General features: G+C 40.4%; 1 protein-coding gene across 3 annotated transcripts; it reads right to left on the reverse strand.

The window, feature by feature from the left end:
• Positions 1-6,166: 6,166 nt before the first annotated feature.
• Positions 6,167-96,894, reverse strand: Ptpn20 (protein tyrosine phosphatase non-receptor type 20). Of its 3 annotated transcripts, XM_037208715.1 has the most exons (10): positions 96,737-96,894; positions 69,015-69,112; positions 61,493-61,590; positions 52,110-52,207; positions 28,337-28,485; positions 25,505-25,595; positions 16,466-16,800; positions 14,554-14,769; positions 8,296-8,358; positions 6,167-7,084 (listed from the first exon to the last, which is right to left on the reverse strand). In XM_037208715.1, exons 1-10 carry the CDS (start codon positions 96,828-96,830, stop codon positions 7,019-7,021), a joined length of 1,308 nt encoding a protein of 435 aa, XP_037064610.1. In that variant the 5' UTR covers positions 96,831-96,894; the 3' UTR covers positions 6,167-7,018. The 3 variants fall into 3 exon arrangements, with proteins under 3 accessions (XP_037064610.1, XP_028734187.1, XP_028734189.1); XM_028878354.2 differs by lacking the exons at positions 52,110-52,207; positions 61,493-61,590; positions 69,015-69,112; positions 96,737-96,894 and adding an exon at positions 31,783-32,134; XM_028878356.2 differs by lacking the exons at positions 16,466-16,800; positions 52,110-52,207; positions 61,493-61,590; positions 69,015-69,112; positions 96,737-96,894 and having other exon boundaries at positions 28,337-28,424.
• Between the last annotated feature and the right edge of the window lie 22,125 nt (positions 96,895-119,019).

Raw genomic sequence — 119,019 nt, forward strand, 5'->3', positions numbered from 1 at the left:
TACCAAAGGATGAGCTCCAATCAACCAAGTCACGCACCATGCCGACCTCAGTAACAAAATCAAATATGTTGAGTTCTTCAGCTGTTTAACCTGCTCATTCCTATTCCTACAGTCATATTTCCACGCCACCAGCCAAGAGCCCTGACACTTATCACTTTGTAAGCCCTGCTCTTCCAGGTGTGAAGATACTAACACTCAGCAACACCAAGAAAAGTGATGAAGTATTCCCCAAACCCTTGCCATCATGGGGCCATTCTCTTTTGGACTGTCCTGTAGGACTGGGTCTGTACAATACACCTGGGCGCTGGCATATGAAGGTCATACCCTCATGTCAGAAACAAATATAAACTAGACATAAGACTCTAGGATCACAAACTTGTATGTAAGTAGTTACTAGTTCTCCCTTGATTCACCTAACACTTCCTGAAGACCCTCTATGGACTCATCATGCTGGGCAAGTGATTCAAAGTCAAGCCAAGTTTGGGTGAGTCTTTGAAAAGATCATGGAAAAGGCATAAATGAATAGCTAGGTATGTGCTTACTGTAGCAGGGGCACAAACCAACCAGTCACAAGACTCTAAGGGAAAGTGACACAATGCACGATGCCTCACACATTTGCCATCTTTCCCAAATTCCCTCACCTTTGACAGGACAGGAATGGTGGCCATAGTACTGCTTACCCTGTGTGGAAGGCAGGTGTAGGGTACAGTGCATGAAACGTGGCCAGAAGATCCACACCTGCACAAAGGCCTGCGCGCGCGAAGGTGTCTGGGGCTAAAAGGTACCACCCACATGATCCTCAGTGCAGAATGGAGTCACAACCTGGTAAACCCATCACAGGTGGAAAATGCATTGAATCAACCTAACTTACTGAGTGCCAGAGCTTAGTGCCAGAGCACTGAAGCGTATAAGGCGTTTCTCCCTAGTGATCACAGGGCTGGCCAGGGGTGCCGGCTGCTGCTGCTGCTGCTGCCCAACATCTTGAGTGAATATTACACAGTGCATCCCACCTAAACTCTAAGTACAGAGTGATGATGATGATGATGGTGATGACGAGGCTAAACAGTATTGTTGGGTGAAGGACTGTCACCAGTTTGAGGACATCTACCCAGCCAGGGTAGAACAAAACCACAAGCTTCTCATCCATACACAAGCCTTTCCTCACTTACTGGTACTCCCAGGTTACAGCCATTCTGAATTTACCCGTTCCCTCCCACAGCAGCTTCTCTCTTGGCCAGTGGGCCTTGATCCTGAGTGCCTCTTGGGACACCTTCAGGTCACAGTGCCAATCTGGCTTCTAGTCAGTAAGCAACAATCACCTGTGTTCTCATCCTCAGTGATGAGGCACGCCCTCTTCTCTCTCACTGAAACCCAGGAGGAGCCAGGCAGTTGGGATCCCCAGGCATTCATGTAGCTGCCTTCCTTTGCTTTTACATTTATCCCTGCCCTTCCCCAACTTGACATTGTTAGCAGGACCACTGTAAAGCTGCCCGGTTTGGGGTCAACCATGACAATTCTTGAAAATTAAGTAATTTGGTCTCTAAACTCCTGCCCTCCTGGCCCTATTGACCCAATAACAACTGGCCAGGAGACATGCTTATCCAGCCCCTCACATTAACTTCCCACATTCAGGCTACCTCTCATAACAGCCAACTTCTAGCCAAAACAAAGCTTCAAAGCTTCAGTTCCTTCCCACTCCTATCCTCTGAAACCTACAAGGGGCCCCCTGAACTCTATGCTGTGCACCCGAACTTTCCTCAGAGTCCTGCCATGATGATATCTGCTTGTCTCTGCCATGGATACCTCTTCTAATGCATCTCCTAGCTCAAAGAACAATCTGCTTCCATGTTCCCCTTGAACCCCACATTTGAAACCTTTCAGTCTAGTTTTGGATAAACAGGAACAACCCTGCTCCAGGGTGGACCTTCCTTTAAAAAGCCCTTATGCAGAGACCTTGGCTCTGCCAGGAGCCTTGGCGGTCTCTACCTTCTGAACAAATCTCTCCCATAGAACTTGACTGTGAGGTTAGGGTTGGCCATTGTGCTCAAGTATTACAGTAAGTCGGTTTCTGCATAGCTCTGAGAGCAGCTATCAGTGCCAAGGGGCCCAGGTATTGTTTTCCAGAGGCATTGGAAGTCTCATGTTAACAGGTATGGCAGCCCAGCATCCCTGGTAGGCCCCAGCATACCCATCCTTGGTGGAAGTCTGCTATAGCAGTCACTGAAGGGTGCATACGCTACTTTGTTGTGTGAGGCCAGCACTGCTTAGCCTCTCTCATTTGGCTGTGGGGACCTGCCCCACTGGGAACTTAGAGGTGGCCCGGAACCGGAAAGGCAAGTGCAAGTTCCCCAGCCTCCCTCTTACCCAGAGACAATCAGAGGCAGCGGGGAGTCAAGTCAAGACTCATTTATTGATGGGCAGTAAGCCTTTTATACCAGAAAACCTCAGAACCCTGGGGGTGGGCTGGGGGTGGTGGTGAAGTAACCAACCAATCATTTTAAAGATCACCCTATTTACAAGTTGTTTATGCCCTGACATCATCTCTTGTTTTTAGCATAAATAACTTGAGCTAACTTCCTTTCTCACTATTTGTCTTTAATCTCCATACAAACAATCCAAGCTAACTTCCTCTTAGCTATCCTTTGTATCTATTCTCTGTACAAACAGCTTAAACTAACTTCCTCTGGTACCATTTGTATCCACTCTCTGCACAAACAGCTTAAAGCTTAAGCTCTATTTATCTAAATTTCTTTCGGCACCCTCTTTGCAGCCCATGTATGCCCCACATTTGGCCTTGACAATTATTTTAATGTTCTGCCTTATTTTCTGCTTCATACAGGCAGAATCCTGGGAAATAAGCATTTTGCCCCAGGAAGAGCATGTTATTTACTAAAGATGGATATTCTGCAGAATGAACCACTGCCACAATACACATTTGTGTTTGGCCTCTGAAGAGCTTTTTATACAGTGAGTTGATAAAAGGAAAGATTGATTGCCAACATCTCAATAGTAAGCCCTAGCAGAAAGATACCGCTAAGAGTGCCATGGGTTCTCTAAGGGGTCTGTTAATCAAATCCACTCCTTTATCTACAAAAGAATCTCAGGCTCATCGCCAGCCTGGTGGTACAGTTTCCCCACCCTCGCTCCATCCATTCTTTAAAAGACATGTGGGAGACAGTACTTGAGTTGTAGGAGTCAAGCCTGCAAACACAGCTCCTCCCCCAGAGGACAACTCCCACAGGGGATATATAAGCGGCATCCCCCAAAACAGACTCATGGTTCTTCCAGTCTTGTCCCCTTCTCCTCTCTGCAGGGCCAGGGAATAGCCCGGAGTGCTTTACCCATTTGGTTTTTTACCTGGGTTTTCCAATTTGGTCTGATTCGGTTTGTTGCAATGGCAGAGAGGCCTTCAGGAGGCCTAAAACTTAACATTAACTTTATAACAATTTAAAAAAAAATACAAATGATTGTGGGTTGGTGAGGCAGCTCAGAGGTTACAGGCACACTGGCTGCCAAGGCTGATGACCTAAGCTCAAGGCCTGGGCCCCACATAGTGGAAGGAGAAAACTGACTCCTCCCAGCTCTCCTCCGACCTCCACGTGCACTGTGGCATTACATCCCCCAAGCAAATGCACACACACTGATCCACACAAACAGCTTAAAGATTTTAATGTTTGACTCTACAATTGACAACTCTATTGTGTTCCACTGATCCATATCTCTGCACCCTAATTGCTTGCTTACATTCTATCTTTTTTTTTCTAGTGCTATGGATCAAACTCAGAGCCTCACATGTGCTAGGCAAATGCTCTACCACTGAGTACAGTCCTGCCCAGAGTCACAGTGTTTAAATCACTTTGGCTTTTCCACCACAACTTGATTACTCTTCTTTTCAAAAATTTTCAAAAAATATCTTGGCTCTTTAATGAACGCATTGTCATCTAGAACATAATCATTAACTGCTCAATTCTTATTAAGTTTAATCTTAAATGGTTTTGGTTTTTGAAAGAGGGTCTCACTGTATAGCCCTGGCTAGCCTGGAACTCACTATGCGTACCAGGACTCACAGACATCTGCCTGCCTCCACCTCCTGAGTGCTGAGGTGAAAGCATGTGCCACCATGCCTACATCTGACAGAAGTATTTTATACAACTTTTTTGTTCAATGTTTCTATCTCTCTTTGGTGATATAGAAGGGGCAAAACCCCTCTTTAAATGGGTCAGGCAGTAAATGCTGTAGAACCACACAATCCCTGATAATTTGAATAATCCAGCCATTTCTATTGCATCACAAAAGCATCTGCAGATGATACTATAAGTGAATGAGCCTGCAAAATTACAAATACAAGCCAGCTAGGGTGTGCTATCAAAAGATAGTTGAATAGCTGTAGAGAAAGATCACATTTTACAAAGGCACCTTGGATTCTGACTTTGTAACATTTTCTAATATTATTTTCAGTAAACTTATTTTTATGAAGGCAAACAAGTAATGTTAGCTGTCCAATATTAATAGTCATGACTGTACTTTGTACCCTTACACTATCCACAGCTCACTCCCTAGTGATAACGCTGATGGCTTTGTTAATGGAATCTACTTTTCCACCCTCAAATACAATGTGATTTTTAAAAAATTGTTCTTTATCATGGTCAAGCCTCAGCGATGATAGCTGTATTGGATAGCTTTTACAATACCTTCAGTTTCAGGCTGTTTCATAATGAAGTCATTACTCCTACTTTTGGATCATAGTTATAGACTAACTGAGTGCTCTAAGCCGTCCATCCTCCCTCCCAAGTCCGCTAACCGTTTTTTTTTGCCGAGTGAACACATTCCAACTCTTCTCTTTCAGTTTTTCAAATCTCAAGACGACACAGAAGAAAATTCTTTCTAGGACTTAGAAAAAACTAAGTAGGAAATGGAAATTTCATTTTAAGTTTTTCAAGGTGTTTTCCTTTGAGATTTTTCAATAAAATAAATCATTGAAATGGCTTTTGAGTCATAAATGTAAGCTTCATTGGAAGTTAGATGTTATAGAGAGACTGAGAGTGAAAAAATCAAAAGAAAAATAAATTAGTAAAAGTAGTGTGAGGATAAAATATGTAGTACTTATTTCTGAAAAGCCTTGATCTAACACTTAAACATCACTAAAATATGTATTTGAAGTTAAAAGTTAATAATTATCTATGTTTACTTATAAATATTTTAAAACTTTCTTTAAATCAGCTTCACAAAGGTACCAATGAGAGATGCAGACTCCCATTCAGATGGAAAGTGATTTACTACTGGTACAGAAGTTAGGATTTCAATTCATCCCAACTTTTTACCTTGAAGTTCACCTTCAAGAACAAAATGAAAACAAATGCAATTAGTATTTCCATGTTTACTTACTTAAATTCCCAGGAAAACTCAAAATAGTCCAGCTGTAAAAATATAACACACATTTAAAAAGGGGCATACTCATCATGACATGGGGAATGTTTCTGCACAAGAAATCACAAGATCCTGATAAATAAAAATACTTCAGGCAATACATAGTAAATATTTTCATTTAATAACATACAAAATGATATTATTGTTCAGCATAGACTTTTGTATATAAACAGTATAAATAGCTATAATCATCAACTTGAGTTAATGTCAAATATATGGCATATAATTATTTTTAAAGTGAGACTTATCGATTCTAATTCAACCAATTCAAGTATTCATTTAACCAAAGCAATAACCTCTTGAAAGTTTAGTATTTATAATTTTAGGAATTTTCAATATGATTCACAGCTCTGATCACTACTGAATTCACTGTACAAATACACTTATCAATTGCTTTGTGGCTTATAATTAAGAATGACTGATCACCAAAACCCCTTAACCAAAGAATCACTATAACTGTCTGAGGCAGAATCTCGGTAAGATGAATATAATAATGGCCAGGAGTTTTTAACAAGAATATAGAAGTTTTCACTTTCACAACTATGAATTTGGTTTTCCAAAATCTAGTTCCAATGTCCTGCATGTAATTTTTTCTGCAGAGAAAGAAACAACTTAATGGGCCTCTAGAGGAAAAAAAAAGAGAGAAAGACAAACAAACAAACAAAAACTTCTTTTTAGAGCTTAGTTAAAAAAAAAAAAAAAACCACTTGATATAACAGGTACCAAAAATGACTCAAACTTACATAGCAATATCCTTATATTAAAGTTTATTGGTTAGCTCAAGATTAAGAGGCAAGTACCTCATAATACTTGCTTCTGATAAAGCAGACAGAATGGCATGTTAACTGCTAGGGCAGGATAGGAAAGAAGCTGGGCCTGGCAAACATTTCCACTGAATCTACAGATGGATGAGTATTTTCGTTTGGGGCTGATAAGCAGTGTGTTCATGGGAGGGAGAGGAGGGACTATTCACCCACAAGGGGTTTCCCAGGGCAGCAGGACAAGGGCCTGAGTGCTCCAGGAAGGTAGCTCTTCCTTGGAAATCCCTAGGGCACTCTGGGGCCATGGAAATATAGGACACAAAAAACAATGTATATCAAAAGCCAATCCATCCTAGAGTCCTTTTGAGTTATTCAATTACCAGATGGGAGTATGGACTCTAGCTTCTTTAAAGAACACAAAATGTTCTTTAAATATGCAAAATGCTCATGAGAGGTCAAGACATGAACCTCAAGTTCATTGGCTCCATGTTCTCCCAGAATAAGGCTGTACCGTGTTAGAAATCTTTTGAGGCTTTTGGCCACTTTCCAAATAAAATCTTAATGAATACACTGAAGTCTTTTCTTGAACTCTCTAATCCCTTGCACCAAACAGCTAAACTGAGGTTGTTTCACGGAACTTTTGTTCCACTGGAAAACATGGGAGGGTATTTGCTATTGTCCAGAAAGATCAAGTGAAAACAGCTCACTCCGTGCCAATGATGCTGCCTTCAGGGAGACTTCAGAGAGAAAATCAGAAGCAAACGGCATGGCCGGCAGACCCTTCAGCACAGGCTTCTTGGTAATCTCAAGTGAGAGGCGCAGACTCTTTCTTAACTCAAAGTCAGAAGATTCTGAAGAACTTCAACCACAACTTCATAACAAAAGTGATACTGCTCCTGTACACACACAAACGACAGTGGTGAGTAAGCAGACACCAGTGTCTCATTTGGGAGAACACATCTGGAATCTTTTCCAGTCACGTACGAAAATTCCTCTCAAAGAATAAATGTTTATCTACAAATACTTGAGAACTTCTTTAAGCAAGTATATATTTAAATATGAAGAACATCAATAATCCAAAGAAATGTGTTGGTCTAGAACTCTTTAACAGGCAGTGTCTAAACAGAAGGGAAATGTCAACATCCATTTCCTTGTGTCTTCTCTAGCTAATCTAATTCTTTAATCCCTCATGTAATTATAACATTTCAAATGTATACAACTGCTATATAAATATATAACCAAATATATCCCTAATTAGATATACACATTATAGATAGTATACGTATCAGTTCAGAGGCAACCGTTTTTATTATAAATATTCCCTTTATTTTTCCCTGGTGATTACAAACTAATCTGTGAAATAATAAATATCTTTTTATAACATACCAATAATCAATCGACAGACAGACATATGCTGTGGGACGGTCTGTATGTCAAATTGCTCTGATTGGTCAATAAATAAAACACTGGTTGGCCAGTGGCCAGGCAGGAAGTAGGTGGGACAAGGAGAGAGGAGAATTCTGGGAAGCAGAAGGCGGAGGCAGAGAGAGACACTGCAGCCGCCACCATGACCAGCAGCATGTGAAGACGCCAGCAAGCCACCAGCCACGTGGCAAGGTATAGATTTATGGAAATGGATTAATTTAAGCTATAAGAACAGTTAGCAAGAAGCCTGCCACGGCCATACAGTTTGTATGCAATATAAGTCTCTGTGTTTACTTGGTTGGGTCTGAGCGGCTGTGGGACTGGCGGGTGACAAAGATTTGTCCTGACTGTGGGCAAGGCAGAAAAACTCAAGCTACAGACATAGAAGCAAGTACACATTTCAAATTATTGTCTAGAAACTCAGTAATAAAATTAGATACACTGCTTACGCAGCATGGCCTCTCCCTTGCCCTCTGAGTAACCCCATGAAACAGAGTCCCTTGCTGGGAACCTAATGCACTTTATCAAGATTATCAGAACAAAACAACTCCCCCAGTGTCCACCTGGAACAGTAAGAATGAATGCAATCCCAAAGGTAAAAAGAACATTATGAACTGCAAGTGCTACAGTGTGCTATCTTTACCTTGCCTGCTCTTATTAGAGGTATGAGAGGAGCGCCTACCTTTGTTTGGATCATGCCTTGACGCTGTTTTCTCATCTGGGTCACTATGTTCAGAATGTTGAACTGAAATAAGATGGCAGTAACTGAATTATCCAGACAGTGGAGAAACACAGACTCACAGACTGCCAAATGAGTACTCTATACCTCTTTCTAGTGAAGAGAGATGTTGAGATGTAACCAGAAAGATCTCTTTTCCAGTCACAATATACATTTTTTTTTATTTTTTAGCTTTTTATTTATTTTAAATTTAAAGAAAAATCCAGTTTGAAACACAATTAGAAATACAACATTTTCAGTATATTTCTAAGTAATAAAACAGCACAGCACAAAAATTTTCATTCCAGTGGTTTATGTATCTTGAATTAACTGTTTATTAATACTTAATATACTAAAAAATTGCTTGATGAATTTTATTGTTATGACGATGTTTGAAAACACAGCACTGTAGTTTTCTGGGTAAGTAGCATGCTGCCTCCATTTCTGAGCCTGAGTTTATCTGTAACTAAGACAGGTAAGTTCGGTTTCTTTCTTGTTTGTTTGGGACAGAAGCCATTTATAACAATATACAGTTTAAAGTCCAGCCTAATGGAGGAGGACTTGTTTTAGCAGACAAGGGCAGGGAGGAAACTGTCACGTATGAGATGTGCTCCCAACGGAACTGCCCCTTTGTGGAAGCAGCAGTGGGATTCTGGTCGAGCACAGCAGACCCTTCTGGGTCACACGAACATGCTGTCTCCTATATAAAGAGACCTTTGGCAACAGTCACTATACACAGCAGTGTGCACCTGCACAGCTAGAGGTGGCAGTGACCGCAAGTCACAGGGGTCTGCTGTTAGTCCACAACGACATGAGTCCAAATGCCTGAAGAATTTAGGAACTCTTACAGCCACCGGACTCTGGTGGTGGATCACTGCGGAGAGTGACCAGCTGAATAGCCTATGGACCAGCTCAGGCACAGACAACTCATCGGGAAAGTTGGTGTGGTGCAAGAACAGTACAGACACACTAACATGGCCATGCTAACATAATATCTTAAGATTTTCAACCATAACCCTGCATATTTTTATTTTAGTGTGTGTGTGTGTGTGTGTGTGTGTGTGTGTGTGTGTGTGTGTGTGTGTTCATGTATGTGCCGGTACATGTACATTTAGATTCCAGAAATCAACTTTAGGTCTCATCCCTTGGGAATTGTCCACCTTATTTTTCCAGGCAGTTTCCTTCTGGGACCTGGGCTCATCAATTAGGCTAGGTTGGTTCATCAATGACCTTCAGGGATCCACCTGTCTCTGCCTCCTAAATGCTAGGATCACAGTGAGTGACATCTTGTGGGTTCTGGAGATTGACCTCAGGTCCTCAAGACTACATGACAAGCACTTTAGTGACCACAGCTATTGTTTCTCAGGGTGCTTTATGCATTCAAGATGCATGGCATTTCTTGGATACATAGTTTCCAAATATTTTCTCCCAATCTGTAGCCTGCCTCTCATCTCCTCCCTAAGGTCTTTTGTAGAACAAATTATAGAGGAATTAATCTGGAAAATAAAAAGGAATGCATATTGAAAAGAAAGCAATAAATCTATTTGCAGATGCCACAAATCATCTTTGTAAAAAATGATAACTAACCATAACTAAGTAAGACTCCAGAATAAATGAGCTTGACAAGGTCATAGGATATAAAATCAACATAAAAGTCACTTGCATTTCTACATTTCATTTTTATTGCAATAAATATGTGAAAACTGAAAGTTAAAATAGTAAATTTACAACTTCCTCAAAGAAAATGAAATAGGATAAATTTAACAAAATACATAATCTATATTCAGAAAATTGTGGAATACTTACAAAAGAATGCAAAAAAGACCTAATAAATGAAGAACTATATAGTATGTTCATTGACTTGCTGATTAAATTCAGGGAATTCAATACAGTCATATATAAACTTCAAGTAATTTTTACCACAGTCCCATCAGGCAAGCTGTGCTGACTAGTTTTATGTCAGCTTGACAGAGGTTAGAGACATATCTGGGAAGAAGTCTTAACTGAGCAAATGCCTCCACAAGACTGGCCTGTGGGCAAGTCCGTGGTGTCCTTTCTTTGTTGGCGATGGACATAGAGGGCCTAGGCTGCTGTCAGTGTACCATCGCTGGGCAGGCAGTCATGGGAAGCAAGCCAGTAAGTTGCACTCCTCCTGCCTCTGGCTTCAGCCTTGAGTTCCTGCCCCGATTTCCACCATGACGCACCATGTGTGACGTGGAGCTGTGAGCTCAAACAAACCCTTTCTCCTCCAGCTTCTTTTCATCACAGCAATAGAAATCCTAACCAAGACACAAACTAATCATAACATTTCTACTGGGAAATAAGACTCTGAACTGGCTAAGACACTTTCGAAATGTAAGAATAAAAGTGTAAGGAATGAGTCTATCTAGTATTAAATATTTTGCGTAGTTACAGAGATCCAAAGATTGATACTGGCAGCAAAATAAGACACACAGATCAATGAAAGAGGCTCCAGAGCTAGAACAGCCCTATGGGAATATACTAAATGATTTTAAATAAAGGTATATCAGCAACTCTAAATAGGAAGAATAATCTTCTGAACAATGGTCTTGGAACAACTGGTTATCAATATCCAATAAATAAATAAGTTAAATAAATCTTAACCAAAACTTTATACTTTACATGCTCAACATGGAGTATGGACTTAGGTATAAAATATAAAACCTGAATTCTTGGAAAACAGTAGAAAGTTTCCTTAGGATCTAGGTTCCTAGAGTTGATATTTGAAACATGATGCACAAAAAGAAAAACTAAGGCTAAGTAATTAAAATTAAAACATTTATCTATTTAGAAGCTCTTAAATTATAACTTAGTGTTAGGTAAATTATGGTAATTAATCCACAGTCCTCAACCTTAATTTATTGATGGCAAAAGAAGCTTTGCTGAATTATCTTGTCAAGAAAGGATACAGTCTTCCTAGTAGGGCTGTACTGGTCAACAAAAGATGGAAGTGACTGAGAGGAAATGAAAACTAAACGATTTCACACAAATTCTATAGGAATTGAGGTTCCTCATGTAACTGAGTTTTATAATAATTATCGTTTGTATGTGTTAAAACCACACATGTATTATTTACAAAGATGTGCTGGCTAACAAAGCAAAGGGACCATTAACTTAATGCCATTCATAATAAGAAACATTTATACAAAAACAAAAGAATTATTTTATAGACATTAAATTAGAAAGCCAGCAAAAGCAGATATTCAGCATTTCCCACTTTAATGCTGGGCAGGCTTCTACAAAATAGTGTTTGAATTGCTAACAGTAAAAACCATATATAGTCCTCAAAAAAAAAAAAAACGGTTAAAACTTCTCTAATGATTTCTTTCTTTCTTTGAAATTTTAGTAAACAGATGGCAAAAGACAGTTATTTCTAATGATGCTCTAGGCTGATAAATTTGGGAACTAGCTAATGACAGAGAGTGACACCAGCGCCGCTGAACACGACTGTAAACACCAACAGGGATTCAGTCGGTGCATGGTGGATAAGAGAGAGGTTCACTCTTGTCAAGCTGCGCTTGCATTGATGACAAATGCACCTAGTTCTAAACTATAAACTCAAAGCACTGCAGCACAAATGTGACTTGCAGCTCATATTCTGCAGGATGAAATTCAGGCATTTAAACCGTAATGACAAAAAAAGATTCAAGGCTTTAAATCAGAGGGTAAGTCAACACACTGCTTCATCAACAGTCCTACTCTACTAACAAAGCAAAAAGTAAGAGCCAATACATTCCAGATGAGACTGTGGTTAATACTGTTGTGCTGTGGATATCATTCTATATAAATAAAACACTGATAGCCAGTGACCAGACAGGAAGTATAGGCAGGACAAGGAGAGAGGAGAATTGGGGAAACAGGAAGAAGGGGGAGAGACACTGCAGCCACCGCCAGGATAAGCAGCATGTAAAGACGCCGGTAAGCCACCAGCCACGTGGCAAGGTATAGATTTATAAAAATGGGTTAATTTAAGATATAAGAACAGTTAGCAAGAAGCCTGCCACAGCCATACAGTTTATAAGCAATATAAGTCTCTGTGTTTACTTGGTTGGGTCTGAGCGGCTGTGGGACTGGCGGGTGACAAAGATTTGTCCTGACTGTGGGCAAGGCAGGAAAACTCTAGCTACACTGTTGCATATAAGTTAAATGATAAGAAGGAAAATGTGTTTCATTTTGGCTTATTCTCCCCATTGCATCACAGTTCTCTTCATTACATTCGCTGGTGGTTAACAATTACTATATGCTCACATGGAAAAAAAGAAAAAAAAAGTTTTGCTGAGAATATTTGACAAACTCTTGATGTTTCTTCCAGACAAGAACTAGTTTGTTCTCGATGTTTTAAGGGGTTTTAACCTAGTTCGATTAAGTGGTTGTAAATAACAATAAAAAGACAATAAAAATACCCTCTTATTTTTATATCTGTAGGGAGCAGAGGAAGAAGCCCTGTGTGAGTGGAGTCTAGAGGAAATGTGTGCTGTTGACACAGGCATGGACATGCCAAGGACCCTGAGTCCTTCCACAGACTTAACTCTCTGGTGACAACAAACAAGGTCTAGTGAACATAATTTCTCAGGCGAGTAGACCATGGCATCAATAAGAACGTGAGTTACTGATAGTATGGAGTCCTACACTTCTTATTTTCAGCCACAGTATTTCATCAATTAGAAGCATCATTTTTTCAGTGTTGGACATCACACCTTGAACATGGCAGGCAAGCATCCACTACTGATCTACAACCTCAACTCAGACAAAGCACCACTAAGGAAAAAAAACTACCAAATAAACCATAGAAGATCAGTGATAACAGGTATTTTAAGTGAAAAGAAGCTATTATGTGGGGGAAACAGAGCTGCTTTTGGATTGGACAAAAGATACATAGCTTTTACAGCTTTTACAGCTGCTACAGGAATGTGAAACCAGGATAAATGTGCGTAAATCACTTCAGAACTTGTGATAGATAATACATGAGCTAACAACATTATACCAGCGTATTCACTGCTAAAGGATAAAACATTAGTTCCTAGTTAAGCTTTCAGCATTTTAGGACATTGTTATTTTTTTTTTTGACTAGCCAATTTATATTCATCATTCATAATGATGCTGTGAGTTTGTTTCGGACAGCGCTGCCAATTCTCGTTCTCACTTGCACAACCTGCTGGAGTTGTGCCTGCTCTAAGCAGGCCAGGTCCATCCTTCAGTGTTCAGACACTAACACAATCACAAGAGTGAAATGCTAGCAGATAGGAGAAGACCCATCTTTCCCTAAGGACTGTTTGCCTGGCTCCTCCTTGATCTTCCACCTCAGGGAGGCCTGCCTCTCTTGGAGTACGACTGTGCAAAGTCTGGAACTCCAGTAATTTACCCTGTCTCACAGGAAGATAACTGCAGGATACATCTGCCAGGGCAAACGGCTCCCAGCCTGTCAACTGGTGACTGAGGTTAAGGACTGTCACATTCCATACGGGTAGTGTAAGAGCTGCCTTCCATGGTACCTTCACACTAGGCAGGTAGGTTCCCCTCCTCGGTGCTGTGGCACAGAACAGTTCAGGAGGTAAGCCATTGTGCCACACATCTAAAATCACATTCTCATTCCGCTTAGTAACAGTAAAGGAGAGTATAACCATCATATATCAAACTCTGTCTCTCACACCTCCGTTTAGGAGAAAAGTAAGGAATTGCTAATGTTTGGCTCATATCCATGCATATTTCTCTCCTCATTTTATGTTAAGAAAACTGATTTTGAGGGCTGAAGTTGAGGATGAGCAAATTATATAAAGTCACCCAAATCTAAAGCATACAGTAAAATTGGCAGTTAAGCCTAGAGACCTCTCATTAACTCTGAGCTCAACATTTTTTCAACATACATGCATGTCAGATTTGTTCACTAAAAGCAAGCAGACTTCACTGAGCTTACCTAGGAAAATACTAAAGCCATAAGTGGTGCACAAAGGAAGGAAATGAATGCGTACTTATGGAGGGTCCTTTCCTTTCTATACTATCCTCGCCAATTATTTATATAATGCACTTTAATCCTCACTACCATTCCCAGGAGCCTGCAGCAAGCTGAGTGAGAATGAGGTCTCCCAAGCTACTGAGCCGCTGATGAGCTACGCTGGTCCAGGTCAGTCTTCCACTAATACCAGGCTGTTAAAAACCATGCTTAAAGACAGTATCAGTTCATCGGCTTCATCACACACTTACCGAGTAGTTCTTCTCGATGGCACAGAACACGACATCCACACATATTAACACCCCCGTCCGGCCTACACCAGCACTGCAGTGAACAATCAGGGGTCCTGTAATGTGGCTCTTCCTCACATAACGGACATATTTTATGAAAAAGTCTGCTGAGACAGGAGTGCCATGGTCTGGCCATTTGGTGAACTGCAAGTGTTTTACGCAGTGACTCATTCCTGTCTGTTGGAGAGACACAGAGAAGTTTATTGATTTCATATATTAGAGAGCTCATTTCAATTTCTAATATACTACCACCACCAATGATGATGGTGGCAGAGGTAGTGGATACTGGTATATAGAGCATTCAGAGTGTGGTGACCTAATTTTGATGTTTACAGAAACTGAAAGTTGCCAGACTTAGCTTTCTCCATTTAAAAAAGAACACAATAATGAAAACAATAAAAATAAGAATGCTCCCCAGGAGGCAGGAGTCCAACATTTGCTCCCCACCAGGTAATGTGGCAGGAGCTTCACATAGGTTATCTAATTAAATCTTTATATCAGCCTAAGATAAAAGCACTATTTTGTCTCCATTTTTAGAGACCAGGATTGGGAGGTAAATGCTAGGTCACAAGACTTCCACATTTAGAGCTTGGATTTGAATGTATGTATGCCTTCTAAATCCAGAGCTACCACCTTTCTTCTATATCATGAGGCTGCAGAAAAACCAAGATTTCAAAGTACTTAAAAGTAAAAAATGGGCTGACACATTCAGAAGGGTCTGCACATTCTGGTACAGTAGCCAAACTTTCATGGTCAGCATGGTTTCAAAACCCTCTTTGTATCATGAGTTATACGTCCTAAGCACCTGGTAAGTCTGGCAATTTTATTAAAAAACAAAAACAACCTGTGAGTGTTTAATCCCAGTTACCACTTATAAAATTTTGTTCTTTTGCAGAAATAAGGTATCTCATGTTCTAGCTGGTTCCTTCTTTCTGTCTACAGCCACACTTTATCCTTCATTGTTCTTTGATAATGAACAAATTTATGTTCCAGAGCATTTCACACACACACACACACAGAGACAGACATATGGCCAAGGCAATTTCTTTTTCAATTGCTTGCTTCCTTTCTTTCTCAGCTAGGTCCTTCACAACCCAGTTGTGATGTTACCTTCAGTAACCCTTTTCTCAAACTCCAGAGAACACTAAGTATTTCCCATCTCTGCTCCAAAGCACCCCATGTGAATCTTGGCATTAGCACTGAGCACAACAGCTCAAAGATGGGAGAATACAGATATTTCCGTGTTCGCTGTGTAGCAGTGGAATGCAGCAGTGGTATGCACTCTTGACAAACTCAGTGCATGGCTGCCACACTTGACAGAAGCCACCAAAGCATGTCCCAGGACCAGAAACATCTAGGACCACTCCCCCACCCTGCTTTCCCCTTTCCGTTTTCTTCTCTTTCCAAAGTTTGGCAAAGCAGAAGTGAAAATTTATAGCTTCATTCTTGGACAAAAAGAGGTTAAAAATTACTTTTATTTTTCTTTTAGAGACAGAGTCTCTCTCTATAGTGCTACCTGCCCTGGAACTCTCTCTGTAGACCAGGCTAACATCAAAGTCACAGAGAGCTTCCTACTTCTGTGCCTGAAGTTCTGGGATTGAAGGCATGTGCTACTACCACTGGCAAAGGTTACTTTTTTTTCTTTTTCTTTATTCTTCATCCTGCCCACAGCCTCCTCTCCCTCCATTCCTCCCAACACCATTCTTCCCCTCTCCCTCAGATTCATGGCTCCTCCATTTCCCTTCAGAAAAGAGCAGGCCTCCCAGTGATATCAACTGAACACAGCATACTCTTAGTATGTATTCCACTCGAGTGGAATACATCAAACTTATATTGTAAAACATGCATCTACTAGCGACATTTTAAGACTTACGGACTTCTTCACAATTTGAAATATTCGAATGATGAAATACTGAGTTATCTGAAAGTTCTCTAGAAGGATGCGAAACTGTTTCAATTCCAATGGCTCCTTCAGAGTAATGGGCCAGTAACTGTGACACTTGATAACTCCACCTTCTATCTCTCTGGTTATCATAGCAATAACATTACAGTTATTTTCCATAACCATTTGCCAAAAGTCTTCTATAGTTTCTGGCAGTGGTCCTTGAGTAGCAATATAAAAATACTCTTCGTCATGATTTACTATTCTAATATAACTAGCATTGATGTAGTCCTTGTGTTTTCCAAGAGGAACACGTGTTGAATCATCTATTATAGAAACAGAAACGTAGTGAAAATAATGGAAGAATGGGGTATACAATATATCCAGACTTCATAAAAGCATCTCACATAGGTAAATCCATGTATTTCTTTACCCTCCCCCTCAAAAAATGGCATAGGAAATTCTTTTCAAGAGTCAAGTTTAAATTATTTCCTCCATAAAACCTATTTGTAAGACTTGAGAAATAAACAATTAGGAGGATTTTAAGAGCAAGTGCCATCACCACCATGCAGCACCTGTGAGATCCAGTAGTGTTAGACCAAAGGGGTATCTGCTGTTCACTACTATGCAACTGAATACAGCAAAGAAGCAGCTTTCAAGGGCAAGAGCGTATAGCATTCTCCTGAAAGTCAGGGAAATCTGTAAGTACAGGGCAGTGGAGACCAGAGTTTTTACAAAATAAACCTGATAATGATTTAGAGATAAATTCCAGTATTAATGGGATTCCACCAATGTCTTTATTGCAGCCAGGCAGCCATCTTTTCCAATTCTTCCTCAGCTTCCACTACGTGTAGCAATGTGCCAATCAAAACAGATGTGTAGTTTGAATGTAATTATGGGGATAAGCTCACAGGGAGTGGCACTACTAGGAGGTGTGGCTTTGTTGGAGCAGGTATGGCCTTGTTGGAGGAAGTATGTCACTGTGAGGGTGGGCTTTGAGTTCTCATATATGCTCAAGCCATGCCTAGTGTCTCAGATCACTTGCTGCCTGTGGGTCAAGATGTAGGACTCTCAGCTTCTTCTCCAGCACCATGTCTGCCTGCAAGGCATCTTTGTCACACCACAATAATGATAATGGACTAAACCTCTGAAAATACAAGCCACCCCAATGAAATATTTTTCCTTCATAAGAGTTGTTGTGGTCATGGTGTCTTTCCACAGCAATAAAAAACCCTAACTGAGACACAGGTATGTGGCAAAAAGATGGCACTGAAAGTCCTGGCTCAAAGAGCATGTGACTTGTCTAATATTGCCAGCAGTGTGAGGAAAACTGGCATTTGACCCACGATAAACTCCACCATTCAGGAGCTCTTGTTTTACTGCACACAGACATCTGGAGCTCTATTCTACCACTGCTCCCATGTAGAAGCAGAAGTGAACTCAGCACATGGCCTTCCCTGCCACACAGTGTTCTCACCAACTGCCTCTCCCTAGTTCTCAGGGAGACATTAGTAGTCATTTAGCAACTATGCTAGGCTTAATGGTCACCAAACAAAGTCTGTGGCTTCTGACAGAGTCCATCTTGAATTCCAACGTAGTATACAGAATTCTCTTATAAAGATGAACAGGAATATCTATTTGCTAAATATAGAAAAACACCAAATATTTCCAAATAGGAGCGAGTACATGCTGTTAACTGACATCCATCTCTCCATCTCAAATAGTACTTTATATGAACGTTTTCAGTTTTGAAAAGGGAGATTAGAAGTGTTAAATAATTTAACAAAATCCAACTTAGAGATATAAACCAGAATTACTCAATTCAAATTCCTGTCCTACATGTCCCTACTTGTGAAGTCTTCTAGGCTTCACAAATCCCCCCAAATAATTACATACTTTATTGACTCTCAAGAGAGACTCAAGTTTGCAGAAAGACATCACTTGAGTTGGGATAAGATTAAAGAAGAGAGTTATTAAGACCTTAAGGCCAACATCATGGAAGTAAACAATTACTTTCTGATTGGATTAAAGGTACACTCCACAAGATGAAACCTATCCTCGACACCATTATCAGGCCAAGAACCAATGGCTAGACAGTTAAGAACCTAGGAGAAAACCTACTACTATCATGCTGCTAAAAGGCCACAGTATTAAATCAAATGACCTATCATTATACCCATATATTAAAGTATCTCTCAATCCTCAACAGAGGAGCTTACATTTTATAGTAGATAATGATCAATGCAGAGACCCACAATTGGGCAAATGCCCAAATGAGAATAACAGACTGTAGGATGTTCAGCCCTAAATGAAACCTATACACCACACTCCTCCCTCCAAAGGCTCGGGCACCATTGCAGAGGAGGGTGTATAAGAATGTAAGCAAAGGTAGACGACAATAGGAATGTGCTTTCTGGACACAGCAGGCAGTTGCATTTATGAACTCACAAAGGTTGTGACAGCATATACAAGACCTGCAAAAGCTCAAGCCTGGCCAAATGCCAGCACGGAGAGGAAAGTTGGGTACAATGTTCCCCCTCTAGCTGTGTGCTACTGGCAACTGACAGCTGCTGGGAGAAGTTTCCTCTAAGAGTGTAGTGCCTGAGAAGTAGACCATGCTCCCATAAAAGGCTCACACATTCAAGAATGTTTGGACAGACCAGACTGGTCTTCATGGGGAAGGGGAGGACACAAAGGTGGATGGGAAGGGAAGGGGAAGGATCTGGGAAGATTTAGGGGGAGAGTAAATATGACCAAAAAATGTACAAAATCCTCAAAGAACTAATGAACATATTTTTTTAATAACATAACAACAAAAAAGGCAAAAGTCACACATACAGGAAGCAAACATTGTGTTGATGGGTTATTGAGGTGATGTTGCTCCTGTGTACCCCTTACCCCCTGAATCCTGGTTACAGCAGGTACTGTGCGTACGTACAGTCCACTAGAGAACACTGTCCCAGGAAGATAATGTCATCCATTTAGCACTAAAATTGTCTTCAAGAGGATATTCAACCACTCTATCAAGTAAGTCTCCTCAGAATGGTGGAGTCTATGACAAAAACCTCATAGGAAAAAGCCACTGCTAAGAGCCATTTGCCACAAAGAATTTCTTTGTGTTGTGGCACACCATGATGGTATGTAAGGCATTCTGTAGGTCTACAGGTGGTAAAGTTGTGAAAAGCACTGTGTCTAGCAAAGGCAACTCCATATTCAGAGTAAATTTGTCTTTTTACTCTGAAAAAACCTCACTAGATTTCTTCTATGATAGAAGTGGCTCAACATAACCTGCCACCTCAGGGAACGGTTTCATGTCAGGGACTCAGTGCCACTCCATGCCCACATTCTGGAAGCCCAGATACTCAGCAATGGTAGCTCTTGGTGAGTGGTAAGAAGTCTCTGAAGCTAAATCCATATATACCCTCCAACAGTGCCAAATAGGCTGTTTTTTCATGATCTACTGAAAAACATCAAGGTAATTAGAGGAAATTATCCTGTCCACAGAACAATCCATCTACAAGGTCTCTGCCCTTTGCTGAAGTCACTCTTCATGAGCACTCCCATGGAACATCAGGATCTGTGTGGGCTTTGCTCATTTAGAAAGTTCTAGCTACATACCTTTTCCCTAGACCTCCTTTATTACTAACTTTTCAATTATATTCTTCCAAGGTCTTGATCATCCATCTAGTGAAGGCACTGGCTATCACCTCAGCTGACCCTCCAACCATTTCTCCAAGGAAATGAACAACCAAGTACACCAAGCCAATTCCCAGGAGGTATATACCCTTCACCATTACACTTCAGAAATGTCTCTCAAAAAAGAGCAACTGTCACAACAACACAGACCATGTAGAACCCTCTGCTTCCCTGTCAACTGACCACAGGGAACTCCTCATAAGAACATGGGTACACGCTAGGGAGAGAAAGGAGTGTACCGGCAATAAGGATCTTGGACATTTGGACAATTTTTTTCATGGAACTTATTTGTGCCTTCAGAGTTATGGTGGTTTGAATGAGAATGGCTCCCATAGACTCAAATAGTTGAATGTTTGTTCTCCAGTTGGTGGGACTGTTTGCAAAGGATTAAGAGGTCTGGCCTTATTGGAGAAGGTGCGTCACCAGGGAGGCTTTGAGATTTCAAAAACCCATGCCACTTCCCAATTCACTCTTTGCCTTGTGCTCATGGATCAGATGTGAACTCTCAGCTACTGTTCAAATGCCATGCTGGTCTGCCTGTTGCCATGTCCATGGACTCTAACCCTCTGGAATCATGAGCTCCCAAATTAAACGCTCTCCTTTATAAACTGTCTTGGTCATGGTGCTTTGTCACAGCAATAGACAAGTAACTAAGACAAGGGTCTACTCAAGAAGAAACTCACATCTACCATTCTTTCTGATAATCAAGTGATATGTATACCCAGCTTAATGGCTTGGTTATTCACAGAGAAGCAATCTCTATTTAGTTCTCTACTATTCAGTCTCTGCTAAGGTGTACGAGTAGGCTAAAAGCCTGCTTCTCCAAAGGAAAGTTGTTCACAGAGGGATTGCGGGGCATTGCTTCAAAATCCTAAGAATCTTCAGAGTACTGCAGCGGGTTCTAAACAGCAGGACTGCCACTGACCATTACATCTGCTGAATCCAAGTAGCAGAGCCTTGCACAGTGGTCTACATTTATGGCAGAGCCTTATACAGTGGTCTACATTTGTGGCAGAGCCTTACACAGTGGTCTACATTTGTGGCAGAGCCTTACACAGTGGTCTACATTTGTGGCAGAGCCTTACACAGTGGTCTACATTTGTGGCAGAGCCTTACACAGTGGTCTACATTTGTGGCAGAGCTTTACACAGTGATCTACATTTGTGGCAGAGCATTACACAGTGATCTACGTTTGTGGCAGAGCCTTGCACAGTAGTTTACATTTGTGGCAGAATCTTTTCTTTATAATTCCCATCTAAAAGAAGAATATGTTGCCACCCAGGGGCTAGAGAGGCTCGCAAGACATGTCTCCCCTTTGGCTGGAGAAGCCTGATGCAGTAATTTATTTTTCTTCCAAGATGGGAGTATTTTAAAATGTCCTACAAACTTGAACCCCTAGAAATTTCAACCACAAAAGTTCCTTTTAGTTGTATTTTCCATTTTCTGATATGAAAATGTGTTGTGAACAAGTCTAGAGTACTTGTTACTGTTTCCACCACAGTGGCTTGTGTGATACCTTACAGAAGGAAAAGATGGTTGAAAGCCCTTTGAACTCAACTATGACAGAACTGAAAAGCTGATCTATCTCTGAGTTCAGACAGTGAAGTGAATTCCTAGCTTGACCAACTGAAAGAAAACTACTTCTAGTGATGTCCATATACCTCCTCAACGTGTCTTCTCAAATTGTTTGCTTATTTATTCTAGGAATATTGTTCTTTGAGTTATAGAAATTCTTACTGTATTATAAATGCATATCCTTTGTTAAGTAGATGTTTTATACTTAATTTTCTTCTAGCCTGCCTCTTGCAATTTTTTTTTAAGCTTCATGAAGTCTAATTTTTCCTTTGGTAGTTTTAGAGTTTTGTGTCCTGCTGAGAAAATTCTCACTAAATCTAATGACGCTAAATTTTTCTTTGTTTTTTTCCAAAAAATTGTATGTTTTTAATTTAAAATATTGTTTATATGTATTTATACGTCTCTGTGTGTTTATGCCACATGTGGCATGTGTGTGCACATACATGTGTATGTGTACACATGTGCAGAGGACAAAAGAAGATGTCAGACTCCTGAAACTGGAGTTACAGGCAGCTATAAGCCATCTGACATGGGTGCTGGGACCTGAACTTGGGTCCTCTGGAAGAACAGCAAGAATTCTTAACTACTGAGCCATCTCTCCAGTCAAATATGGTTTTTATTATATTTAGTTTTGTCACCTATTTGAATTCATTTTTATATAAAGTATGAAGTAAAGATTAGAGGGACTTTTTATTATATAAATATGAAGTTGACCAGACTGTTGAAAGAATATCTTTCCTCATTGTTCGGTATCTTTAAATTTACATATTATCATCTCCCCTGCCCTCATCACATTGTTATAAAGAATATGCAGAAATTTAAGACGCTATCATTATTAGTCTTGGTTACATCTTGACTCAGAGACAAGTAACAGAAAAAGTATTCAGCCTGGAGTTGAAGACTTTGTGTACAATGTGTTCTCACTTCCCTTATCAGCCAATAAAATGTTTTGCAAGTTGTAAAGTGTTAAATAAATGCAATATATTGTGTTTCCACCAGGAAAGCCTTGCTTGCTTTGCATAATGGTACAAGACCATAAATATGACTATGTAAAATGAAACTGCAAAATATCTTAATAATCAATAGGAAAATATGATTGTTTTATGGCCCTTAACAGTTTTGTTAAAGTTTTAAAAACTTTCCTGTTGCTTATAAATATATAGAAAAAAAATTGAAGCAAGACTCCTATTTACACTGAGAATTAAAGCACTTGTAGTTTGGACAGGGTTTGCGTCTTCCTTTCATTGTGTAACTGAGGGTGAGGTTCTTGTTGTGTCCTGGTTGTCATATTCCCTCCTGTACTTGGATTTGTTCCTCTCATTGACCCTCTCTATTTCCACTGTTGTGAAACCATCTTAAAGTTCCTGTGATGTCAAGCTTCTAGTCAGCACACTTGTAGGTGCTCTTCATCCTGGCCATCCCAACCACTTCCTGCTTTTTGGTAAGTCACCCTTCAGCAAGTCCTTCTGGGTGCAGAAGTAGAGGCTCTTGCTTGGGGACAAGATCACATGCTCCAATCAGCTATTTACTCTACGGGGTTATTTGTGTTCGGTTCTAATTGTAGCCCCAGAATTATAACTTTTCTCTCCTCTGCTGTCAATGACAACTGTCTTTGCTGGTCAACTCTCTCTTGATGATCCTGTTTGTAGAGTGCCATGTGAGTTTCTCACAGGGGGAAAAAGGGGCAACACAACCGCATGCTTTGCTGTTTGTTCACACAACACAAACAGATTTTGAAAGAAGTCAGGTTAGTCCTGGTATGCTGCCCATCTTTTCCTGACACAGTAATCTGCACACTGAGGAGTTAATTGTCATACTTGCTACGTGTACAACTATTCATGGTTAACACACAGTGACAACGGACCTCTGTGTGATTCCTGTTTCAGTATTCCTAACAGTATGTTGTGTTGGTAGCGATATGTGCACACATCAGGCTCTGCAAGGTGAAGGCTAACTGAAGAGAGGGCAAATAAATGACTCGTGCCTTTCCTGGTTTGTCATCTGAAACTCCTCTGTACGTGTGATGGAGAAACCAGAGAAGCTTCATGAAGCTTCACAAAGGCTGACACTTCATGGTTCTCACCCACATAGGCTGACATGTAGATTAGACTAGACTGTGTTATGAAGTGAGCAAATCTTAAAATAGCACTTAGTTGAATTACAGTTTAAGTAAAGCAAAAACTTTAGGATGATTTCCCTTATTTTTAATCATTCAAGTGAACTTTTTTGTGTCTACATAGCTCCTTGTCAACCTTTGTGCCCAGGACAGAACTCAAGCAGAATCAAGTACATGTACACTTTACTCCTAAAATGCACTTCTTATTTCTTATAATCCTGAGAAAGTCATTTTTAAAAACTTTACTTTCAGTCTCCATGAAGAGTAATTGCACATGTAGAAATAAAAGTCAACATATGAGACCTTTGACCTTTCAGAGTAGCACCAAACTGCACCACTAAAATTTTGCATAGCGGGTAACTGACCTGATTTTCAGAAATACTCACTAGTGAATTTCATATTGTCTCACAGAAGATAACAGAACACATCATTTTAACCATAACAGTTATTTTAGCCTGGATGAGCTAACTATACATAGAGGTGTCTATTTTATCTTGGCAAACACTGTCCCACTTTGACTTGAGCTACCTCAAATCTGACTAGAGAAACAACAGAATCATGAAAGCAGAGTACTCACTAACAAGATACTAGGACACCTGGGAAATCACCCAATCGTTTGAGGAAACAAGAAAAGCTAAACTGACAGAGGTGACCACAGCAGGGAAAGAAGGCAGTTCTTGTGTGGATTGAAGTATTAATCATATGGAGAGAAGAAAAAGAATGCCTTCCAGAAACCCACAGAAGCTACAGACAGACAGACAAACACCGAGGAGAACTCCAGCAGGACAGCAGCACAGGGTCATAAGAGAGGAAAGCAGGTGCTCTGACTGTGTGGTAAGGGAATCTCTTCGGCAGCTCTTGCCAATGGGCGGGGACAGAAGGAAGACAGAAACCAGCCGGTGAAAGGCACTCAGTCTGGGCTGGCAGCAATGTCACCAGAGAAGTGGGAAGAGGTTCTGGAGTCATTAGAGAGGGAGAAGAAGTAATTGGCAAGCACATTTTGCATATAACAAGTGACTCCGTTTTCTGGATTGAACAGTGGATATTAAGAAAGCAGTTAATAATGGAAGATGGTCAAGTTAGTAGAAAAATGGTAAATTTGACTTAGAAAATTTTGATTTTGAAAAAATGATCATAGGATAAAATTTCCATTAAGACTGCATTGTCATATTTTTGTTTCTGTTCTTTGGATGGTTGAGATTGACAAATGCTGTGAGGAAATAAGAGAGGAACAGGAAATAGTTCTCCCCTCCCCCCAATGCATGAAGCAACAGGTAGAGTCCTGGATATAATAAAGAAGCTGATGGGCAGCAGACTGATGAGTTCGCATTAATATGTAGGGCAGAGGACACAAAGAGCCCCGCTGTATTTTAATGTTTAGACAAACTGCCAGGGAAGGTAGCCATGCTTCAGCTACCAGGTGACAGACGGCAGCCTAAATGGTAAGCAGGCTACAGGGCTGTGTAACTAACTCAACAGCAGTACTCAGAAGAGATGCCTCAGATCCCAGCATGTGCCCAGATGATCCAGTGCTAGCTACTAGAGTTCATCAGGAGAAAGTTCAAAGTCTGTCATGCAGAAAGTCAGTTTTTACCTTTTCCCAACTGTTACCAGGGAAATAAGTTAAAAAGCTCTCAGCTTACATGGAAGAATATCTCGGTATCTGTTTTTGTCTCTGTTGAGCAGTTCGTTCCCAGACTTGAAGTCATCAGGCACAGCCATTTGTTCTAACTCCTTCAAAGATTAAAAAAAAAAGCCACATATTTACTATTTAAAAAGAAGGGAAATCTCCGTTTGTTTAGCATTTATTATCCTTAAACTCTATATGGGATGGCCTGCTACTCGATGTTATATAACAAACCAGAGAAACTAGAATCTCATCCCGGAAGGACTGCATAGAATATCCTAAGTTAAGACAATGAATCAATGAGTTGGTTGATAAAAAATGTAAAATACTCAAGATACTTTTCTCCCTGAACACTCTTGTTTCATAAAAAATGAAATAGAGTATTTAGTTATTAGGATCTAACCATAACACTATCATTTCCTAAACAAAATAACCGTAACAGAAATATTTTAGAAAGCTGTAAGAATCCTTAAAATTTATTCCTTAAAGAAATTATGCTGGGCCAGGTGGTAGTGGCAGACACCTTTAATCCCAGCACTCAGGAGGCAAAGCCAGGTGGATCTCTGTGAGTTCAAGGCCAGCCTGGTCTACAGAGTGAGTTCCAGGACAGGCACCAAAACTACACAGATTAACTCTGTATAAAACAAACAAACAAACAAACAAACAAAGAAATTATGCTGGGATACTGACTAAAGAATTCTCTTCCTCTCAAAAGAAACTCTTAAACAAGTATGAATTCACCAAAATTTATCAAGCATTTGGTTCTAGATATTGGAATACAAAGACAAACTAGAAATTTTTCCAATCTGTAAGCAGTGAATAAAAAAATATTTAATCAAATATGTGATTTACAGAAACAATAATATTAATGAGAGTATTTAATTGTGCCTGAAGATACATAAGAAAACACCCAGGAAGGAAGCAGCATTTAACCTGGGTCCTCAGAAGCCACCAGAAGTGCCTATATGAAATGTACTGTGTGTGGAAGGGCTCAGGAAGGATGGATAAGCAAGGTAGCAAGAGCACAGAGCATATGCTCTAGCTCAGAGGTAGAACAAAGCTAGGAAAGAGCCTGTTTCATCATCCCAGGACCCCACAGAAAGAGAACTCTATGGATGTTAGAGTCTTGCACATTGAATGAGAGACAGTGTTTTCATGTGAACAGTGCAATTCTTTCAGACTTAAATGACCTTCAGAACACTTCCACTCAAACAATGTAAATGCTACATACACAGTTGTTACACTACCTTGCTTAAGGTATAAAGACAGGATAGGCATCTGTACAGTTCAACACAGATGCAATATGTTGCCAAATATTTTTGATCTACAGTCCTTTGAGGTCAGTAATGTGGAGTCCACAGACACAGAGGGCCAATGGTACAAAAGAAACTGGAAAGTATCAGGTCCTTTTTATTCTAATATATATGGATAAAGCCTGAGACTATGTATTTTAAATTTTCTTTGCTAATTTTTGTGTATCCACCAGTGCTTAAATAATTGCCAATAACTGTTGCCATCATAAGAAGGGGCTTACCTAGGTGTCAAGCCCTATAGTACTATGGCCAGACTGACAGTTTTCACTCCTTCTGAAAGCCAATTCTAAAACTAACCCAGAAAGAAATCTTTAAGAAGAACCAGAAAAAAAAAATCACACAACAGTAATTAAGGTTAGTCTTAATATATGGTAAAAGCCTGGAACCAGTACATGAATAATAAAGTCAATTTTAAAGAATCTAAGATAAGATGGCATAATTTATTACCAATAATAATAATAATAATAAAGATCTTTCAGCAGCGTCTTAAGACAAATGGACAGATATAAAATAGTGGCCCCTTCTAAACACTTAAGTTGAGTTAAATTCTAACCGGACACTGGATGAAAGATTCAAAAGATACTAAAAACCATTTTAATAGTACCAAGAAAATATAAAATAATTATTATGTTCTTACACTGAAATGGATATTACTAAAAAAATGTAAAAACCCAGAAGTCCTTTGGTCACCAAATTTCACAAGTAAAAATTAGTTATTCCTTCATGGTAAACAGATACATACACATGTGTTCATATCTATGTGTATAAATACACTATGTGTATACATACACATGTGTTCATATCTATGTGTTTAAATATATTATATGTAAAACACACCAAAGGAATAATTTATTCATATTAAGAGTGATTAATATGAAAATAATAAGCAAAAAAATTGGGTAAAGAACTGCATATAAATATGCAATGCTTAAAAACATGGAAAGATATTTCTGTATCTTATAATAAAGAAATGACAGATCATCAACTAAAAGTCATGATGGATAAATTTGAAAATTTGACAGCCCAAAATACTGTTTTCTAGAAATTTGTTCTTTAAAAGGACACGTGTATAATACACATATGAAGGATGATTGATGTTTAAAAGACAGGCAGTAGAACAAGCTAAATGTCCTGGACCTATTAAAGAAATGAAGATACTTGCCATGTAATTAACTCAAAGGTTCAGCTGCACAGACTGGTAATATGAATGAAAATCTATGTAATAGAAAAGCTTCTTTAACGAGGTAGACTGGTGAATAAAGACCATCCCAACACTTCAAGTTTACAATGGCAAGCCTAACAGTTAAGGGGGCCCTGGAGGGAAATGGGGGAGGAGAAAAGGCGCATTTCTATCTATTTTATAGCTTTTTGTGCAAGTTGATTATTTTTACCATGTACATCTATTATTTTAAAAATATGGTATCTAAAATACAAGCAAAGTACTCAGTATAATAAGGAAGAAAAAAGCAAAGAAAACTTTTGATTGTGGTATAGAAAAGAAAATTATAAACTTTTCTTTAGAACAACATATTTACCAAAAACTCACGGATGATATCATATTCTTCTTTTTTCTGGAGCATTTTTAAAAAACCCTTCATGACAGTTTGTGTAGAATAATTGAATACTAATGGTCGAATGTGAGCCAGCTGATCCAGTTCCTTCTCAGAGACAGTGGAGGCAATGTCTGAGAAACAGAAACAAACACACTTGAAAATTCCATGAATTACTTAAGGGATAGTTTGTATTTCTTAAGATTTTTTTTCCCTCTTTAAATACAAAGCTTTAGACTTCAACAGAATTTGACTTTTCCAGAAGAGTCTGTCACTTTTGAATAGACTACCATTGTTTTAGGGAAACGTGTGTTATGTACCTTGAAGTTATAGAAAATCCATTCAGTGCCATGACAGACATAGTAGACTGATGCATATTCTGCCATGTAATATGAATGTGGTATGTAGATTGTCAACTACACCAAGGCAAGAATGCTAAGACCAGACTAAGACAAAGACAAAGCTTTTTGCCCTCCATGGATTTAGTATTTAGAGTATTTAGAAGTCCCTAGAGTCTAAACGAGAGGATGCAGAGAGTCCAACACATATCTCACTTTACTAACACAAAACACATCAAAAGACAAAGAAGGTCTAAGTATTATAACTCACAAGACTTAGCAGAGATAAGCACATATAACAACAACAGAAAAGTGTGTTCTTTATCACATAGCACATATGGAATCCATCATTTTAGAATGACCTTTAGGTCACACTGCCAGTATAAATTCCAAGTATCTGAAATTTTACAAATATTTGTGGGTCAAAAATGCAGTAAGTCTAGAAGTTTATAGTAAAATATACTTATTAAGTTTCACAATTTTAAGGTAAAATATTGTTCTCAAAATCTCTTTCCAATGAAATAGTGTTGATAGACCCCAAAATTTAGGGTCTCAAGTGGGCACCCCAAGAACTCAGACTCTGGTCCAGTTGATGCAACAGCACCAGGTTTATTGAAGAAGCAGCTGTACAGTCGGGCTAACTCAGCTCCAGAGAGCAAGAGTCACATCTTACTGCAGCCACATGGGTGCTTTTAAAGGGAAAACCACAAGATTACAATTCCCATACAATTTTGTTTCGATTGATTTATGTCTAGAGGCTAATTTCATAAGATCATGGTCTGATCACAGAGTGATCACAGAGTGGGTACAGTCACGTCCACATGCACATTCTTCCTGAAACCTCAAGGGGGGTATCAGGGTGGGAGTGAGAGTTACACAAAGGTCACAGTGGTCTTTCCTGAAACATTTACAATTATCCCAGTCACAGTTGAGCACATCTCTTAATAGAAATCTCTTTACATTGTTACATTGTGGCAGGGGTGATTGAGAAACAATTGAGTCAGCTTGCCCTTGGAACTAAATTTTTAGTTTCTCATTTCCTGGGGCTGTAAGCCTGAAGGGTTAGGGTCTTTCAGTGTGAAGAAAAAAGTAAGTTACTATAATACATAAAAATCAGTTAAATAGAAGGAGATGACCATTCCCAAGAACCTCAACAGCCTTGGGCAGGTCATCATTTCTTGGAACCACAGTATCTCCAGAAGCCCTTTAGAGGGGCAGGAGGAAGAAATTATCAGTTGGATGGACAGTCAGAGAAATCCTACAATTCTTTATAAATGTCTGTAAAAACAGTGTGAGAGGCAGTATAAGCAATCCATGAGAAGAGATGTAATTCTCACAACAGCAGAGGCTATTTTATTCACCTCTAAACCACAACAAAAATTAACAAATAAAAATATTAAAGCCTTAGAGATTCCAATTGTGTGACATATCATATCAAATCCAAAAGCCTTATGATTATCTTGACAGTTGAAGAAAAGCATTTAGTAAACTCAACATCCTTTCATGGTAAAAATTAAACAAACACCAATTAATTAAATATTTAAGAAATGTACCTTAACACAATAAAAGTTATACACTATAACCCTCAGCAAACATCTTGAATGAAGAAAAGCTAAAAGAGTTTACTGAGGCCATGAATGAGATAATGTCTATTTTCATACTACTATTCAACACAGGATTGGAAATCTTATCCAGTGAAAAGACTAAAAGGCTTTGTAAAACAAGTAAGGAGGAAGCCAGAGGTTATTCATTAGATGGCATGTTTTTACATGTAGAAAACCATGAATTTTTCTCCTAAAACAAAATTTGTTAGAACTGATACATTTACAAAATTTACAGGATGCAAAATCAACAGACAAAAATAATATAATTTTATACAATAACAGACCTGTTGATCAAGAAATTAATCAACAAGCCTATTCATGGCTGCCAGAGTAAAATATCTAGTGATATATACAACCAAGGAAGCTGAATGATCTCCACAATAAAAACTACAAAATGTTGATGAAGAAAATGAGCAAGACATTGAAAATTGAAAAGACCTCCTATACCCTTAGACTGGACAAACCAATATTGCTAAAATGTCCATACCAAACAAAGAAATTTACAGACAAACAGATGTAACATAATTCCTAGCAAAATGCCAATGGCATTCTTCATATAGAAATAGAAAAAAAAATCTAAAATTCACATGGAAGCAATAAAGATGCCTACTGGCTAATCAATCTTGAATAAAACAAAGCTGTAAAAAATTTGAATAGCTGACCTTAAGATATTACAAGGCTATATAGTAAACAAAGCATGATACTGCCACAAAAATGGACAGATGGTATGGGAGGCCAGCTCCCCTCTTTTCAAGGGTTCTTATGAAGAGGAGAGAGGGATAAGAAAATATTAGATAGAAATATAGTGAAGAAGAGAAAGACAGAAACACAGAATATTTTACAAATATCTGTAAAATATCTGAAATTTTACAAATATCTGTGGGTCAAAAATGCAGTAAGTCTAGAAGTTTATAGTAAAATATACTTATTAAGTTTCACAATTTTAAGGTAAAATATTGTTCTCAAAATCTCTTTCCAATGAAATAGTGTTGATAGACCCCAAAATTTAGGGAGGACCTGGGTCAATACTCAACAGCCTTTTCCATTTATTCAAAAGAGCTTTTTATAATACCAAAGCGGGAAGCAAAAGATCCCCCCCCTTGGTAGATCAAAGCACACCACACAGCCAAGTGTAGACCCTTCCAAACACCTGGTAACCATGCTGTGGTCAAATCATCCCCTTATGCAGCCCAGCTGGGTTAAGCAAGCTCAGATTCCTGAGTAAGTTCTCAATAGGAAACCTATGTGGGTCTCCACAACACAGCAATGAAACAGATCACAGAAATTAATCAGTAATATCTAAGGACAAATCATTCTCAACAAAGGTGCCAAAGTACACACTGGAAAATAATTTCTCTAATGCATAATGTTGGGAAAACTAAATCCATATACAGAAGAATGAAGCTAGACCCATCTTCCACTGTCTGCAAAAATCAACTCCAAATGGACCAATGCTTGAAACTATGACTGTAAATTAGAAACTACTTACTGCAAGAAAAGCATAGGAGAACTGTTTCAAGAAATTCACATAGACAACAACTTTTTGGATAAGATTCCAAAAAGATGATATGCAGAACTGCTAAATTAGGTCTGTTATCTCTCATCCTGCACAAAAGAAAGATGAAAGCAGATTAAAAACCTTAATTTAAAACCTGAAAAGTTGAAGCCACTAGAAGAAACACGGGATATAGATACAGTTAAGAACTTTGAGAACAGAACCCCAATAGTACAGAAAACAAACTCAGGAATTCACAAACGGGTTTGAATAAAATTAAATGGCTTATTCATATAAACAAAAGGGGGGGCCCAGAGTAAAGAGACAACCTACAGTACGGGAGAAAAATATTTGCCAGCTACACTTCAGACAAGGTATTAATATCTAAAATATGTAAAAAAAAAAAAAAACTGCAAAAATGAACTCCCTAAAACAAAACTGCCCGGTCAGTGAACTGACCAGATACTTTTGAAAAGAAGACAGAAATGTCCTAAGTATTTTTAAAATGTTCAGCATCCTTAGCCATCAAGGAAACACAAATCCACTTTGAGAATCCATCTTTCCCCAGTAGGAATGGCTATTATAAAAAAAAAAAAATGAAAGAGGAGCCCTTATTCATTGATGGGAGTGTAAACTGGTGCAGCTACTCAGCAATCTGCAGTTTCTCAAAAACTAAAAATATTACTAACATATGACCTAGCTAGACCACTTCTAGGTGTATATCCAAAGGACTCTACACAAGAGATATTTATCCATGTTTATGGATGTTCTCTTCTCAATATTAAGGAAGCAGAATCAGCAGAGATGTTCATCAATAGATAAACATATAATGCAAATGTGATACAAATACACAATGGAAAATTGTTCAGGTATAAATTAAACTATTCAATTTATAGGAAAAAATGTATGGAACTGGAAAACGTTATATTACACAAGGTAACCCAGGCTTAGAAAGACAAATACCACATCCTCTCATTTATGGATCTCAACTTAATTTCCTTTTCTGAGGGTCTTGCTATGTAGCCCTGGCTGGCCTGGAACTTTCTATGTAGACCAGAGGCTGGCCTCATACTCACAGAAATATGAGCCTGCCTGCCTCTGTCTCTCAAGTGCCAGGATTAAAGGTGTGCACCACCACACCCAGCTTTAACATATATAGTGCATGTGAGTGAGCGAGCATACATGCTAAGGACCAAAACAGGGACCAGAACTGGAAAAAGGAGTTAAGAAGGAGCAATAGGGAAAGTAATTGGACACATGTGATATGATACTAAAAGAAGGGCTACTTAGGGTGAAAAGGTGTGTTTAGATGTGGAAAGAGTGAGGAGATGCTGAAGAGGGTAGGGGGAAGATGACCAAAAACTAGTAGGCATAAAAATGCCATAAGGAAACCTGCTACTTTATATGTAAAGATAGATAACAGATAGATAGACAGATAGATAGAAGATAGATAGATGACATATAGATGATAGATTAGATAGAGATAGATGATTGATGATAGGTAGGTGGGTAGGTAGATAAAGATCGATGAGACAGATAGATAAAGATGGATGATAGATGATAGATAGACAGATGATAGACAGACAGACAGACAGAGCAATTGAAGAAAATAAGAGCAAAGGGATGAGGAACAAACAAAAAGCCTTGTGCCAGGATTGGGTTACCTCTTTTGGACTTGCTGGCCAGTGAGGTTACACAGATCCTCAAACATGACCTTCTATTACAGTCTATTGCCAATGTTCTTGGTTACCTTTCAGAACATGACAGTTAAGACCCTATTGCTGAAGATGCCACATAGTTTGGACATAGGACATGGAGAAATCAATCTGGTCCTCACCTGGAAGCTTCATCCATACTGACTAGCATTCATAGTGTTGAAAGGTGTTGTGTGGGCTACCAGAAGAGAAAAGAGACTTTGGAATACTCAGCTCCAACAGGACAGATACATTGCATTCCCTCTTCCCAGGGCTTGTGGAAGAGGGGACAGAAAGACCGTAAGAGCAAGAAGTGGTGGAGGACTCCAAGGAAACTGTGTTTTCCAGATACAGAGGGCAACTGCACATATGAGCCCATAGCGGTGTGACAGCACACACGGATCTGTGCAAGCTCACACCAGATAAAGTCCCGTCATGGAGCAGGGCGGGTATGCACGAAGTCCCACCCCTAGCTGAGTATCTATTTGCAACTGTAGCTTCTGGGAGAGGGAGTCAGTTTTCTCTAATAGTGTGGCCCCTTGTAGATCTAAAACAACACATCTAAGAATATATGGATAGCACTGGGTGGTGGTAGTGCACACCTTTAATCCCAGCACTCGGGAGGCAGAGGCAGGTGGATCTCTGGTGAGTTTGAGGCCAGCCTGGGCTACAGAGTGAGTTCCAGGATAGACTCCAAAGCTATACAGAGAAACCCTGTCTCGAAAAACCAAAAACAACAACAACAACAAAAAGAGTATATGGATAGCATAAATTGGACTTAGTTTTTTAAAAAAAAATGCAGAGGACACAATGTTAAGTGTGTAAGGAAGAAAAGTAGATCTCAGAGGAGCTGCCAGAGGGAGGTGAATATGATCAGAATACATCATATGAAATTCTCAAAGAAAATTTTCAAGAATTTGACAAAAGGTGTCTCATTTAAAAATGGAGAAATAGGAGCATAGCAAGGAAAAACTGGGCCAAGGCAAAACTCAAGCCTGGCAGGCAAACATCAAATCCATGTCCAGAAATGGGGCTCCTGGTGGTACTGTCAGCTGCAATAACCTTGGGTAGCCTTGCCCTTCCAGTGCTGGTTCCCCCTCCTGTCTCTGCCCCTCTGTCTCTCTCTGCTTACCCCCCACTGCATGCCTCAAGCTTTGCTTTAGTGGATGTCCTGACATCTTCAAACACCTGAGGACTCTAGTACAGCTTGGCTCCACCTTCACAGCTTCTTCGGGCAATAGCTTGTCAGAGCCTCTGACAGAGAACTCAACTCTTAAACACATTGCTTGGGCTACCAGGCTTTTCTCTTGGGCCACCAACCAACTCCCAAATCCTGACATGGAGACTTATTACTAGTTATGTATACTTGGCCTAGTTTAGACTCGTTTCTGGCTAGCTTTTTTAACTTAAATTAACCTGTTTCTCTTTATCTACCATTTGCTCCACGGCTTTTTACCTTTCTTTCTGTGTCTGCTGGCTGGCAGCCATCTGGCTGGCCCCAGGCATCTCCCTTTCTTTCTCCCTCATTCTCTCCTCTCTTCTTATTCTACTCAAGCCTAGATTTCTCCTATTTATTCACTCTGTCTAACAGCCCTGCCTATCCCTGTCCTGCCTAGCTACTGGACACTCAACTTTTTATTAGACCAATCAGGTGTCTTAGGCAGGCAAGGTGAAACAGGAACACATCTTTACATAATTAAACAAATGCAGCATTAAACACATGTAACACATCTTTACATCATTAACAAAGGCAGCAGAAACAAATGTAACACACTTTCACATAGTTAAAGTAATATTCCTCAGCATAAACAAGTATAACACATTTGCCCAGTTAGTAATATCCCATAAGAACTTGACCTCTTCAGCTTTCTGTTACGTTGATGCAAACATTCATAGCTCTGTAAATCTTGCATTTTGCAACCTTGTAAAGGTGGCACCATGTGATGACACTGCCAAGTTCTGCTGCCAGCTCAAGATGTAGTCTGTCCCCTTCATATCACAGTCGTATGGCTTCTGTTCACCTTGGTGGTTGAACCTGGGAAAACACTTTCCTAGGTAGTTGTTTTTATCCAAGGACACTTTCAGCCTTTCAATCAGTCTTATTTCTTTCAAATTAATTTTCATTTTCACGATTATGAGCCCTTAATGGGTGGAGTCATATCCTCAGGGCATGCATTTTTTCCCCCATGGATGATTATGAGGTTTCTTTTTATGACAGCAATCTGTTTTTTCTTTAAGACTGTAATTACTTATTATGTATACAATGTTCTGCCTGCATGCCAGTAGAGGACACCACATCTCATCATAAATGTTTGTGAGCCACCATGTGGTGGCTGGTAGTTGAACTCAGGACCTCTGGAAGAGCAGCCACTGCTCTTAACCTCTGAGCCATCTCTCCAGCCACCAACAGCAATCTTTTTAAAAAGACTATAGCTGCTCTTTCTATAACCCCTTATCTGAAACTTTAAACTCATTCACAGTCCTTTTCTTTACCAAATTGCACATTTTTCATATCTTTCCACTCTCTATCTCAATGGAGAACTGCCTAAAAGCAGTGAGTAGTAACCACATCATAGCTGAATGCAATGCAGTCTTCAAATTCCCTCAGCCAAATGACTTGGTCCACTACTTTCAAATTTATTCTCACTCCAATTTTTAGGACATGGGCACAATTTGCAGATTAAATTCTGTTAGAATGTAATAATAGCTTCTAGGTAAGTCCCCAAACAGTCCTTGTTCTTCTCCACAGCCTCATATACCAGACTTCACTGTCTAAATTCTGTCCACATTTTGGTCTTCTAAGCTCCCATCAGAAAGGCCTGTTAAACTCTGCTTACAGCAGTACAGTTTCTCTAAGTCTATAGCTTCACTCCACACGAGTTCAATAACGAATAAATAGAACAACCATGCAAAAGACAAGGAAGAAAACAGAGGACATAAATTAAGATAGCTTAACATACATAGAATGCTTTAAGTAATAACAAAATACATAATCTTCAAGTAAACATGGAATGTTTTCCAGAAAAGACCATAAACTAAGCCACAAATTAAATATCAAGAGATCTTAAATGATTTAGATAACGAAGACTATTTTCTTTAAGCAAAAGAAAATGAAATTAGAACTCAATACCAAGGAAAACTAGAAAACTAAAAAATTAGTGGAGTAAAGAACAAACCACTGGGTAAATTAGAAACACCTAGAGATGAAAGTAAATAACATATCACAACTTACCACACAGTAAAGTAAATTCTAAGGAGGAAGTTCATAGCTACAAATACATATTAACAAATCAGAAAGATTTCAGAACAACTATCTAGCTTTATAACTTAATAAACCCATAAAAAAGCAAGAACTAAATAAAAAGGCAGATATAACAGGGATTTGAGCAGAAACATTTGAAATATAAAGTATCAGAGATAAAATCAATAAAACCAAACTATGCTTGTTAAAATACAACACCAAGATTAGGTAACTGTTATTTAGATGGTGTTATAACATGGCTCTTATGTGTAGCCCAAGAGCTATGTAGTAGAAAGTCTGGTCTCCCAGCGTTGTTCTACTGTGAAGTGAGGAAACATCCATAGGTGGGGTCTAATAGCATACCTTCAGATCACTGGGGAAACATTCTCTTTCCCTTGTCTCTCATGTCCACTGAGTACCAACTTTGCTCTACCATATACACACAAATTCCACAATGTGCTGCCTAAACTAATAGTGAACCAGTCATGGACAAGAACCTCAAAGCTGTGAGTTGATATAAATCTTTTCTTTTTTATGAACAAATTACCTTTTGTTAAAGTAATGGAAATCTGACTGACACAGATGGACACAGAAACATATTCAAGTGACTGACAAAGAGTAAAGGTAAGAATATTAATACCAATTACTAGGAAATAATTAAAAGTATTATGTTCAAACATACACACAAAGAAGATAGGTAACCTAAAGGAAATGGATAAATGGAGTGCAGCTCCCTGTTCTTGTGGGGAGGAGAAAGGAATGAGGAAGTATTAGATAGAAATATAGACTAAGACAGGGGGAAAAGACAGAGACACAAAGGATAGCTTCGGGAGGGCCCAGGGTCAATACAATGCCCAGTCGCCTAAGACTTATTCTAATAAGCGTTTTATACACTGCAAAGGGAGAGGCAAAAGACCTCCCTCTTTCAAGATTAAAGAACAACAGACAGCCAAGTGCAGACCCTTCCAAACACCTGGTACCCACGCCAGTGGCCAAATCATCCCATTATGCAGCCCTGCTGGGCAAAGCAAGCTCAGACTCTCCGACCTTGAGTAAGGGAGCCTCTGCGGGCCGCCACAGATAAATGCCTAAGAAATACAATGCCCACCAAGGAAAAAAAATCACAAAGATGAAGACTATCTGAAAAGACTCATCGCTAATAATAGGACTGAATTAGTATTCAAACTTTTCAAAGTAAAGCTCTAGACATGGTGACTTCGCAAATAAATTTTAACATACAGTTAAATGCTGTGGGCCTCAGGAATATATCATAAGAACTCAGCTGGTTATGGCAAAGTCACTACCTGGAGGGATCAGGGAATTCCTCCAGAATAAGCCAAATTCCAAAGAGTTTTTGGTGTTATTTGGCTTGTTATATATCAGCCCCCCCTTCTGTTATGAAAATCATGTGTGCCTTCCCAGTTGACTTTTTCCTAAGAAGGGCTAACAGTGTGGACTTATCACTCTCTGGACATACACATTCTAGGTATTTGGAGAACAGCCTCAGGAAAGGCTTTCTCTGGAATCAGATATCTCCTGTGGCCACTTTCAAGGACTAGCAGTAATAACAGTCCACATGCAAGTCTCCTAATTTAAGGTAGATTCCACAAGGAGACACTGCCTAGGTCAGGTGGACGTTAAGTAATAGCTTTACACAATTTAGCTCGGACCCTCCTTTCTTACAGCCTTACTAACTTTATAGACTTCTAACTCCTTACCTAACCACTTCTAGGAATATTTAGATAACCTTCTGCGCTGACAGCTTTGCTCAGCCAGAACCCCAGTTCAAGCCTCCCTGTAATTATCATCATCCGGCCAGGTCCATCCCCAGACAGAGGAAAGTACCTTATCAGAGATACCTCTGTACTCTCTAAGAACAGACTTAAACATCCAGGCTACCTGTTTGAGAAGGCCTGGTGGATGTGCCAATTAAGCTTAACTTCCTCCTTTCCCAAACCTTACCTCTAGTTCCAGCTCTCCCTTTAACTATGACCAGAGGCATCTAGCTGTACACAGGTTGCCTAGTGACTGAGCACACATTCCCCCACCCTGCAGAAAAATGGCAGATAGCTTGGACAGATATGAGCCACAGGAAAAAAGACAGTTTTATTTTCTCCCTTTGACCTAGCAACTTATAGATTCTTAACATTTTCTACTAATCACGTTTAAGACTATAGTTAAGCACATAAGAGTCCTCTTCTTAGATGTTACCTGAATTTAGCCTTTAGTTAATTCATTTCCCCATTGGTCACTTCTCTTTGGGGTTGCAAATGATAATTAATGGTTATTGCCTCTCTATGTGATTCTTATCACCCCTCCATTTGACCCTGGAAGCCTGGTTTTGCACTGCCAAGTGATTACTCCTTGTAAGTGTATATATACCAGGACTCCTGTAGGGAGACGGAGAAGAGGAAAGAGAGTGGATGAACTAGATGGGTAAGAACTTGAGAGAAACAAACTGAGACGGGAGAGGAGATGATATGGGAAAGAACAAGATGGATGAGAACCTAGAAGGGGCAGAACTAAGATGAAGGAGTTAAGATAGAACCTGGAGGGGACCGCAGATAAGTGTAGAGAGAAATTAGGCAAGAAAGGAGCTAAATATGAGAGCAGAATATAAGCTTGTAACTGACACAGAATAATAAAGTATATGGACTAAGGAGTTTCGTGTACATAGATTCATTTCTTTATATCAAAGATTAATTATCAGCTGGTTGTAGATTCTTCCTGGACCCTGGGAGGGGACTATCGAGGGGCTGGACCCACATAGTCCCTAACAGTTAAAGAAGAAATAACACATATCCTCAAAATATTCCAAAACTTCAAGCAGGGTAGAATACCCTGATGATCCAAAGCCAGATAAAGACACCATAAGAAAAACACTGACAAATATCACTATGAACATTTATGTGAAGATCCTCAACAAAATGTAGCCAATTAGTTACTCAACAGCACATTAAAAAGATGATAATTAAGTTGGATTTATTACTAGAATTTAAGTATCGTTTGCCATTAGAAATGCTTCAAATAATACAACACATTAACAGGATGAAGAAAAGAAAATGCATGATCACTGAAAGTTATACAGAACAAACATTTAACAAAATGAAATACCTTTCAACATCAAATAATTCAATAATCTAGGAGTATCTTTAAAATATAATTATATTAAAGTCATATATGAAACACCCACAGAAAAACCACAAGAAATAGTGAAAAACTACAAGCTTTTCCTCTGAAATTATAAATTTAGCAAAGGTAATATCTTTGCCACTTTTGTTCACCATAATACTTGATACCCTGTCAAAAATAATACAAATTAGGAAGAAAAATAGAAATAACTAAACTGGAAAACAAAAAGTGAAATTATCATTGTTAATAAACAATATGACCATGTATCAAAAATTTCAAAGACTACACAAACACACATGCACACTCCCCAAAACGTGTTAGAACTAATAAATACAGTGAAGTAGCAACATAGAAATTAGACATATAAAATCAGTTGCAGTTCTATACATTAATAACAATCTAGGAAGAAAATTCTATTAAGATATGTGATATGATAGAAAAACTCAACTTTGTAAGGATACTGAGTGATTTACAGATTTGATGTAATTTTTTTACTTGCTTATTTGTTTTGAGGTAGTTTCACCTAGCTCAGGCTGGCCCTTAACTCAATATGTAACTAAAGATGACCTTGAACTACTGATCCTCCTGTCTTTACTTCCTCTGGATTGGAATTACAGATGTATACCATCTTGGCATAATGGAACATAAGAAAGAAATTCTCATTCTTTACAAATGTCATACTTCTTTCACAGAAGTAGAAAAACCTACCTAAAAATTACATGTTAATGCCTTAACTTTCAGAACTTCAGAATGTTACTATATTTGGAAACAAAGATCTCTAAATAGGCCAATAAATTAAAATAAGAATATCAGGGTGCTCCACAATCCAACATGACTAGTACCCTTGTAAGAAGAGATGAGGATGCAGACACTAAAGAGAAGGCATTTGAAGACAGTCCTCTACAAGCAACAGAGAAGCCTTGAGATAAAGAGGTCATGCTGACACCTTGATTGTAAGACTTTAGTTCCCTGACCTGTAAAGACATAAATGTCTATTGACCAAGCCAGCTACTATAGGATTTTTTGTCACTGAAACTATAGAAAAATAATAACACCCATATGTATTTTAAACCTCGCAAGAACTCTAGGCCCGAATGACTTCACTGGCAAATTCTACCAAGCCTTTAAGGAAGCAATTGATGGCAATTTTATATAGACTCCTCAAGAAAACAGAAGTGAAAAGAAAGCTTCTCATCTCATCGAGGATAGCAGTACCCTAATTAAATCCAGACAAAGACATCATCAAACTTGAAGAGATAAATATTTGTTCTGTAAAGTTCAGAGAATATCAAAGACATCCATACTTTTGGTTTTGAATGGATTTATTCCGTATACAACTAGCTAAAGTAGAAGAGTAAATAGTGCACATGTGTGTGCATGAGAAAGACAGAGATAGAGAAACATAATCAAGTCAGGTACATCCCACAGAAATTGACTGGGAAAGCCCAATATACAGACAGCTGTAGTTCCCCATTAGGAATGCTGGGCAACTCGGTCCAATGTAACCTAGTCACTCTGCAAGTCTATAACAGGGCAATCTATTAAATTACTGGACTATCTACCCACACATATCCAATAGGAGTTAACAGGATGTATGTCACAATGATAAAACCCCAATACAAGACGCCATCTCGCTCCAACTGATGCTCATGGCATCTGCCTTTGTTGAAACCTGGGGAAGAACTGTATAATACATGCTATTTCTTTCTCTTGGGGAAATCTATCATCTATTTCTGAACTGGAAAAGAAGGGAGGAAATAGAAACTACTATATTTTAAAAAAAGGAATGCTGGGCAAAGCAGTGTCCCCTTGTAAAAGAATAAATAACAAGAGGTAGAGAAACCATCAAACCAGGGCTCATAATCAACAGAAACTATAGAAGGTGAGATAGCTCAAGTCCCCAATTGAGCTCTCTCCACGGCTGATCTTCCCATTGCTGAATTTCTCCTGGTTTCTCTTCCCTACTGCAGTCACTTTCACATCATGCGATAAAACATCTGTAGGAAATGGCTCATATTCTAGCTGCTCTCAAGGTGACATTGTTTTTGCTTGGGCTGTTTTGCTGTTCTCCTCCCCACTGTCATGGGGGTGGGGTGCAGCTCATCCAGACAAGAGTTCTCAGGGGACACTATAAGACAAGCTTCTCGTCAGCTCAAATGGCACAGGACAGTTCATCAGCACAATATCCACCACACTGTCTAGCATGATAGTTAAGGGTAGAGCCTCACAAAAATGCTGCCAAATCACAGAGAGTAACAATAATAGAGCATGACCAAGCTGGTCTCATCTTAGGAATGCAATCAAGTTAAGCATTTTAAAAATCACCCTAAGTGGCCAACCTTGCTAACAGACAAAAGAAAAATATTACAGAAAGTATTTTAAAACTTCCAGCCATCCCCAATGGCTGGTTTTTTAGACTAACTTACAAATAGGTTTCCTTTGGGGGTTTCAAATCGGTTTTCGTTTGTTCTCCCAACTCTCCCTTCACCCCCCTGTTCTCTCTTCCAGGCTTCACCCTTTCACTACCATCCCCTTAAAACTTCATTTTCCCCTGACACACAGGTCTCTCTCTAGTTTCCTGGCCTTCACTCATATTTATTCCTACCTGGATATGCATTATTTTATAGCTTGAGGTTACAAACAAGAAAAACGGTGTTTGTCTTTCTAAACCTAGACTGCCTCACCTAAAAACAAATTCCACTCATTTTCTTGAAAATTTTGTAATTTTCTTTCTATATACCACATTTTCATGATCCATCTGTTGATGACCATCTAGGCAGATTCCATTTTCTTACTATTGTGAAAAGAGAAAAAGTGAACAGGATGTATAAGCACCTTTGTAGTGGAATGTAGAGTCTTTTGGGTATATGAACCAGAGGGGGAAATGGATCATATGATAGTGCTTTTTTAAAAAGCCTCCACACTAATTTCTATAGTGGCTGCTCTACCTTAAACTCCCTCTAATAGTGTATAAGGGTTCTCTATCCTCAATTCGCTAGCATTCGTTATCATTTGTTTACTTGATAGTGGCTATTCTCCCAGGGATGAGATAGAAATGCAAAGTTGCTTTACTTTGCATTTCTCTAACTGTTACAGATATTTAATAGTTTTAAACAGTTTTTAAGAACTTGAGACATAAGTTTTGGGTCTATATTACCACGACTTCCTCCCCTCCAGCTCCTCCCATGCCCTGCTTCTTTCCCAAATTCATGACCTCTTCTTTATTATTTTTACACATACATATATAATCCATTGAGTCCACTCCATGTTGCTGTTATGTACATGTGTCTAGGACTGACCACTTGTGATTGATCAACCTGCATGGAAGCTTGTCTCTGGAGGAAATTTGGTCTCTGTTTCTCTGCAGCCACTGACCACCTGAGCCTTTCATCTAGAAACGGGACCTTGTGGAATTCCCTCATCTATGATGGTCTATCACCTGGTGGTGTCAATATGTCTCGTTCAAGCAACCGCATTGCTGAGAGCTCATGGTGATTTCCCTGCCGTGTCCAGAGAGCTATCTAGCAGCAGGCATCCCGGTCCTCTGCTCTCACACACTCTCTGCCTCCACTTCTGTGATGCTCCCTGAGCCTTCAGGGCAGAGGTGCACTGCAGATATACCAGCTGGGGCTGGACAGTTTTTAAAATATATGTAGATCATTTGCCCATTTATGAACTGGCAGCTTTGTTTCTCTGGCATTTAATATTTTGCAGTGTTTTATATACTTCAGATATTAACACCTTGTCTGAAGTACAGCTGGCAAAGATTTTCTACCATTCCATAGGCTGTGTATTCTGTTATCAGAAGCTTTTTAAACTTCATGTAATCTTATTTGTCAGCTTTGGGGGAATGTTCTTGTGATGTTAGGATTCTATTCAGAAATTTGTTGCATATATCTATGTTCTGAAGTATTTTCCCTTTGTTTTATTCAATGAAAGAGGACCTAGGCCATTGTAAGCAGTATCACCCCGGGGCAATGGCCCTGGGTTATTTATCTAAGGGAGGGAGCTGAGGAAGCAGCATTCTTCCATGGTTTCAGCTTCAGTTCTTGCCTCAGAGTTCCTTCCTTGGGCTCCTTCCCAGCTTCCCTCAGTGATGGACTATGGCCTAAACCCTTTCCTCCTGTATTGCTTTTGGTTGTGATGTTTATCATAACAACGATAAAGCAAACTAGGAAATCCACTGAACCATCTCTAGAACTCTAGTGTGTGTGTGTGTGTGTGTGTGTGTGTGTGTGTGTGTGTGTACTTACAGATATAAACTTTCTTCTTAAGAATGCCTTGGGGCTGGAGAGATGGCTCAAGATGGTTAAAAGCACTGGCTGCTCTTCCAGAGGTCCTGAGTTTAATTCCTAGCAACCACATGGTGGCTCAAAACTATCTATAGTGGGATCTGATGCTCTTGTGGTATAAAGTTGTATATGCACATAGAGCACTCATACATAAAATAAATAAATCTTTTTTAAAAAGCCTTAGCTAGCCTTAAGCTCTCCCAATAACCCCAGGCTGTACCCCCTCTCCAGGCTCTATATTCCAGCCCACAACTTTGGCAGACTTTTGCTTTACCAGAGGCTAGGCCAATTCTAAGTTCCCAAGGTAAGAAACTGCCCACAGCCAGCTAACACTCCCTCAAGATCTCAAGGCCCAGCTATGCCACTCCTGGTCACATACATACCCATAAGGGATGCTCTACCATACCACAAGGACACTTGCTCAACTATGTTCACAGCAGCATTATTTGTAATAACCAGAAACTGAAAACAACTTAGATGCTCATCAACCAAAGAATGGATAAAGAAAGTGTGGTATAGTTACACAATGGAGTATTACTCAGCTGTTAAAAACAATGGAATCATAAAATTTCCTAGCAAATGGATGGAATTAGAAAAGATCATCCTAAGCGAGGTAATTCAGACCCAGAAAGACAAACATGGTATATACCCACTTATAGGTGCATATTAGCCATAAAGTAAAGGATAACCATGCTATAATTCACAGATCCAAAGAAGCTAGGTAACAAGGAGTGCTCAAGGGGGGGGGGACACATGAATCTCACTGTGAAAGGGAAATAGAATAGACAACACAGGCTGATGGTAGGAGGGGTCTGGATGGGGGGCAGGATAGGAATAGTAGGGATCAGGTGGAGGGGTGGGAGTAGTGGGAAAGACAACTGGAATCTAGCTCTGGGGTGAGCTAGAAACATAGTGCAATGGAAACTCCCAGGAATCTATGAGGGAGATTGATGCTAAAATTCCTAGCAATGGGAGATAGAGAGAGTGAACTGGACATGTCGCATAATTCAGGCAAGACATCCAGTGGAGGGATTGGGACCTCAACCCAGCCACTTAACCTTTGGCCTACAATTTGTCCTGCCTACAAGATATGCTGGGGTAAAGGTGGCTTAGAAATTATGGCAATGGCCAATCAATGACTGGTCCAGTTTGAGACTCATACCATGAGAGGGAGCACACCCCTGAAACTCCTGAGATGCCAGGACCCAGAGCAGGACAGACCAGAGACCTGGGATAGAACCAAACGTGACTGGCAATTTAAAAAAAGTCAATGAAATGATTCCTAATGATATTCTGCTGTACTCATAGACCATTGCTTAGCCCAACTGTCATTCATCAGAGAGGCTTCACCCAGCAACGGGTGGAAACAGATGCAGAAATCCACAGCCAAACATTAGGTGGACCTCAGGGAATCCCAAGGAAGACAAGGAGAAAGGATTATAGGAGCCCAAGGAGCCAAAAATATAACAAGAAAACCCACAGAATCAACTAACTTGGGCTTATAGACTGAACTGCCAACAAGAGAGCTTGCATGGGACTGACCTAGGCCCTCTGTACACAGTTGTGTAGCTTGGTCTTCTTGTGGGACTTCTAACAGTGGGAGCAGGGGCTGTCCCTGACTCTGTTAACCTACTTTTGGGACCCTTTCAGCCTACTGGGTCACCTCGTCCAGCCTTAATAGGAGAGGAGGTGTCTAGTCTTACTGCAACCTGATATGCCATGGTTGGAAGTTGTCTGAAACACTGGTGTGGCTTGAGCATATAAGAGACCTTAAAGCCTGCCTCCACGGTAATACACTTCTGTAACACGAATCTTAAAAGGTCTATAAATAAAAGACACCTGGAACCAGATATTAGGGTGAAAGCTGAAAGATCAAAGAAGCAGAACAAGCCACAGTCAACCTCACCTCAACAACTCCTCAGCTGATCCTGTTTCCACAAATCCTCAGACTGAAAGACCACTTCCTGTTGTCTACAAGTCAAGATATAGAACATTTGACTCCCTCTCCAGCACCATGTCTGCCTGCACACCACCATGTCACACCATGATGATAATGGACTAAACCTCTGAAAATGTAAGCACCACAATTAAATGTTTTCCTTTATAAGAGTTGCCGTGGCCATGATGTCTCTTTACAGCAATAGAAACACTAAGACATACACATATATACATATATGTACATTCATATATGCTTTGAGGCTTTTTTTGAGACAGGGTTTCACTATGTTGTACTAGCTAGCTTGAACTCAGAGATCTACCTGACTCTGCCTCCTGAGTGCTGAGATTAAAGATAAGCATTCCTGTGCCTGGCCGCATATATTTTTTTAAAGATTTTAACTTAAAGACTCTCACAACTGAGAGTCTCAGTTGAAGTGCTTAAAAGCCTCTAGTTCCTGGTCCTCAAGCCTTATATACCTTTCTGCTTCCTGCCATCACTTCCTGGGATTAAAGGCACATGTCCTTCCCAAGCAAAGACATGATATCTCAAGTCCTGGGATTAAAGGTGTGTGCCACCATGCCTGGCCCTGTTTCCAGTGTGGCCTTGAACTCACAGAGATCCAGACAGATCTCTGACTCCTGAGTAATAGGATTAAGGGTATGTGCCACCACATCTGGCCTCTATGTCTAATCTAGTGGCTGGCTCTGTCCTCTGATCCCCAGATAAGTTTTATTTGGTAGAACACAAATAAAATATCACCATATACTTCATCCAACAAGGTCATACCTACTCCAACAAAGCCACACCTCCTAATAGTGCCATTCCCTTTGGGGGCCATTTTCTTTCAAACCACCACAGTGTAACTAAAAGTTTTCCTGTGTCCCACAGACCCAAGTAAACACACAGAGGCTTATATTAATTATAACTGCTCGGCCATTAGCTCAGGCTTCCTACTGACTAGCTCTTACACTTAAACTAACCCATTTCTGTTAATCTGTATGTCATCACATGTTCCATGGCTTTACCTGTGTGTCATTCCATGCTGCTCCCTGGATGGCAGACAGGTATCTCCTGACTCAGCCTTCTTCTTCCCAGAATTCCCCTTGTCTGTTTATCCTGCCTATACTTCCTACCTGGCTACTGGTCAATCATAGTTTTACTTATCAACCAAGCAGAGCAACATATTCACAGCATACAGAGCGATGTCCACTGCACATCCCCTTTTCTTTTTTTTCAAAAAAGGAAGGTTTCAAATCCAACATAGCAAAATTATATATAACAAAACAGTTATCAAGCAAGAATTACAGTTATAATATCCAGTCTATTTATATTTGGCAAATTCAAAGAAAATATTCTATTTATCTTATATTTGTGAGTCTAAAGTCTCATATTCAATTTATCTTTCATAATAACCAAGGAAAATTATAACTATCTAGTCTTCAACTACATCAAAGACCCCAGAAGGATACAATATTACCTAAGTAAACAGGAAGAGCATTGTAAGCAACTTCCAAAAATTCAGAATGACAGAGACAGCTGCCTGCTTGGACGGTTATCCAGAGTTCTTCTATAACATTAGGGCATCCATTCTTCAGCCAACAGTCCTAGAGTCTCTCAGTTGCTCCCCTCTGTGTCCTGTAGAATATATGGCAGTTTCTTCTCCAAAGCAGGAACCTGAAGGACATCTCATTTTGCAAAGTTCAGTGGTCTTCTTTCTATGGGTCCTGCATGTCCAGTTGATGCAACATTTTGTCAAGCAGTCCAGGCAAGAACAGTTTCTTGCCCAAGTGGCTATTTTTGCCAAGAAGAAGATAAACTCCATATGGAATGTCTTCAATGCCCATCTTTCTCTTTGAAGTAAATCGGTGCTGCCAGGAGCAAATATGTCTCATTGTCTAGAAAGTCTAAGTTTTTAAAACATTTTAACTGCCATATTCTGCAAGTCTTTGAAGTGTTTGAAGACTACCTACCTAATTGAATTAGTGCTGTGAATATTGCTCTGTATGCTATGAATGTGTTGCTCCGATTGGTTGATAAATAAAATGTTGATTGGCCAGTAGCCAGGCAGGAAGTGTAGGTGGGATAAACAGACTAGGAGAACTCTGGGAAGAGGAAGGCTGAGTCAGGAGATGCCAGTCCACCATCCAGAGAATAGCATGTAATGGCACGAAGGTAAAGCCAGGGAACACATGGCAATATACAGATTAACAGAAATGGGTATACAGATGAACAGAAATGGGTTAGTTTAAGAGCTAGTCAGTAAGAAGCCTAAGCTAATGGCTAAGCAGTTTTAATTAATATAAGCCTCTGTGTGTTTACTTGGATCTGTGGGACACAGGAAAACTTTCAGCTACACCACAGTATATATACACATACATATCCCAGAGTTAATGAGTTCAAGAAAGTCATTAAAAACTACAAGGGCAATTTACAAGTAAGTCATATTTTTACATACTAGCACTGAATGGTCTATGAAGTTGGGAGGCCGAGGCAGGTGGATCTCAGTGAGCTTGAGGCCAGCCTGGTCTACAAAGCAAGTACCAGAATAGCCAGGATTGTTACACAGAGAAACGTTGTCTCAAAAAACCAAAAAAAAAAAAAAAAAAAAAAAAAAAAAAAATCACACAAGTCTCATTTATAATAGCACCAAAACATGAAATATTTAAGATACAGACCTAAAAAGAATGTATATAATCTGTATGATAAAATTTCAGAACAACTAAAACTTGATGAAAGAAATCAATGCAGATCTAAGAAGACTGAGAAATGAGTCTGTTGTGGGAAATAATGATTATTGAACTGGAAGCTGACAATGCCGCCAGGCCCTCTGTGCTCCTTGTATACCACTAACAAGTAAAAGAAGATTATTAAATTGCCTGATGTGATAGATTGTAATTATCAAGGGAAAATGGGGATACCCCTATCCAATGGGAATAAGCAGCATGGTCAATGACCCTATAGGGTATGCTTAAGACAACTGACGGCAATAGAAAACCACAGCCATGTGGATGGAGAGATGACTCCGGGGTTAAGAGTACTGCCTGCTCTTCCAGAGGTCCTGAGTTCAGTTCCCAACAACCACATGATGGCTCACAACTACCTAGAATGAGATCTGGTGCCCTCTTCTAGCATGCAGGCAAAACACTATACATAAAAAAATAAACAAATCTTAAAAATAAAGAAAACCACAGCCATCCAATTTAAGCAGAACTGCCATTGCTCAGATATTGAGGAATGAATGCTGTGATCATTTTATCAGACCAAAAAAAAAAACCCAAAAAACAAAAAAAACAAAAAACCCACAATCAAATGAGGTGCTCACATAAGTGAAAAGCTTTGTTTGAAAGAAAAAAGAGTCATTATTGAGAGCAGATACAGCCACAAATAAATATAACAGCTATGAGATTTTTTTCCCTCTTCAATATGAATGTAAGATAAAATAAATCGCCTTTCTCTTTTATAAGATAATAAAGGAATAGTAAGTTAGAGAAGACCAAGGAGGTAGAATCATTTTCTGGGCAAAGAATATAAATGCCCTGTGTACAATTGAAAATTATTTCCATCATGAGACATGTTTATCATGTTTATACATTTTACATTTTAAAACAACCAATCAGCTTATACTGTTCATACAGTTCACACAATTATTTCATTGTTATTTAATTTTTTATTTTCCTGATTTACAGTTAGATTGAAACACGTTTTCATTATTCTCTTCTGTGATGTGCCTATCAATGTCTTAGCCCATTTTTCTATTGGTGGTCCTTTACTTGTTAATATAGAGTTCTCCATATCTTAAGAGCATTAACCTTTTGTCATGATGGCTCTGCTAGTCAACTCTTGGAGGATTCTAATCTCATCTACACTGAAATTGAGGAGAGCACCTAGAAATGACTCACTTCTCTGGAAGATCTCTTGCTATATTGAGAATTTTTTTTATTTATTTATTTATTTTTTTTACCAATTTCAAAAGCAGCCTCTTTATTCTGAATAGGAAGAATATTTTCTTTTTTTTCTTTTATTTTACAATATTATTCAGTTCTACATAACAGCCACAGATTCCCTTGTTCTCCCACTTCCTGCCACCCTCCCCTTCCCCCCAGCCCACCCCCATTCCCACCACCTCCAGATCAAGGCCACCCCCGAGGACTGAGATCGACCTTGGCTATATTGAGAATTTACCTTGCTATAACAGTTAGGTCACAACAGTCCTTGGTGGAAATAAATAAATTTCATGCCACACAAACATGAGTTGTTACTCCGAGTTCACAATAAAACAAAACAAGTCATGTCTGAGTGCTGGCAGAGCTAAAAACATCAGCTCTAGATACAGAGGAGGTAAGCGTGGCATTTTTCTATGGCTCACAACTCCTTCCCCTTCTTTTAAAACCTCTGAACCGAGCTTGTGGACATGTGCGGTTGTTAGAGTAGTGCAGATCTAAGGGTATTTGTTTACTTTAAAATTCAACCTAAGAGTATTACTAAAGACTCAGCCCCAAGGATATTTACCATAACATCTACATATCCAGCAAGAAATCAATAATATAGATTATGGTACAGTCATACAACGGACTATCATTAATTATCCTGAAAAGAAACTGTGATGTACATAGCTATTTGTTTTGAAAAAGATAGGTTTACAAAGGAATTTACTCATATCTTATAGACATACTTATATTACAAATTCTATTTTTGCCTAATATATAGAAAGCTATGATGAGCATCATTCATGTCCTAATAATATATACAATTTGCTAAGCACCCTAAATTATCCTTTTGTTGAACTTATCAGATGGCTGAGGCCAGGACAACTGAAGAATCAGAAGACTAAGGTAAGACTGAGTCCTCTACAGAATGACAGGATTTGGAACACTACTTCACTTGGAGTGGCTAGTGGGAAGGAGAGAAACGGAGAACTGCATGTCTGGGAAACAAGCACTCGGACACAAGCAGTGTACTGCCAAACATGGGAGGGGCAGTGTGACAATACAAAATCCCAAGAAGTCAAGGGCACAAAGAGTCTGCACACACTCACGGACTCAACTCCACAGAGTTCCAGCAAGTACTCATCAGAAGGCCTGGAGCACTGCGGGGATTAGAAAGGGTCATTTCCCAAGTAGTCCAGGCCTGGGAGAGGGAGATACTACCACTGCGGAAAATACATATGCCTGAGGAGGATCTAGCTCCCCAGAACAAAGGTTTTAACTATGGACAGAATTGCAGCCAATCTTATTGTAGCAAAGTGAAGACCTACTGCAGGTAGGAGAAGAGAACCCAACCAAGGCTGTACTCCAAGCAGATAGAAACGAAGCAGTGCTGGGCCCACTGTTAAACAGGCCAGTATTGCTACAAATCTCCTTACTGAGTGGGGACAGGAAACCTTCTCCCACAGAACTGCCAAAGACACTAGGCAGAGAGGGATACTATGAGAAGGTGCAGTATCTCACACACACACACACACACACACACACACACACACACACGGAAATACAAATGGATTGAAGAGTAGAAAATGTTCTCATAAATATGAGGTGTTAGTGTTTATATTTTTAAAGTATGTATGTATGGGTCATGAAGCTGGAAAGGGGAAGAAGAGATCGAGAGGGGCAGATGAGGTAGCAGGACAGATACGGCATGAGAACCCAAGCAGGACTCCTGGTGAAGGAGGAAGGGACCAGCAAGATGGGGTCAAGGGAAGTAAAAAGGTAACAGGGAGGGTGATATAAAAACATTATGAGAATACCTTAGTTAAACCCATTTTTGAATCCAAACTTTAAAAACTTAATTGAAAATAGAAACAGTTTATATAAGAAAACAAAAACTAAAATCTTTAAAAAATTATTTTCACATTAAAAATCTACCGCAGCTCTTCCTTCCTTCCTTCCTTTCTTCCTCCCTCCCTCCCTTCCCTCCCTCCTTCCCTCCCTCCCTCCCTCCCTCCCTTCCTTCCTTCCTTTCTTGTTAAAAACATCTTTGTGCATACCCTTTGAGAACTTACTACCACCAATGGTGCAATACCGTACCAGGACGCCTTGGGGAGACAGTCTTTGACGGCCCTGCAGGCTCTGTGTCCACACTGTCCCACCTGTCTCTGTGTGAGAAGTCACTGGCATCACTCTCACTAGAAAAGAAACACACACGAGATTTAGAAAAGCATATAACATGTACGTTTAGAAAAGAAGCTATACTAACCTCATTGCTCAATAGACAGCCACCTTCATTTCATTTCAGCCTACAGTATTCCTACTCTCGTCACCTCTGACTGACTCCCTTCTAAGGTAATTCTAAACTTCCAAATCTTAACACAAACTTCATCTCCCCTCACACTGGGCTTGCAAACCCTTTGGCCAACCCACCAATCATCCTCTCTTCTCTCTTAGCTAGGCAGAAGTATAAGAACAACTGGGATTCTGAACACCAATTGAGAAGCCATTACTATGTTCTTGGACAATTTCTACCATCCATTCACTAGAGCTCACCGCAACCATTCCCCTCGTGTAGTCCTTAGCTAATCCTCTTCCTTCCTGAAAAGCAATAACCACTCCTAGAAAATATAAACCAGAACTTAACTCTCTGAAAACAAGTACTTAGATTATCAACCTTCCTCATCACTCTTACTTGTCCCCTGTTCAGAATTAATCAACTATGACTTGTCTGTTTTTTAACAACTCATTATCTATATATTCTTCCATATCCGGAAATATTCAATTTTCCCTCATCTGTCTAACTAATAATTCCTCTAGGTTTTTATAACTTACTGTACTGACTTCTTGTTCCCTTTCTGACTTCTTACTACTCAGTTTACTTAGTCTATGTACCTGGCTCTTGCCCTTTCATTTGCGGCCTCACTTAGAAAGCTCTCCGCAATGTCTAGAAAATATTCTCCCTAAAATTATGATTACAAGACCACTTCAATATAAAGACTCTTTGTTGCACACATAAACTCTTGCAGCTGCTTATTTTTCACCATGATTTCCACTGTTTTTCACATGTACTTTATGCTTGAACCATGTCTTTTTCTTTGGTTCTGTGGAAACATTTGATGTTTTTACTATTTTTCCTCATTTGTTGGAACCCTTGTAAACATGTTATTAATGTTCATTCCCTAGCACTCTAAGCTATCCTCACCTTTCCTTTCAAGGCTGGGGGAGGAGTAGAAAATACAGATGGATGGATGGGCAGACAGTCAGAGGAATGAAACTAGAAATCTAACTAACTGTGCTTCATTTTAATTTTAATAGGCCAAATAAAATGTATGCTTAGCTTCATACACACTGAGTTCCCTAACTCCAGCCAGAACTATATTTTTAGTTTTAATTCTCCTCTCTCCAGCTTGCTGTCATCCCAACCCACATACATCATCTCATCTTGACACATCCTCCTCACCATTAGTAAGATATTTTCGTAAGCCCTTACTTTTCTCAAACGTCTCTCATCTTGAAATCCCCCTTTCGCCTGCTAGCTTTTCTATTTACTTGAATCCTAAATCCAATAATAGTTATATATTTTTCAAAATGCTTGTGAGGAGCTGGAGAGATGGCTCAGCTGTTAAAAATGTACACTGCTTTTGTAGGGTACTTATTTCTTAGTACCCACAACCACCTCTACCTTCACCTCCAAAGGACCTGACACCTATGGTCTCCATGGGCACCTGTACACACATACACAGATGCACACACACATACATAATTAAAAGTTAAATATATCCTATTTGTAAAGTTTGTGAAAACTCCTCCCTATAAATATCTGTAAGCCTTCTGCAGCACAGTCTTTGGATTTTGACTATGTAATACTCACTATGCAACCACTTGCATTTCTACATCTATTTGCCTACTTAAGCTATGATCTGAGTGGCAAAGGTAGTATTTCATATTGGAGTATAGAACTCACCAGACAATGGGGTCTCAAAATAGTTATAATTAACTTTATTTTTTTGTTCCTTTAATGAACTTCTGAATATTATACACATTTTACACAGATACACACATATAAAAATATTTACACTATTATACAATACTATTCTGGTGAGTACAGCTAATGTTATTGGTAAATTTTTCTGGAAACATAGTTTAATCAAACAGATTTTGATTTAATATTTAGTACCTAAAATTGGACATTTATAAACATAAGAACTCACATTCTTATGGCCAGGTGTGGTGACATACACCTTTAATCCCAGTACTAGGGAGGCAGAGGAAGGCAGATCTCTGTGAGTTTAAGACCAGCCTGGTCTACAAAGCAAATTCCAAGACAACCAGAGATAGTACACAGGTGAAAGTCTGCATTGAAAAACAAACTAACAAACAACAACAACAACAACAACTCCCATGTCTTTATTTAGTTTTGTTTTTGAAATAGAAATTTACTTCTTTCTGATTCTTCAAATTTTTTCAGACATAGTACTAAAAATTCACCATTCTAGTTGTACCATTGATTAAAAAATATAATTTTCTTTCTGAAAACAGATCAACTATTTAACAAATCTGAATATGCCCTGAGTTTTATGCTACTTCAAGGACACTCTCCCCTCTGGGAGCACTATACACATTTTCAAACACTTTGTATGCTATGGGATGGTCTTTCTGTATGCTGTGAATATGTGTTGCTACCATTGGTTAATAAAGAAGCTGCTTTGGCCTATAGCAAGACAGGTTATAGCCTGGCAGGAAAACCAAGCAAAGATACTGGAAGAAGAAAGGCGGAGTCGAGGGAGCCACTGAGAGCCACTAGGGGAGCAAGATATAAGAGAATACAGGTAATGCCACCAGATACATGGCGATACATAGATTAATAGAAATGGGTTAATGTGATTCACCCACCCTACACTGTTTGGGAACAGGTAGAGCTCCTATCTCTGGACTGGTCAGCCCAGTTCTATAGCCCCTAGGCCCTGGGAGCACATTCTGTGCCCCTCCCCCACAACCAGTGCAGCCCCAGAGACTAGGCAGTGGCCTCCTCCCAACCCCATCCCCTTGCCAACCATCCCCTGCTGCACCAGCGACCACCAAAGCCATACCCACTCCTGGACTGATGGAGAATAAGAGCAACAGTAGGAGCAAGAGGCCCCACCTGCACCAATTGGAAGAAGAGCAACCTGGAGCTCTACCTGTTGGGATTAAAGGAAGAAATGGGTAGATGACAGTGTAAAAACACATTAAACAACATAATGAGATACAGCACCACCAGAACCTAGTGATACAACAGGAAGTCCTGAACATCCCAAAGCAGATGATCCAGAAGAAAACAACATTAAAAACAACTATGTGAAGATGATAGAGGCCCTAAAAAAGGAAATGAAAAATTCCCTTAAAGAAATGGAAGAAAAGACAAACAAAAAAAAATGGAGGAAATCAAGAAATCTCTTAAAGACAGTCAAGAAACCCAAGAGAAACAATCAAACAGGTGAAGGAAACAGTTCAAGACTTGAAATTTTGAAATAGAAGCAATAAAGAAAATACAAACAGAGAATTCAGGAAAAGGAAAATCTGAGTAAATGAACAGAAACTACAGAGACAAGAATAACCAACAAAATACAAGAAATAGAAGACAGAATCTCAGGCATTGAGGATACAATAGAGGAAATAGATTCATTGGTCAAAGAAAATGTTAAATCCAGCAAAGTTTTAACACAAAATATCCAGGAAATCTGGAACACCATGGAAAGACCAAACCTAAGAATAAAAGGGATAGAAGAAGGAAAAGAATTATAGCTCAAAGGCACAGAAAATATATTCAACAAAATTATAGAAGAAAACTTTCCCAAGCTAAAGAAAGACATGCCTATGAAAGGACAAAAAGCTTACAGAACATCAAATAGACTGGACCACAAAAAAAAGTCCCCTCACCACATAAGAGTCAAAACACCAAACATATAGAATAAAAAAGAATATTAAGAGCAGCAAAGGAAAAAGTCAAGTAACAAATAAAGGCAGACCTATCAGAATTATACCTGACTTCTCAATGGAAACTCTGAATGCCAGAAGGTCCTGGACAGATGTTCCTCAGATACTAAAAGACCATGGATGCCAGCCCAGACTACTATACCCAGCAAAGTTTTCAATCACCATAGATGGAGAAAACAAGATATTCCATGATAAAACCAGATTTAAACATTACATATCCACAAATTCAGCCCTACAGAAAGTACTAGAAAGAAAACTCCAACCCAAAGGTTAGCTGCAACCACCAAAACATAGGCAATAGATAACCTCACACCAGCAAATCCCAAAGAAGGAAAACACACACACACACACACACACACACACACACACACACACACACACACACCAAAAAAAATGACAGGAATTAACAATCACTGGTCATTAATATCCCTTAACATCAATGGACTCAATTCACCTATAAAAAGACACAGGTGAACAGAATGGGTACAAAAACAGGATCCATCCTTCTGCTACATACAAGAAACACACCTCAACCTAGAAGACAGACATTACCTCAGAGGAAAGAACTGGGAAAAAACTTTCCAATCAAATGGACCTAAGAAACAAGCTGGTGTAGCTATCCTAATATCTAAGAAAATATACTTCAAACTAAAATCAATCAAAAGAGATAAAGAAGGACATTTCATATTCATCAAAGGAAAAATCCATCAAGATAAAAATCTAAATTCTGAACATTTATACCCCAAATACAAGGACACTTACATTTGTAAAAGAAATTACTAAAGCTCAAATCACACATCAAACCCCACACACAAATAGTGGGAGACTTCAACACCCCTTTCTCACCACTGGACAGGTCTGCCAGACAGAAACTTAACAGAGAAATAAGGGAACTTACATGTTATGACTCAAATGGACCTAACAGACATCTATAGAACATTTCACTCAAACACAAAAGAATATACCTTCTTCTCAGCACCACATGGAACCTTCTCTAAAATTGACCACATACTCGGTAACAAAACAAATCTGAACAGGTACAAAAAAATTGGAAACACCCCTGTATCTTATCGGATCACCATGGCTTAAAGATAGAATTCAACAACACAAAATGCAGAAAGCCTACAAACTCATGGAAACTGAACAATGCTCAATGGAATCACCACTGGGTCAAGGAGGAAAAAAAAAGAAAGAAATTAAATACTTTCTAGAATTCAGTGAAAATGAATACACAATATACCAAAACTTATGGGACACTATGAAAGCAGTGCTAAGAGGAAAGTTCATAGCACTAAATGCCCACATAAGGAATTTGGAGAAATCTCACACTAGTGACTTAACAGCACACCTAAAAGCCCTAGAACAGGAAGAATCAAACTCACTCAGGAGGAGTAGATGGTAGGAAATAATCGAACTGAGGGCTAAAATCAATAAAATAAAAACAAAGAGAACAGTACAAAGAATCAATGAAACAAAGGGTTGGTTCTTTGAGAAAATCAACAAGATAGACAAACCCTTATCCAAACTAACCAAAAAGCAGAGAGAAAATATCCAAATTAATAAAATCAGAAATGAAAAGGGAGACATAATAACAGACACTGAGGAAATCCAGAGAATCATTCGAAAACCTGTACTCCACAAAATTGGAAAATGTGAAAGAAATGGACAATTTTTTGGATAGGTACCACATACCAAAATTAAATCAAGATCATATAAACAATTTGAATAGAACTATAATCCCTAAGGAAATAGAAGCAGTCATCAAAAGTCTCCCAATCAAAAAAAAAGCCCAGGGCCAGATGGTTTCAGTGCAGAATTCTATCAGAATTTCAAAGAAGAGTAATGCCAATACTCCTGAAATTGTTCCACACAATAGAAACAGAAGGAAAATTGCCAAACTCCTTTTACAAGGCTACAGTTACCCTGATACCCAAATGACATAAAGATGCAACAAAGAAAGAGAATTACAGACCAGTCAACTCATGAACATTGATGCAAAAATTCTCAATAAAATACTAGCAAACAGAATCCAAGAATGCATAAAAAATATCATTCACCATGATCAATTAGGCTTCATTCCAGAGATGCAGGGATGGCTCAACATACAAAAATCTGTCAATGTAATCTACCATATAAACAAACATTAAAGAAAAAAAACACATGGTCATCTCATTAGATGCTAAGAAAGCCTTTGACAAAATCCAATACCCCTTCATGATAAAGGTCTTGGAGAGATCAGGGATACAAGGAACATACCTAAGCATAATAAAGGCAATATACAGCAAGCCAACAGCCAACATCAAACTAAATGGCAAGAAACTCAAAGTGATCCCACTAAAATCTGGAACAAGACAAGGTTGTCCAGTCTCTGAATACCTATTTAATACAGTACTTGAAGTCCTAAATAGAGTAATAAGACAACAAACGGAGATCAAGGGAATACAAATTGGAAAGGAAGAAGTCAAACTTTTACTATTTGCAGATGATATGATAGTATGCATAAGTAGCCCCCAAAATTCTACCAGGAACTCCTACAGCTGATAAACACCTTCAGTAGTGTGGTATGATACAAGATTAACTCAAAAAACTCAGTAGCCCTCCTATATACAAATGATAAATGGGATGAGAGAGAAATTTGAGAAATATCAACTTTTACAATAGCCACAAATAACATAAAATACCTTGGGGTAACTCTAACCAAAAAAAGTGAAAGACCTATTTGACAAGAACTTTAAGTCTTTGAAGAAAGAAACTGAAGAAGATATCAGGAAATGGAAAGATCTCCCATGCTCATGGATAGGTAGGACCAACATAGTAAAAATGGCAATCTTATCAAAAGCAATCTACAGATTCAATACAATCCCCATCAAAATCCCAATGCAATTCTTCACAGACCTTGAAGGAACAATATTCAACTCCATATGGAAAAACAAAAAAAACCAGGATAGCCAAAACAATCCTATACAATAAAGGAACTTCCAGAGTCATCATCATCCCTGAATTGAAGCTCTACTACAGAGCTATAATAATAAAAACAGCTTGGTACTGGCACAAAAACTGATACATGGATCAATGGAATCGAATCAAAGACCCTGACATTAATCCACACACCTACAAACACCTGATTTTTGACAAAAAAGAAAAAAATTATACAATGGAAAAAAGACAACATTTTCAACAAATGGTGCTGGTATAACTGAATAACTACATTGTAGAAGAATGAAAATAGACACTTATCTATTGCCATGTACAAAACTCAAGTCCAAATGGATCAAAGACCTCTCACATAAATCCAGTTACATTGAACTTCATAGAAGAGAAAGTGGGAAGTAACCTTGAACACACTGGCACAGGAGGCCACTCCCAAAATATAACACCAGTAGCACAGACACTGAGAGCAACAATTAATAAATGGGACTTCCTAAAACTGAGATGTTTCTGTAAGGTGAAGGACACTGTCAATAAGACAAAAAGGCAGCCTACAGAATGGGAAAAGATCTTTACCAACTCCACATCTGATAGAGAGCTGATCTCCAAAAATATATAAAGAACTCAAGAAACTAGACAGCAAAGTATCAATAATCCAATTAAAAAATGGGCTACAAAGCTAAACAGAGAATTCTCAACACAAGAATCTCAAATGGCCGAAAGACATGTAAGGAAATGTTCAACATCCTTAGCCATCAGGGAAATGCAAATCAAAATGACTCTAAGATACCATCTTACACCTGTCAGAATGGTTAAGATCAAAAACACAGATAAAAGCTTATGTTGAAGAGCATGTGGAGAAAGGAAAACACTCCTCCACTGCTGGTGGGAATGCAATCTTGTACAGCCACTCTGGAAATCAGTATGGCAGTATCTCAGAAAATTGGGAATCAACCTACCTCAAGATCCACTTCTCCTGGGCATATACCCAAAAGATGCTCAACCATACCACAAGGACATCTGCTCAACTATGTTCATCGCAGCATTACTTGTAATAACCAGAACCTGGAAACAACCTAGGTGCCCCTCAACCGAAGAATGAATAAAGAAAATGTGGTACATTTACACAAGGGAGTATTACACTCCCAATAAATGTCATCATGAAATTTGCAGGCAAATGGATAGAACTAGAAAAAAATCATCCTGAGTGAAGTAACCCAGACCTAGAAAGACAAACATGGTATATACTCGCAAAACAAAGGGATAACCAGGCTACAATCCACAACACCAGAAAAGCTAGGTAAAGAGGAAGACACTAAGAGGAACACACATGGATCACTCTAGGAAGGGAAAGGTTAAGATCTCCTGGGTAAACTGGGAGAGGGTAATAGAGGGGAGGGGATAGGAGGTGGGAACATGAGGTCTAGAGATGGCCAAGTTTGGAGGGAGATGGAGGTGGGGGAGAGCACTGAAACAGATGTCTTGACAGTGTACCATTAAGGGGATGAGGTCAAATCTGCAGCTAGGGAAAACCCTAGGAACTCACAAGATTGTCCCCAGTTAAGTCTCAGAAATGCTTGAACTAGCCTTCCCCTGCTAATTTGGTGATTGGTGTCTACCCTAAATGTCATCATAGAACCTACATTCAGTGACTGTGTGTGCAGAGACCCACAGCCAAGCACTTGGCCAAGATCCTGGAGTTCAGTTGAAGAGAGGGAGGAAGGATTATAAGAGCAAGGGGGTCAGGATCATGATGGGGAAACCACAGAGACAGCTGACCTAAGCTAGTAGGACTCTGGAATGACAGCTGGGGAGCCAGCATGGGACCGAACTAGGCCCTCTGAATGTGGGTGGAAGTTGCGTGTTGTGTTTTTGGGTCCCCCGGCAATGGGACCAGTACTTATCCCGGGTCCACGCACTGGCTTTTTAGAGCCCATTCCCTATGGTGCAATGTCTTACTCAGCCTCGATGCAGTGGGGAGGGGCTAGGTCCAGCCCCAACTTGTTATGCCAGCCTGTGTTGACTACCCAAGGGAGGCCAGTCTTTATGAGGAGGGAATAGGGGTGGGATGGGAGTAAGTTTGTGGGGGTGGGAGCAGGAGAAGGGAAGGGAATGGGAACTGGGGTGGTATGTAAAAGGAAAGAAAAATATTTTTAAATAAAAAAGTATTAAAAAAAAGTAACTGGTTAATGTAAGATGTAATAGCTAGTTAGCAATAAACCTGAGATGTAGGCCAAACAGTCTGTAATTAATATTAAGCCTCTGAATGATTATTTTATAAAAATGGCTGCCACCCAGGTGGGACCAGGTAGGACTGAGAAACTTCAGTCTACACTTTGTACCTACTGAGATAATACAGATACTAAATCTTTTGAGAACTTCTTTTTATTGTTAATACTACATTTATGATGTGATAAAAAAAACTTATTTCTAAGAAAGATAAATTGGGTTTTAAAAGAACTGCATTGTGAAAAATGATCAGATGTTAAGGGTTCTTGATCACCACTTCCATTTAGAGGGCCAGGATAAATATGAAGAGAATAAATAGAAAACTCAAAAAATATTTTTTTTTTTACCTTTCTGAAGGCTCTTGAAAAAGATACTCATAATTCTTACTTGAGAATGTCAGAGGAGAGGATTTCACCTTCTCTGATTTAACTTTATCCTCAAAACCCTAAAGGCATAAGGAAGGAAACAAATTAAGACACAATTTTAGGAAAATATAGTTAAAAGAAGTATTGTTGCTATAGTCTTAAAAATAGTAAGATCTCTAATGATGTAATTAAAATAGTAACCACACAGTGTTATTTAACTCTCTGAAAAACCACTTCAAATGTACACTAACTTAGTAAATAGTCTCCAATTTTCCAAAATAGAGTGCAGATTATAAATATCATTATATAATTAATACTTATTCATTATATATAATATATTTTCTTTATATTTGAATATTTTGATTTTAAATAATTAATTATAATTAATATTTATTACATTAAATACAAATAATATTCATTGGATACTCAACTGTCTAAAGCTAATAAAAATTAGCTTTATTTGAAAAAATTGGTTATTACTACAGGCTACAAGAAATTTATGTAAGTACTTTTGACATTCTATTTACTGTGAATATAAAATTCTTAACACTGTATTTATCTTTACTTTAGTACTTTCACAATTTAAATTCAACAACTCTACATGTGTCTTCACCATGAAGTCTTTCACTGCCTAAGAGAAAATTGTTATTCTTCTTTCATATACTTGTAACATTCTGTATTGTATATGGCTCATTGGTTGCAAACACTGAATTTAAGTAGAAGGATAAAAATCATATAAAGATGCTTTTCAAATCATATCTTAAAATCAATACAATAACATTTTTAAAGAAGTAAACTATTCTAGGGGCTGGTGAGATGGCTCAGGGTTAAGAACACCTGTTGTTCTTTCAAAGAACCCAGGTTCAGTTCCCAGTACCCATGTGGGAGCTCACAACCTCTGCAACTCCAGTTCCATTCTACATGATTCAATACCTCTTCTAACATCCATGGATACAATCATGAATATGGATCACATACATACATGCAGGCAAAACACTCTTATGCATAAAACAAAATAAATAAATCTTTTAAAACTATTTTAAAGCAAACTATTCTAGATGGCTGAAATTCAAGCTGAAGCCTCTATCATGTCTCTGGTTGAACAAAATGAGATTAGCTAACAATACCAACACAAGAAGAAACACACTACATTATTAAGATGCCAGGTCTTTGGGCAATTGCTCAGTGAATAAAATTAATAGCAAATTAAAGAAAGGGTTGGGTAATTTTTTCTGAAGGACCTAAGTTTTTCTATACTGTATACAACAAGGATATCCTTGCTGGACAAAATATAGTGAAAGTAGTAATATTAGGAGGCAGGGTCTTTTCTCTGTTCCTGAAGAGCCATATAGTCACTACCCAATTACTTCATCTTGTAAGTGTCGATTTCTTCGTAACTAAAATGAGTACACACAAATATTTAACCATCTTTTAGTATTAAATTTGTAAATCTATAAACAACAAAATCTCTAAGAGACATCATACTAAAAAAGAAAGCAAGTAATTACAGTATCAAATTGTCTTATGAAATATAAGTTAAGTAAATTCTGTTAAAATTAGTTAATCTCCCATTACATATTCCAAAAGCCATCCAGGAATGTTATGAGATATTACTTAGAAGTATGAAACATATCAAAACTCTTCTTAGGTAAACAATGCCATAAAATTTGACAAGATAAACAAAAACTGAGTCACAAAATTCATTCCATTCTAGAAGGAACCAAGTTTGACATGGTGGTACATGCTTATAATTCTAGTATATAGGAGATGGGAAGCAAGGAGAATCATGAGTTCAAAGCCAGCCTATGCTACATAGGGAGACCCTGTTTCAAAACAAAAATGTACACAGATATCAAAGTTATATAAAGCTAATTTTTAAAATAAAATTTAAAAAAACAACAGCAGAAGTTTGAACAGAAGTATCCTGTATGGATGGCTAAAATTGATCCCAGAAACCACAGTTATTGAATGATGCCAGTGCCAGGGCTGGGCTACTTCCCTACAAGCTGTTGTTCAGGGACATTCCTGAGACCCTAAAACAATACAGGCAATCGCCACTGTGGCTGGTTGCTCACTACAACTAGACAGTAGAAGACACTAGTGTCTCTTGCTAAGAAAGTAAATGCTCTGGTTTTAAAACAGACAGAAATCAAGCTGAGATGGAAGCTACCTGCTGGTTAGCCCTCACAATGCTAGAAAACTATAATGAGCATGCTGGGGAGGGATGCCATCAATAATCTTGCTGAGCCACAGACACCACATGCTATTCTTCGGACCGGTCAATCAAGATGTGTCCACTGGTACAGCAGTGGCAAGTCTGTTCTGGGGCAGCTAACCATTTACAAATTAGGACTAAGACCTACTCCATAGGAACAATTCTATTTTCATAAACCTGGTCAAAAGCCTGTGGCTGAGGAAGTCATAGACCCTAGTAAGGAAGCTACAGCTATTGTTTTGATAAGTGTCTACAATGTGTTCATCAAATTATCTTCTCAATAATTATGTTTCTTCCCATATATTAGTGTTGCTGTTGTGTTTTGTCAGAGAAGCTTCATTTTTTGCAATGAGCAGTAAAAACAGCAGAGACTCATAATTGGCCAAAGTGCTAAGAGTAAGTGATTGTTGAATGTTTAACCATAAATGGGACTTTTATATCACAATGTTCTCTAAGACTTGGGGAGTGGAACACTGTAGTAGATAGGACAGAAAGAACCAGAAGATAAAAGTAATCCATGTAGACCACTGTCTCTTGGGCATGACACAGACATGGCACTCTTGAACTCACAACAACTATAATAGCCTGCACAAGACTGGACACTCAGCATCCTGTCATGGGAGAGGAAATTATAACAAGGTTCACCTTCCCTGAGGATTTTAAGGGGGGTTGATTTTTTAATTTACTTATTTTTATTTTATGTGCATTAGTGTTTTGCCATGGGTGTCGGGTACCCTGGAACTGGAGTTACAGGCAGCTGTGAGTTGCCATGTGGGTACTGGGAATTGAACCCAGGTCCTCTGGAAAAGCAATCAGGACTCTTAACCTCTGAGCTATCTCTCTAGTCCCTCCCTGGGGATTTTAGGCAGTTAACTTTAACTAGGGGCATGAGCTTCACAAGGTCCCACCCCTCCATGAGGATCTATAGGTAGTTCAATGGTTGTTGGTATGGTGGCTTGAAAGAGAAATGTCTTCACAGGCTCATGTATCTGAACACTTGGTCCCCAGTTGGTGGTGCTGATTGGGAAAGTTATGGAACAATTAGGACATGGAGGCTTGCTAGAGGAAATATGTCACTGATGGCAGACTTTGAGAGTGTATGGCTTCACCCTACTTCCGGTTTGCTCTTGGTTTCTTGTGTATGCAGTTGATAGTGATCTCTTGGCTTCATGCTCCTGCTGCCTTTACCACCATTAAGGTCTTGTATCCCCCTGGAACTCTATGCCCAAAATAAACTCCTTAAGTTGCCTTTAGTCATGATAGTTTATCACAGCAACAAAAAGGTTACTTATACAGAAGTTGTTACCAGAGTAGGATGTTTCTGTGAAGAACCTGACCATGGTCACTTTGAAAGAATGTGGAGGGCTATGAAACTTTGGACTAGAATTAATAGGCTGTTCTCATAGGATCCTGAAAGACAGAAGCACTGAGAGTAATGCATTGGGTTAGGCCCAGGTGAGGAAGTTTCTGAGAGGAACAAACACTGTATTTGGACCTGGGATAGAGGGCATTCCTATAATATTTATGTGGGAGCCTACTCCCACCTTTTGAAGGGTTCATAGATGGAGGAGAGAGGATTTAGGAAATGATAGACAGAAAGAGAGACCTACCAATGATAAGAAAGACAGAAACACAGGATAGCTTTGGGAGGGCCTGGGTCAATACCCAACAGCCTCAAGGCTTTATTCAAAAGGGCTTTTTATAACAATGCCAAGGGGTGGGGCAAAAGACTTTACTCTTGCTAGGTCAAAGCACACTGTACAGCCAAGTGTAGACCCTTCCAAACACCTGGTAAACAGGTCCATGATCAAATCATCCCATTATGCAGCACTGCTGGGTAAAACAAGCCCAGATTCTCTGACCCTGAATAAGTTCTCACTAGGAAACTTCTGTGGGTCTCCACAAATTTGGGCAAAAACCTAGTCTTCTAGAGAACTTACCTAAGACTAAATTTTAAAGTAAAAGTCTGATCTATTTGGCCAGAGAAATTTCAAGTCTGTATAACACTGAGTCTATGGAATGGTGATTACTAGTGATTACTCTTAATAGGTCTATAATGAAAAAAGAGCAAGTAAGACAGAGAAAAATACAAAATGTACAGTATGGAAAGAGAAAAGAAGTACCAGTAGGCTTAATGTTGCCCCTGAGGCTTACTATAGAAAAGAGGATGTAGTTGCTAAGGAGATTAGTGTCATCAAGGAGAAACCTAATCTGCACTGAAACAACAAAAAGAGTGCTTCGGAAAGATCCACCTGGCTAAGCTTCCAACTTGTGAAAAAAAAAATCACAGAGATAGAACATAATCAAAATACATTATATACATGCATAAAAATATCATAATGAAACCGTTACTCTGTATAATTAATATATGCTAATAATAGGAAGCTCCTTGGGACATTCTGTGAAGTTGATTACTTTCAAATCATCTTTACTAGAGAAAAATATCATTCATTCTGTGGACTAACAAACACTACACTAAGCTAGAGATTCCAAGCCAGATATGATGATGACCTTGATGTATCTACCTCACATATAATGGAAGGGTAGACAACACTATAGACTGCAACCAAGCTGCATTACTCTTTAAAGCAGAACTCTTGTCAGCCTGAGGTAGAAGCAGAAGCGTGAAGGAAATGGAAGGGAAGTGTGAAGAGCAGTACTTGCTCATGGTACAGATCTTTCTATTTCTGTTGGAACTTCTAGGAGATGAAGGAGGGGGTGGCACCATCATCAAAGTCCCCAAGCTCCAGTTGATTGGATAAGAGAAAAAGAAAATGCAGCTAGCACAGTGAGGGAGGAGGATACATAGACACAAGCCTTAATTCTCTAGCAAGACTCTATAAGCTTAAAATATACCTCCCTCTTTGTGCTAAGCCTGGCAGCAGCTCCCCAAGGAAGGCAGTATGCTGAGAATACTGATCTTGCTAGATTCTTTGTAACATTGTCTTTCTATAATTTGAAGATAATATATCACATTGTTCCTATTAATAAAAATTTAACATCAATGTATCTAAGTGTGCTTCATACTTCATGAGATTTTTATTTTGTACCTGGTAGTAACACAAAATGGCATGAATGTCAAAACAAGTAAAATTTCCAGGGCAACAATGAAAGCAGTTTCCTTTAGATTGGCAAAAACAAAACCCTCCCACTAGGCATGTCTTTCTGTATGCTGTGAATGTGTTGCTCTGATTGACTGATAAATAAAATGCTGATTGGCCAGTAGCCAGGCAGGAAGTACAGGCAAGATAAGGAGAAAAGATAATGCTGGGAAGTGAAAGGCTGAGTCAGGAGATGCCACCAGCCACATGGCAAGGTATAGATTTATAGAAATGGGTTAATTTAAGATATAAGATCTAGCTAGCAAGAAGCCTGAGCCATTAGGCCATACAGTTTATAAGTAATATAAGTCTCTGTATGTTTAATTGGGTCTGAGCAGCTGCAGGAGCCGGGTGGACACAGGAAACTCCAGCTGCAAATGGCACGAATTTCCACCTAAAAACTGAGAAAGAAGATTCTAAAAGGAGCTAAAAACAGCTTCCTAGTTGTCGCTCTCAAGTTAGCAGCAGCCTACAGGCTTGAGCTACTCTATGGCGGGTTCATGGAGTATGGGCTTGACCTACAGCATGGCAGGAATGAGGTGTCTGCAAGCCGCACATTATACTTCGTGGTAGATTTAGCTAGTATAGGAAAAAAGGGGTTTCTGGGCTATGATAGGATAAAAGGGTAGATTATTGAACCTACTTTTAAAGAGCAACTTGTTTAAAATATTTTACATTGGTATAGATTTTAGTTTATTGATACAAGTTTAAACGTAATTTTGTTATACTGTATGTATATTTCTACTCTTGTTTAAGGTATTATGTTTGTACAGCTCATTTGAAATTGTAATGGATAATTAAGAAATATAGATTAATAATTAGTCTTCTATGATAGTCAAACTTATAGTCATGTTAAGTTTTATAGGTATACATAGATATAATTCAATTAGATAGGTAATCTTCAAACACTTCAAAGACCTACAGAATATGGCATTTAAAATGTTTTAAAAATTTAGACTTTCTGGACAATGAGACATGTCTGCTCCTGGCTGCACTGATTTATTTCAGAGAGGAGGATAGAAATCAAAGACACTCTATGTGGAGTTTATCTTCTTCTTGGCAAAAATAGCCATTTGGGCAAGAAACTGTTCTTGCCTAGACTGCTTGATCGACTGGACATGCAGGACCCATAGGAAGGTGACCACTGAACTTTGCTTGGCAAAATGGTCCTTCAGGTTCCTGCTTCACAGAGGAAACTGCCAGACATTCTACAGGACACAGAGAGGACTGAGAGACTCTAGGCCTGTGGGCTGAAGACAGATGCCCCAACTTTACAGAGGAACTTCAGATGACTGTCCAGGCTGCCAGCTGTCTCTGTCTACTCTTGCAAGCCTCCCAAAAGTTGCTTGCATCCTTCTCCTGTTTCTCAGGTAATATTATATCCTTCTGAGGCCTTTGATGTAGTTGAAGACTAGATTGTTATAATTATGGTTTTTTTCTTGGTTATGATAAGGGATAAGGTAGATAAAAAACTTTAGACTCACAAATATAGGATAGATAGGATATCTTCTTTAACTTTGCCAAATACAAATAGACTAGATATTATAAACAGATAGATATTGTAACTGTAATTGTTTTGTTATATGTAATTTTACTATGTTAAAGTTAAAACCTTCCTTTTTGAAAAAAAGAAAAGGGGAAGTGCTAGGGATGTTTTTCTGTATGCTGGGAATGTGTTGCTCTGATTGGTTGATAAATAAAATGCTGATTGGACATAGCCAGGCAGAAAGTATAGTATTGGTGGGATAAGGAGAGAGAAGAATGCTGGGAACAGGAAGGCTGAGTCAGAAGATGCTGCCAGCCGCCGCTGCCATGAGAAGTAAGAGGTAAGCTACCAGCCACATGGCAAGGTATAGATTTATAGAAATGGGTTAATTTAAGATATAAGATCTAGCTATCAAAAAGCCTGAGCCATTAGGCCATACAGTTTATAAGTAATATAAGTCTCTGTGTGTTTGATTGGGTCTGAGTGGCTTCAGGAGCCTGTTGGACACAGGAAACTCTGGCTACACTCTCCAGTCTTCTCAGTCCCTATTTTGGTCACTTTTAGCATCAGAAGTATTCTTTTTAAATAGGACATAAGTGTGGTGAGAAAAACTAAATAAACACCTATTCCTACAAGAGTGAAGCCAATGATCTAAGTACCACCACCATCAGTTAGCAGAGAACGTTCCCCTTGTAGTTATACCTTTTTTGGAGGTGTCTCTTTCTGACTTGATGAAGGCAAAGTCTTCTGGAAATTCAGGTCATCTGAATCAGATTCATCATCATCATGATTATCTCTTCCTGAACAAAGAGAAGCAAAGACTTGATCATATGCGAAGCACTAAGAGAAGTTGAAATTTTACTGAGAGAAGTCAAGCTATATGAGAGAAAAGGAACTACCTTTCAAATCATCTTATCTTTATCTTTCATCATTTCTTCCCCTTGCTTTGAAAAACCAACGTCAAAAAACATTTTGCTTCTTAATATTATATTTAAGAAGCTTATTTCTAGGTAATTCCTTTTTCTTAATTGCCATATTAGTCAAGAAAATATTCTTCAAGTAAAATTTAAGTATATATAACCTATAGTACCTATGCATTGAGAACTATAAAATAAAATTATTCTGTATTTCAGAGCCCATGGAGCAGGAGGATATCTGTGAGTTACAGCCAGCCTGGTCTACACAGAGAGTTCTACACAAGACAATCAGGGCTACATGATAGAGAAACCATGTCTCAAAAAGTTGAGCTAAAACAACTGAAAAAAAATTATCATAGGCGTTTGAGAAATGAAAGCCAAAAGTAACACAAGGTGGTGATTTTACAACAAATTAGTAACATTTATTTTTGCCATGATTCCACAAATGATGGTGGGTTTCACAGTGTTAGGTGGCACAATGCTGGTAAATTGCTTATAGCCTGTTCTGGAAAACAATATGGCAGGTGAAAACAACAGCACTGTGTCTAGTTTTCAAATCCTGCATATTCTAAAACAGTAATTCAATCAAAAATAAAAGTTATAATTATTAATATGTGGGTCATATCATATCTATATTAAAAGCTGAGAATAATATATGTGCTAAGCATGCCTATAGTAAAAGAGAAAAGCTAAGAATAATACATGTGCCAAGAGGGTGAAAGAGGCTTCCTGGACTGTCCAAGTATAGGGGACCAGAAGGACTTCTAGAGTTGGAGCTGCAAAGTCAGGAAATGACTACCCTACACAAAACCTAGCTTATACCACTAAGGTAGTAATTACAAAAGATCCTGAAAAGTCCAAGCAACCTCAGCAAGAAGAAAAAAGCTAAAGCCATTACACTTCCTCATTTCAAATGATTTTCCAGAGCTATAGCTGTGATAATCAAAATAGTATGGTACCAGCATAAAAACATACACATGGACTAATGAAACGTAATATTCAATATGGATATAAATCCTCATTTTTACTGTCAACTGATCTTTGTCTAGGAGGCCAAGAATACACAATAAAGAAAAAGGTAGTCTCTCATGCCGGGTACTGTACACCTAGTCAACCACCCATGACTAGAGAGGCCAAAGACTCTAGAAGAGAAGCTGCTACTGCTATTTTCATAAATAATAAATATCTAACTTAATATCTGAATACTTAACTTAAACCCACAGAGGAGGGAGCTCTCACCTCTCACCAAAGAAGCTTCTTTTTGCAGCAGATAGAAGCTACTAAAGAAATCAACAACTGGTCATATTGCAGAGAATAAGTGAATAAGCTAGGCATGAAGCTAGAGTACCCAAAAAGCAAAAAACAGAGTGAAAAGGAAACCTAGAGAATGAGGAGCTATTGGAAGTCATCTCTGATAAAGAGCTAATATCCAAAGTATATAAGGAATTAAGAACTCAAAAAGAAAGAAGACAAATAACCTGATTCTAAAATGGGTAGAAGGCTAAATTTAGACATTTAGACACTTTGACAAAAGAAGAAATAAATCTGATGACCAGATGTATGAAAAGGTGCTCAAATCAGTGATACGTAAGAAAATGAAAGTCAAAAGCACCATGAGTGTGACCACACACCTGTTAAGAGTATTACCACTAAAAGGCAGAAGATAACAAGCGTTGAGAGGATGCTGAGAAAGCTCTAGTTAAATGCTGTTATCTGTTAGCAAGGATACATACTGGAAAGCACCTGTTATAGAAAACAGTATGGCGTCTCCATATAAAACTTAGAACTATCATAAAGCCCAGAAATCCCAACTGCTAGGTCTATTGCACTCAAAGTTAATGAAATAAATATCTAAAAAGAACATATGCATTCCATGATCATGGATAGGTTTATCTATGTTATAAATGGCAGAATTTCCTTCTTATTATGGTGACTACTGCATTATATTTATGTTAACAATATTTTATTTATCCATTTCTTCTTTGACAGGCATGTAGGTTGGTTCCATATCTTGTCTGTTGAGAACCATGCAGCAGTGAAGTAAGCCAGACACAGAAAGACAAAACTGTATTTATCTCAAATACAAATGAAATCCAAAATCACATGCATTGAAATAGACAAGAGAATGGTGGTTACCAAAGGCAAGTAGGGTGTTGTTGGTAAAAGGATATAAAGTATTACTTACATAAAATGAATAAATCCTGAAGGTACAGCACCATTCCTACATTTAATGATACTGACATCATAACTTGAAATATGCTACAAGTGTAGACTTTCAGTGTACTTACTACACACCAAAAAATAAAAATGCACTAGCTGGTTTTGTGTGTCAACTTGACACAAGCTGGAGTCACCAGAGAGAAAGGAGCCTCAGTTGAGGAAATGTTTCCATGAGAGCCAGATGTAAGGCATTTTCTCAACTAGTGATCAATGAAGGAGGGCCCAGCCGATGGTGGGTGATGTCATCTCTTGGCTGGTGGTCCTGAGTTCTATAAAAAAGCAAGCTGAGCAAGCCAGGGGAAGAAAGCCGGTAAGCAGCACTCCTCATTGGCTTCCACATTAGATCCTGTCTCCAGATTCCAGCCTTGCTTGAGTTCCTGTCCTGACTTCCTTTGATGATCAACAGCAATATGGAAGTGTAAGCCAAATAAACCACTCAAAGGACACTCAATTCTTTAAATGCATATCAGTGCTAAATTAGGCACTGGGAATTCAACATGGAATAAAAAGAATCAGATGCAAAGCCTGCCATCGAGGTGTTCAAGTTCATTCAATCTATAAAAGTCCTCACATGAGTATTTTTTAATCTTCTAATCTTTGCCATAAGATTGCCCCATAATATCATTTTTCATTGTTTATATCCGCTAAAACGTGCGTGTTTCATGGTTTTGAGCTAGAGTCTCATTCTATAACTAAGGCTTCCATGAAACTCAGTATGTAACCCAGGCTGGTCTTGAACCTAAAGTAAAACTGCTGCCTCAGCCTCTCAAATTCTGGAATTTTAAGCATTGAGATACTTTTTCATTAGCTACCTGAAAATAAATTAATCTGAATTTAAAGTGAATGTCTTGATAAAGAAATATTTTTAAATGGAGAGATAATATATTAAGCAAAATTACTTAAAATTTGAGATAAGGCAAGAAGACAGGTGGAATGTTCTTCCAATGTTTTGTGATAACAAAATACTCCAATGATTATTTATACAAGAAAATTATAATCTGTTCAGTTGTTTACTACTAAGTTTTCTAGACTTGTTGAACTTCTATAGTAACCTGTGCACTTTTGTTTTGTTGTGATACAAATACTGTCTTTCTAATAGAAAAGATAACACCCAAGACAGAATTTACTGTTGTGTTAATCCTTAACCAGTGGGGGGTTTTTTGGTTTTGTTTGTTTGTTTGTTTGTTTTATTAAGAAATGTTTTATTCATTCCACATATTAACCACAGATCCCTCCTTCACCCCTCTTTCCGCCCCCTCCCCAGCCTTCCGCCACAGCCCACTCCCCATCCCTTCCTCTGAAAAGGTATGGCCTCCCATGTGGAGAAAGCAAAGCCCAGCACATTCAGATGAGGCAGGTCCAAGGCCCTCCCTCTGCATCAAGGTTGTGAAACCAGTGTTTTAAATGCAACTAGTACTGACTATAACCTTAGTTCAAACTCCAGTGAGAATCTAGATATTCCAGCTGTCTCAGAACAACCTTTGTTACCTTCCTGCTTCCTTCAGTAATTAACAAGTTTAAGATCCTAGGTGCGATTTCTACTTTACATGAGTTGCATTTTTAATTCTTGGAAATTCTACTTTAATATAGAAAAAAAGAAAGTATCTTTTATATGGAAGGAAGCTGATAGAAGCCTTGCAGCTGGTAGTGAGGCAAAGGACGAACCTGAGGAGCACTCGCACAGGAGTGCACAGGCACTATGACTGTGTGCTAAGAACCTCTCGGAATGACATCAGTCTTTCATCCTTCCAACTATGTACTTGAAAATATGTTCAAAAGCTTGTTTTTAATTAAATCCAGAGCTAATTTCCCTTGGAATTTTGTCAGTTAAGTTCTAACTATTCCTTGGTAAGCAGAGACATAATTTCTTATTTACGTATCAGAGTTTAAATACACCACACCTGACAACTAAATGTGTGAAAAACTCAAATGCAATGACTTGTTCTTTTTATATAAATACACATAAAGTGGATCTCTCTAGAACACAAATAAGTAGAATGAAATCTTTACTAATCTATATCCAATAATCACTAGTTCCAAATCTATAAAAGTCAACATGCATCCAGACAATGTTTTACGCCTTTTAAAAATTATTTCTACAGATGCAGAGACCCACAGGCAAACATTAGACCGAGCTCAGGGAATCCGGCTGAAGAGAGGGAGAAAGATTGTAGGAGCAGTGGGGTCAAGAACATCACAAGAAAACCCACAGAATCAACTAGCCTGGGCTCACAGGGGCTCACAGAGACTGAGCCACCAACCAGGGAGCCTGCATGGGACTGATCTAAGCCCTCTGCATATATGTGACAGCTGTGTAGCTTAGTCTTCTTGTGGAACTCCTAACAGTGGGACAGGGGCTGTCTTTGATTCTTGCTGGCTTTTGGGACCCTATTCTTCATACTGGGTTGCCTTGCTCAGCCTTAATACAAGGTGAGAGACTTAGTTTTAATGCAACTTGATATGCTGTGTTTTGTTGATATCCATGGGAGGTCTGACGTTTTCTGAATAGAAATGGAGGAGGAGAGGATTGGAAGGGTCCAGGGGTGGTGTGAGGGAGGGATTGGGAGGAGAGGAGGGAGGGGAAACTGTGGTTGGAACATAAAATAAATAATTAAAAATTTAAAAATTGTTTCTAAAATAGCTGGGAGGTTTTTTTAAAAAAATAAATTTTGTTTTTCTTTTTCTTTTTACTGGATTGTCAAATTTATTACATACTATGCCCCAATTTGGGAGGGGTGTCTTTTTTATTTTATAAATTGATTTAATTTTACATATCAGCCACAGATTCCCTTGTCCTCCTTCCTCCCTCCCCCTTCCCCCAGCCCACCCCCCATTCTCATCTCCCCCAGGGCAAGGACTCCCCTGGGGATTCAGCTCAACATTGTAGATTCAGTACAGGCAGGTCCAGTCCCCTCCTTCCAGGCTGAGCAAAGTGTCCCTGCATAGGCCCCAGGTTCCAAACAGCCAGCTCATGCACTAAGGACAGGTCCAGGTCCCCCTGCCTAGGTGCCTCCCAAACAGTTCAAGCTAATCAACTGTCTTACTTATCCAGAGGGCCTGATCCAGTTGGAGACTCCTCAGCTATTGGTTCATAGTTCATGTGTTTCCATTCGTTTGGCTGTTTGTCCCTGTGCTTTTTCCAATCTTGGTTCAACAATTCTTGCTCATACAATCCCTCCTCTTTCTCGTGAATTGGACTCCTGGAGCTCCACCTGGTGCCTTGCCATGGATCTCTGCATCTGCTTCCATCAGTCATTGGATGAGATTTCTAGCACGACACTTAGGGTGTTTGGCCACCCTATCACCAGAGTAGGTCAGTTTGGGCTGTCTCTCGGCCATTGCCAGTAGTCTATTGTGGAGGTATCTTTGTGGATTTCTGGGGACCTCTCTAGCACTTTGCTTCTTCCTATTCCCATAGGGTCTTCATTTATCATGGTCTCTTTTTCCGTGTTTTCCCTCTCTGTTCTTGATCGAGCTGGGATCTCCCGCTCCCGTAAGAAAGGCTAGGCTCACAACCAAAAATATAAGAAATTTTGTTTTTCTAATTATTAAGATAACCAATATTCATACTGAAAATAAAGTTACTGCTGGTACATTCCATTTTTAAAAAGCACACATATTTCTAATATTTTCCCAAACTCCAGTGCCTTGAGTCAGAGATAATCCTATAGAAACAAGAATCAAACTGGGTGAAAAACAAAAAATTAATATAAAGCTGATGACCATTTAATTCGGTTTTCAAGCGGCAGCTTTGGTAATGAACAGGAGGACTGAAAGGACGTATAACTCCCCACTGCTGAGATCAAGCTATGCGCTGCTCTTACATTACTACGTGTTGTGTACAACAATGCTTCTTCACACCGTGAAGTCCCTGAAGAGGTTTCCTTTTACAAGCAGCTTTGGACTTCATGCAGCTCAGTGCACTGACAGTATTGTGCCCTTGAGAAGAATGGGAAGGCAAGCTGTTTGCAACAGAGGTCACTGCTGTTTCCTCTATGGTACAGGATGCCTTCAGGGGGACAGAAGCCAGTTCATCCATGGAGATGCTCTGGCCACAAAGATCCTGAGCTGAGGTGCTGTCCTCACCCCAGCTCACTCTTTCAATGGAAAGACCAACTCTGCATCATGGATTTTAGTCTGGGTCAAAGATGCCAACTACTACTTAAAATGACCTACTCAGCAAATTGCCAGTTACTTCTGGGGCTGATGTTGCTTGGAACACGACTACTAAAATGCCCTATTCTCAGAAACCTATACTCGCCAGGAAAGAAGAGGATGAAAGGAACCCCAAGAACTCAAAACTGATGGACTCTGGATGTTCTACAGTTACCTGAAGATATGTTCTTTCTTAAAAAACAAAAAACAAAACAAAAAAAAAACCCACAACTTTATTTCCTGTAAAGAAATTCCCAATACAAGTTTCTTAAGCTGTATTACTTGATATGAATTATATCTTAAGAGTTGTTTTTATTTTAGTTGGAGTTCTTTTAAAAGTAAATGATATTGCCTTATCTAGTTACAAAAATAACCAGGGCTAGGATGTAGCTTAGGTGTCAGGGTGTCTGCCAAGTCTGCACAAAGCCCCGAGTTCAGTCCCTAGCACCACATAAGACAGGTGTGATGGTACACACTCACACCCGCAGTACTCAGGAAGTTAGAGACAGCGGGAGGAGAACTTCAAGGTCATCCTAGGGCTGCATAGTGAGTTCAAGGCCCATCTGAGCTACATTAGACCCTGCCTCAAAAAAAAAAAAAAAGATAACCAATATTCACAGTGAAAGTAAGTGTCCCATGGGTATACTGCATTTTGCAGGCTATTAATTACTCTGTAGTACAAGTGTGTGAGTGTTGAGGGTTACCAGGGAAGCACAGGGACAGTAGAGGGGAGGCACTGCCTTCTAAGCGTCAACACTCTGTCTTATACTATCAGGGAAAAATTATCAGAAGGAGAAAGGAAACAATTCAAATTAGAAAGAAAGTAAGAATATCACATTTATTTACAGGACTAAGATTTTTGTGTGTGATTATACTGTAAAAAAGGTTATTTTAATGCAATAATAATATATTTCAATAAAATTGAGGTCAAATAAATAGAAACAAGTGCATAAAAACAATTGTCAAGTTACTGATGAAAAGCATTTTTAAAGAGTTATGACCCAATTACAGATATGAAAGCAAATTGCTATCCCTATGTCAATAGTAAGTTTATTGAGAAGTACTGTGACCATCCTTTTGAACAGTGAACAATTTAAGATTCCTAAAGCATTAGAATCCTATGTCAACAATGCTGAGTTGAATTATAATCAGAGGACTAATAGTTATGAGCCAGACTCTGAACTTTCCTAGTTGATTAGGATAGCATAACTAAAAATGGTCACTTAAAACATCTTTTTGTTTTTCTCTTGTTTTGTTTTTGAGAAAGGGATTCATTATGTAGCCCTAACCAAGATGGTCTCAAACTCATAGAGATCTGCATGCCTCTGCCTCTCGAGTGCTGGAATTAAAAGTGTGAGCCACCACACCCAGCCTTTTTTGAAATTTATTATTGCTGATGTTCTCATATAAATGTTTTAGGAATTAATGAGCTACTATTTCTTTAGTATAAAAATATATCAATCTGACAAATTTCAACTTACTCTACTATGAAGAGATAGACTCCAGAAAAATGCCTCATAATGTGTGGCCTATGAGTACATATGATTAATTTCTAAAATATGAAACTCAACAAAAGATTAAACGAGGACAGATCCTATATAGATTGTAAAACAGTACTGTCTCTCCCAGCTGATACTCAGATTCTTCTACTGTCTCTCCCAGCTGATACTCAGACTCTTCCTGTACTGTGTCTGTCCTGCCTATTCTCCAAGACTCTGACTCTTTTTTAAAATATAAGCCTTCTCACTACAGTCTCCTAAAAATAAATAAACATGAGCAAGTCACCTCAAGTACAAGCATATGCATGAGTAAGACTTGCTGGCCATAGTCACTATGTCCACACATCCCTAAAGGCTAGCAACATTATTAATCTTTAGCTTCCTAAGCTGGATTGTTACCCAATATGGGGCTGCCTAAGTGCATAGGTGAGCTATGAAAAACTGGTAACACCAAAAAGTTTCTGAGCAAGCAATGACTAAAAAGTAATTCAAAATCAAATCATAATGAATCAGAGGCCACCTGAGCTGGAGGAATTCACTGCATCCTTGGTTCTGAATATGTAACATGTGCCCTTCGTACTGCACATGCTTTCAGACTGTGTGATGCCAATGAACACTGCCTGAAGCACTTCGTCTCAGACTGGAAGCGCTGTATGTTACAACCTGCAGTACTCATGTTCTGCTCTTATAGACAGACGATGGCTTAACTACAGGACAAAGACTTCCAATAGTTTCCATCATCCCTCGGCACCTAAGTATTAAAGTATTAATATGTTTTTGCATTGTATAGTGTTAGGATGCTTGATTTTTAAAACTGCTTTGTTTAGTTGCTAACTTCATTTTCATAAATATTAATTAATGAAGTTTGGCTTGGGATTAGGCCAGAATTTCCAACTATTTCTATAAAGGCCTAACTATACTTCTGCCATTTTGTGTTACATATTTATGTGTAGTGGTATTCTCAGCATTAACAATAATAAAATCACAGTATCAACCAACTGTGAAAAATGCTAAAGATTCTCTGCACTCTGCAATACTGAATATCAGAAAGGTTTACCTCTTTACACAAAAATGCACAAGCACAGATATTTTAGTTGTATGCAAGTTTGATCTCATCTCAAATGGTCAAATTTTATGTATACCAAACAACTGTATACATTGCTTTTCATGATTATCAGTAAGTAATTTATTTATCTGCCTATTTTGTATATACTTATACCTAAGATCACATAAAAAATCCTCAGATAAAGAGGGGCCACAAGAGCAAAAGGCTTAAGAAGCCCCAATCTAATATATCACACAAATGATTCAGACAGGCAATCAGTAATGAGGGCCTTTTCCATATGCAATTTTAAGGTTCATAAAGTCTGGCCTTAAAATACTGAAAATCTTTCTTATGCCCACAATATTCTTCTCTGACTGACACACTCTGACACAGAAAAATAAAGCAAAGGCAAGCTGTGCACCTCAGTCCTCATTAGACATCCTCTCTGTGAGAAATTAATAGGGAGAAGAGAAAAGCCAACATCTGCCTAAGCTGTCAGTTAAAGGTGTAGGCCCAACACTTCCATGAACTGGTTTAAGGCTAAAAAAGGCAAGTTCTCTCTTTCCCACTCCCCAGGGAACCTTTCTTCCTTCTCTACAGTCTCTTAACAGGTATGGGGTGGAAATGTAAAGCCATTACTGAGAGGAGGGAGTGACGGAGGGACAACCCATTTCTGGAAACAAACCTGCTCATAAAAAATATCCTAGCAGAGGCTAGAGCTCTATGAGTTTGAGGGCAGCCTGGTCTACATAGTATGTTCAAATGGACTCGGGCTTTGAAGGGTTTTGAATATTAGGAAGTAACTAAAGTTGCCCCTGAATTACTTCAGGAACAAAGAAAATGGGAGATGAAGAGCAGAAAACAAGTCCTTAGCCTCAGTTGATCCATTTTATTCAGAGAAAAGTCAGTCAGGAAAGTGCTTGCTACACAAGCATTAGGACCTGCACTCAGGTCTCTAGGACCCACATAAAACCCAGGCATGGCTACATATACTGCAAGTTGTGCATACTTCGATAGGGAGACCCTCAGGTTTGCTGCCAGTCAGTCTAGCTGAAACCGTAAACTCCAGTTCAGTGAGAGCCCCTGTGTCAAAAAATAGAGTGCAGAGCATGAGAAGAAGATACCTGACATTGACCTCTGGCCTACACACATGTGCCCATATACACATACAACCCCACCACACACACACACACACACACACACACACACACACATTCCCCCTCCCTCTTTTTCTCTCTCCCTCCCTACCTCCCGCCCCCCCCCTCCATCTCTCAGGAGGTCTCACAAAGCTCCACATCTCAATTTTATTATTTTATCTAGCCACCAGCAAACACAAGCTGACCATGGGTGCTAGAAGGCCAATTTTCACTTATTAATTTCTTACAGAGAGGATGTCCAGTGCCTAAGAGCAAAGTAACTCACTGATTCTTGACAACTCATATGATATCAACAGATTCAGGAAAAGGCACTTGACAAAATCAAAATTCACTCTTGATAATGATCAGAAAACTAAGACCAGAGGAAAACTTCTCTTAAATGGTTAAAGAATATTTACAAAAGTATACAAGGACTTTGTGAGGTTAAATTCCTGTGTGTGTGTGTGTGTGTGTGTGTAATAATTAAAGAAAAGAGGTTATAAATTTAAGAGGGAGTTGGAAAGCCCAAAGAGGAGTTGGAGAGAGGGGAAAAATAATATAAATACAGTACACATACATGAAATTTTTAAGTTTTTTAATTATATACAAATATATGTAACCTAATGATGAAAAATCCTAGATACTATAAAACAACAAGACAAGAAAAAATACAGAGATAAATAGCTGTGGAAAAGAGAAACTCTGGCTTCTTAGATGGCAGATTACCTATATAAAATACATCAAAGAATAAACAAGAGTAAAAATCCTTCTTACAGAAGTCCCCTAAAAAATCAGTATCACCAACAGACAAGAGAGCATGTGCATTAGGACACTAGAAGAAAGATAAATTCATATTAGAACAGAACATAGCATTCTGGATTCAAGCCTCAGCACCATAAAGGTAACAAAACTCTTTAACATCTAAAGAATACTAAGCTAATGTATAAAACCCAACTCCTTTGCAACACAGCAGTAGTAACTCTTCAAAACTTTGGTAAAAAACAAAGATCTAGGTGGAGACCCAGAGAGACTTTCTAGTGAGAACTTAGGGTAAGAGAATCTGAGCTGGCTTTACCCAGCAGGGCTGTGTAAGGAGATGATTCGGCCATGGATGTGTTTACCAGGTATTTAGAAGGGTCTACACTTGGCTGTATGGTATGCTTTGATCTTGCAAAGGTGAGGTCTTTTGCCTCTCCCCTTGGCATATTATAAAAAGCTCTTTTGAATAAATAAAGCGGCTGTTGGGTATTGACCCAGGCCCTCCCAAAGCTGTCCCATATCTCTGTCTTTCTTCTCGTTGTCTAGGTCTCTCTTTCTACCTGATATTTTCTTATCCCTCTCTCCTCTACCTAAGAACCCTTCAAAAGGTGAGAGCTGGACTCCCACAGACCTAAATAACTGAAGAGATGTTTTGATGTTCATGCACAGACTCACTATTGTTAAGATTTCAATTCTTCCCAGTTTTATTTACAGGACCTGTAATCCCAATGAGAATCCTAGCAAGTTGTTTTGTGAATAACAATGCACCCCTTCTAAGGCTATGGAGAAAACAGCCAGAATTGCCAAAAATCCTAAAGAACAAAGTTAGAAGACTGATATGGGATTTCAAGACTTACCATAAGGTTTGAATAATCAAGATTACATAGGACTACTGAAAGCATAGACAAACAGATCGATGGGATAGAGATGCCAATAAATCAACCCACACAAATGGAGTCAAGTAATCACTGATAAAGCAGCAAAGCAATTCAGTGGAAGAAATATTATTTTTCAAAAAATGGTGCTAGACTAATTGGACATTCACATGCAGGAAATCTAGACATAAGCATTGTATCTCTCACAATTCAAAATGGATCACAGTCCTAAATGTAAAGCACAAAGCTATAACTCCTAGGAGATACTCACAGGCTCCCACTGTGCTTAAATTGTACCATAAAAGAACTGTGTTCTCTCACTGTTCTGAACACCAGGCATCAGCAGGGCATGCTCTCTATTAAGCTCAACACAAAGATTCTTCCCTGTTTCTTCTTACTCTTTGCTGGATCCCAGAAATCCTTAGAAGCATGCTTCAACTTGGTGGCACAATTAAAACCACAAAAGCTTGCTTCCCAACTTCCCAAAGTCACAAATACTTACCTTGGGCTTTTAAAACACATACACCATGTCATCATTTCCAGGAGTCATGACCCATCCTACCATCCAACCTGTTTCCAACTTGCAGAATATCGAAGTCTTACAACCTTCATTCTTCTCTCCAGAATAAACTGCCTAAAAAGGTTGTTGGGGTGTTAACAGTCAAGCTTAAGAAGTGGTGGGACTAAAGAGCAGCCAGTACCTTCAACAAAGCAACAGAAGGGCTATGGATCCTACCTAATCTCTTCAGTAACAGTCAGGTGGCTGGAGTAGTTTTCCTCTACCTAGACAGAAATCGCAGGCAGGAAAAGTAAAGCTAGTGCTTCTCGTGCTCCTCATGGGAAGCTTCTGAACTCCTTGGCATTAGATGGCTGTAAGCATCAACAGCAGATAGCCTGAGGCAGCAGCAGGTAGTGCCTTCTAATGTCACAGCTCTGATGAGAGCCTCGGGCAGGTGCTGGGATGCTTAGCCTTATGGTGACAAGTGTTACAGCTTTTGTGTGGGCCTAGGAAGTTGGGATTCTCCAGTTCTTGATACTGGCTAGTGTTATAGTGCTAAGGCCTAGAATGTCTTAATACCCTTGGTCCATGTATTAGTCAGGGTTCTCTAAAGGAACAGAACTGATTTTTTAAAAAAAAGTGTGAGCATGTATTTATTAGGGTGGCTTACAAGCTATGGTTCAAGCAGTCCAAAAATAGATGTCTTCCAACAGAAAGGCCAAGGATCCAGCAGTCATTCATTCCATGAAACTGGATGTCTCAGGAGTCCCAGTCTGGTGCTGGAGTCCTAGAAAGCTGCTGGGCTTCAGTCTATGTTAGAATCCTGATTAGTGGGTTCTAATACCAGTGAAGGAAAGTCTCAGCAACAGGACAGATTAACTTGCCAGCACAAGTGAAGGCAAGTCAGTAAAATGCAAAGCTTCCTTCTTCCATGTCCTTTTGACAGGCTGCCATCAGAAGGTATGGCCCAGATTTTGGGTGGATCTTCCCACCGCAAAGGATCCAATCAAGAAAAATCACAGGTATGCCCAGCTGGATGCGCTTCAGTTGATTGCAGATGTACTTGGCAATCAAGATTAGCCATCATCACCCATAAGGCCATGCCTACCACTGTAACCGCTGATGTCATAGCCATTTCTGCTACAGCTCTACTGTTGGCTCCTGTCACTGCCACGGCTTTGCTACTTCCGGTTTTGGTCACTCTTGCAACTCCATTGCTGCTGCTGCCAAGGCCTCCCCTGCCGCCGTTAGAGCCTCGGCCACTCACCGCGTCACTTCTGTGGCTCAGTCTGTCTGTCACTCTCCATAGGTCAGCTGCGTCTTCAGCTGTAAGCCACTGTCCACTCTTTGATTGCACCACTTTGACGTTTGCCAACTGCTCGCTGTGCTCACACTGAAGCCACACTGCTGTTGTCTCCACCTTTTCTGTGTTTCTTTGTTGTCGTTGCTATGCGTTGCTCTAAGATTTATTTTTGTGTTATGTGTATGAGTGTTTCTCTTGAATGTATGTATGTGTACTGTGTGTGTGGTTAGTGCTGCAGAGGCCAGAAAAGGGTGCTGGATCCCCTGGAAGTGGAAATACAGGTGGTTGTAAACTGAACCTGAAGTCCATTGCAAAAGCAAGAAGTGCTCTGAACTGCTGAGCCATCTCTTCAACCCCCTAATGTTTGTTCTTGACCATGTTGCTCAGGCTAACCCCAAACTATGTAACCCAGGTTGTCCTTGAATTCCTGAAGCACCTGCCAACTGCTAGGATTATAGGTAGACAGAGCTGTATTTGGCTACCTTTTCTTTAACAGCACAGTATGCTCTACTAATGGATTTCAAACATAGGCAAGAAAGGTTCACTTGAGAAAAGCCTCTTACTGGGCCTATGCTGCCAACATCAAGCAAAGTAGCACAGAAGGCATCTCCAAGTCACAGCACAAAATTGACCTACTTGGTTACACAGTTTGCATAAAACGGCTGTTTGCATCAGTCACAGCAAACACCCATGCAGTCATAACTGTAGATGCTATTGGGGGAGTGTTTGGTTTTTGTTCCCGTCACAGCAGACCCTCTGTGTGCCAACAGAAGTGCCCCCTCTGGCCTACACAGGAAGGGTTACAGGGAAGCCCAGTGAAAGCTGTTTGAAACAACTGTGGCTGTGACTTCTTCACCGTTGGGACTTGGAGCAAGCAGCTGTGATCATTATGTGACCTCCTTAAGATGGTGCTGGCATGGGGTCATCCACCTAGCTTCTGCATATAGTCACTGCACAAGTCACCAGGACACCAGGAAAGAGTCTGGCAGCTCTCCACTAAGCAGCAGACTGTCCCATCCCCCACAGATTTATTTATAGGATAATAAACATCAGATGGGGTGCCATTCTTGAGCAGTAAGACAGCTCAGTGGACAAAGGCAGATGCCACGCAAGCCCCGCTACCTGAGTTCAATCCCAGAACCCATGTAAAAGTTGAAGGAGAAAACCAACTCCACAAGTCATCTACCAAGTGCCATGCATGCATTCATGCTCATACACACAGGAATATAAAGCTTAAAAATGCATTAACATCAACCAATACTGACTTTTTTTGTTTTTGTTTTTTTTTTTTTTTTTTGAGACAGGGTTTCTCTATGTGCCTATGTGTGGTTTCTCTATGTGGTGCCTGTCCTGGATCTCACTCTGTAGACCAGGATGGCTTCGAACTCACGGAGATCCACCTGCCTCTGCCTCCTGAGTGCTGGAATTAAAGGTGTGTGCTACCACTGCCCGGCCCAATACTGACTTTTAGCAGTACATTAACAATGCTCAACATCTACTCTGTGTCATAACAAGGTGGGTCTGCCTAATCAATCTCAAAGCCACACTTTGGTCCTGTTTCCACAGCAGATTTCCTGGATAGGTTGAAATTTTTTCTAGCCATATTAATTTTTGCTTAATAAGTCTCTCCTTAACTTAGTTCCTCCCCCTTTACATTTTAATTATGAGCAGTAAAGATAAATTATGGCCCCACAATAATTGCTTTAAAATGCCCTCAGGCAAACGTGCAAACTCATTTTTGTAAGTTCTCCTCTCACCCAGCTGTTGAGCACAATCCAGGCAAGTTGTTGCTGGCACTCTTGACGAGGATAACCTTTCCTCAGTGCCAGGGATTGGAGCCGCCACTCCTTGAAGATCACACAAGAAGCTCCTTGGAAGTCCACGTTTCAAATACACTTCTGTTCATGATGATACATGTGTTCTCTAAAACAAACATGTTCTGCACAATTCCCTTCTCTTGTGAGCCTTTTCCAGAATAACATCCATATTACTACCCAAGTCTTGTCAAACTTGACTAGAGCTTTTATGTCATGTGCCTCAAGACTCTTTCTGTGTCTACCCACCTGATACTCAATTCCAAAAACTATGCCAGGATATGGTTAGTTTCCGAGGGCTTCCAAAACAAAGTGCTATACCACAAGCTGGATGGCATTTTAAAAAATGGAAAATGTATCATTTCACAGTTCTAGAAACAGAAGAACGAAATTCAAGTGTCAGCAGAGCCACCCCCCACTCAGAGACCTAGAAGGAAGGAGTCTTGCTTTGTTCTAGCACATGCTGTCCACTAGTAGTCTCTGGTGTCCTTGGTGTGGAGGCACAGCACTTCAATCTCGGCCTCTACTGTGATACTATAGTCTCCCTGTGTGCCTACAGTCAAATTTCTCTTGTTCCACAAGAACACGAATTATTGGTTGGGGTCTTAATTTCATTTATTCACTTCTGCAAAGGCCTAAATAAGAACAGAGCATCAATGGCAGGGTTAGAACTTTATCTTTTGGGAAGTCAAAACTTCAAAACAAGACAATTACAAGGATAAAATATAGTTAACCTAAGTTTTGGCAAATTTTGTTTTGTTTTGTTTTCTATTATTTTTATATTTGCTTGCTTGGCTGGTTTTAGACAAAGTCTCACTACATGCACTTTGATGCCCTGGGAGGCCATATGCAGATCAGACTGGCCTTAAGCTGCGGTGCCCTCCTTCAGCACTCTCCCAAAGGGCTAAGATTATAGACATTGCCACCACACTCAGCTGGCAATAAGTTTTTCTATTTTATTAAAATTTTAAAAAACCTTCTGTTGTGCAAAAGATATTGTTGAGAATAAGGAGATAAAAAAGACCTGAAGAAAATATTTACAAATCAGATATCTGATCATTTGTAACCCCAAATATAAAGAACTCTGAACATTCAGCAAGAAAACCAATTTAAAATAAATAAATAAATGAACTGAACCAAAGAAATAAACAGATAAGTAATCATGTAAAAATGTTTCACATTCTACATTATTAGAAAATTACTAATCAAAACCAGATACTGCTTTTATTTGTTATAGTGGCTAATTAACAATACCAAACACTAGTGAGAATGCAGAACATCAGGAATAAGTCATTCCTGGTGGGAAGGGATTATGGTATAGCCGCTGCGGTAGGCAGTTGTAGCAGATCCTTACAGAGCTAAACACAGTATTATCTACCATGAGATTCAGCAATCATTCACTGCAGCTCTCAATATTTGTAGCTATCTTATTCACAATCATCAACATCTAGAAGCAACTAAGATATGTTTCAGTATTTGAATGGATACACTGTGATATTCCCATCAACGGAATATTACTGAATAACAAACAAATGAGCTATCAAGCCATATAAGCTATGGAGCAATCTTAATGAATGCTACTAAGAGAAAGAAACAAATGTGATGATTTGATGAACACTGTAAAAACAGTGAAGCTATGAAAAGGAGGACCAGTGGTTGGCAGGGGTTTTGAAGAGTAAATACAAGAATGTATCAATAGAGCAGCAGGGATTTTTAAAGAAATAATACTGTAATTATAGAAAGATGATATATTTTTCAAATTCTAGAGAAATGTGCTATGCAAAGAGTAAACCCTAGTGCTAAGTAGAGAGCCTTTTGCTGGTAATAATGCACAGTGATTCTCTAAGTAACAATGTACCAAAGTAGTAAAAGATAATAGGAGAGCATGTGGAATGAAGAAATATATGAGCACTCTGTACTGTTGTTCAGTTTTTCTATACATTTAAAATTCTTTTTTAAAAGCCTTGTTTAAACAAGAGACTAGGAATTTTATGATAACTAAAGCAATAATAATAATTACACTGTCGAATTTATAACATCTATTCAATAAAATGTATAAGAAGCATACCTCAAAGTATGTGTGAGATGCGATGGTAGCACACTGATATAAACTCATTACATTCTATGTGAAATGAGACATTATTAAAAGTAGACTGTGATACAGTGGAAGTCTATAATAACTGTTGACAAAAAGAACCAAGAAGAGAAGAAAGAGGCAGAAAGGAGGAAATGCAGCAGCGAATGTCAAGGAGAGATTAAAGGGATTCATTAAATGTCCCTATTTCAATAAAAAGAAGATGAGAAAGAAAACAGTAGGGTTAAAGACTAAATCAGACAAACAAAACTGGCAAGACTGCAGAAAAGCATCCAGCCATGCCAACCATTACATTAAATGTTCATGATCATATCATACAAATCAAGAAGAAAAAATGGTTAAGATTAAAAAAGTAAAATCTAATTATATACAGTCTGCAAGAAGCCCACTTTAAATATAAAGGTACTGGAAAAAGATAACCCATGCAAATGCTGATAAAAAGAAAGGTAAATGTAAGCATCAGACTGCACAAATTCCAATTTTTTAATGTTCCATAAAGACATGTATTACCTAATAAAAACATACAGCCACTTCAAAGTATATTTATCAAAGGAACATTGCTTCAAAAAGTCATAAATGGGGGGCTGAAGAGATGGCTCAATGGTTAAGAGCACTTTTGGCTCCAGCAGAGGACCTGGGTTCTGTTCCCAGCCCACACATGGTGGCTTACAACTTTCTATAATTCCAGTTCTAGGGGATCCAATGCCCTCTTCTGGCCTCCATCAGTACCAGGCACATGTGTGATACACATACATTACATACATTCATTCAGGCAATACTCATACATATACAATTTTTTAAAAAATAAATCTTTTTTAAAACATAAAACAAGGAAAAGGAAAATGCAGAGAATAGGTGGAGACAAGCAAAGAGAAAACCAATGAGGATGCAGAAAACATGAATAATACCGTGAATTAATTTGTCCTAAGTTTCAAGGACACTTCAATCAAAAGAAATAAACATTATCTTTAAGTGGATAAAGGGCTTCCACAAAGTTAAGTCATTGTTCTGATCCCCATCCCACTCCCACAAAAAATTAAAAATCTTATGCTGAGGTGCTAGAAAAAATGGCTTAGTGGTTAAGAACACTGGCTACTCTTGCAGAGGACCAAGGTTCAGTTCCTAGCACCTACATGGTGGCACACAGCCATTTGTAATTCCAGTTCCAAGGGATCCAACATCCTCTTCTTACCTCCATGGGTACCAGGCATGCATGCGATGGACATACATATATGGATCATACACATAAAATAAATAAATAAATCCAATTTTAAAAATCTTATGCTGGAATATAAGATTGAAGTTAAAAAAGAAATCAAAACTAAAGTCCTCAAATTGGGGGTAGTTTTAAAAAAAAACTCATTTCTAAATAACTGTCATCTCAAATCAGTGACAAAGGAAATAATGAATTATTTTAATTGAATATAAATAAAGATGGAACATCAAAAAACTTTAGGCACACAATTGAAATCATGCTTCTAAATGTACAGTACTGGATATTTACACTGGGAAATAACAATCCCAAGTTGATGATTGTGTTGTGGCCTAAGAAATGAAGCTCAAAGCAAGCAAAAGAATGAAATAAAGCACAGAAAATGAAAACAAAGCTGACAAATAAAAGAAATACCAATAATTTCAGAAATATATCCAAAAAAAATCAAGAAAACTCTTATCTTCTAGACCAGCACTGCCCAGCAGAGACTTGTATGGTGGTAAAAGCATCCTGTAACTGCACAGTCCAAAACAGTTAACTACTTTTGACTACTAATCACTTAAAACGGGATCAGTGTGACTGAGAAATTTCATTTTTATTTAATTCAATGTGAATTAACTTACACCTAAATAGCTGTGTGGCTGGTGGCAATCTTTGGATAAAAGATTGTACTTACATACTGAAAGTAAAAATGGGTGGGGAGGGAGTGATAGAAGGGAGAAGGGGAAGGAGAACATGAGGAGGATGAGGGAAAGAGTGAGGAAACAAATAAACAAGAAAGGAAATGACCGTCTCAGTGTAACCTAGACGATTGCATATATTAAGACAGCTGTGTCCCAGATCTATAACACAGATAGCAAGGACTCTTTCCAGGGAGACAGAGTCTTGATGCTCTCTCACGAGAATGGACACACAGACCCTGCACAGGCTCTGTGAAGGGGAATGAACCACAGCACACAATCCACAAGGAAAACAGCGAAACACTATCAAACCTTGAGAAGGGTAACAATTTATACCAAATGGCCCACAAAGTAAAAGAGGAAACAATAACAATTTTATGAGACCACCATCAACCTTGATATCAAAATCAATGACATATCTTGACAAGCCAGTGTCTATCAAGAATTAGATGTAAAGAGTATTCAACAAAATAACACCAAATATATTGCTCTATTCATTTTGGTTTTTTTTAATTTCCTTCATAAGTATTTCATAGTTTCAAACATTCAAATATTGCAGAACTGCATTAAACCTATCTGTAATTCTTCATGCCACTGTAAATGATAACTGTTTTAATTTTTAGTCATCCACTGCCACATTAAAAAATACCACTGATTTCTGCATACAGACCTCATGTCTTATGTCTTTGCTACAGTCACTATTTCTAACAGCTTTTTATAGATTCCTTGGAATTTCCTATATAATAATGTCCACAAATACATTTTCATGTCTTTTTAAAAATCTGCATACTTTTATATCTGTTTCACCTTTTTACTTTACCAAAAGCTTATATAGCATTAGGTCCTTCATAATTTTCCATTCTTCCTCCCTCCTTAAGCCAGTACAAGTCTGTATTGTATAAAAGCAGTTTCATCATCCCATTTCCAAAGGACAACATTTCACTCTGAGTTCTAATAAGAGTATCTGCAATATGTATTACCTACTGCATCTACTTTTAACATACTTTGTGCATTTCTAAACATCTAGATGTTTCATATGGAAACTTATATTTGTCCGCTGTAAGGACCTCTTTACAATGACTAGAAATGGTGAAACATCCAGACCCCATGACATTGGTGTAAGAACAGAAATACAACACCTAAGCAGGAAAGAACAAAAAGGTAGAAGTCATTGGCATGGATCATTTGATTTGTGGGAAAGGTATCAAGACAGTGGAGACAGGACATTATTTTCAACAAATAATGTTGGTTACAAGTTGTTGTCAAGGGTTAGGAAAAAGGCTAAGCAAAGGAGATTAGACTTAAGGTTCTTATTTAAAAAAAGAAAGGAAGAAAGAAAGAAAAGAAAAAGACAATTACTAGTTTTAAATACTTTACATTGGATTGCATTGTTTTATATTGTATACAAATTTGAAACTGATATTGTTAGAAAATGCTATATGTATATTTCTAATTGTATTTATACCATTCATTTAACAATGTAATGCAATTTTCTGATCTTTGAATGTTATTATTACCAACTATTAGGATATAAAGAAATGAAAGTTAGTAGTTAGACATTATAATAGAACTTGTAGTCATATTAGATATGTTTTAAAAATTGAGCAGAGATGTTTTAGACAGGTCATCTTCAAATCCTTCAGAGATCTACAGAATATGGCATTTAAAATGTTTTAATAACTTAGAAAATTTTTCTTTCTTGAGACATGTCAGCTCCTGGCAGTACCAATCTACTTCAGAGAAAATATGGGCATTGAAGAAACCGCATATGGAGTCAACTTTCATTGTGGCATAAGTTAGCCACTGGACAACAAAGTATCCTCGAATCAACAGGACAAAATGGACAGACAGAACACAAAACAAAGGACTACTGATTCTTGCCAAAACAAGTGTGGTTATGGCTTTATCAAAAGGCATCTTCTGAGGCCAGGACAATATGGCCCCATCCCTGAAGTGGCCTTCGCAATCCGGAAAAGGTACAGTGCCCTTTTCTTCAAAGGCAGCTTAACAGGCAGAGGGCTGATGGCTTCTGTTGTGCAATGGAACAGCAGCTGAAAGCTCATGCCTCTCGATAGTAGACTGGCATTTAATAGAGGGATGTGGAGAAGAAGGGGATGCTGAGATGAAGCCATATATACACAGCCAAGAAGAATGGACAGCTGAATTCAAAAACTGTCAACAATTTCCAGAATCTAAAATCCTGAATCATGACAGGACACTAGTAAAATTCAGGTGTTTCTGGTACATGGACTGCTCTCACCCAATGTGAGGTTGAACTGTTGACCTTGTGTACATCCTACTTCACAAATGAGTCTGTCAGATACGCTAAGCCTATAGGCTGAAGATGATGCCCCAACACTGCGGAAACCACAGGTGACTGTCCAGGCAGCTGGCAGTTTCTGTCAACTCACAAATTTTTTGGAAGTTGCTTGCATGCACTTCCTGTTTTTATTTTTGTTAGCTAATATTATTTCCTTCTTGGGTCTCTGAGGGAGTTGAAGATTAGTTAGTTATGCTTGAAGATTAGTTAGTTATAGTTGAAGATTAATTAGTACAGAAAGTGAATTAGATACATTTTGGACTTACCAAAATAGGATAGATAAGGGAATTATTTTCTCTGATTTGTCAAATACAAATGGACTAGACATCGTTTAGGTATTTGTTACTTGTATATATTGTATATAGTTATTGTACTTTTGTATATAGTTTTTCTTATGTTAGTTATAACCTTTTGCTTTTTTTTTTCTTTTTATTAAAATAGAAAAGGGGAAATGTGGTGGTATTCTAATTGTACTGAAATGTGATTTTGATTGTATGTTAATAAATAAAGTTGCCCAGGGGTCAGAGCTATTAGAGCCATAGACAGAGTGTGGCGGTGGTGGCGCACGCCTTTAACCCCATAGATCTCTATGTGTTCAGGGATACAGCCAGCATTGGAGACATATGCCTTTAAGACCTGGGGGGCTGTACCTATAGACAGTGACGAGGCAGTCACGTGTTTGGGTTTACAACCAATGAGAAGGCAGAATGACTATGAAACGACTTACACACAGGGAAATAGCTCTTTCAGGAAGCTGGAACCACGGCAGGAGAAAGGGTGAGATTTTTAGCTCTAAGCTCTGATCTCTTGGCTTTCTCTTTTACATTGGCTCTGTGTTTCTTATTTAATAAGACGGTTGGTTACATCTACACTAAGTCCTAGAGAAAAGATGCTTAAAAAATGTTTACTGGAAGAAGACCTGTACCCTACATATGTAGACTCTTATGACTCAGAAAATATTTGAGCAAGCACATGACCAAAGAGATACAGATGGCAAATACAAACATAGAAATATGCTTGTCACAGTTGGTCAACAGAAAGATGAAGAAAAAATTCATGAGATCCCACTGCACGTCACTGAATAGCCACATTCACACACAACAACATAAAGTAGTTCTAGAGAGGATGGGAAGCAAGTGCAACTCTTGATGCACTGCTGCTGGGATCACTAATCATTGCCCTTCTCTCCCTCTCCTCTCCTCTCCTCTCCCCTCCTCTCCTCTCCCCTCCCCTCTCCTCCCCTCCCCTACCCTCCCCTCCCCCCTCTCTCTCTCTCTCTCTCTCTCTCTCTCTCTCTCTCTCTCTGTGTAGGCCAAAGGTCAGCACTGCGTGTCTTCCTCGATCGCTTCCACCTTAGTCCGACTCAGCTAGACTGACTAGCCAGAGAGCCTCAGGATCTGTCTCTCTCCACCTCCCCAGCCCTGGGGTTCCAGATACCACATGCAGCTTGTGATTTGGGTGCTGGGGCTCAAACTCGGGTCCTCCTGCTTGCACAGCAAGCTCTTTGCTGACTGAGCCATCTCTCCATCTCCACTGCTTTGTTTTTCCTCATATATGAAAATCCTTCTATCTACTGTCTATGTCCCTCAATGTGAATTTATAACGCGGGTGACTTGGTCCTTCTTGTCACCATTGTGTCACCCAGTACAGAGTGTCTGGTACAAAGTGGACACTTAATACATATTTACTAAAAGGCAAGAAGGTGGGGAAAATGAACACTGAGAAAACTGAGTGACTGCATGGAGGCAGGGAACCTGGCAGGACAATAAGCCAGTATAAATAGAATTAAGCCATTACAGAAGTGCACAGTAGACTGGTGGACGGCGCAGTGGATGAAGATGCACGTCCATCAAATCTGGCGACCTAAGTTCAATTCTCAGCATGGGTAAAGGTGGAAGGAGACAACTGGTCCCACAAAATTGTCCTCTGGCATCCACACATGTGCCATGGCATGTGCACATATAACTCCCCACAATAATAATAAATAAAAGCTTTCATGCACATCCTGACTGCCAGTCTCATGTGCATACTAGAACTGGCTGAAGAGTTTTGCAAAATGCCAATGCCTGGCCACCCCAGAATAACAAAATCAGTATCTATGAGAATGAGATCCCAACACTTGGGTTGTTTTTTAAGTTCTCTCTGGTTACCCCAGAGTGAGCTCCAATTTGAGAAGCACTGAAGAAATCAATCTAGACTTGTAACCATCTATACCTAGACATAAAAATATATACAAGTTAACTTAACCCTCCCTCAGCCTCAGAATGGTCATCTAAATTATGGAAGGAATATACAATCTCCCAGAGTTGCTGTAAGACTGAGATTATACATAAAATTCCTGATAAATGTCAATTCTCTTTTCCAGAGTGAGCCTGATAAATTTCCATTAGTAAGTGTGAGAAATGCCAATTCAATCATCAATTCCCATTTTCAGTCATTTGATTATTAGATTGAATATTTGTGTTGAGGAGTTCAGAAATGCTATTTTTTCACTTTCCTGATAATATGCCACCTGAAGCTATGCCTCTTTTTAAATTCTTTCTATGGAAGGAAATCTGGCTGACTATGGCAGTGATCTTCAAACCCAGCAGCACAGGAGAATCACCAGAGGACATGTTTAAAGTACCAATGTCTAGACCCTACCCGAGCCAATTAAATCTGAATTCCTGGGGGTGGCACCAAACCACTGATAGTTTTTAAAAAGCCGATTAAAAGGTGGTTATGAAACAGAATGAGAGCTGAAAAGTACTGGTTTGTGCACTAATGAGATCCCAAACGAATTGTACATCTAAGTCATTCATGGAATTCTTTAAAAATTGATGAATTCCAGAACCTTACTATGACTTACTGATTCTAAATTTGTGAAAATGGAGCACATCACTCTGCAAATTTTCATATAGCTCTCACTACAGACTTACTAGGTCACAACTTTACAGCATACATTACTCTCCCTGTCACTTTGTATCAGCAAAGGTCATTTGGAATTTCCACTGGTCTCAAATGCTAAGCCTGGTCATTTGCTTCCAATCAGTAACAAATGCATCCAATCATAGTAACCCTCTCACCTTATAGATTTTTTTTTCTAGTCTCTTATGTGGCACCAAATAGCCTACATCATTTACCATGCACTGTACCCAGCACTGGCCATGTAGATCACTGATCTTTCTAACCAAGTATCTTCAGTGGTCTGCCAGTTTGGAACCAAAAAACTGGACTCACTTCCCAAGCCCTTGTGGAAGGCAATGCCAGCACTAAAAATATATATATATATACCCTATTGATGACCTGCATAAATCCAGATGAAGTAAGTTATTTTTTAAGCAAACTCATATCTATTTAGTTTCCCCATGCAGACAATACAGCCATAAAAAAGTAAGCAAGCCCCAAGGCAGAAGAAATAATACAGTGCCTAGACTCTAACTAAACACAAGGCTAGATAATTCTAATGGAACTAATCAACCAGTAAAACTACTTCTCTGGTGTCAGCACATTAACTCCTTTGATCCTTACAATAACCTCAGTAAGCAACTATTATTAGTATTCCCACATCATGAATAAGAAAAAAGAAAGAAACACAGTAGTTAAATGATTTGCCCAAAGTCACACAATTAGGCAGTATAGGATACAGCTGATCTGGCTTGGGAGTCAAATATTTTTATATATTCCACTGAAGTATAGAGAGTTATGGCCAAGCAGCTGAAAAAGGATATAGCTAAAGTCTAAACAAAGCCAGGAACTGGAGCTCACTCAATATCAGCCTTTATTACATTTGTATTTAATACAGCCCAAGTAGCCAGGGAGGGATAATAGCCTATTAAACTGAATTTTCCCCTTGGTCATATTAGAGCTGTACATTTTGTAACTATGGGTAAATTAGATCCAGTAGGAAATATAGTAATAAAAACATATTTTCACGTGCCAGGCGGTGGTGGTGCACTCCTTTAATCCCAGCACTCGGGAGGCAGAGGCAGGCGGATCTCTGTGAGTTCGACGCCAGCCTGGTCTACAGAGTGAGTTCCAGGAAAGGCACAAAAGCTACACAGAGAAACCCTGTCTCAAAAAATCAAAAAAAAAAATTTTTTTCACAAAACCTTAATAATTGTCACTGTGACAAACTTCCAACCCATCCAGGGTAACAGTTCCAAAACACAAGCAGCCGAGTCACCAAGCCAGATGACCATAACCACATCAAGGCTGGATGTCTAAGGCAGCTGCAAATGTCAGCTGAATCGGGTCTCACTGAAGAATGAATGCACCAAAGGAGAAGATCCTATTCAGTGCTAAATGTCACCCTCTTATGCACATTTGTAAAAACAGAAAAAGAAAACAAAACAAGAACTCAAACAGAGGTTATATTATAATGTGCCTGGCAATGAATTAGATGCTTTTCATGAATCTAATTAATTTAATCTTTGTAAAACCTTCCCAGTGTTGAATACACCTACAGAAAAATCGTAAGACCATACTGGCTGACCTTACAAACTCATGACTGCAAACAGGCCTTAACACAGCGGCAATTCAGTTCCCCCACCCCAGCCTCCTCTCCCACTCTTCAGGACTATGTCACAGGGGTCCTCCAGCAACACCTTATCTATCCCACACTGCCCTGACTGCCCACAGACACGGCCTTCCTCGGTCACCAACACCATCTGCACCTGTTGCCTCCGTTCCCCTTCCAGCTGGTAGCTGGTTTAAAATGTAGAACAGTCTGTTGTAACTCTCCTCTCAGATTTTCAAGGACTCCCTCAGGCAAAGCTCTCCTCCTTTATCTGTATCATTTCTCTCTTCCTATGATCTCAACTACATTAGCATATGGACAAATTCTAGTTTCTCTTATTAAAAAAAAAAATGACCAACAGGTCCCTCTTTCTTATACGCTAAAGCTGTGTTTATTAAAATCTTCATAGTTGTCAAAAACATTTGGGGGTGAATTTTGTTTCCATTTGGCCTTGGTTTTTAGTTTGGGGTTGTTTTAAGGCAGGCTAGCCTGAGACAATCTTGTCTCAGCCTCCCTCACAAACATCTTACAGAGTAGCATCCAACACGGTGGCCACCAGTTTTCCCCTCGTTTATTTGATGCCCCCCTCTTCTTTATGGAACTCTCAGTTTCACTCAGTTCCTTAAATACAACGTAATGGCTACAAAGGGTAGGTAACTCTAGCCCTAACACCCTCCAGGGCTTTAGAACCAAATTCACACTGGCCCATTTGACTTCGAGTTAAATCTGATGTCAATTTAAAAAATCCACTAGGTGATTTATACTGTGTTTTGTCACAACAAAAATCTACTTGGTGGCTGATAGATGGTTTGGAACAAATGACTATAATATGAAAAAACAACATGGTGGGTGCGGAGTTCACTGTAGAGCTCTTCCCAAGTACATTATTGGTGTGCTGTACACAAAAGTAGCTAAACCCAACGTCAAAAACAACTTCCAAACAGAAAACCTCCTCCTCTCCCCCAGCTTTCCCGGACTCAGAGCCAACCTTGACTGGGGACCTCCCACCTGGAACATGAGGCAGGAGACCTCGCATACTGCTTTCCTCTGCGCCTAGCTTCTAGAACAGTGCCGGGCACACAGGAGACTTTCCCCCAGCAGTGGCTGGTTCATCGGTGTTCTCTCTAGACACCCCAACCTTCCCTGGTTCTTGAGTGCCCATGGCACCCCAGGTCTCCAAACCTCCCTGGTCAGCAAAGCCAGGTCTCAGAGGCCCAGGGCGGCGTGTCACCAAACCCATCAACAGAAGCATGCTCCTCCACCGCACCCCCAAACCTTCCCCCACCACACAGCCAGGGCTGGCAGGCCCAGCCTGTCACCCCGTCACCTGTCGCCCTAAGGTTAGCCCGAGGCCTGTCCCGCCCCCCGCCCCCATGGTCAGGCTCCCTCCACAGACCAGGGGGCCCTCGGGGTCCAGCCTGCGCTCCGGGCCTCTGCGCATCCACAGCTCCTTCTCTTCCCTGTGAGGCAGGAGAAGGATGCCCCTTCATGCCTGAGCGCCACCTGACCTGGCCGACCTCTCCTCACCTGGGCCCGCGGCCCCAACCGCCTACCAGGAGGTTCGCGCCAGAGCCTCGACGCCTCCAATCCCGGAGACTCTCCACGAGCCTGCGCACTGCAGTCTTAGGCTGGGCCAGTGTGAGCCTGGTCAGAGCGGGCAGTGTGTTCCCCCCTGCTGGTCGTTCTAGGTACTGCAGCGCCCACCGGAGCACCCGCAGTAGTTCCCCTGGTGTTGCCTGTAGCCTGTGTTGTGTGTTTTATTTCCCTCAGGCCAGGCTCATGAAGCCAACTGTTGTGTGAAGCATCCCCACCTTCCGTGGGAGGAGTCTCTAAGCCGCCTACTGAGTCCCAGGGGGGTGAGACGAGGAGTCCCTTTATATTTAAGATCAGAGCAAGGCAGACAGATTCGTGCAAACGAAGTTCCTAGTCTTTGCCAGAATAGGGAGTTAACTGACTGCATTGGTTGAGACAGTTTCAGCTAGAGTGGTCATATCAGAGGAACTCAAGGAGTGAACATTGCCTGAAAATGTGAAGCCAGAATCCTTCTGTCTTGACGAGTATGTCTGTCCATTTGGTCCAGTTCCCTTGAAAATATGACAAATATGTGTGTTGCACTTAGCCCCAGCTTTTCATGCTTGTCCCAGAAGAAAGCCACATGTCTGGGCTGCTATGTAGCTCAGTAGCAAGAGTTACCCTTTATCCTGGTACAGAGCAGTGAGTTTCCTGTTCCGGGCTCCAGGGCTGGGAGATATCCTCTCTTCACTGACCATTCTAAACCTGTGTTTCACCAGTAATGAGAAGCATCCTCACGGGTGACGACTTGTGACGACTTTGCTTCCAGAGAACAGGTTCCCTCTAGAAACTTTCCAACTTTTGTTTCAATTTTTAAAAACAAGACAGAATGTTATGGGTGTTTGTTGAGACGTCAGACAGAAGCATTCAGCCCCAGTGCCTGGCCAGAGTTCTGTGCTCACATCCCTAGTTTCCCTTTCTGTTTCTAACAACAACCACTGCTATCTCCCCTTGGTCCTTCTGAAAGTAGGGCTGGATCCCCTGGAGAACCAGACAGTGATCCCAAAACAGAGGCCAAAAACCTAGTTACTAAGGTCCCCCTTTTCATTGACAGAACTTAACCTCAGGGCTTCCCACCGCATTTCCACACCCTTGCTCCCCACTGCAGATGTGGTTCTAGTCTGCCAGCCCAGGTCTCGGCATAGCCTGTGTGGGTCCGTTCTTCCACATCCCCCTTCGACCTGACAGGCGAATGTCTCTGCTGATCTTTGGCCTGCTATTCCTTGGATACATACCCTATTATTTTTGGTGCTATAAGAAAATACCCAAGGCTGAGTACAGTAGACTCCGTTCATGGGAATACTTAACAAGAACTACCATAGATGCCTGAAATCATAGAAGGTACCAGACCCATATATACTCTTCTTTCTACATACACATAAATATTACAAAGCTTAATTTATAAATGAAACACAGTAAGACATAGTTGACAATATTCATAGTAAAGTAGGAAAATTGTAAAATTTTATTGTAAGACTATCACCATCACTACTCTTACACTCTGTGGCCATTATTAAATAAGAGTTATTAGAACAAAGTACTGAGATATCATGGCAGTCAATCTGAAAACCAAGAAGGCTATTATTTGGCCAATGGGTGGGCAGCATATACTACATGGATATGCTAGACAAAGGAATGATTCATGGCTCAGGTACATGAAGTAGGAGAGGTTGGGCTTCTACCATACTGAGAATTTTAATGCTAAACCAATACATTATTTGGGGAGATTTTTTCATTAATTTTTTATCACAGTTGATCACAGGTAACTAAAACCTTAAAAAAAATCAAAACTGTAGATAATTGGGAGCTTCTGTAACTTATAAAGAATACCTTTATTTCTTACAGTTCTAGAAAATGGGAAGTCCAAAATCAGGGAGCCGGGATCTGGCAAGGACCTTTGTGCTGTGTCCTCCAGAAAGGATAAGCACTGTTTCTTTATCTGGCAGAAGGCAAAAAGATAAAGAAGGAAAAGGGGCAACAGCCATACATTTTATAGTGCCAGCAATCCTACCCATGAGGGCAGAGTTCCAAGGCCCAATGGCACTCAAATTCCAGCATGAGGGTTCATGTTTTAAGGGATTTTGGTGTGTTGGTGGGTGGGTGAGTGGGTTGGTGGGTGGGTTGGTTGCTTGTTTGCTTGGTGGGTAAATTGGTTGGCCATCCCTGCCCCTAATCTGGGTACCCAGAATCCCTTTCAGGGGATGGCCTCTAAGAACTAAGCAATGTCTACTGTCTGCTGAGGAGGTATTCAGCCTCTCATTCCAAGCTATGGGTTAGAAAGGACCCTAGTGGGTACCAAGAGCCAGTGCCTCAGGATCCTAAGTTATTTTTATTTTGCCTTGAAAATATTTTATTTAATATTCACACAGGCATACAGTTATGAATCTACTCTGTTTCCCTCCCCAGCAATTTCTCCTTTATTCTTTCCAATCACTGTTCCTTTCCAATTTTGTGTACTCACTCTTATTTCTGAGTCCATTCAGTGCTGCTTATATGTACATGGGTATAGAACCATATACTGGGAGCATGAGCCATCTCTGAGGGTCCCCATCCTTGAAGAAAACTGACTGCACCCCCCAAGTAACCATAAGTTGCTAATAGCTCCTTCCTGAGTCTCATCTCACTTGGCTGGCTTGATCTTGTGCAGATCTTGCACATTCAGTCACAAACTCTGTGAGTTTATATTCACAACTGCACTGTCATATCCAGAAAATGCTGTTTTGCTATGGGAATCTATTTCCTCCTACTCTTAGAATCTTTCAGGCCTCCCTTCCTAGATGATCCCTAAGCCTTGGTGGCAGGGAGAATGATGTCCCATTTAGAACTGAGCACTCTGCAGTCTCTTATTCTCTGCATGTGACCAGTTGTGGGTCTCTGTATTGTCATCTACTACAGTAAGGACTTTCTCTGATGAGGACTGAGAGATGCGCACTAATCTATGGTTATAAAGATAAGAGCTCAAGGATCAGTTTATTACTTTGTCCATTCAGCAGAATAATAGAATGAGTTTCAGACTGAATTTAAATCCTGTATCACAAGATGAAACCCCATGCCTGGAACCATTAACTGGGCCAAAAGTCCAAAAGAAGTAATTGGCAAAGTTACTTCTTCATAGTCTCCAAGGCCCAGGCTTAAGCTCAAGTTCAGAGCTTTCCATCAAGACTTGGGGCCTGGAAAAGCAGATTTAAAAACAAAAAACAAAAAACAGAAATTCTGACAGAAACCTAAACACAGTAATACACAACTTGAACCCCAGCATTCAGGAATCCCAGACAAGAGAATCAAGAGTTTGTAGCCAAGCTGGAGAGGTGGCTCAGCTGGTAAAGTGCATGCCATAAAAGTGTGAGAACCTGAGCTCAGATCCCCAGAACCCAAGTGAAACTTTGGGCACAGTGGCACATGCCTGTAATACTAACACTAGGAGAGGGCTGTGGAAACTGAGAGATCCCTGAAGTTCATTCCATCCAGCTTCACCCAGTAGATAAGCTTCAGGTTTAGTAAGAGACCTGGTCTCAAAAATACACACACACATACATACATACATACATACATACATACATACATACATACATACGGAGAATGATTACCATCTATATCTGCCTTCTATATGTGTGCACACATGTTCACAAAAAGCTACACACTAGAAACCCACATTAACAGTCACGTACAACATATACCACACACACACACCTCACAATACAACACACACACATGCCCAGAGAAGGAGAGAGTGAGAGAGAGATTTCAAGGTCGACTAGGCTATATAATGAATTCCAGACCAGTGTGGGAGCCTGTCAAAGGAAAAGAAAAAAGGAAAACAGTGATAGAAACAGAATAATCCCTTGAGTGACATTTCCCCTCCACAGCACCCCTGGTGCAGGCCTCTGCTTGGCTGCTCGGTTTATTTTGGGATGGAATTTTTCACAGCCAGAATTAAATATGAGTTGATGAGAACCATGAGCTTGAAAGAAGCTGTGTGGCCTCTCTGTGTGCTGCTTTCTTTCTGCCCGACTTTGAGACACTTGCCATAAAAGACTCTATAAAAATAAATTGAGCAAAGCCCAATCCCAATAAATGTCCCAGTGGAGACTGAAAATCACTTTATTTCAAGAGCTTCAGAAGGACGTGCACTTACTTCATAATAAATGCCCAGTCCCTGAGCCTGACAGATGGCAGATACCCCCCAAACATGATTGTTCCATTAGGTGGCTGCTAACTCGTCTGCAGCTGAGATGTACCCATTGCCCTGCAAGTGATGCCTCGGAAGAGAGGCTGCAGGCTTTGCCTCGTGATAACTGCTAAGCTGGCGTGAGGGCCTGCCACAGACTCTTGCACATCCACACTCAGTTCTACTTACTAACTATAAAATCGCGATGTGGCAGGACGCTCAGTGTGGACTTCCAGGTTCTAAGAGACAGGCTGGACTCAGAGCTTTCGGTCCTAGTGTCACTACTTGGTCCATGCCAAGTCTTGAGCTTTGTGGAAGGAATACAGATGTCGCCATGTTATTGCATCTAATTGATTGAACTTAATAGAGTGCAACTCCTCTGTGTCCTTCCAATGTCATTCACACTTGCCCTGGTGTCTTCTTCCACTGGGCGCTCACGTGTGAAATCCTGGGCCAGTCCACAGTGTGAAGCACCCAGGACAGTCCCACATCTGTGTAAGGCTCACTCTGGCTTACCTAATTGCTGGTCCCCATTCTGTATTCCTGCCGGGAGAGTGAGAGCGCACCCATGTCTTCTCCTTTCTCACCCAGCTTTACACACATGCCCCACCCACCAGACTCAAGCTATGGCACCTCTGCAGTTGGCCTTCTCAGCAAAGAACTGTCCAGGCAGGTATTTTGAGCTGGGTGAAAGATGCTTGTTGTTTCTCAGAGATTTCCCATCCAACTTCACAGCCTGTGTGATGGCACCTAACCTCCACCCACTGTGGTAATTAACCCTCACAGAGTTGTCCCCATGAGATCTCTGGCACCCACTGCAGGGCAGGACTCCTACATATTGGCTCAGAAGCTCAGTTGTGGTGATTGTTTGTGTTCTGACAAGTAAAGCTTGCCTGAAGATCAGAGTGTGGAGCTAAGCCACTAGTTAGCCATAGAAGCCAGGCACTAGTGGCACACGCCCTTAATCCTAGAACTTGAGATCTCATGCCTTTGTTCCCAGTACTTGGGAGGCACACATGCCTTTAATCCCAGCACTAGAGATGTTGAGACGGGGCGTGATACAGCTGGGCTGAGAGAGTAACATAAGGCGGGAGGAGACAGGAGCTCAGGCCCCCTTTCAGGCTGAGGACCCAGAGGTAAGAACTAGTGGCCAGCTGTTCTGATTCTCTGATTTTTCCGCTTTTAACCTAATATCTGGCTCCAGGTTTTTATTATAAGACCAGTTAGGATTTGAGCTACACTAGGTGATATAGCACCAAAGACGCAGGGTCCCTCCATCTTCCTGCTCCGGCATCCCTAACACTGACTTCATTTGACAGAATCTTAAGATTGATTCTACTCTTTGAGTCCTGGAAAGGTCATCGGAATCTGCCCAGTGGAGTGCATAAATATCTACTTGCAAATTTCCTTGATAGATGCAGGGACACACCCCCAAATATCTATGTGTCCCCTGAATTAAATACAACGGTCCATTCTTTTACTACCAAAGGAACATTCTCTGAAGCCAGCCAGCCAGGCATACCCAGGCAGGAAGGAGGATGGCAGGATGCTGAAAAAGCCAATCACAGACTTCCTTATGCCCACTGAGAGTGCACAGGACTGGTGTTGAGAGTGGAGTCAGGAAGAGTTTGGAGCCTGTTGATCTTGAACAAACTCTTATCAAAGGGGAGGGTCATCGGGTCAGTCAGCCAAGGATGACTGTAATAAAACAGAGCAGAGGATCCACAGCTTTCCATCATTTCCTCTCCTGCGCCCCTGATAGCCCTCAACTGTGTCTACTTACACACACACCCTATGTTATGGTCCTACTGTTGATCTCACAGTTTATCAGTGTGTGTAGCACATCTATCTCTAGAGTCCTTTCTACAGTCTCTGGTAGAGAAAGCCATGGCTCATGTTGCTTTGAGGCCTTAGCAACTGCATCCTCTGCAAAAGAGTACAATACAATCTCAGCTTAATTTAAAAAAAAAATGTCCTTCTGTGATCCTCTATATCTTGAGAAATCTCAAATTCTATGTGAGCCAAACCAAACATTGCCAATAGATTATCCTCAATAGTCCCTGCATTAGTCAGCTTGCTGCTGCTGTAACAAAATAGCTGAGATTATCAGCTTAAAAAAGAGGAAATGTTTATTTAGACTCTCAGTTTGAATGGTGTCAGTCTGTTGTTTGGTCCGGTTGCATGTGGGCCTGTCTTCCTTGAGCCAATCGTTGCCCTACCCCACAGACCAGATTAATCTCTCCAACACGAGTTCTCTAACAAACATAACTGAGAAGCCAAGCCTCTTCACTCACAATCCAACCAGCCCTTGGCTCCTCCTCTACCTCAACTTGCCACCACCTCATGCCCGACACGCCGAGTCCTGTAATACACCTCTCTTCTCATTCAAGGTCTGTCTCTCTGACAGGGTTAATCTTTCTTTTGAGGTTAAAAAGATATCTGTTGTTTAGATGGTGGTTTCTGTACCATCATTCTGGCACCAGTCCCAATGATTACAGTGCTATCATGTGTTTACATTTGATCTCCTCCATAGGAAGCAGGAGCCCCAAAGACAATCCACATCCACATTCATCTCCATCCTCATGGCCTAGCTATGTGGTGAGTGCTCAATAAGTATGTATCAAGATGAAATGATTTTCCAATATCCTTTCGGTTCCTTTTTGTCTCTGTGGTTGTATTCTGCAACAGAGCTTATGTAACTAAGAGAAAGAAATGCTTTAGATTATTTTAATTTGTTAAAAAAAAAAAAACTGCTACAAGTCCCACAGTGATGGCTCTATTCAGGCAGGCTGGTGAGCAGTCGTGGGCAACTCAGATGCAGTAGGCCTCTGAGGCTTTCCATCTTTGCCCTCGGTCTATAGATCTGTAGCTTTCTGTAGAGCCCATGCTGACAGTATGCAGGGCAACCATGGAGTAGTTCGAGTAGAGGTGGGAATCCCACCATTTTTTAATTAAACTTTTTTGTTTTGAAATGGTTGTATTTTCACAAGCAATTAAAAGAAACAACACAGAGAATCCTCTCTACCCAGTTTGCCCAAATGGTAGCATCTTACAAAACTGGGACAATACCATAATCATGATAGTAATCAGTCTATCTTGATCAGGTCTCTGATTTTTTTATTCATGTGCTGAATTCCACACTCACTGTACTAAAAATCAATATTACAGGGTAGTACATCATCCTGGGGCTGATGCCTCACATCTCATAACATGTTCTCTCCCACTGTACCTACTCTTCTCTCTGTCCTCCTTAATGTCTCATCTATCCACCTTTTATAGAACTTTGTCATTTTAAAAATGTTATACAATGCCAGTGCAATGGTGGATCAGAGCTGGTGGGAGTGGCCAAAGACTGGTCTAACTTCCGGCCCAAGCCAGAGAGGGGGCCCGCACCTGACACTGCCTAGATGGCCAGGATCTGGAAGCTGGACAGCTCTGAGATCTAGGGTAGAACCAAACACAACTAACAACAAAAAAAGCTGAAGAAATAATTCCTAATAATATTCTGCTGTACTCATAGATCCATGCCTAGCCAAATCATCATCAGAGAGGCTTCCTCCTGCAGCTCATGAGAGTAGAGACAGAGACCCACAGCCAAACATTAGGCAGAGCTCAGGGAACCCCACAGGAGTTGGGGAGGAAGGACTGTAGGAGTCAGAGAGGATGGAGGGCACCAGGAGAACATGGCCCACAGAATCGACTAAGCAGGGCTCCTAGGGGCTCACGGAGCCTGAAGCAGTAGTCATAGAGCCTTCATGAGTCTCTTCTAGGTCCTCTGAATACATGCTGTGGTTTTTGTAGCTGGGGTGTTTTGTGGAGGGTGTCTCTGACTCTTTTGCCTGTTCACGGGATCTTTTTTCTCCTACTGGGCTGCCTTGATATGAGGGTTTGTGCCTAGTCTCATTGTATCTTGTTATGCCATGTTCGTTGATATTAACTGCTCTTTTCTCAAGGGAAATGGAGGAGCAGTGGGTTGGGGGGCGGGGGCTGGGAGAAGGGGAGGAAGGGGAGGAAGGAGAGGAAGGGGAGGAAGAGGAGGTTGCAGTCAGGATGTATTGTATGAGAGAAAAATAATTGTTTTTTTTTTAAAAAGAGGGAAAAAAGAATGTTATACAAGTGGAATCAGGTTTTGCTGTCTTTTGGACTGCTTTTTTCTTAGTGTAATTTTTTGGAGTTCCACCCTACCTGGTTGTATATGTTAATGGCCCATTTTTTATATGAATTATTGCCCTTTGTTTAGTCATTCATTTGTTGAAAGGCACGGCTTTTTCTGGTTCAGTGCTATTACAAATAAAGTCACAATGAATATTTGTATAAACATAAACTTTAATTTCTCTGGGGTAAACGTGCAGTGTTCAACTTCTTGAACTTGTGGTTAATTGTGTGTTTCTGGATCAGATGCGCTCGTTTACATTCTCAGCAGCAACACAGAGACAGTGCAGTCTCCCCACATTCTCACTGGCCTTAGGTATTGTCTGCATGACTTTATTTTACCGTGTAGAGACATGTAAAGATATTGTAACGTTAGTTTATATTTCCCTGGTGGCTCATGAAATTCAGCATCTTTGGATTGTTTATATGAATCTGTATAACATCTGCAGAGAAATGTCTACTAATGATTTATATCAATTTTCTATTTGGATTTCTTTTTTGCTATTGATCTTTGAGAGTTCTATTTATATACTGGGTACTAGTTATTTGTTGAATTTATAGCTACCTTTTTTCATTTTGAAGTTTATCTTCAATCCTTTTACCAAAGTCTTTACAGGGGAAAAATGTCAATTGTTTCATTTATGAATCATGAAGTCTAATATCTCTTTGTCTAATCATAAGTTGCAAAGATTTTTTTCCTTTTCTAAAAGTCTTACCTGCTGCAAGCTGCAAGAATATATTACAGAGATTCATCTATATATAATAAAGCTATAACTAGAAAGATTAAGGAATCTTTTCTAGAGGGAAGCCATTATCAAGGAATATTTGGTGTTATTCAGCTTTTAATATTCAGCTGTTTCTTGCTATGAATTTCTTGTGTGCTCATATACTACTAGGCCATATGACAAACAGTTTAAGCTTCTCAGACCTTCTGCTGATCTACTAGGTAACACCCCTACAGAGCCTAGGAGATGGGTGGACTATAGATGCTTAGCTTTGTTTCTTGTGCAAATAAAGTTCAGACTTTCCTTCCCCAGGATACATGGCATTCCAGAGCATTTGACTCAGAACAAAGGGGTTTTTTGCAAATCCAGGTACAAGTGAAAGAGGGGCAGAATCCTGGGCCAAGCAGAGCCGGGTGGCTGGAGGAGAGAGGAGGAAGGCAGAGTGTTTGTGGAGACTGGCGCAGGCCGAGGAACGAGGAGCAAGGAAAAGGTTTGCAGACTGTAGGTGGATTTGAATCAGGTCAGGGGAGGAGAAGAGGGAGGAAAGATGGAGAGCAAAGGAACAGGGGACGAAGATGAGATAGAAAGCACAAGAGCTTAGTTATTAGAGGATTGAAAAAGAAGGGACAGAGAGGAACTGATTGTCAGAATGGAACTGAAGCTGTATAGACAGAATTTTGTCCTAGAGAAATAAAGTAAATGGACAAAAGAGTTTGATGTACATATTCTTTTCCCTCAGATAACCCCATGCAGGACAAATCATCTTCCCCAGAAGTCTGGGAAGGACTTTCTCAGGGCAGGCCCCTGGGAAAATTCCAATACTTACCCTTTTACAGTTACATTTAAGTCTATTACTTGTTTTACACAAAGTGTGAGGTTTAGATAATTGTTCATTGCTATCCCTATACTATTTATTAAAAAATATTCTTTCTCCTGAATTTCTTCTGTACTTCTGTCAAAAAAATCAATTGAGGATGTGTATGTGAACATATTTCTGGGTTCTGCATTCTGTCCCATAGTTCTGTTTATATCTACATCACTATATAGCAAACTTTAATTTGAGGTACAGTGATTTCTTCCACCTTATTTTCTTTTTAAAAGATACTTTATCTATTCTAGAGCCTGCACCTTTAATGTAAATTTCAGAATACATTTTCTTCATATAATTATATTATAAACATAAAACAGAATTTTGATTGCAGAATAGAGTTTTCTACAGCTCCAAATTATTGTGCCAGGATTATGATAGGAACTGCAGTAGACATACAAATAATTTGGGGAGACTTTCATATCTTTACTGCTTTGAATGAGTTAGCCAACTTTACATTGCATTTAGGGCTAGATATGCATATATTTCAGCAACGTCCAGCATATATGAGAGCTTGAAATTTTTTGGCAAGGAGTGAGGATGAGAGGGTTGAGAAGTCACTGAGAAACCTCAACGATTCTGGGTCAGTTGTCCCCAAAGCTGGCAATATAGACAATAATCTGCTGAGCTAGGTGATAGTATGGACCTTTGGCATCACCCAGCTCTAGTGATTCAGAATTTCTAAGGTAAGGCCAGTGAGTCTGTGTCTTCAGACCCCCAAGCATCGGCAAGTTTGAAAGTCTGCAGCTGAGTGCTGAGTGCCAGAGCTCACTCACGAATTCATAGGACTGAACCCCTCCTCCTCATTCTCCCCCTGACATCAAGTTAGTGGCAGCTGCAATCCAGCCCTTAAGGCAAGTTAACATGTTTTCATGAGAAGTGTCTCAGCCTGAACATTGTGCCTGAGGAGAAAGTGCCCTGTCCTGCAGGGAGGAAGACTGTGTTTACTTGGTTGTGTATCTGCCCATTTCTAGTCCAAGTATGGAAGAAGCAACCACAGTTCAGATGATTGGAAAATGTTGTTATTTAGTCATTTTATTTCATAGTTAATTAATTCTCCAAACTTGAGGCCTACAAAACTGTGCAGCAACATGCGAAGCTGTAGCAGGGTCTGAAACAAGATGATTCAAATTACTGAAAAACTCTTTTCCATAATCAGTAGAACAAGCATGACCTCCAATAAACACAGACCCTCATCATATGATTAGGTTGTGTTCATTTCCCTGATATAAGACCTTGTCTCTGCTATATGGTCCCCATTATACAGTGTCACACCAATGGCTTACACTGTGGTCCACCAGGTCTATTTCTTTTATGTATTTGCTAATTCCATAAGTTTTAATTTTTGATTGTGGCATCTACATATCAACATCAAGAAGTGTTAGCTCTGCTATAGTTTATTTTTTCGTATAATGAGAATCAAGCATTAAGACCAAAAGGGAAAAAATCATTTAAAAAGAACACATGACTAAAGCTAAAAGGGAGACACAGACAAACCAAAACAGAAGAACACAGAAAGATATTCCCCTGTGGCCTTTGAGCCCGGCCCCTTGGCAGATTCTGTCCAGTAGACTGGGGACACTTTGATAAGCACGGAGTTCTTTGACCAATGAGGACTCAACGGTGCAAACCGGAATGTGGCATCATACATCTTAGAAAAGGGTATGCCAGTGTGGCAACCAGAACTTTCCCCTGCCCCAGCTTACCTTACTTAAGAAATAAGTTCCCGGCTCCTCTCATGAGGGGAACCCCACCCCATACACACAAAGATTTGCTGCATTTAAACCCCAGAACCGAAGAGGAAGTCATGGCTACTAATGATGATTAGCCCCAGAAACATTAGGCACGAGCTCTTAGAAGTTAGCACTCAACAGCTGGGCAGGAATCCATCCCAGCCCGTACCCCTGGGGATGCTTCTTCCATGGTAGTCGAGAAAGTAGGTACATTCTCTGGACCAAAGTCAGCTGAGGGATCTTCCACCAAAAGGATGCCCACGCAGAAACCTTCAGGTTCTGTCCCAGGAGATGCCTCGCTCAGTGTGCTCACCTAAGAGAGTAAGCAGTTGTTAATAGGGGGCTCATTGTTTGGGCAGAAAACTCTCTAAATCACATAATTCAACCCTGTTCTTACAATCCCCCGATCTGTGGTTTGGTGATTTTATTTTTACTGGTTTTTGTTATTGTTGTTTTGGCTTCACCAAAAAAAAAAAAAAAAAAAAGCTTGTTTTTTGTTGTTTTGTTTTTTAAGTTGTGAACAAGCATGTTCCTACCCAGCCAGTGCCATGGCAGACTGAGCAGGACAGAGATCCACATGCAAGCCCATGCCAGGCTTCAAGGAGAAAACATAGGCCTCCCTAGCACCACAAGGCACCGGGCAGATGGGGCACTGTTATGACGAGAAAATGTACAGTGTGTTATTGGAGAGAGACAGAGACAGAATGGTTCATTTCCCATGGACAGAGGCATAGACAGAATGGGTCATTTCCCATGGACAGAGGCATAGACAGAATGGGTCATTTCCCATGGACAGAGGCATAGACAGAATGGGTCATTTCCCATGGACAGAGGCATATCCTAAGAAGTGAAAGCAGTGAGGAGTGGGTTGAAGTGGGTGGCTTGATTGCCACTCAGTGACATGGTGATGTCTCAGCCTGGGCTGCTGCCAGGGCCCATGCCTAGGTTCATGGCCCTGAGGCAGCCAAGGTCTGTGTTCATGTTTGATGTCCTTGATGTCACCAAAGGCCAAGAGGATAGGGCTGTACAGAGTTGGTCCTGCCCCGCACTGACTGAAGCACTCAGGAGAAAGGGTCCTACACCTCACCTGGGCAGCACAGCAGAGCTGACACTGTTCGGAGGAGCATAAGTGAGCTGACCCTGAGGGTATGAGATTGGGAGAGCAGGTCACACCTCTCTCATCTGCTATGTGGTAGCGTGGGTGAGGGAAAGATGCCCTCCCCCCATTGCCCTGCTGCCTCAAGCAGGCAAGGGAGCTGACCCCTTTACCAGCTGCAACGCTCAGGAAAGCGGACCCTGCACCTTGTCTGGGCAGCACAGCAGAGCTGACCCTGTGGACAAGGACACAGGTGAGCTGGGCCCGAAAACGTGAGTGGGGGAGACCTGGTCCCATCCCTCATCTGCCATATGGTGACACAGGATAGAAAGAGATGCCCTCCCCCAGGCCCCATCAACATCTGGGGCGCATGGGAGAACTGACGCTGAGGTCATAAGAGCAGGAGGGCTGCTCTTGGCCCCCACCAGCTGTCACACTTGGGAACATAGGCCGTGCACCTTGCCTGGACAGCACAATAGAGCCAAGCCTGTCGGTGGGAGTATGGGTGAGCCAGCCCCGAAGTGGTGTGGGCAGGGAGGGTGAGCCAGCCCTGAAGTGGTGTGGGCAGGGAGAGGTACCCCTCTTACCCCTCACTCCTCACTGCCTGAAACAGATGAGGGAGCTGAGGCTCTCAGCTGCAGCACTGGGGACAGTGGGCCCTGCACCTTCCCTGGGCAGCACAGTAGGGCTGACCCTGACGGCAGAGGTGGGGGCGAGCCAGTCCTGAAGTTGTGACCATGGGAGAGCTGTCCCCATTACTCATCTGTCATGTGAGGCATGGGCAGGCGAGAGATGCCCCTGCCCCCCACCAGCTGCAATACTCGGGAGAGCAGGCCCTGCACCTTCCCTGGGCAGCACAGTAGAGTCAACCCTGTTGGCAGAGGTGTGAGTGAGCCAGCCCCCAAGTTGTGAATAAGGGAGAGCTGTCCTCATTACTCATCCATCTGTCATGCAGCAGCATGGGCAGGGGAGAGCATCTACACACACACACACACACACACACACACACACACACACCCACATCCCGCCCCGTGGCAGAGCTGGCCCTGAGGTCATAAGAGCTGGAGAGCTGTCCCTGCCCCTCATCAGCTGCAGCACTCGGGGAAGTGGCCTCTACACCTCAACTGAACAACATGGTAGAACTGGCTCTGAAGGTGTCGGTGTGGCGAAACTGACCCTGAGGGTGTGAAAGCAGCAGAACTGCCCCCCCCCCCGGCTTATCCCTGCAAAGGGTGAACTCGCCAGGGCAATGCTGGAGAGCTCACTCTGTTGGTGAAGATAGGGGAGAGCTGGCAGGCTAACCAACCCTGCAACTACCCCGGCCCAGAACCAGGGTTAAGTGTTGACCCACCCCAACATCCACCCCATCTGTGATCTGCTGCAGGGGGAGGAGGGGATCCTGCAGATCAAGGACTACAGGATCTCCACAACACAGAGCAGCAATGGGATGTCCAGGAAGAGTGCCAGTGAGGGCCCAGTGTCAATAATGTAGCAGAGACCAGGGGCCTTGGGCCACACCAATGATTCTTTTTGATGAATGCCTGCATATAAAGATGTATGGATAAAGGGGTTTACTGTATGAAAATGTTAATAACTAAATAAAAAACTAAATAAACTTTTGTGTTCCTGGGTCCTTAAAAAAAAAGTTGTCCTCCTGCTACATTATGGAAGGATGTGTGTGTTGTGGTTCAAGCAGAAAAACGCATTCTGTGAAAACGTGAAAATGCATCAAAAACTGATCCTGACAGTTGTAAGTATGCCACACAGTGTGTGATCCTGGACAAATTAAATAAAATAACTAAGCCTATTGATAGAAGAGAAATAAGAATACCACAAAGATTGATTAAATTTATTTATAGAAAGGTTTATAGGAAATACCTTTTTTAAAGGTTTTTAAATTGTGTGTGTGTGTGTGCGCGTGTGCGTGTGTGCATGAGTGTGTGTGCCCGTGTGCCACCTGTGTGCTTGTATCTGTAGAAGCTAGAAGCCAGAGTCAAATCCCCAGGAACTGGATTACAGGTGGTTGTGAGCAGCCTGATGTAGGTGCTGGAAATGAACAGGATCTTCTGGAAGTGCTCTTAACTGTGGATTCATCTCTCCAGCATCAGAAAATAATTTTTACTATCATTTATATCTAGATAGAGCAAAAGCAATTTTGAATACAGCTCTAAAGGATGCACTACTCAGCCATAAGCAAAGTCCTCTTTGTATCCCTCCCTCCCAGCTTCTGGGACAAACGAGAATAATATGCAGAAGTACTTAACCTGGATGACTTGACCCTTTAGAAAATTTAAGGGTTGTTCATGGTGCTTTTCCCAAAAGAATCACACTGTCTAGGGATGGGTAGCCCTGGGTGCTACGAAGCATATATGTGAACCACAGAGCCTAGTGGTTCACATGGCACCATGAGCATTCAACACCTCACTGCTACCCTCTATCAGCAGAGGATGAGACCTGTTCTCCTTTTTGGATAGGATTTGAGAAAATGACATGGTTCATCCCAGCTATACCGCAAGTCACTATCTATATACCTGAGGGCCAACCGAGTCATCTATTCCACCCTCAACCATAGATGAGCACTTCTCCATGCCCCAACCTGACGTCAGGGCCCAAGCCTGTCTGCTTAGTCCTCTGTCTATGTGGAAAAACAACAGAATTAGGTACATTCAGAAGCTTGCATCATCCCCCTGAAGTCTATGAAGACAACAGCTCGTTGTTACCAAGAGCACATTATACATTTGGCATTGGCACCTCAGCCTTGCAATGACAGCCTCAGGTGGGCTTCATTGCCTCCTGCAGTGAATGGTGGTACCGGGTCGTACCACTGGAATGGCCTTTCCCCACTGCTCTCTTTCTCCAGGCAGCCTGGTGCTGTGGCTCTTGGTGGGGCACTCCAGATGCACATTAACTTGGAGTTCTTAGTTGATCCCTATGGGGCCTGTAGATTACTCGGCCTTCTTTCAGCTCTCCTGACACATGGAGCTCAACTAGAACTGTGCTTTTCACATAAAAGCCTCACTGTGCTGGCTTCACGGTTCTGCAAATTCATGTGTGTCTTCCCTCCATGTCAGGATGTCAGATTCCCCACAAATGTATGTGAGCTGCCCCTGAAGCCTCAGAATCCTCCTAGTAACTTGCTGGCCATTTCATGTAAGAACGGGACGCTTAGCATCATATTCAAATCTCAAACACCCATCTTGCCTGCCATCATCCTTTGAGGGTCCAGTCCAGGCACCTGTGGTGGTAGAACATCCTTTTGTACAGCCAGGAAAATGGCTGGGACGCAGTGGGATCAAAGTGAGCAGTGTAGTCTTAACTATACCAGAATCTCCCTAAGTGAATGACTGGTAGCTTTTAGTGCATCTTGGAAATAGGCTGATAGGAAAGTTTCATGAATATTCTGCATTTGTTTTGGTTTGTTTGTTTACATTGGATCTATACACGGTAGAACATTACAAAGGTATTGATTGGTTACCCACCTGTAGAAACTTAACCTCCTCTACTCCCAGTCTGACAGTTTATGTTGTAATCATTCTTCCCTTATCTTTGGTGCATGCTCTGCCCCAGCCTTAAGCCCCACTCCCAGCTTCAGGGGGAGGAGCTTGCATTAATACTCCGATTTTTGTTCAGATAGGGCCTCGTGTATCCCAGGCTGGCCTTGTACTTTTTATGTAGCTAAGAATGCCCTTGCTTTTCTGATTCTCCTGTCTTTGTTTCCCAAATTACAAAATTACCATTGTGCGTCACCATGCCTGATGTTCTGATGAGTACATGTGTACCACGGCTCTATAAGCAGCCTCCAGTAACATGACGCCTGGACTGTTCTCTGAAGCATACGGAGCTGAGGGGCAGGCAGGTGCACACAAGACTGAAACTAGCCCTTGGCTTGCTGATCTCCAAAGAGCTAAACCTGGGGAGAGAAGGTGTGTCCACGCATGCGCTGGAGGCGGCCGAGCGGGCACTCAACATGTGGGCAGAGGAGCAGGGAGAGAAAGGCTTGAACTCTGCCTCTGGGCTTTAGTCATTGTAGATCTCTGGAGAAGCCTCTGATGTAGCAGATAAAACAGTCCCCAGCTCGTAAGGTGGTCATTATGGAAAAAGGACCCCAGTAAGCACGCAGCAGAAACGGCTTCCAGATGATACCCATGGGGACCATCACTCCAGCCTAAGTGAGCTCTGCAAAGCCTCATCCCACACAGAGTGTGATACCCACCTGAGGGTGCCATCCAGAGCCACAGGCTCCTCCAGATCCTCCCAGTCACTCTCACTCCCATGGCATCCTTCTGGAAGCGAGGACTCTGCAAGAGCACCCCAGGAACAGAACTGCGGCAGAGGAATAGTTTCCGAATCAGCCTCTAGACATTCTTCACAGGGCGGCTGGCCTGAGAACGTGGAGTTGAGGGTCAGGTATTCTTCATCATCCGAGGTGAGGGAAGAGGTTTCGTGTAGAAAACATGTATCCAATCCAGGACTAAAAAACAGAAACTTGTGTGTCGTGCAGCCTCCTCCAGAAATTCCTGGCCCCCCTTCTTCTTGCCTCTCAAAATCCTCATCCTAGTTCATCACCTAAGACCTGGCCAGGTTCAAACAGCTCTTGCCCAGAGGATGCCCAGGGCATCAGGATGCAAACAGCACATAATATGGTCCCTGAACTGGTGAACGTCTCAAGCTAATGAGAACAAGAGCAGTGCAGAAATATTACAGCGTGAGCAGCAAGCAGAGGCAGTTCAGCATATGAAACCCAGGAACCCGTCGGGGAGCTGCTGGAAGGCACAGCAGTGCAGGCCAAGCTGTGAGCTGGGGTCAGCTGTGGAACCTGCTTTTTACACTGAGACCCTGGGTTGGTTTACTGCTTGTCTGCAATCTTAGGTTTGTTTTTTGTTTTTTTATCTGAAACACTGGAAGGTTGAGAAATTGTTAGGATTGTTAGAATGTTTTAATTAAACGACTGCTATACATTATATGCCTTCCAGGACTCCTGGCATGGGGTGAGTTTGCCATCAGTGAGATGCTGTTATTTTTACTCCGATGGTTTGAACTATTTCAGCAGCCAGATTAGAGGAAAGAGCCCATGGAGGCTAGCTAGGAGCGACCTTCAAAGCACTTTGTGCAAACATCAGGTCCTTTTCTAAGCACTGATAAAGTCTCTGTTTAGATAGGCAGCCTGCTGGAGCGACATTTAGTCCCCATGTCAAAAGAAGGACACAGGAAGCAGAGGACCGGCGAGGCTCATTATCTGGCGATGCACACACAGATGTGAGAGAGAGATTCAGCCTTCCAGGGAGGACCCAGGACAGCCACACACGCCTTGGATGAGACAGAGCAGTACTGCAGACAGCAGGGGGTTTCGCACAGCACTGCAGACATGCAGAGAGCCACTCAGAAAATATCTGTTGCTAATCTGGTTAGAGAAGATGAGAAGGAAAATCTAAGAGAAAAGCACAGAGATTTAGTTGTTATTGTTTTAACTAAATACAGGAATCCTCATTCCTCAACCTCCCTCCCCACACCCAGATCAATGAGTTAGTTTCCTTACACGGTCCCATCCTTGCTCCCTTTACTATAATGACCCTTTCTCTTAAAACTCAACTCTAGAATACCCCAATAGCTGCAAACCCACAAAGACCAGACAGTATGTACCCCAGCCTGAGTGTTGCTGTGAAGGGACATCATTTCCAGTCCTGGAAGCTAGCTACAGGACGTGTATACAAGTGCATTTCATGTGAGTATATGCAGGTTTGTGTATAAAAAGAAATGATTTTTACCAAGACTATAAAACAATTTAGAAGTTGTCAAGTACTTGGGAGGAAATTTGGTTTAACAATGTAATAAACTTGGTCAAATGTGCATAAGTTATGTTTTCTTTTAAACATAGGGAGGGAACCATGGGTAGTTATGACACAAAGCAAGAAAAGCCATCCACTGCCCCAGCAGAAACAGGAGGCCCTGAGGGTGCAGAGCACAGCTGTCTGCAGGCCAGTACAGCGGCCTGGCTGTCTACGCTGCATCTTCTTCACCATCATCCCCCTCCACCCTTTCAAGGAGTACCTCCAGCTTTGATGTGGGATGAGCCAAAGAGAAAGTGATCTGCCCCTACACCAAAATCACAGATGACGTGGGATATCCTACAGTGATGCCTAAGCATAATGAGACCTGATGTGATTGTCACCTTAGGCCCAAACTTTAGCAAGTAGCCTTGTATAAAAATGTATCCTCAGCCAGTCCCTCCTCTTTCATTAGGTATGAAATCCAGCTCTTCCATGACGATGTACCATGGGAGCTTCATAAGCTCCGGATGTAGGATACAGATGAGAATGAGGAAGGGTAAGTGAAATCTAATCTGAACACACACTGATTTTGCTGGGGTGTTGGCAGCCATCTGGTGTTAAGACGGAGCCACCTGGCAGATAGTAAGTTCTAGCAGTTGGCTGGAAATTTCAATTGATACGGCTTGTCTTTTAACAAGAAATTACCCAGGAAAGAGTAGGATACAGAACAGTGCTGAGTTCCATCTATGTGCCAGACACCATATTGTCTTGTTTCTTCCGGCTTGCACGGTGGCCTGGGAACCCTGGTGCTGCTGCACAACTGGGTAGCCCTCAGCTAAGGGAAGACAGCTCTCCGGGCACACATACTAACAAATGGTAATGCTGACTCTAAACCACATGCCCCACAGGTTAGAGCCTTTGGCCCCTAACTGCAGAACGTTTGACCCAGAGAGGCCAGAAATCAAAGGGGCATTTTGGCTGGGACAGCCACCTCAGACCTACAGATGCTGCCAAGGAGCCCATAGATAACCACAGTCTCACTTTGGAATACCAATTGGGATCCTACTTGCAAGTTGGGGACCCTTCTTTCAGTGATTTCTGGGTATGCACTACACTTTCCTTTCTTTGGAAATCGTTGCTCTGAGTGCATAAATGGCAGCTAAGGACTGTCTTGTGCAGGAGCGGCTGCCATACTTGGTGTGCTGATTTCAGAGTGAAGGGAAATTCTTGAATGGAAGAAGAAAATGAGGTACAAGTAAAACCAGGAGGTGAGGGGAGGAAGAAGGCTGTCATTCCCAGGACCACCACGGAAGCAGGGCAAAGGCGTGTGTGGGTCCAGAGGGGTTTGCAGCTAGCCAGCTATCGATGGCCACAGGAGCTTAGGGAGGGAAAAAAAAATGAGGTGGTAACCATAGCAACTGAGCATCAGAAGCTTCACTAGAATGTTCCGGACAAACCTAAAGGACTCTAAGTGACCCTCAAAAGGGAACGTCCTTCAAGAATGACAGGTTTGGGACATATGGTGTACTCTTGCAAATAAGCCAAATTTAATCTGATTCAGGAAATAAAAAAAAATAAATGATTCTCTTGTGAAAAAAAAAAAAAATCCCACCCTTTGCCAAGAAGCTGTTGGCATTTAATTGCTGCTAGGTGAAGGAAAGTCGGTTTTCTTTAATGGAATAAAACTTAGTGTACTGATCACAATCCAGAGCAGGCCACATACCCAGGAGTAGTTAACCAACACAAACCAGACTGGGGAGCGTTGTTTGTTTGTTTTTAAGAGGTGAGGAATGAAGCTGTGTTGGTAGGGCAGTGGGGGAGAATCTGGCAGGAGTTGGGGGAGGGGAATGGATATGATCAAAATACATGGCATGAAATTTTCAAAGAATAAATATAAACATTATTTTCTAAAAGTGAATAACAATAAGATCAGAGGAGATGGGGGTCAGGACTTGCAAGTAACAAATATAAAAGGTAAATCTCACCAGGATGTAAAGGAGCATTGTCTGACCCACAGGGTGGGTGACAAATGACTCCTAGTGCAGGAGCAAGTTGTGCGTCCTGGAAACATTCAGGGAAGAGCAGGCATCCTTTCCTGCAGGAAGCTGCAGTGTGCGCTCTCATGGGGAGTATGAGGCTGGAGTTGACCGTGTTTTGTATGAAATCAGATCTGCTGTGATACCGAAGCACTGATGGCCTGGGCTAATTAGAAGTTTTAAATGTTTTTATTAACCATTGGCTATATTGAGTTAGAGCCATATGGTAAATACAGATCTATCTAGACTTGTACTTAAGCCCAGAGATACATGTAATCCAGAGGTAGATCTAGATCTAACTAGATTTGCACTTAAAAGCAGAAAAACTTTTAATCCAGTTATCAATGATCCCTTTATAAGCTTTCTGGTAATGAAACTTTTAGACATGGGGCTGGTGAGATGGGTCAGCGGGGAAAGCGGCTTGCGGCCAAATGTTATGACCTGAGTTTGAGTGTAAGGAAAGAGCTAACTCTCCAGGTGGTCTGTGTCTTCTACACACACACACACACACACACACACACACACACACACACACACACACACACACTGTACAAGCATGTTTTTAAAACCTTTAGAAAACTAAACAAATGGCCTTATGCCTACAGGAAAGGAGAATTCTCATATGTCCCTTACTAATGTCTGGGTACATCTCTAAGTTGTTCCCTTTATCATTTCACCAAGCTTATCATATGGTGCCCAGGATTCAAAACAAACAAACAACAAAAAACCTGTAACTGTAACATTGTAAGGAGCATGTGTTAATTATTAGATAATGAGAATGAACGTTACGGATGGATGTGCTTGCCCATGCTGTTTCTATGTGGCAAAGCAGTTGGTTTCTGTTTAGCTTGCATAGCATTCTTTAAAAAGGTGTCTCTGGATGCCTTTAGGTACTGTAAACCTGGCCTCTGTTTGCTACAGTTCTCCCAGAGCCCAGCTGTGCCATCCTGACTTCTGCGGCATACAATGGTTTCTCACTATACACATCTGAGATTGCTTCTAGGACAGAGAGAGAGAGAGAGAGAGAGAGAGAGAGAGAGAGAGAGAGAGAGAGAGAGAGAGAGAGACCAGGATCCCCAGATGCTGGAGCCCCCTATATAAATGAAGTATGTGCTTGTGTATCAGCTACAGACATCCCGTTGTAAATACTTACTCGTTTCTAAATCATTTATAGTAACTAGTTCAATAAAAATGGTTTATAAATAGCTGTTATGCTATATTGCTTAGAAAATAACAACCAAAACATCTATATATGTGCAGTACCAGTGCATTTTCTAATCTTTTCAATCTAGGGTTGGTTGGACATACAAATACAGAACCTATAGACACAGATGGTTGAGTGCATCCTGCTACCCATCAGACAATGACCAGAAAAGAGAGTCACAGAATCCCAACAGCTTTATATAGTTTCAAACACCAATTACTACTCCTGACTGTCGCCTGTTCATGTCCATGCATGCTTACAAATGCCTAGCAGCAGAAACACAGCCTGCCTCCCTCTGAACTACTCTTTCTCCCTCTCCATCTCTGCTCCCTAACAAGGTTCAAGGTATACGTATAT

Source organism: Peromyscus leucopus, chromosome 9 (assembly GCF_004664715.2).
Source record: "Peromyscus leucopus breed LL Stock chromosome 9, UCI_PerLeu_2.1, whole genome shotgun sequence".
Classification (NCBI taxonomy): Eukaryota; Metazoa; Chordata; class Mammalia; order Rodentia; family Cricetidae; genus Peromyscus; species Peromyscus leucopus.

What these genes read in the sequence shown, in the direction of transcription:
- Ptpn20 (XM_037208715.1), bottom strand. Translation starts at nt 96,830, where the DNA reads ATGAAGGGGCATCCTTCTCCTGCCTCACAGGGAAGAGAAGGAGCTGTG. An exon ending in AAGAGACACCTCCAAAAAAG is followed by an intron (nt 61,591 to 69,014) that starts GTATAACTACAA and finishes TTATGCCTTTAG; the next exon opens with GGTTTTGAGGATAAAGTTAA. An exon ending in CCATCGAGAAGAACTACTCG is followed by an intron (nt 8,359 to 14,553) that starts GTAAGTGTGTGA and finishes ATCTTATTTCAG; the next exon opens with TTCAACATTCTGAACATAGT.